General features: G+C 40.6%; 1 long non-coding RNA gene across 9 annotated transcripts; it reads right to left on the bottom strand.

The window, feature by feature from the left end:
• Nucleotides 1–34421: 34421 nt before the first annotated feature.
• LOC118915123 (uncharacterized) lies at nt 34422–107493 on the bottom strand. 9 transcript variants are annotated; one of them, XR_008996133.1, is made up of 9 exons: nt 106664–107488; nt 104543–104699; nt 103612–103701; nt 102400–102491; nt 58674–58745; nt 57848–58134; nt 55142–55229; nt 35104–35331; nt 34422–34551 (listed from the first exon to the last, which is right to left on the bottom strand). It is a non-coding gene; the product is annotated as an uncharacterized LOC118915123 (long non-coding RNA). The 9 variants fall into 9 exon arrangements; XR_008996132.1 differs by lacking the exon at nt 34422–34551 and having other exon boundaries at nt 34887–35331; nt 106664–107485; XR_005025962.2 differs by lacking the exons at nt 34422–34551; nt 35104–35331; nt 55142–55229 and adding an exon at nt 102788–103517 and having other exon boundaries at nt 55434–58134; nt 106664–107493.
• Nucleotides 107494–144179: the final 36686 nt, after the last annotated feature.

Below are 144179 nucleotides of genomic sequence, written 5' to 3'. Positions count from 1 at the left end.
AGCTAGTTTCTGTGCAGTGTCCAACCTTAGCCATCTTTTAGAAGGAATGGAATCATTGGCCTCCATCTTCCCTCAGCTTTGGTGGAAGATAACCAAGAGCTACAGAAGCAAGAAGCCACATTTTAACTTTTAAGCACTTATTTTGAGTGCTGAAAAATAAACCTTAAGTCAGCCTTGTAAACCAGTTTCCTGCTGTCTTCCCATGCTGGTTCGTAAACTCACCACTTGAGATTTTGGGGTACAGGAGTGCTGACTAAGCAGCAGTTGATTAAACACTAGGCTCAGAGACTGAATGTGAAGAAATAAGAACGTTAAAGTGTTATGCAGCTCGCACACACCGTGTGCCTGCAGCCCTGTGCTGAGTGTTGGAGGCAAAGCTCTGCCCCCTTGATGGTACACCCAGGCATGGAGCAAACAGAAGCCAGTAAGCCAAAGGGTGAAAGCGAGCCACCGATGCCATCCAGGCTGCACTGCAAATGTCTGGTGAGGTGAGTGTCTGCAGCAAGAGAGTTGATTCATCTGGGGGTGAAGGACTTCCTCAGGGTATTAAAAATTGAGCTGAGATAATCTCAACAAAAGCCCTCTGAAGCTGGCTTTAAACCCCTATAAAGCCCCCTTTAAAAAATGAGAACACTGAGGCTCAGTGAAATAAAATGGATTTCCGAGGCCCCTAGAGTTAAGAGCAGAGCTTGTATTCAAAGCCAGGAATGTCTCCTACTCTGCACCCTCCCCAAGACACCACGATTCATGCCCTAGGACCCCTTTTGTCCAGACTTCTAGTTCCCATTTAATCATCCCTGGGTGTGTTTGTGTTCTCTGAGACACAACCAGAATCCTCAGCACAGCGTAAACTTTAGACTCTGATGAGCTTGGATTCAAATTCTATTTCTTTTACCTGCTGTGTGAGGCTGTGAAAGTCGTTTTAACTCTGTGGACCTCCCTTTCCTCAACAATAAAGAAGAAATAACGCTGTGTATCTCACTGAGTTGTTTCCAAGATTAGAAATAAAGAAATACAAGGTGCTCCATAAAATAATAGCCGCAAAATCATCAAATGAAAAAGCTACCATTTGTTGAACTTCTACCAGGGGCTAGACACATGAATGATCACGTTTCTTCCTTTCAATAATCCCTGGAGGTAGGCACAGTTATTATCCTCGTGTTAAAGAAGAGAAAACTGGCACCAAGTATGAGAGTAAGTGGCCCAAAGTCATAAAGCCAGGAAGTGGCAGAACTAAGATAAACTCCCAGGCAGCCTGTGCCCGGAGCCCTTACCCTGTGCTACCACACGGTGCCAGCTTCCCAGCCACTTCCTATGATGTGGAGAGAGGACGTGGGAAGCTGGACTGGCTGTTCCTTCCAGAAGAGACTTTCTGATCTGCTTTCCTTGTGGGTGAGTTTGAAAGCTCTGTGGACACACACACACACACACACACACACGGACGACAAAGCTTCCATTTTGGGGCTCTTGGGGCTGGCCCTTTCATTACTGTTTCAGGGTGTTCTATAAAGGCTGTTCTTGGCTTCATTGCCATCTGCTTGGTTCCCTCCAGCTGCAGAACTGTACACAGAGACGAGTTTATTTTTGGTAGTATGTACTTTCTGAGCTGAAACCATTGCAGGCTGCTGTCCAGATCCTCTGAAAAATCATCTCAACCAGCCCAGAGAATGGTAGACTCATTTTTCTTTCAACTCTCAATTCAAAGGAATAGATTGGAAGGAGAAGGGAAGAGGCATGGACAAAGTAACTCAAGTGGCCAGGGAGAGGGGAAAGGAGGAAAGTAACACGTGGACCTGGCCAGCAAGGGGAAGTCTGGCATAAAACAAGAACTGCACAACACACAGTAAAGGCCAGCTTATTTCGTGACATTCCGACTCCCCCAAGGGGCCATGCTGCTTCCTGCTTCCATGTCACTTCCTGCTTTACCTTTACTGAACCCTTTATGTTAAAAAGGGCTCCCCAAATCTCCTGTGCCCTGGAGAGCGGCTTCAGCAGGATTTCGTCTCTCCCCTCCACCCCTTGGAGGCTTCCTGAAGGCTTCTCACTTCTCAAACCATTTTTCAGATATTTATTGTGATTATTACATGCACTTGAAGTGGTTGGCTTTCGTATTGTCACTTTACATGCAAAAAAACCTGAATCTTGGAGAATAAAAGCACTTTCTTTAATTCAAGCTGATAAAAACTAGAATAGAACTTGGACCCCACCCTCTGCCTATACAGTGAATACTGTCTGCTTCCCCATGAGGAGAAATAACCCTACTTTGGTTGCAAGACTTACACATCGCCTACTCTAACTGTCCTTGTTTTGGGTACGGTGCCCAGGAAGAAGGCACCTGCCAATTTGCAGGTGACTGATTTTTGGGAATACTCCAAGAGCTCAGAGATTAGAGGCAAGTTTATTTTGGCCAATTTTCAGCTCACCTGGCCAATTTGCAGGTGACTGATTTTTGGGAATACTCCAAGAGCTCAGAGATTAGAGGCAAGTTTATTTTGACAAGTAAATCAAATAGTTGTTACTCACCAGTCTAAATGGGTTGTACTCAGAAATGCAAAATATTTATGGTCCACAAGGAAAAATTGAATTCATTTATGTCTCTTTTGAAAAATTGGGTACCTCATGCAGAATAAATTGCTGCTTTTACTCATAGTACTTGAGTTCTACTCTGCACATTATTGAGTCATGGCTTAGTTAATGCCTGATTTCAGTTGGCAACGTGCTATTTATGGAAGAAAATAAAAGGCTGTAATGTTTTGGAGTTGAACCAGTCTTTTTATCTCTGAACTATGCATGTGCATCAGCAAGATGTTAATGCCTCTAACCTAATTTCAAGCAACAGAAAACGGATTCATTGAAAAGAGCAGAGCGTCTGTCTAGTTGTATGTTTAGCCTTGATAATGGTGTCCCCATTCAGTAACCCGTTGCAGAAAGGCTTGCCTGGATAAGAGACTGTGTCTTTTCAAAAACTCTTGCTCGCAACAGCTAACATTTGTCACTCCGTGTAGCCTGTCCTGACTGACAGAGCATCTTCACACTCCCAATCCCTGTTCCTGGAACATGGTAGTTGTTCAAGACATTTCTGATCCTCCTCCCCAGCAGGTGAGCACCTGAGCACCTAGGAGCTGGGCAGCAGATTGTAGAGGCGGAGTACTGGCAGGTCTAGGGCCAGACCCTGATCCCGCCATTCTGCAACCAGTCTGAATTTATTCACTTAAAAAATCCATTTAGTTTCTCTACTTTGGAGAATCAAATTTTAAGTTAACCTACAAAAGTACTTAGCATAAAATCTGGAATGTAGTAAATTCCCAATGTCAGAAATTTAAATAATAATTATTAAATAAGTGAAATAATGTGTTATGTTTCTTCAGGTTTGTAATTATAATAATTATGATAATTTAATCCCCTTTTTTTGCACTTTGAATTTGTCAGAAAAATTCACAACAGCCAGTGGCCTTAAACTCTCTGTGGCCTGCCAGCATCCAGTTTCATTTCTCCCTCGTGTCATGGTCCTATAAACGTCTGGGGGCTCTCCCGGCGGCCATCTCCCAATAGAGCAAGGGCTGAGGCATCTGGATCCCCTCCCTCTGGTTCTCTGCCTACTTGGAATCCTCTACTTCCAGCTTCAAGGAAACAACAGAGGCAAAGAACGATCTTTCGTCTACATTTCTCTGAGCATGATTCAGTCCCCAGGCCCAACCTTATTGTGATGGAGATAGAAAACACAGTCTTCTTCAGATGTGGCCAGGAAGTCCCACTGCCAGAAACAAGACTGGCACATTCAGTTGCTACACAATTTAACATATAACTTCAATTTCAAATTGTACAAAGGCTTACTCCACAGTATGGACCAAAGGACATTGCCGTCATTGACACATTATCATTCTGTATGGCCACTAGGTACTGGATACACAGAAGGGAGCAGTAAGACGCCACGGGCAAAGCAGATTAAAAAAACACAAAGCAAAACTAATGAATGAGGGAGAAGTGACAGATTTCTAAGGCAGAAGCAATCCAAGAAGATGTAGAACTCATGCTTGGCCTTAATGGACGGGTTAGACAGTAAAAAAGGGATAGCAATGACACCGAGGTCATGGACCATTATGAGAGGGGCCAGGGCTAGGAAAGAAACTGCAGAGTAGAGAGCTTATGTGGGGGCACAGGGAGTCCCGAGCAGAGAGGCAGGCAGAAGCAGGGTTGTGGAGATCCCTGAAAGCAGGCTTAGTAGTTTAGTCTTTACTCCTAGAGACATTTAGGCCATTATGCATGCTTTATTTGTGGTACAAGTCTCAAAGTTTTGAATTTTTGTCCATTTACACTCACAATAAAACCAGGTATTTTTATTATGTGGCCTCAAATATTACCACTTATTTATTGTTATTATTTATTATAGAGACATTTAAAACAGGAGTAAAACATGTATAGCTCTCCATTTATCTTATATTATGAGAAATAAGACTTTCCACATAAGTAAATATTCCAGGGAACTGAAACCTACCTACTTTATTTTCATAAACTTCCTTATAATCTAAACTATAGTTAATATTAATTTTGAAATATATATCTTCAGCTTTCTTTCTTAAAACCAAGAGTTTTTTTTTCAGCTTCTAAGGCATCATTTATTGATAAACCAAGAGTCTTTTAAAATACAATTTATCTTCTGTATAAATGTAATTCAAGGGATATTTATTAACGCTCTGCTGTGTAGAAAGAAACATCCCTATCTTCAGGGGTTGCTTTTGGACCCCGCTGTAGAAGAGGCATGCAAGCAAGCACATTTTCATTTTGAAGTCTCATCATCTGCATTGATTTTTGTGATGGTATTTTATTGTCGGTGTTCCCTTCATATACTGTTAGCCCTATGAGGCCAGGGACCATGGCTGTTTCAATTGCTGTTCACCAACATATTCTCAGTACTTGGAGAGTGCTAGGCACAGAGTTAATTCCCAGTAAATATTCTGAATGAATTAATTAATTAGATGACGAATTTAAAATTCTGTAGCTGATGGAAACTACCTTTTTTCACGAATCACATTTATGTCTAGTGTAACCTGGTAGTTAAAAACACACAATTGGAGCCAGCATATCTAGGATCGAGTCCTGGCTTTGGCAATTCCTAGCTCTTGGGAAAGTTAAATAATCTCTTTGTGCCTGTTTTCTGACCTGTAGAGTAATATAGTGCTTGCTTCATAAATTTATTATGTGTATTAAATGAGTTGCTGCTTGCAAAGTGTTTATTACATTGTTAAGTACCATATAAAAATTAGAATATTTGCCAAGGAAGACCCGATTGGATTAGATAATCACTATTACCCCACTGGTTTAATCATCTGTGGGTCTAAATGGCAGGCTACATGAAGCAGAACATATCAGCTTGTGTCAAACGACTTCTTGAAAAATGGTCTGTAAGGAAGAACCACGAAAGGGACCCATAAATGGCACAATAACCATGCCTCACCGGTATTATCCTAAGAAAACTAAACTAAGACAATCAATTACAAACACACACACATCAGTGTCAGAACTAGAATCTGAACTCAGGTTTCCTGTCTCCAAATACTATTCTCTTTGCAAAACACCCAGCCAAAAACATGTATTAAAACACCACTAAGTGTGTTATTGATAGAATACTCATGTTACAGATAATCAGCCAGGCATTAGTGAATTTAAATGATTTGCATAGGTTACAAAACAATAAATTTGTGAAGCTGAGGTCTCTTCTATCTCACCAATTTCTGTTCTTCATTTTCAGGAAAACTACTACCACAAACAACGTAGTGTCTTCTGTTTCCCACAATTTTATGGCCCCAACTTACCCAGACTACATTAAGGCTATAATTGTATTTCAGAGCTAAGTGGATCTTCCACTCAAAATTTATTGAAATTCGTGGCAAGAGTTTGGTTGTAAAAGTGTAGTGATAACACACCGTGAAACTGGCAGCTTGAGTGAAAATTGCTGAAATTAACATTGTTAGGGCTGTAATTCATCTTCCAGGTTTTCCATATGCTGTGTGGCCATCACATAGGTTTTTTGTATTGCTGTTTTTTTTTATATGGAGTGGTAAAGATAGATGCATGAGGTATTGTTAATGAGTTCTATATACGTCTGGCATTGAGCACAGTGAAAGATAATTGTGAGATATCACATTTTCCATGGATGTGACATTCAACTTCTTATTATAGACCACTGTTTCTATTTATGTAATTGTCATGTTTGAAATAATTCATTTATTAATTCAACCAGCTTTTATTGGGCATATAATACATATCAGATATTTTCTAGGCATGGGGAACATAATCATGAATAAAAATATTTCTTTAATCAAATGAGCACAGTCTAGGGGAAGAAACATCAGTGCCAAAAGTTTCATGCATTATTAAAGAAACAAAATTGTTCCTTAGAGCCTAAGACTATACTCTGTGCTGTAGCATATATGCTGTAAGTATATGGTATAAGTTTAATGTCACTGACGTTTTATGACTTAAAAAGTTTAAGGCTTTATGTTTTCTCCAAAGGTAGGCAAAGAGAGTCATCACTAGGAGATTAAAATGTTTTGAACTGATACAGGTTATGAATCTGATTCTAAAATTAAATCTGCTAAAGTGTAAACTCCGTGAGAGTAGACTTTTGGGGGATTTATTTATTCACAGGTGCTGAAAATACATTGTCTGACTCATAATGGAGGTGCACTAAGTATTTGTTGAATGAAGGAACTCAGCGTGTGATTTTGGCTTAGTTGTTTAACTTCACTGAGCAGAGAGAGAACCTGCGTGCCTGCTCTCTGCACCTGGGCTCCCGGATGATGCCAGAGACAATGATACAGCCTCACAGACTGGTGTCTCTGACATCCGCAGCGTGTGGATGCCACCTGAGCCATCTTATCCCTCGTCCCTGACACCATCCCTTCTCCCATGGTTGCAGGCTCGATCCTCATCCCTCGCTGGCATATGGCGGAAGGCATCTACGGGGATCCTTCCCTGTGTACACCATGGCCCATACCCTCCCCTCCCTCTGCCAGGGATGCACTCCATTATTCCCTCTTCGCTTTATAAACTGGCTCCTTCTAATAGCATTTAAACATCTTAAAATCCTCTCGCTCTGTTAAACAAACTAGGAAGAAGAGGAGGAGTAGGACTACAACCTCTAGCAACTTCTCACTCCCCTTCGGCTACCTCTTTACCTCATTCCCTGTGCGAGCAAACTGGAAGAAGCCGTCCACCTTTGCTGGTCCCTCTTCTTGACCTGATGCTTCTGAGCCCACTCTGATCTGGCCTCCCCTTCATATTCCCGAGAGTGCCCTCAGCCAGGTCACCTGTAGTCTCTCATGGTTAGGAATACTGCATGTGTGTCAGTCCTCAATTTATCTGACCTCTCTGTAGGCCCCGCTCTTCTGACTTGGAAAAGCCCCTCTTCTCAGGGCCAAATTTGTCCCTTCTTTGTTCTTCGCTGGTCGGTGCTATTTGGTTGGCTTTGCGGGCTGTTGGTCTGATGTCCATCTCTTGGATATGAAGTGGGCTCTCTCACTTCCCCGCTCTACCTGCTTCATATGTGATTTCATCCATGTTCATGGCTTCATTTTGCCACTTATTTCTGTATCCCAACTCTGTCCTGAGTTCCAGGCCTTTCTAGCAAAGCTTTCAGAGGCTATCTCCATTTGAAAGACCTACAGCCCCCTAAAAGAAACATGTAACATGAGTTATTGTCACTATGATTTATTTCCTCAGTGGTGGGGTCCCTCCTTTTGGCCTCAGGTTGTCTTAATATATGGAGACCATATATTAATTTGGAGACCAACCAGCAGAATCCTAAGAGGAGTTTCATGGTACATGGTAATAAACATGTAAAGGCAGTTAAACAACACCCTAGCTCAAGAGCGAGCTAGGAAAAAGGTTGCATGTGCAAAGATTTTATAAGTCAAATTCCCATAATCTCCATTTAATTTCATTTCTCTCATAAAACAACTCAGAGGAGACATGTCAGTAAATAGATTTCACTTACGGCTCCATGGTATACCCTTGTGGACACTGTAATACATTTAGCTAATCTTCATTTTTAAAATATATGTAAGTTCCAAAAAGCTCGAATTAAAAAAATGTATTATCACAATAACATCTTGGGTGTGCTAAGACAACACTTTTCTTGGACTGCATGAAAATGCAACTCTTTTCTAGGGGAGTGAGAGCTGTGTCCCAGGGCACACGCCTGTGGGTATCACCAAGGTGTCTGTTGGAAACACGGAGAAGTCCACACTCCGTTCAATAGTACTCGAGAGGGGCCGTTGTCCGCAATCATGCAGACACTGGGTATTAGCATTTGACCTTTGGAAACAGCTCACTGCCTATAACCTACTTGTTCTGGGGAGCCATTGCAGTCTGCCAGGGCTCCACACAATGTTAGCTGTTAGTAACTAATCATAGTATTTTAAGTGTGCTATGACCATTGCTGAGAACAGCACAATTAGTCTCCTTGTTTTATATCCAATTTCCCTATCTCAAGGGGGCTGGGGCAGGGATGGGGGAGCAGTGGTTGGCATGAGGCTGGCCCCCAGGGAAACCTAGACTACGGTCCCAGCACAGCCCAGAAACCTTTGGCCACAAAGAGTAGAGTCAATCTGGGCTGGGGCAGGGGGTCACTGCAGGGTGAGATAGCTGAATGCCCTGCTTTTTAAAATAATAAGATATCTTTAAATAAAAAAACAAAAAAACAATATTATTGCAAAGATAGGTTTTGGCTACTCCATCAAACTGGTTTATCACAAAAGAATTGGGCCCCCCCCCAACCATTCACGCTCCCCCTTTCTTCTATCCTATACCTTCCATTGTCTACTTTATCAACCCACTTTTTGAAAGCACTGTGTTCAAGTTAAACAAATAAACTCCATAAGTCAGAATCAGAGAAATCTTAATTCCTACGTAGTGAAAATGAGTATCTGAGTTGTAATTCAAGTAATGTGAAAAACTAGCTGGGATGAAACATCCGAAAGGGAACTTCAGATGGAAAAAAATTGGCTTTGCGCCTCCAGCACACAAAAGAATATTGTGGCTTCAATTTTTCCTTTGATTCTATTTAATTCCATTTCATGGGCAATTATCCTATTAAACTGGCTCTTTGTTTTGACTTAAGTAACTAAACCCTGAGAGCTCAAGACTCCCTCCTTCAATGGCAAAATTCAGCCCTGTGCGTGTTTTCCAGGATTGCGGAGGTTGCAGAGCTCTTGTAAAAGCGTCTCCCGTCCTCCAGGCTCCCTCTGAGACCAGGAAACCCCAGGAGGTGACCTGAGGGTTTATTCCAGGACGGCCGGGACCTGTGTCTATGCTGCTCTTCACTAGCAGAGCCTGGATAAGAAACCGGAGTCTTCATTCTGCAACACAAACTCATCCCACCAACATTTACTGGACACTTACTACATGACCAGAACTAAGCACTGAGAGAATCATTCCTTACCCTAAAGGAAAACCACAGTTGGGGTGATGCACCAAGGAGTGTGAAGGAAAAAGCTCTGGGGTCTGTGGAATCAGACAAATCTGGGTTTAAATCGCAGCTCTGCTAACTGTCTGACTGTGTGGCCTCGGAAAAGCCTCTTGGCCTTCAGAGTCTCGTCTTCTTGATCTAAATTCTAGACCGGGAACTGATTATCATGAAGTATGAAACAGAAGAACTAGTTAAGGGCCTGGTACATACCGCATGGCTATGATGATCAGTGTGGTGTCTATTAGCAGTCATATAGAAAAGCCCCATCACAATGCCTAATACAGATTTCAAAACGTAAATATGATGCACGGCTCAGGGGTGAAGAATTTACAGAAAGAAGTAGGACAGGACCATGCAACTCACGGGTCAGAGTTCTGCACGGCCTCTGTGCTCTCCAAATTCTTTGTTTTCACTGTGGTTTAGTGCCACCAGGATGTGTTTCCCTGCATCAGCTTGACTATTGGTGGGAACAATTGAGGTTATGTGGTTGGGGATTGTAGGAAGTCTGGGGCTCGTAGGATGGCTTGTAGGGCTTGTAGGATGGCTGCAGCTCTTCCAGAAACCTCCTGGAAGTCTGGAATCCACCTCATTGGCCCAATCTGGGGAAACACGAACCAAGGGATGACTGGGAATATGAGGACCTTCCTCGTCCTTTCCTGCCTTGCCCCTGGCTTTTCCTTGCCTGGACTGGTTCTCCTTTCCATTTCCACCCTCCCCTGTGGAGAGTGAGAATTTAGTTCACCCCTTTTTGTAGCAACTGAGCCTAAGCAGTAGCCATTTCCATTATAGCTGAGTAATTTGTGTTTTTGTGGGAAACATTACTACGGGGGTCGGAAGCTGGTGTTACTGTACTTATGGTACATAGGTCTCTCTGGGATATTTGGCACAGAAACTATGCACACACACACATATATAACATACACAGACACACGAGATATTCATTCCAGCAAGGGGGCCTTGAGGGTTTCAGGCGACAGAGCCCTGGGAGCAAGACCTCAAATAGCAACTGAGTGACATCCTTGGGGAAGACAGCTGGCTTGGGGACCCCAGTGTCCTTGAAAAGGTCCTTTCCAGTATGGAGCTGGATAGCTGATGTGAAGATTATAGGATTATTTTAAATCAAAGTACTTGATCTGAGTCCACAGGTGTTAAGAGTTTCATGGTTGGACCTCAGAGACCTGTGAATCCATATATAGCAACACAAAAAGCAGTTTTTCTAGGAAAGAGTTTACTACTCATATGCTATTTTCAAAGGAATTCATTGCCCCCAGCAAGGGACCAAAAGCTTGAACTGGAGGATATTCTTCATGCATTACATTAGGAACTGGCACAGAGGCAGATTCATGGCACATTGTGAAATTCCACACTGCATGTAGTGAGCTGACATCACAGGCTGCAAACAAGCAGAGGGAATTTAAGGAACTGCTGAAAGGCACTCAGAATCCTTCAAAAGGGACAGTTACTTGACCTAATTACTAAAACGGGGCATCTGTGGCTCTCAAAGCATTTGTGACTGCCCGTCTCCTTGGATACACCACCTTCAACACTCAGAACATAATTGCTGTTAAATGAATGAAAGGGTGCATGAGTGATGACAGGGCATAATTAATAGGATGTTAGGATGGAAAAGCAGCTTTTAAAAGTTAAAAGGTGCCACCCAGTGCCAGCTGCCTCTCCATTTCCAGTGACCAACATCCTTAAAGCCTGTTGACTCTTACTTTGTTTATTGGGGTTATGTTGCAAATAGGTCACTGCAGGTTAGAGACAGTGAAGTAGGTGAGGAACTTGACCCAGAGAAGCACACCGAAGTAGGGGAACAAGGAAATTCCAAAGAAGGAAAGAAACGGATAAACTAATTCAAACAAAACCTCATGAAGAGTTGTGATCTGAGATCATTTAATGTAGGAGAGATTCGTGTCTAATTCAGTAGATCTTTAGGGCATAATTGTAGAATTATATTATGAAATTTTTGATGATTTGCCTCTTTTTAAAAATGCAGGTATTGGTTGTTCCACACCTTTGGACATTTTGTGCATGCTTGTGCATGTCTTTTAACCTTCCCGGGTATGACTGCCTTTTTCATGCTTAATTTAAAACATATAAATTGATACTTGAGGAAGGAGGGATAGAAACTTACTGTTTTGCTTATGAAGTAAGAGATAGGCTGCATATTATCAGAAAGCAGATTTTGTTTGAATATAAGAAAGTAGTTTTTACTCATTAAAACTTGCTGGGAAACAAGCTACTTTCTGAGGTGGTGAGCTCGTAGCTTGTAGAGGTATTCAAGCAAGTCATGTTGACCCATTGGGATGGTTGTGAATATGATTTGTGCATAGAATTGGAATGTAAAGTAGCAAAACAGATCCAGATTCTGTGATCCAAAGAGGTTTGTTCAAACAAGTTCAAGAAAATCTCCATATCAAGCCCTTGTAAAATTCTAGGTTTTAATACCTATACGCTCCTCCTGGTGGGTGATTCTTGTCAGCTGAGAAGGGTGATAAGGAAGGGGAATGGTTCTGAAGGTCATCAGTAGGATATCCGCTTCCTAATAAGGTTTCAATGGCAAGGAGGTTTCTACTTCCGGACATCGCCTTGATGGATCTTCAGGGTCCAGTAGAGGTGGGATGGGATATAACATGGTAACACTTGTCTCAAAATCTCACAGAAGTAAGTGTGCTGAGGACTGTTTAGATCCTAGGTTTCTAGCTGATGAGAAAAGCAAAACAAATAAAAAGAAATTACTCATGGTTTAGAATTGACCAGGAACTCTTAAGAGGGAATACTGGAAGTTCAGAGCTTGGGCTGAGTGGAGACTGCCAATCTGGGATGAATCAGCCTCGGAAAGCCTCAGGGCTGGTGAATGGGGACACCTGGCAGCCCGTGAAGGGAGGACTCTCAGTCAGTGAAATTTCTGACGCTGTAGCAGGAGGCACAGCAACTTTTCAGAAAATCTACTTGCCCTGCTCCTATGCCACACCATGCCAGCAACTCAAAAACTATCACTTCCTTTTTGATCTCTATATTCTTAGATTGACTTCTTGTTCCCATAATAGAATAATATTTAATGCATCTGTCAGCTGCAGGGTTGTCATTTTTGGATATTCCATGCAAGCTTGATTGTCAACAACTTTACACATAGTCTTCCTTCTGCCTGGTGCACCACCTCATTCCACCATACCCACCTCAGGCAAAAATGTTATCATGATTATATACTCCCGAGGTCAGTTTGCTTTCTAATACGAGGACTTCTCACTCTGCCTTGTAATTATAGGCTAATCTGAGCTCTCACCATTTCCAGGGTGGCCTGGACAACTCTGGCTCAAACCAGGCATCAGAAACATGAACTTCTACCTTTTCCTCCAGGCAGTGGAGTTACTTGATGGCCAGAAGAAACAAGGCAATGAGCTTTTACAGGATTTATTAACTTCATTAATCTTAATGGCATTAGTGCAAGAAGCCACAATTTGGAACTTCCCCAGAAATTCTCAAACATACTTGGATTTATATATTTCTGCAAACGAAACAAAACAAAGCAAAACAAAAACTCCTTCCCCTTTCATGGTTACCTGTTTTCATTCCATGCAGGTTCTGCCTCAAATTAGATGTGTGGCGCCCTCCTGGTATTGCCAGAGCATATTGGAGGAATAGAAACTGAATATTCTAGTCTAGTTGTCTCATTTGTACCTGCAAAGTCTTACCTTCCTGGTCAATTTTCTCCAAAATTTTCGACAACTATAGCATTTATGCAATTAAAATTCTACATCTATCCAGATATCACTTTATGTTATATCATATATACACCAGCTGATGTTAAACTGACCCATCTAATTCATTCTTTCCCATGTATTTTTGTGTGTGTGTGTGTGTGTGTGCAAGGCAAATTGGTTAAGTGAACATTTTTCTAAAACACTATTTGATTGTTCTAATATATTTGCCCATTTTACTTCTACTCATTTTACTCCCCAGAAGTTCACAAATGCTAGTACATGATAAAATTCTTACTAGACCATGAAAGATGAGAAGACTATGGACAATTATGTGTATGCATGTATGTGCATATATAGTAGAGTTGCTGCAAAATGGTGACAGATCTTTTCTTTATTAGAGATTACATTTCCTGCTTCTTAAGTTTTGGTCCTCAATCATCTTTTCTTTTATGTAATGTTATTATGGCTTTTGTAATGGGGAGTATTTTTAAAAATTATCTTTACTTGGAAGAAACAAAATTTGGTAATTGGATATCAGCCTTCATATTTGTTTGTTTAAATGGTATTGGTTTAGAAATCCAAAATTGGAAAGCCCTGAATAATAATATTACTACTTAATTCCAAGAACTATAGAACCATTAAATCATAGTGCTAAGGGAATGCATCACCTAGTGGTGCTAGCTCACCATTAATGGAGAAGAAACAGGCCCAGAGACAGGGAGCCCATAAACAAGGAACCCCATGTTCAGAGTTTACTGGTGATAAAACAGAATTAGAGCAAGCATTGGAACCCAGGTATCCTGGGTCAGTCACTTTTCTTCACTCCATTTTTAAAGTGACATCAATTTAAGCTTGGTAGGGAGTCATTCCATCTTGTTTATTCATGTTTGGAACGGCATTTTCCAGGAATCTCAGAAGGCTCATATTCAACATTTCTAGGGTGAGAAAAATCACAGGTATCTGGCAAAGAGGCATCTCTTTCCCTTGGAACTGAATGCATAATTGAGGATTTCACACTTTGGCATTATTCAATCTTAATCTTCAGTGAACTTGCTGAAGATACCGTTTTGATCAGGACAGGTTCCCACATTGTATTACAACTTACCAACCGTAATTGGATTCCTTGGGCACCACAGGAGTTCTAATTGCAAATGCAGAACAATTTCAACCTCAGCCCCTCATGTTGTCCCTGTTGAAAGCCTTCAAGAGGAAAAAATAAAAAGGAGACATTTTGTTTCTGGGTGAATTTCAAAAGCTAACGTAATGTCGTTACTTTTTCCTCCCATGATTTCCAGAAGGCCTGAGCAACCCATGCAATTTTCAATCCTTCTCCTTTTAATGAGTTTAGGAATATTGTGGTATAGACACATTTCATAGAGCCTGAAAAAGTGGATTGATTTTCAAGGAAATGATGACAAGGCACGCGTTTATCCATCCTGACCCTGCCTGGAATGCTCTCGGCTTGAGGTGTGAATGGACTTACGTGCTTCTTTCCTGTCATGATCAATCAAAAGGTTTCGCATGGAACTGAAATATTTACATTTGATCTGCTCAGCCATGCAGACTGGTGTCAAATAAAAACAACAGGGCTGTGTATCTGACCCCCTGGGTCTAGTACTGTTTTACCATGACCTACTTGGTTTTCTTGAGCAGGGACTTTGTTTCTCTGCACCTCTGTATTTTGGTGCATTGGGAGTGAGGATTAAAACTACTGACCTAAGTCAGGATTCTATGTTGATAAAATGATATTAGATATAGAAACATGCTGTGCAAATGAAAACCCTGCCTAAATGCAAGGTGGTGAAATTAGAGTAATAAGAAAAACTTACCTGAGTTCACTATATGCCAGCTCATTAAATGCTCCATGCGTCCTAACTCCTTTTATTCTTCAGAAGAAACCAGAGAAATTGGGACCATTATTGTCCCAAGCATAAAAAGGAGGAATTGGAGAATAAAGGGTAGGTAGCTTGCCTAAAATTATGCAGCTGGTAAATGGAGTTTGGTTTTGAATCCAGGCAGTCTGGACCCAGAGCCCAACATCTTAGTTGTTTGTTACATGGCTTCCAATGCTGACATCAGTGATCAAAAGAAAGGAAGGGATGCTTAAATAAGAACGAGACTTTAGACAAAGGAGGAAGAACATATATGATATTATGGATTAAAATGTGTTCCCCTAAGAGTTATATGTTGAAGTCCTAACCACCAGTGCCTCAGAATGTGACCTTATTTTGAAATAGGGTCATTGCGGGTATGACTGGTTAAGATGAGGTCCCACTGAAGTAGAGCAGACGCCCAATTCAGTATGACAACTGTCCTTATAAAAAGGGGAAATCTGGAGGTAGACACGTGTCCAGAGAGGATGCCGTGGGAAGATGGAGGCGTGCTGCTCCAGGCCATGGGAGCACCGGAAGATGGGAGAAAGGCCTGGAACACACCTCTCCCTAGAAACTTCTCCATATGCATGGCCCTGCAGAGAGCCTGACCTCAGCCTGCTAGCCTTCAAAACTGTAGAGAATAAATTTGTTGTTTTGGTCACTCAGCCTGCGGTACTTTCTAATGGCAGCCCTAGAAAACTAATACGTATGTGCGTATGGTTTATGACAATCAACTCTGACTTATTTATTCATCCTTTGAAAATCCACAGAGGGAGGGACCTTTGTAGGGTGTGCATGGCTCTAATTGCAGTTCAGACCCAGATGTGTGGACAGGAGGCCATCAGCTTCCAGTGACAGTGGCTGGGCCCTCCTTGGCCCGTTGGTGAAAGCAGCATCTAGTGTTGTCTGTGGGAGTCACAAAGAGGGTGCTCAGCATTAGCCCAGGGAAAGCTAAGGGGGCTAAAACTTTGGTTCTGTTCTTAATCATTGATAGTAAACACACTCTTATCAAACTTCTGTGACACAAATACTCAGTTTTCCTCCTATGTCCGATGCCATTATTTCTCAGTGACCACAGCTACCTTATCGGGCTCATCTCTGCAATATTGGAGTTTCTCGAGCTTCGTCCCACAATGGGTCAGTTCTCATTTTGCACCTTCCTGGTGATTTCATCCTTTGCTATGGCTTAAATGACCACTTACAATCTATTCTTGTATGTAATCATGGTTAAAAATCTTCCGTGTACTGTTACCTAGCTATGTGAACTTGAGAGTCCTTGAGGGCACATTTCATGACTCTTTTGTGCCTCCGTTTCCTCATTTGTAAAATAGAGGTAAAAATACTGCAGGCTTGAGAGGGCGGAGCCAAGATGGCGGTGTGAGTAGAGCAGCGGAAATCTCCTCCGAAAACCACATATATTTTTGAAACTACAACAAAGAAAACTCTTCCTAAAAGAGAGACCAGAAGACACAGAACAACAGCCAGACCACATCCACACCTGTGAGAACCCAGCGCCTCGCGAAGGGGGTAAGATACAAGCCCCGGCCTGGTGGGACCCGAGCACCTCTCACCCCAGCTCCCAGCGGGAGGAGAGGAGTCAGAGTGGGAGGGAGAGGGAGCCCAGGACTGCTAAATACCCAGCCCCAGCCATCTGCACCAGAGCGCAGATACAGTGCATGAGTGAGGTGCTGTAAACTACAGAAACAGGATAGTAAGACCAGTGAGCGGGTCCCTGCAGATGTTGCACCTGGGACAAAGAAAAGTGAGTGCCTTTTGGAAGTCTTAAAGGGACAGGGACCTCACCGCCTGACAGAAACGTCCTGGGACACTTAGTCCAGCAGCAGGGAATCTGGGGATCTCTGGGCACTCGAACCCCCTGGACAGCAGGGAGTACGGAGGCCCCTCACAGAGATAAAAAGCCTCCTGGCCATTCCCCCTCCAACGCGGCTCCACCATATCGGAGCAGCAGCCCGAGCCAGGCCACGCCCACAGCAACAGCGGAGATTAACTCCATAGCAGCCGGGCAGGAAGCAGAAGCCCTGTCTGCACGCAGCTACCCAGCACAAGCCACTAGAGGTCGCTGTTCTCCCAGGAGAGGAGGGCCAAAAACCAACAAGAAGGGAAGTTCTTCCAGCCGTCACTCGTCCCAGCTCTGCAAACTATTCCTATCACCATGAAAAGGCAAAGCTACAGGCAGACAAAGATCACAGAGACAACACCAGAGAAGAAGACAGACCTAACCAGTCTTCCTGACAAAGAATTCAAAATAAAAATCATAAACATGCTGACGGATATGCAGAGAAATATGCAAAAGCTAAGGGATGAAGTCCGGAGGGAGATAACAGATGTCCGGAAAGAGATTACAGAAGTGAAACAAACCCTGGAAGGATTTATAAGCAGAATGAATAAGATGCAAGAGGCCATTGATGGAACAGAAACCAGAGAACAGGAACGCATAGAAGCTGACACAGAGAGAGATAAAAGGATTTCCAGGATTGAAACAATATTAAAAGAACTGTGTGACCAATCCAAAAGGAACAATATCCGTATTATTGGGGTACCAGAAGAAGAAGAGAGAGGAAAAGGGATAGAAAGTGTCTTTGAAGAAATAATTGCAGAAAACTTCCCCAAACTGGGGGAGGAAATAATCGAACAGACCACGGAAATACACAGAACTCCCAACAGAAAGGACCCAAGGAGGACAACATCAAGACACATAATAATTAAAATGGCAAAGATCAAGGACAAGGAAAGAGTGTTAAAGGAAGCTAGAGAGAAAAAGGTCACCTTTAAAGGAAAACCCATCAGGCTATCATCAGACTTCTCAACAGAAACCTTACAGGCCAGAAGAGAATGGCATGATATATTTAATGCAATGAAACAGAAGGGCCTTGAACCAAGGATACTGTATCCAGCACGATTATCATTTAAATATGAAGGAGGGATTAAACAATTCCCAGACAAGCAAAAGCTGAGGGAATTTGCTTCCCACAAACCACCTCTACAGGGTATTTTAGAGGGACTGTTCTAGACAGGAGCACTCCTAAGACTAAACAGATGTCACCAGAGAAAATAAAATTACAGTAAAGAAAGCAGACCAACCAAATACTAACTAAAGTCAAAAAATAAAATCAAATACCCACTAAAAGCAGTTAAAGGAAACACGAAAGAGCACAGAATAAAACAACCAACATATAAAGAATAGAGGAGGAGGAATAAGTAGGGAGAGAAGAAAAGAATCTCCAGACAGTGTATATAACAGCTCAATAAGTGAGCTAACTTAGGCAGTAAGATACTAAAGAAGCTAACCTTGAACCTTTGGTAACCACAAATCTAAAGCCTGCAATGGCAATAAGTACATATTTTTCAATAGTCACCCTAAATGTAAATGGACTGAATGCACCAATCAAAAGACACAGAGTAATAGAATGGATAAAAAAGCAAGACCCATATATATTCTGCTTACAAGAAACTCACCTCAAACCCAAAGACATGCACAGACTAAAAGTCAAGGGATGGAAAAACATATTTCAGGCAAACAACAGAGAGAAGACAGCAGGGGTTGCAGTACTACTATCAGACAAAATAGACTTCAAAACAAAGAAAGTAACAAGAGATAAAGAAGGACACTACATAATGATAAAGGGCTCAGTCCAACAAGAGGATATAGCCATTCTAAATATATATGCACCCAACACAGGAGCACCAGCATATGTGAAACAAATACTAACAGAACTAAAGGGGGAAATAGACTGCAATGCATTCATTTTAGGAAACTTCAACACGCCAGTCACCCCAAAGGATAGATCCACTGGGCAGAAAATAAGTAAGGACATGGAGGCACTGAACAACACACTAGAACAGATGGACCTAATAGACATCTATAGAACTGTACACCCAAAAGCAACAGGATACACATTCTTCTCAAGTGCACATGGAACACTATCCAGAATAGACCATGTACTAGCTCACAAAAAGAGCCTCAGTAAATTCCAAAAGATTGAAATCCTACCAAACAACTTTTCAGACCACAAAGGTATAAAACTAGAAATAAATGGTACCAATAAAGCAAAAAGGCTCACAAACACATGGAGGCTTAACAACATGCTCCTAAATAATCAATGGATCAATGAACAAATTAAAATAGAGATCAAGGAATATATGGAAACAAATGACACCAACAACACAAAGCCCCAACTTCTGTGGGATGCAGTGAAAGCAGTCTTAAGAGGAAAGTATATAGCGACCCAGGTACACTTAAAGAAGGAAGAACAATCCCAAATGAATAGTCTAACATCACAATTATCGAAACTAGAAAAAGAAGAACAAATGAGGCCTAAAGTCAGCAGATGGAGGGACATAATAAAGATCAGAGAAGAAATAAACAAAATTGAGAAGAATAAAACAATAGCAAAAATCAATGAAACCAAGAACTGGTTCTTTGAGGAAAAAAACAAAATAGATAAGCCTCTAGCCAAACTCATTAAGAGAAAAAGAGAATCAACACAAATCAACAGAATCAGAAATGAGAATGGAAAAATCACGATAGACTCCACAGAAATACAAAGAATTATTAAAGACTACTATGAAAACCTATATGCCAACAAGCTGGAAAACCTAGAAGAAATGGACAACTTCCTAGAAAAATACAACCTTCCAAGACTGACCAAGGAAGAAACACAAAAGTTAAACAAACCAATTATGAGCAAAGAAATTGAAGCGGTAATCAAAAAACTACCCAAGAACAAAACGCCCAGGCCAGACTGATTTACCTCCGAATTTTATCAGACATACAGAGAAGACATAATACCCATTCTCCTTAAAGTTTTCCAAAAAATAGAAGAGGAGGGAATACTCCCAAACTCATTCTATGAAGCCAACATCACCCTAATACCAAAACCAGGCAAAGACCCCACCAAAAAAGAAAACTACAGACCAATATCCCTGATGAATGTAGATGCAAAAATACTCAATAAAATATTAGCAAACCGAATTCAAAAATATATCAAAAGGATCATACACCACAACCAAGTGGGATTCATCCCAGGGATGCAAGGATGGTACAACATTTGAAAATCCATCAGCATCATCCACCACATCAATAAAAAGAAAGACAAAAACCACATGATCATCTCCATAGATGCTGAAAAAGCATTTGACAAAATTCAACATCCATTCATGATAAAAACTCTCAGCAAAATGGGTACAGAGGGCAAGTACCTCAGCATAATAAAGGCCATATATGATAAACCCACAGCCAACATCATACTGAATGGCGAGAAGCTGAAAGCTTTTCCTCTGAGTTCGGGAACAAGACAGGGATGCCCACTCTCCCCACTGTTATTTAACATAGTACTGGAGGTCCTAGCCATGGCAATTAGACAAAACAAAGAAATACAAGGAATCAAGATTGGTAAAGAAGAAGTTAAACTGTCACTATTTGCAGATGACATGATATTGTACATAAAAAACCTTAAAGACTCCACTCCAAAACTACTAGAACTGATATCGGAATACAGCAAAGTTGCAGGATACAAAATTAACACACAGAACTCTGTGGCTTTCCTATACACCAACAATGAACCAACAGAAAGAGAAATCAGGGAAACAACTCCATTCACAATTGCATCGAAAAGAATAAAATACCTATGAAAAAACCTAACCAAAGAAGTGAAACACCTATACCCTGAAAACTACAAGATACTCAAGAGAAATTAAAGGGAACACTAACAGATGGAAACCCATCCCATGTTCATGGCTAGGAAGAATTAATATCATCAAAATGGCCATCCTTCCCAAAGCAATATAGAGATTTGATGCAATCCCTATCAAATTACCAACAACATTCTTCAACGAACTGGAACAAATAGTTCAAAAATTCATATGGAAACCCCAAAGACCCCAAATAGCCAAAGCAATCCTGAGAAAGAAGAATAAAGTGGGGGGGATCTCACTCCCCAACTTCAAGATCTACTACAAAGCCATAGTAATCAAGACAATTTGGTACCGGCACAAGAACAGAGCCACAGACCAGTGGAACAGATTAGGGACTCCAGACATTAACCCAAACATATATGGTCAATTAATATTTGTTAAAGGAGCCATGGACATACAATGGGGAAATGACAGTCTTCAACAGATGGTGCTGGCAAAACTGGACAGCTACATGTAGGAGAATGAAACTGGACCACTGTCTAACCCCATACACAAAAGTAAATTCAAAATGGATCAAAGACCTGAATGTAAGTCATGAAACCATAAAATTCTTAGAAAAAAACATAGGCAAAAATCTCTTAGATATAAACATGAGTGACCTCTTCTTGAACATATCTCCCCAGGCAAGGAAAACAAAAGCAAAAAGGAACAAGTGGGACTATATTAAGCTGAAAAGCTTCTGTACAGCAAAAGACACCATCAACAGAACAAAAAGGAACCCTACAGTATGGGAGAATATATTTGAAAATGACAGATCCGATAAAGGCTTGACGTCCAGAATATATAAAGAGCTCACCCAACTCAACAAACAGAAAACAAATAATCCAATTAAAAAATGGGCAGAGGAACTAAACAGACAGTTCTCCAAAAAAGAAATTCAGATGGCCAACAGACACATGAAAAGATGCTCCACATCGCTAATTATCAGAGAAATGCAAATTAAAACCACAATGAGATATCACCTCACACCAGTAAGGATGGCTGCCATCCAAAAGACAAACAACAACAAATGTTGGCGAGGCTGTGGAGAACGGGGAACCCTCCTACACTGCTGGTGGGAATGTAAATTAGTTCAACCATTGTGGAAAGCATTATGGAGGTTCCTCAAAATGCTCAAAATAGAATTACCATTTGACCCAGGAATTCCACTTCTAGGAATTTACCCTAAGGATGCAGCACTCCAGTTTTAAAAAGACAGATGCACCCCTATGTTTATTGCAGCACTATTTACAATAGCCAAGAAATGGAAGCAACCTAAGTGTCCATCAGTAGATGAATGGATAAAGAAGATGTGGTTCATATACACAATGGAATATTATTCAGCCATAAGAAGAAAATAAATCCTAGCATTTGCAGCAACATGGATGGAGCTGGAGGGTATTATGCTCAGTGAAATAAGCCAAGCAGAGAAAGAGAAATACCAAATGATTTCACTCATCTGTGGAGTATAAGAACAAAGGAAAAACTGAAGGAACAAAACAGCAGCAGAATCACAGAACCCAAGAATGGACTAACAGGTACCAAAGGGAAAGGGACTGGGGAGGATGGGTGGGTAGGGAGGGATAAGCGGGGAGAAGAAGAAAGGGAGTATTATGATTAGCACACATAATGGGGGGGTGGGAGAAAGGGGAGGGCTGTGCAACACAGAGAAAACAAGTAGTGCTTCTACAACATTTTGCTGTGCTGATGGACAGTGACTGTAATGGGGTTTGTGGGGGAGACTTGGTATAGTGGAGAGTCTAGTAAACATAATATTCTTCATGTAATTGTAGATAAATGATAACAAAAAAAAGAGAAAGAAAAGGGGGATTACTCCCTGATAGGATAAAACTAACTGCAAATCAACGATTAATGCATGCTTTACATATTCTTAATTTGGATCTTTTAAAGGGTGTCAGATGGTTAGCTATGGAAGTACATTTTTCTGATAATATTCCTTTCTCTTTAAAAAAAAAAAACAGTTCCTGTGTGGTGATCTCCAATAGGTTCTTCACAATGATGTAAAGGTCATATCAAAGTTTTGGCAAAGGTTTTGTTTGTGTTTATACAGAAGATCAAAGCCTAATTTGGCTACACAGAAAACGAATTAAGATACGATATGAAGAACTTCCAACATCAACATCCTCTGGAAGAGTCATTCCAGAAGATGAACATCAAAAAACTTCAACAAAGATCCTGGCACTGCTGCAGTTGTAGCTGCATTCATCCCACCAGTTCCTGGACTTGCCATTGGAATGAAGAAGGAGATATCTAAGCTGGCCTGTGCATACAGTAAAACACAAATTTGACTGGATCTATACTGTCGGAACTCAACCAAGAATTAGGAGAAGTGCAAGTTGCAGTGCTCCAAAATCGTGCGACTATAGATTATCTACTGTTAAAAGAACACATGGGATGTGAACAGTTCCCAGGAATGTGTTGTTTTAATTTGTCTGATTTTTCTCAAACTATTCAAATTCAGTTAGACAATATCCATCATATCACTGATAAGTTTTCACAAATACCTAGGGTACCTAACTGGTTTTCCTGGTTTCACTGGATATGGCTGGTAATTGCAGGTCTGCTTTTGTTATGTAGCTGTATTCCTATTATGTTAATGTGTGTGCGCAATTAAATTAGTAGTTTAAAACCTATACATGCTGAAGTTACTCTACAAGAAGATATGTCAAAGAAATAATCAATCTTCCCATGTTTTCTTCTGTCTGCTACTTCTATAGCTTTTCTTCTTCCTTCCTAATTACAACCCTTTAGAAGAATTAGTGACTCATACAGAAAATTACCGAGTATCACAATTCTTCCAAGTGGTAAAGATACCTCAAGACAAATGCTGGGCATAGAAGCCACAGGGCATAAATCTGCAAAGAAGTAAAAAGCTAACCTTTTCAAAGAATATTGCTTCTCTCTCACTTACCAACTTTACATTTCCCTGTATGGCCCTGGAAGATGACTGGTTAGCCAGAGACGGGTAAAATTCCTCAAGGGAGGAACAACCTAAGACAGGCACAGTCGCAGGGGGGCCATCAGGTGAGAAATTGGGGATCAACAGAGGTGAGGCTTAGAACTTCACCCCCCCTGTTTTGAGAGAAATCTTCTGCATCCGTGGATGTTTTGTTGCCCTTGTCTAGCTTGAATTAATACTTAGTCTACAGGCACACACCTGATCATCTACATTTGCCCTCTTACAGCACTAAATTATGTTTTCTACCTTTATCTTGCATCTACCTACCACTTCAGCATTTTATTAAAAAATAATAATAATAATAAGGGAGAAATGTGGGATTCACATATAAATCAAGTATAAAAATCAAACGAATAATCATATCTGACTTGATTGTTTATAGTTCATGATGCGTGATCAAAACCAAAAGTTTCTGTGATATGACTGCCCTTGCACTGTTCACCATGTAGGAACTTGTTTGTTATGCTTCAGAAGATTGGAGACTGTTGAGATATAGGCTTGGGGTTGATTAATGACTGTGCATTGAGTCCCCTATATGGAATTTTATTGTTGTTAACAACCATTTGATCAATAAATATGAGAGATGCCCTCTCAAAAAAAAATAAATACTGCAGTCTTTAAAATTTGTTGGGAGGATTAAATGGAGTATTACATGTATACACATACAAAAGAGAATAGTTGTGAATTCATGGAGTTTAACAACTGAGAGTAAGCCTAGACAAATATGTAAATAATATAAATATGCAAATATGGGTTAAGAAATAGGAAAAAATTAAAGGAAGAGAAAGAGAGTGTGGGAAGCATCAGGTATGGGAAGCTCGGGGGCTCATGGAGGGTCTCTCTACAAGGATCCAGGTGAGAAAAATCCCTGGGCAGTGACGACACTTCCCTCCATGGGCTGGGAGATGGCCCTTCTCTAGGGCCAGAGAGGGGCCTTCTAAACTGTGGGTACCAGTGTCTGTGTAGTTTTCCAGCACAATTGAATTAATTGCTCAGCACCTATTAAACACCTGCTGTTTAGCCTGGCTGTTCAATAAACAGTGGAGCTGAGCACAGCTTCCTGACAAGTTGCTTGCTGTTTTCCCAAGACAAATTCAGAGAGTAGTCAGCTTCAGTTCACTGGAACAGTCTTGCCTTAGGGTGTGGGAGAGATGGAGAGGGACATTTTCAGACCACTCGTCCTGTCTCCCATGAGCCAACATTCATCCAAGAGGCCTTGATGCCCTTGCACTTCCAGACTATCACCTGGCCCCTTCGGCAGCGGCTGGGCAAGTCCAGAAAGTCACCCTTACTCAGGTCCTGCCATGGACGCAGAGGCCCCAGGCAGCAGCTGCAGGGAGGGGCCAGGCCAGCCCATGGCTGAGGCTGATGATGTGCTGGCTCTTTGGAACCCATGGAGTTTGAGAACTGGAAGCACATTTGGAGCCTGCAGCCCCCAGAGGGGTGTGATGGGGAACAAGTGGCTCCAGGGTCCTGGACACAGGTGAAGCTGGAGGACCTGTGCTGGTGCCTAGATAAGAGCTGTCTGGTATACCTACCCTTACACTTGGGGGCCCTATGGTGGGGCCCTGATCTAATAATGTTTTATTTCAAGGAAAACTTCCCTGAGGAAGGGATGTTTGAGGATGAGGAGGTTAGCTGGGCAGAAAAGGAAGTGGAAATTTTCAGATAGAGGGAACCTTTGTGCCAAAGTACTTAGGCAAGAAAGCAGCCGGTCAGGGGAGGGACCGGAGTCACTTCCACCAGCTGGAATGAAGAGTATCATGGGGCAAATGGTGGAAGGTGAGTGGAGAGGTAGACCAGCGTTAGACCCACAGACCCTCGTAGAGATGTTACAGGCTAGGCCAAAGGACACGGAGTTAATTGATTTGCATATACTTTAAAATCCTTCGTTTCTGCATTTCCTGGCTGACAAGCAAGAAGGCATTGTACTTGGGATGTTTGAGTCCTGGGACAGGCTGATAGTGAGCTTGGAAATCCATCTCTTACTCTCCAGATATTACTGTCCCAGTTCAACCTCTAAGAGACATCGCTCAACCTTTGAAAGCTCCTTCCTCAAAGCTTCTCCCATCCCTTTGCAGACTGCAGTCCGCTCTCCATCACCTGGTCTAACGAAGTACAGAGAAGCCTGCTATGCTGCATTTCCTCTATTTTGATTTCTAATATTGTTTTTACTTCTCTCCTTTTTCTTATTGCTTGTCTAATCTTGCAAAAATGTCTATTTTAGTAATCTTGAAAGGTCTAGTTTTTGGGTTAATCGATCACCTCTTATGTTTATGTTCTTTACAGTTAGTTTCTGTTTTACTATTTCCTTTCTTGTTTTTTCTCTGGTTTTACTTTCTACTGTTGTTGCTTTTCATTTTAACTTCTTTGTGCAATGCTTAGCTTACCAATAATCTTTTTGTTTTCTAATATATGTACTTATATTATACCTTTCCCTATACTTCAACTTATCCTATAAGTTTGATATTTAATTATTTCATTTCACTTATTTCTAATTATTTATAAATATTTGTATTTTCTAGTGCTGTTATATTAGTAGTAACTACCAAGAAGTTATTTTCAGTGGTTTTGTTGTTTGGTTCTAAATGCAGTTTCTGTTGCTCTCTGGCAACATATTTCATGCTAGTTAGAGAATGCTGCCCAAAAGACACTATTTATTTGATATTTGTTGAAACTTTATGGCCAATTTCTTTTTCTTTTACTCTTTAAAAATCAAAACAAAACAAGTCATTCATCATTTCCAAGCAGCTGCTGAATCTAAAATCATTCCATTGATTTTGTGTGTGTTGTGGTGTCTTTTTCGTCTCTTTTAGTCTACAAAGAAGTATTCTCAGTTCAGGCAGGGAAGTCTGACACGGCCTGGCCCAACTTACCCATTCCTACAGCTTTCAAGATGTGTTTCTTCACTTCACCTGAAGACTGTAGGCTGACAAGTTGCAAAACCTGTTAATTGGTTTATTATGAGCCCCAGCCTTTGGCTACATTTGCATATTGCTGTGCATTTTTGCTAGTGTTCAAATTGAAATGTAATCTTGGCCATAGATTGTCGTCTCCTCATCCCCATATGCTTAATTGGATGAGACTGCAAAGAGAAAAATAAAAATATGAAATAATTCTTGAAAAATAAACAGTCAGGAAAGGTTAACTTGGCACTTCTGTGGAGGCTTTTAGCTAAATTTGTTGCTGTGTGGGTAATGCCAGAAGTTCCAAGTCGATTCTGAGCTGCCTCGGAAAATGGCCTGTTCACTTCTGCCGTCTCCTGGAGAGTCCAGATTCCCAGTCAGTTTAAATGCAGCTGCAGATGCGATATCCTCTCAGAGACTTGCAGAAAAGAGCCCAAACTTGGACAAAGAGAATAGTGGTCTGAGTGAGTCAGAGGCACAACTTTAAGAAAATTTACGTCCAGTGACAAAACAGTGCACATTTTAGTTCACTTTCAGGCCACGTTCTAGAGGCCGGGATTGGTGCCTGGCCAAGAGACAAATGTGTCAGGTGGAAATAAGTGCTCAGATGAAAAATGAAGAGGACAGAAAGGGCAGAAACTGATTAGGGGTTGTTTTAAATAGATTGGTCAGGTATGTCCTTATTATAAAGATGTCATTTGAGCAGAAGTCTAAATAAAATTAGAAAACCCAATGCACTGTGAGATTCTAGGAAGTTGAGTGTGAACACATGAAAGCTCTCTGCATTGATTGTGGGCAGAGAACCAGCTCACAGGGCAAGTCCATATTGTGCCAGCCAGGTCCACAAGGGAGGAGCAGACAACTGGTCACAGATGGCCATCCAGCCATTCGTTCCTGTGCACATGCTGTTGGCACATTCCCTATCCCACTTTCTCAATATTAGCACCAAGTTAGGTTCATTTGTACAGATAACTTTTGCAACATTTTAAAAAGCTCCTGCAGATGCAGCATGCTTTCTACGTCTCATGACCACTTTCTAGATCATGTCTTACTTGCTTATTACACTAAAGCTAAAGTTGCCTTTCCTTCTTGTCTTAGTCTGTTCAGGCTGCTATAACAAAATGCCATAGACTGAGTGGCTTTTAAACAAAAGGAATTTCTCTCTCACAGTTCTGGAGGCTGAGAACTCTAAAATCAAGGTATCAGCAGATCCAGTGTCTGGTGAGAGCCCACTTCCTGGTTGGCCATCTTCTTATCTTCCTAATGTGTCTTCACATGGCAAAAGGGGCGAGGGAGTTCTATGGGGTCTCTTTTATTAAGTGCACCAACCCCATTCGGGACGGCTCCACCTAATCGCCTCCCCAAAGCCCCAGCTCACTGGGGATTAGGTTTCAATTTAAGGATTTGGGAGGGTGCAGGTATTCAATCAATAGCAATTATATTCCTCCAAGCCCTTCTTACCCACTTCCTTATCAAAGCAGCTACAAGATTGTGCAGAAGCAAAATCTAATCATGAAATATTGTATGAAGGGACTGGGGGTGGGGAGTCTTTTTGAATACTGGATGGGTGGGTGTACTCAGGACAATGGGAAATTATGGGCTCTATTCCAGTTAGATGGCAAGGACTCTTTCTGACTTGTGTCTGAGAACACCAGCACCATGCCTGGCATCTATCTGATGCCAAATAAAGACTTTGAGCAGAATTTCTAAATGATGAAAACAAAAATTGGCAACCTATAGGAAAGAAATCACAAATGGCTTATAAATATATATAAAAAGACAGCTTTACTTCACAACTTCACTGGGTATCAGGAAAATGAAAATGAAAACTACCGTGGGAGATCATCTCATACCCAACAGATTTGCAACACTTCGATGACCATACCAAGATCTGGCCAAGATGTGGAACAAAAGCAACTATTATCCACAGCTTGGCTTGTGGGAATATAAATTGCAACAACTCATTTGAGGAACACTTTGGCAAAATCTAGTAAATTTGTATATTTATTCAAGAGAAAATAGTCTGCAAATATTTTAAATGTCCAGCACTAGAAGTCCAATAAATTGTTACACATTCTCTTAAAAGCCCATTATGCAGGAGTGACAATGAAGGAGCCCAGGTCTACATATCAGTCTGGAAGAACAACAGAATCAGCAGCAAGAAAAGTTACAGATGCACTCGTATGATACAATTTATATAGTTTAAGAGTACACAAAGCAGTAGTAAGTTACGGAGAAATCTAAGAGAGAGTAACACCAAAGTCCAAATGATTATTACCTTTGTTGAGGGAATGAGAAAGAGCAAGTGGCATGACAAATACAGGGGCTAAGGTGTAATGAAAGATTCTCCTATTTGAAATGTATGGTAGATTTATAGATGTTCACTTTAGCATTCTTTATACCTCCTTGGTTATCTTCTTAAATCACTTTATATCTTCTTATATATCTTAAATCATGTTTAACATTTTAAATAAAAATAATACTTAAATACTATTTTTAAAAAACAAGTAGACATAAAATGTGTCTCATGCATTTGCATGTGTATACATGTGTTAACACCAACAGTTGGAGTGTGCCTTCATTTCCTATTATCCTTCACAGCTTGTTAGAAAAATCGTCTCTGTCACCGTTGGTTAGATGATGGGACTTAGGCCCAGGGTAGATGAGTGACTTTGCAAAGTCATATAGTGGTAAGCTGATCTTTCTCTAGCCGAGGACCTCTTCCTTGGCTGCATAGTCACTAACCACATACCGCAATTCCCTAGTCCCCTGGTGCACACGTAATTATTCTGGAGTTGGGAATCCAGTTATTAGTGTCTCCGTTGGCATTTGCAGGACACTGATGATGTTTTCAGTCTAAATAATGGGCCACCTATAGACCGACTGGTGCAAAGCACTTCTGGGCTTTGAAAGATTGGCCATCTGGTATTTGCCCCTCGCTGAGTCTGAGAGCTGCTTGCTGGGCATTCATCGTGTCCAGGCAGTGCTGTCATTAAACCCACTGTAGTCATTCATTACATGAGCTCTGAAGTCAGCCCCCAAATACAAGAGTGAATTAGTCACAGCTGGTGCCGTTACACAACTAGTGATCAGAAGAGACTTCTCAGTGCCCCTGAACCCTGATGAACAGCTTTTGGAAAGAACCTCTCCCCTCCAAACAGAGCTTTTCCCCAGTTTTGAAAGAGAAAGCCATTTACTCATTTGCTCACATTTTTAAATTCATTTATCCTTATATCCATTTCTTCCATAAACATTTATGGAGTGTTTCTGTGCTGGGACCTGCATTCACCCCAGGTACACCTGGTGAATACGAGGAAGTGGTCCCTTCTCTCACACAGCTTACAGGACAGGAAGAATGTTAAACAAACCAGTATAAATATCTATCCTTATATTAATACAAACCGTGGGACAGAGGTGTCTGGCAAGAGGTGAAGGAGCGAATAACAAGGAGGACGTACTTAGATGATGTTCTTCAGGGAGTCACTCTGAGGATGAGGCATCAAGGTCAGGCTGAGGGAATATTTTAGGTCTTCTGAAATTCTTGGGATTTGTTTCTATTTCGTCTTTGCCTCCCTAGAAATTGCTGCTTATTATGCGACAGTTAAGGTTCTATTGAAGAACACTCTGGTTATTGTGGCACCAAAGGCAGGCTTTGCCAGACCAGATAATCCAACTCCATTGTTGCCTCAGGGGACCCCAGGCTCAAGCCTTCCTCTCTTCCCACACAGTCACCTATAATTCAGAGCAGCCCTTCTCTACCTGTATTGTGTTGCAGCCACATGACAGAAGCTATTCTGTGGACCACACACTGGACTACATGTAGACCCAAAGTATGCATCAATATTAACCCCAACTTTTTTGATCCACTCAAGAAAATATATCAGAAAGCACGTGAGAGCAGCTTTATTGCTGAATTAATCTTGAATCCACTTTACTGTAAAAATCCAAATCATTCATTTATTCTGTATAATCATGAATGAAAAACTACTTGTAGAACATGTGACAACTGATTGTACACACCAGGTTTCTTTATTATCACAGTTCAGATCACCACTCTGAAGCTTGTAGATCTTAACCCTACTTACGTGAATGAGCTTCAAGCTCTACCCCCTCATGGATGATTTTCTTAAACCCAGTACCTCACTGAAGAGTCCAGGCCCCCAGTTCCCTAAGACAATCTTCATTCCATCCATACAGACTGATTCATTGTCTCAGGCACACTTCCAGTGTAGTCTTTATTTAAAACCAGGGCTCTTAATAGCATCTTGCACCTCCATCCCTCAGTTTTGGATCCCTGTGTTGAGGTTTTTAAAGGGCCCCCATCATAGTTCCGGTGGTCATCATGTTAGCCATCATAAATAGTTTCCTAATACATCATTTATTCAACAAATATGCTATCATCAGCCCGAGCATTGTTGTCACGTGTAAGGCTCACAGGAGGCACTAGAGGACCAGCAGTGAACATAATAGATATAGTCCCTACCTTCGCATGATCAAGAATCTAGAGATTTAAAACTGGATAAACAAAATATAGGTATCGAAGATGTGTTTTGTGAAGGAATAGATAGCTTAAGCAAGGCACCAAAGGTAGGAAATATCAAGACAAGCCGTGAAAAAGAGGAGGTGATTTGCAGTTTAGCATTCGTCCCAATACTTGGGCAGCAAAGGGGCTCACCCTCTTTGAGGTTCCTTGCTTATAGGGAATCCACCTGATTTTCAGCTGTTCTGCTGGTTTAAGGACTTTGTCCTCTGACACATCAAACCTGTGAAGCTTTAGTTTTTTGTCACGTGAGCTATTCAGAGTTGGGGAAGTCTCAATTAAACCAAAACGTAACAAACTGACAGTCTGGACCCTAGATAGCTCTATCTTTTCAGATTAGATTTCTTTTTGGTTTTGGTCTGCATTTTATATCAGTTCCCTGGGGTTTTCTCCAAACACCAATCATAATTTAACTGACATCCAGAGATTTAGCCTAAATATGTAGTCAGATTTTTGCTCTTATTCCTTCTGATTTTCTCACTCTGCAAGGATGCAAGGATCCCAGGATCCCCCCTTTAAGTTTCCAGCTGCTGTTTATAGCCCTCAAATTTTCTCTCTCATACCTTTAGGCAAAAAGGTTGTGTTTCTGGAGCTGTGATCACAGTGGTTGGACAGTTTTATCATGCTAGAGAGCCACAGGCTCACAATTTTTATCGCTTCCCTTCAAATTTTTCCAAAATTAAACTCTCCAGAGACTTCTGGAGATTTGGATTCTTCCTAGTGTTATTAGCTAGTTTTTTTTTAAGTTTTTATACAATTTTAATTTATACCATCTGCTAAAGTTTCATGTCACCACTTCACTACTCTGCCATTAATTTTAAAGGTTTTTCTTTTAGTGATCACTTTAAAAACAAATGCTACTACTTAACATTTTTCCCCCCAAGCAATACAGACAGACAAGTATGTAAGTATTGAGGTAACAGTGAGCAAAACAGACATGATTCCTATCCTCATAGATATGCCACTCTAGTAGAGAAGACAGAAAACAGGTCAACATGTGACAAAACATAATTATTAGTGGTACAAACAATGCTAAGACAGGTAAAGGAATACAGAGTGCTGAGAATGTTATTTTAGCTGTGACATTAAGAGAAGTGCTTTTTTAGGGAGGTGACATTTAAATAACAATGCTAAATATTATAGCACATGTGTTCCTAAATCTGTTACTTTCCTTTGATAATGGTTACTTTAAATGAACCGTACTTACCATTCTGAGAAACTGGTGTTGCCAACGTAAAACACACCCACTTACTTACATGCAAATAAATATGAGTGGGGGCACCTGCGATCTGCCAGTCCCTGGTTCTACGTGATGAAATAGACAAGTTCCCTGCTTTCATGGGATTTGCGTTCTTGAAGGAAGAAACAAAAAGAGAAGTCAAGGAGCAAGTCATATAGAATGCCATGTAGCTGGAAGAATCCGTTTTAAATAAGGATTCAGGAAAGACGTCCTGGGAACAAACCCTTGCAGTGGATATATTCTGCCCTGAAAGAGTAGGAAATGCAGAGTTTCCATGATGGAAAATGCCTACAGTGTTTGCAAAACAGCAAAGAGGTCCATGTGGCTCCTCAGAGTGAGTAAAAGATAGAGTACAAAAGGCGAGGATGGAGAAATAAGAAGGGGCCAAAATCCACCAAGTCTCATAGCCCATCGTAAGAACTACTTTTACACTCATTGAAATGGGGAACCCGCGGAGGGCTTGAGCAAGGAGTGCCATTTGAAAGCAAGTTACTTCATGCATTTTATCCAGCAAGAGGCCTTGCTCGGTATCAGGCCTTGCTTCCACGCTAGCTAGAAGTGAAATCGCCACCTTATGTTGTAGCAAGATCCCTTTGACTGCTGTATGGAGAGCAGATTGTTAGGGCAAGACTTTGAGAACGCAAGCTACCTCGATAATCCAGGCTATACTATTATAGTGCCTTAGACCAGAGTGGTAACAATGGAGATGAGGAAAGAGTTGGATTCTGGAAATCCACAGTACCCATAGAATTTTGAAGGTAGGGTAAACAGTATTTGGGGTCATAATTATTCTTATGGTGCACAGGGCCTTTATAGGACATAACAGTATTGAAAATCATCGTGGTATTTTGTAGGTATTTGTTTCCATGTTCATTTCTTCAACTCTAAGTGCCTAGAGAACAGAGAGTATGCTACTGCAATCTTTGTAACCCACAGCATACTCCAAAATTGATCTGAACTTGTCTCTTTAAACTTTCATCCATCAATTCTTTTCCAGCCTTTGAGGGCTACACAAAACAAGCTGATTTCTCCTCCACATGAGAGTCCCCTGCATATCTGAAGCCATTTCTTCCCTGCCGTTGTGCACACATCTGAAATACCTGGGGTGAATGGAGGTGTGTATCTGATAGGTTTGACTTTAACTGAATTAGGTTGTGTTTTGAGGGCCATTTTCCAGCCACACCACGGAGACCACACACGTGTCTTGCACACTGCCCGATAAACACGAACACCTCAGAAGGCAGGGTTAGACGGGAATGAAAATGAAGAGAGGAGCACCGAGAGGAGACAGCTTCCTTCCCAAGAACCTTGACCCTTCTTCCCAGTCAGGGCTCCCTTTTTCCTGTGAGTAAATAAGAAGCTTCTATATTCTTCCAGGAAGGTGACACCTCAGCTGCAGCCCTGGGTCCGCGGTTCTACAGCAAAGTGGGCGGGAGCTGGAAGAGCCTCGTCTCAGAGCCACAGTAGCGTGGACCCCAACAGATGCTTTTCTTCCTCACCTGGTCCTTCCTCACATCCTCAAGCAGGAGAAGGTGATGATCCCAGGATTGACAACTACAGCTTTACTGTCGTCCTGATCTCTATAACTCTGGGCATTTATGAAGCCCTTACACCAGACTTAACTCACTGAATACACACAGCACATATGCAAGACAGATTTTACCATCTCATTCATTTTGTTAGAAACACAAAGACTTCCAAAGGTAATAAGGAGTTACTTGGAATTTTTTCTTGTGACCTGGCTCTGGGAAGAGCAAGAAAGGCCTTAGTTCAGAAAAATCAGAGCCAAGGCTTAGAACAAAATGATACTGAAATGAAAGAAAAGAAAGGGGGGGGCGTAATTATTTGTTATCGGTGGTCTGGTCGTTGCCCATGATCATTCGAAATTCAAACCCATACACTGATATTGAATAGTCCTCTCTTAGGGACACATATGTTCTTCGTTAGAGGGATTCCATTTTGGTTATTTGAATTTCAGAATTAATTGCGCTTATTTCAACAGGAAACATTTTTTCCCAATCTTTTACCTCCAGGCATCTGCTTCTCCTTGTCAGAGACAGTCAACCTTCTGTATCTCTTGGGTGTCTTTCAGGAGGTCTTCGGAAGTTCTCTAAGCCTTCTACACTCAGCAAGCATAGCATCTGTGAATAGAATAGAATTAATAACTATTAGGATTTGATTGGTTAGTGTCCTTCTATAAAGCAGTGGAAATATACAATTAAATCATGTCCTTCAAGCCCTGATCAGCTGTTTTCTTCTAAATGTAGTCACTCAAACCATGCTTTTTTAATGTATAAAATTGCAATCACCTACATTTTTCAGTACCTACATTCACAAACCCTACAGTTCTTTTTATTTTCTCGTACATTTACCACCCTATGAATACTAAATATAGAAATAATATACTCTCTTGATCATTGTCTATTATCTGAAAAATGCAAAATCTTGAGATTAAGTCTATTGTTTCTTTTGTTGCCTGATATATTCCAAGCACTTAAAGCCACATCTGGTGCATGGTCAGAACTCAGTGTTTTGTTAAATTGAATTAAGAGATTATTATTCTCTAAAAGTTGCTAGACACTGTGACAGCGATGGGGAGGATAAAAAGATGAAGACATGCAGAAGGCTGTATTCACTGAAGGAGGACACTGAGAATGGAGTTTGTACTCAGGATGTTTACTGAAAATCCACACCTGTTGTGGAAAGCAGGAGGAAAGAGGATTGAACAGTAGGAGAAGGCGCTCCGCAGTGTGGATCCAGCAAAACCTCAGCCGGCCAGGCACGGTGCTCCTGATTCTGCCCATCAGAGTTGTGCCACATCAAGCCAAATTGGCCAAGACATTTAGCCTGCCTCGCTCAGTCTCCAGGTGCATTCCACACAAGGCAACATCCTTCTTTGAAGGGAGATCTTGGAAATTCATCTTCTTGTCAACACAAGAAGGCATAGTCATGGTCCTCAGATTAATAACGATCCTTTATTTATTTTTTGGCTTCTTGAATATCCCTTGTCAATCATTCATTCAACAAATATTTATTGAGATGCCACCTTGTGGTGGCAGGTACTGTGTCAGGCACCAGGGATACAAAGGTAAATCAGAATGACAAATCTAGACACTGCCCTAGCTGCCAGATAGCTTGAAATTGGGTGGGTGGGGAAGTGCTCATAAATGTAAACAGGCAATTATGGTACAATATGATATGGAAGAGAGAGTTGGCCAGATTTCTACAAAGCACAAGGGAAGGCCATGTAGTCTATACAGAGTGGAGGTCACATTCTCTTGCTCCTCAAAGTGTGCTTCACAGCATCAGCATCCCTTGGGAGCTTGTTAGAAATGCAGAATATTGATCTTACTCAGACCTATTGCCTCAAAACCTGAACTGACAAGATTCCTAGGTCATCTGTATGCACCTCAACTTTTCAGAGGCATTGATGTAAGTGACATTTAAGCTAAACTAAAGAGAAGTCAGTTATCCAAGCACACTTGAGGAGGGAGAGGAAGAGAAGGGCCCTAGAGCACCGAAGAACAGAGTTGTAGGCAGCAGAGTTGAAATGAAGAGTCTAAGTAGATCCAAGCCATTGCAAGTAGTTGCATAAGGCTGGGCAGAGCTGAGGGGTTGGGTGAGGGAAGATGAAATGGGAAGGAGAAGACACAAAGAACCCAACTATATTCCGAAGACTGGACTTTATCCTGAGGGCAGGAGAGGAATAACATGATCAGTTTTACATTGCAGATTTAGAATGTCTTAGATCGAAAAGACTGGAGAAAAGAGAAGGAGACTGAGGTTATTTGGCCTGATAAATGGCCTGAACAAGATGCTTCTAATTCATATTCACTTGTTCATTAATCAGTTTCAACTCCTAATTCAGTTTTCATCTGCTCACTATCTCAGGAAGCATTAGTGTTTCTGGCTCAGTTGTTTTATGTACACCTCCAAAAAGATAACTTCAGAAGTCAAAGTAGCGATCTATGTAGATTTACAATAATAACAATAATAATGATGAAGTCCTGCTTGTCTCCTGCACGGTTTTGTTCCCTGCAGTTACAGAAGCGTATAAAATCAAACTGCAGCACCTGTCCAGGGATTAGCCTATAGGTCCTAGCGGTAGCCTTACTCTCCTGGGAATTTTCAGTGTCTGTAGAGATAGAAAAGCCAGGCACACAGTTAACTACAAGAGAAGGAGAGATTTGCATTTCTTTTAGAACTTGTATTCATTGGATGAGAAATAATAATAAAACAACAACAATAAATATCAGTTTTTAATCACTTAACTACACATCAGGCTAAATGTTTTATGTGTATCATTTCATTTGACTCCCCCACCTCAACCCTGACAGGTAAAAACTGTGAATATCTCTATTTTTCAGTTGAGGAAACTGGGATTGGGAGAGTTAGGTCAATTGGTCAATTGTCCAAGGTCACAAAGTGAATAAATGGCAAAGCCAGGATTTAAACCTTTGATGACCTAACTCTGAAATGAGATCCTTCAAAACGTGGCTAACCTGAGGACCGAGGGAAAAATGCAGCCTCTTCAGAACCTGAGGGGTGACACTGGCCATGGCTGCAGACCCATCAACTCAGGCTTCTCATGTAAATAAAAATGGTCCAATTATGCTACTGTCAAATGGCACCTTAGTTTAGTAGGACAGATTATATGGAGTCCTTTCCTCAAACCAAGACCTGACAACTACCAAACATATTAAGATAAGCTAGTCTATGTTTAAATAAATACCATAAAAATTTCAATGGTTTAAACCAATAGAAATGTATTTCTTTCTCATGAAAAGTTCCCTTCAGATCTAGGAAAACCTCCAGGACAATTCAAGCCTATAAAGACCACAGCCCCTGTAGTTGTATCATCTGGAAATGAAGGCTTCTCCAATATTCAAGGCAGAGGACAGACTACTGAAGACTTCTCAGTAATTAGATACATGATTCCACCCATTATTCCCAACTTACTTCTGATCACGCCCCACTGGACAGAGCTGGTCACATGGTCTGGCCTAACTACATGTGGGTGGAGAAGTGTAGTCTTCCCATTGGCCAGGAAGGATTGGAGAACCAAGGAGTGATACTAGAAACCTCTATCATGACAAGTTTTAGAGCAATCCCAAGAAATTTAAGCTTGTCATTAAATGTAACCCTACTGATTTGTAAAATCAGCATTTTCAAGAGCCGTAGCATCATCTGATATTTATTGACTATTTCAGGCTTTTTAGCCCTTTCGTATATGTCATCTCATCAAATTCCCTCAGCAACCCCAGGAGGAAGGTCATGTCCACTGTAGACTCTACCCCCTCACTAAACTATGAGCTCCTCTGAGGCAGGGACTGCATCTTATCTTTTGTGGCCTTCCTCCTAGCACAGCTGCTCGCTCTTAGTAGGTTTCCTTAAGTGAATCTGGGTCATTCACCATATAAAAAACAGACTCATAACAGCTAAGTGACTTAGCCAGGCTCACACATTATGTAGGTGAATAAACTAGGATTTGAACTCAAGTCACCTAACTCCTAGTTCTCTATACTCACTGCCTCCATGACATTGTGCAGGGAGGATTCTGGCCACGTCTAAATTGAAATGTATGCTGCCCTTCACCAAGGCCAAGATTAAAGCATCCATCAAGCATTCAGACCAGCCTGAGATGTGGGAGGCCTGGCCACTCAGGCATGAAAATGATTGCCATCTTTAGTGGCGCAGCTGGAAGCAAAGTCACGGAGCAGGACTCCAAGGGTGCTTGGCCCCTTCAGTCATGCACTGATAGATGCCTCCTTCCGAGCAGCAGCAGATGTGCTGAGATCCTGGGACCACTGGCTTCATCTGTCAGTTGCCCAGCTCTGCTGGGTAGCTTTCCTCCTCTGATGTTGTTTGTGCATTTGTTGCTCCTAAAAAGCAATTTTATCTGAAATAACAACTTGGGAACTAGGTCCTGAAGAACAGAAGCTTCTGCTTAATTACCTATTTAACATAATAACTCTCTTCCCTAGGAACACTAATGATAAAAGCAGGGTGACTGACATTAAAGGTAGGAGAGAATGAATTTTCTTTTAAATTTGCTCAACCAAATGGAAACCAAAGCAATTTCTTGAGTGGCTTGGGGTAGCAGGGTCATTTTGTGAAGGCCAAAATGTACCACTTCCTTTGAGAAATTTCCTGCACAAAGTCTTTCCGTGGAAGGAATTCTAAATTCTTGGGACTAAGATTAAGGTAAACTAGTTCTGGATCTATGAATCATCTTATGTGAATTCATCTTGCTGTCAGAGCTCAGTGCGGGCGACACACTATAGCCTCATAGATTAAATTCTAATTTCTAACGTCAGAGTGCAGCACAGAAAGCAAACTGTATCAAGTACAATTTGTTTTGGTTGCACGTAATAGGAAAGCCCCCAGAAGCAAAGGGTTTATCTCTTACAGAGGAAGTGCAGAGTATCTTTTCATTTGTTTATGGACCATTCATGTGTGCTCTTTTTGAAGTGCCTGTTTTGCAAGAGGTTTTATGTATGCTGGACAAAATTCCTCTTTTAGGTCCATACATTATAAATACTTTGCCCATTCTATCCTTATTATCTTATCTCTCTCTCTTTTGAAAAACAAGTTTATTGAGGTGTAATTGACATAAAACAATCTGTCCGTAATTAAAGGATACAATTATGAATTTTGACATATATATATATATATATATATATACCCATGACATTATCATCACAATCAAGCTGGTGGGTATACCCATCAGCCCCAGAGGATCCTCACGCGCTCTCGCTATCACGCCCTATTACTTCTTCCCATTTGCTAGCTACCTACTCCCCGGCTCCACACACTGAGTTGCTTTCTATTGGTACAGATTGGTTCACATTTTCTAGACTTCTGTAAGAATCGAATCAAACGAGTTCTTTTTTGTCTGGCTTCTTTTGCTCGGCATGATTATTTTCAGATTCATCCACATGGTAGCATCAACATGGATGTACCAACAGTCTGCTAATTTTTATTGCCTTTTATACTCTCGTATATGTTCATGAGGGATGTTGGCTTGTAGATTTCTTTGTCTGGTTTGGTATCAGAAATGAATTGGAAAGTATTCCCTTCTCTTCAATTTTCTGGAAGAGTTTGTGTCTACCTGACAATGCTTCTTTCTCAAATGTATGGTAGAAATCACCCCGAAGCCATGTGGGCCTTGAGTTTTCTTTGTATGGAGTTGGGTTCTTATTTTTATTATTAATGAAAACTGAATTTCCTTATTAAAACTGATAAGGATTTATTTTTGCTTAATAACAGGGTATGCTTTTTTATAAACATTTTATTTTGAGATAATCATAGATTTACATCCAGTTGTAAAATGTCATACAGAAATCCTGTGTGCTCTTTATCCAGTTTCCCCCAATGTAAACATCCTGTAAAATAAGATTAAACCAGATATTGACATTGATGTAGTGAAGATACAGAACATTTCCACCTGGACGTCCAGGTGCCCCATTGTTCACGCGCTCTTCATCGATGCCCTGGAGGGGTGAGGGCCTCATTACTGCCCGGTGGGGGGAGTGTCAGCGCTGCACCCCGCATTCCCTGGCACCACTCTAACGGGGATGGGGCATCTGTTACAGGAGGATAAGAGTAGAAGTCTAGGCTCTACTCTACTGTCTGAAAGTGCTCTCTCTTGCTGGGCTGCCCTTTCCTGGTCCTTTGTAGAGAGAGAAGACTCTTGGTGGGGCTTTTTGCTCTGTTCCCATTGGCTTTTTGGGGTTCCAGCTTCCTCAGCTGCAAGTCAAAAGAAATACAGGGAACTCGCCTGTTTCTTTGGGTCCATAGCTATTGGTCTCTAGATATGTTTCTCTGTATGTATATATAGTCCAGATTTTTAGTTGTAATTACCTGATATTGGTAATTTGTATCTCCTCTCTTTTTTCCTGATAAATATATCTAGAAATTTGTTAATTTTATTAATCTTCCCAAAGAACCAGCTTATAGTTTCATTGACCTTCTCTGCTGTTTCTCTGAATTTTATTTCATTGAGTTCCATTCTGGTCTTTATTACTTCCTCTCTCCTATTTGTTTTGCATTTAAGTTTCTCTTCTTTTTCTATTTTCTTAAAGTGGGAGTAGACATCATTGATTTAAGGTAGGAATATAGCACTATACATTTCTAAGGATGACTTTAGCAGATCTCATAAATTTTGATATGTTGTGTTTTCATTTTCATTAAGTTCAAGAAATGCTTTGTAATTTCCCTGATATTTTGTCTTTGGTCCACTGACTATTTAGAAATATATTCTTTGATTTTCAAATGTTTTGGATTTTTTCTCCCCCAGTGATCTTTTATTGACTTATTTTCTTCCTCAGTTTTACTGAGATGTAATTGACATATAACATCGCATAAGTTTAAAGTATACAACGTAATGACTTTAAATATGTATATATGTATGTGTGTGTGTATATATATATATATATATATATATATATATATATAGTTACATTTTTTTTCCTTGTAATGAAACTTTATTATTAATTTCTAATTTAATTCCATTGTGGTCAGAGAATATACTTTGTATAAATTGAGTTCTTTCAAATTTATTGAGACTTTTGTTGTAGCACAGAATGTGGTCTATTGCAATAAATGTTCCATGTCCACTTGAAAACGATGTGTATCCTGCTGCCGTTGGATGGTGCATTCAATAACATAAATTAGGTCAAGTTAGTTGATATAGATGGACAGTGTCCTATGTCTTTGCTGATTTTCAATCTATTCACTCTCTCAATTATTGTAAAAGGGTATTGATGTCACTGATCGTGGTTATGGATTTGTCTACTTTTTTCTTTCAGTTCTATTAGACTTTTTTATTCCTGTATTTAAAAACTGTGTTATTATTGGGTTCACAAATATTTAGGACTGTTATTTCCCCTTGATGAATTGAGTCCTTTATTGTAATGAAATGACGTTTGTTTTTATCTCTGGCAATATTCTTTCCTCTTAAATCATGGCAGGCACTGCAGATTTCTTATGACTAATATTAGCATGTTTAAAAAAGTTTTTTATCCTTTTTTTATTTATATGCTTTTAACCTATGTGTGTCTTTATGTGTAAAGTATGTTTCATGTAGAAACACATCCATATACATGTATACATATGTAATTGCATATGTCTTGTCTGGCTTTTAGTTGTTTCAGGCTGAAAAGTAACCCCATAATCTAATTTGCTTAGGACTGACAGATAATTTTGAACAGCAGTGTTGAGAGTGGCCATCCTTACCTTTTTTCTGATTTGGGGATAATATTAAATATGATATTAGTTAACAGGCTTTTCTCAAATACCCCTTATCAGATTAAAGAAGACTTAACTTTGTGAACCATTGCTCCAAGTTTATAACATGCATCTTCAAGTTATCACAATCTAATTTCATATAAATCCTATTACTTCATGCATAATGTATGAATCTATTCTGTTAGCTTACATTTACCCCCTCCTGTCCTTTGTGCTATTTACTTCTACATATTTTATAAATCCCACAATACATTGTTATTTTTACCTTTTATTAACTTCTGTTTTAATAAATGTCTTCTAATTTGCCACATATTTGGTATTTCCAGCATACTCTATTATTTATATCTGGCAATTTTCTTCTATTGTCTTTTTCCTTCAGCTTGAAGAACTCCACTTTTTCACTTCTCTTTTTTATAAAACAACCCAGATCCAACCCATCAGGAAATCCTTTTTTCTCTTTCTTCTAAATATATATAGAACCCTAGCTCTTCTCATATTTTCCAATGTAAATACACTTACTCAACCCACTATCTATTTATGTCCTAATTAGTGTAACAGTCTCCTAATGGTCTCTCTGTTTACACTATTATCTCCCAACTGTCCAGTCTCAACACAGAAACTATAGTCATCCTCTTAAAATAGAAGTTAATTCTACATCTTCCTTATGCTCAAACAACTGAAACCAAAATGGTTTCAATTCCATTCAGATTAAATTCCAGTGGCTGACAATACCCTGCACACCATTCCCTATTACTTCTCTGACCACATTCTTCTATTCCGCTCCCTCTCTCATTTTAGTCCAGCCACATGGAAAGTGTGCAAAAAAGTTTGCCCTTTTGGGAAAAGTTAGGCAGTTTCTTATATAGTTAAATATGCATGGATCTTACAACTCCATTCCACTCTGGGGTGTTTAAAGGGGAGACATGAAAACTTTCATTCACACAAAAAAATGTCATGTCAGTATTTGTAATGGCTTTGTTATTGATGGCTAAAAATTGGAAACCCTCAAATGCCCTTCCACTGATGAATGAAGCAAAAACAGTGGTACATCCATACAATGGAATACTACTCACCAAGTAGAAGGAAAGAACAACATGCAACAACTGGAGGTGTCTTAAGTGCATTAGTCTAAGTGAAAGAAACCGGTCTCAAAAGTTTACATACTGCATGTTCCATTTATGTGACCACTGGGTGAGAGGGAAGTGTGATTCAGAGCAGCGAGACTGCAGAAGGTGACCACACAGGGTAGATCTAATGGAGGCGACAGACACATTCTATATCTTTATATCTAGATTTTAGTTGTGCTTACAAGACGGTATGCACTTCTCAAAACTTGCTTAACACTAAAAAGAAGAAATTTTACTGCATGAAAATTATACCTTGGCTTCAAAATGGGATAAAATCATATTCAAATATATTCCATAAGATGTTTATAGTATAAATCATAGAAATATGAATATACATAATTATAGCCTTTGAACTAGTGGAGAACTTGACTGTGTGGATTTAGCAGTGCATAGGTTGCAGATGCTAACATTAGCCTGTCCTAACCATTGTAGTGCATTGTTAATTAACACTAGAATCATGCGGCCATTATATTTCCATTTTTTTGTTGTTGTTGTGTTGAGTTCACATATGTTCATGTAAAAAATTCTAAGAATCTGTCTGCCCCAAGAATGTTTATTGTTACGTAAATATTTCATTTCATTTCATTTCATAGAATCTTAAATTGTGGACCTCCTCAAGTATTTCAAGCATTGAAAAGGTTAATGAGACTTTCGAATCAGCTGGGCTGAACTTGAATTTTTAGTCACTGCCTATCTTCCACAGTGATCCAACTAGGTGAACTAGTTCTGATGAAATGACAATGACACAAGGCTTATTTTTTTTAAGGGAGTCAGGAACTTTGAAAAAGAAAATAAGCTACAGCCTGAAGCTGTCTTCCTTTTATCCATTCTGCAGTGACAGAAGCCAGCTCTGTCTTACCTTCTAAGAAATGATTTTTTCCCCCTCACCTTTTTTCTCTGGGAAAGCATCAGAACATTCCACCCTCTGTACATATGATATGTAGAACACCTAGCCTCAAAAAATGCTCCTGTTATGAAACCATTCTCTCTAGGGGGCTGCTTGCTGATGTGAGGCCCTAACTGTGGGTGGGGCTGTCCATTCTAAGTGTCCCTACACATAAAAATTTGAAGGATTCTTCAATTGAAGACATTATGATGCCAGCAGAGGATTTGTGGAGAATGACTGAGATCACAATCGGAAAATAAATATGTTACATTGATCAATTATAGCAATCCTTAAAGGTACATTTCATATATGACTGGGAATGGGGAAAGTGGACAACTGATAAGGTCCCGGATTTAGGGTCCCTTCAGTCCCCTCACTCTCATTAACGTTGAGCAAATTACTTTACCTCTCAGCGCCTTGATTTCCTCATTTGTCTCATAGGAATCACAGCAATAATGATCTCTTTTCTTTATTGGTATTTAGAACATGAAAAGCATCATGAAACAATGCCTGGTACAGAATAAATCCTCAAAAATTACTCACTATTATAAAGAGTAAAGAGCATATGATCAGGGTCGACTGACCCAAGGTCATTTCTCTGTTTACCACTAATAAGCTGCGTGTCACTGAATAACGTATTAAAACTTCTGTCCTTTGGTTTTCTCATTGGTTAAGTGGGTATGTCATGTACCCTCCCAAAGACATTATCATGAAGATTAAACTTAATTGTGCATTTAAAGTGATAAGTGGAGTGCCTGTAAAAAGTAGGTGTTCAATACATTTAACGAGTCATTACTATTACTACTATGAATATTGTTAGCTAAACTCCAGATTCCTCTATATTGTATGTTTAACAAATGCTATTCAGCAGCCTTTAAAGAAGGGGATAAACTTGTAAAGGTGTCTTAAATACTCATGTTGGACAACTGCAAAGGACCAAGAACCACTCTCTGGCCAAGACCAGAGCCAGAGGCTAGTATCACCACCTCATCTTGCAGGATGAAAGATTAAATATTAAATTAAATTTTTAAAGTTATTATTTCATTGTTAAAATCTGGTAGTCTTTAAAAATTGTGTTATTTTTATTTGTAAATGTTCATGAAAAATAATGCCCAGGCACTGTCAGACGTCAGATTGCTTCTTATGTCCTTATACCCTATGAAACTGAATGAATTATTGCTTTCTTTTAGAACATTTTTGGAGCCAGGTTTTTTGTTGATTTGCTATCTCTGAAGACATAGGTCAAATGCTCCCTCCAAGCCTTTAAGCTTGCTATCTGCTATGATTTTAAGGGATTTAACTACATGCTTATATGCTCTTTGAGTCATGAACATAAAGACTTTGTTGGCAATGGGGAAACATTTTATTGAATAAACTCTTAGTGTGAGGCTTTGTACACTCATTAAGGAAGGAACTGACCCAGTCTAGGTTCCCTAGAAAACAGAGCCTATGGGAAACTTCACGTACTAATGCTTTACTGGGACGTATGAATCAGAGCAGTGAGACTGAGGGAATAGTTAAGTGATCAGAGAAAAAGATACAAAGCAAATATAAGCGGTACAGAGAAAAAGGTACAAAGCAAATATGAGCTAATCACAGCTCAGTAAAAATACGTCTTCAGTTATTTGGTCATACAGGACACCTCAATCAGGCCCAATCAACACATGCCTCCTTTTGACTAGTGCTTTCAAAGAAAGAAGGGAAAGAAGTTCATTTGGTGGTTCTCTCTTGTCTGTTTGTCTATCATTTATCAATGGTCATGCAAAAGGTATTTATTAACCTCCCTGAATTTCCATATATGGAATATGTATGCCTTTTGGTAAAGAAAATTAACACTCCATTGTGGAAGGGATCAAATATAATCACTTGCCATCAGTTGGCTGGCAGATCTCTATGAAGAATGGTACTATAATTAGTGCATCAGTGTCTGCTCCTGGCAGTACATGAATCAGGCTGGATGGGTAGGAACCCACCCTGTTGACCTATATGTATCCTCCATAGTTTGAGGCAAGAAAGGGAGCATATACTGCTCTTCTTGCTGCGTAAAGTCTGTCTGCCGTCCATGCTCACTCTTAATTGGCATAGAGGGGAATCAGTGTTTGCCTAATCAGTAGCTGCAGAGAAAGAGCTGGAGGCTGTGCTGCCTGTGTCTGGTCAAGACAGTGCTTCCAGCACCGCCACTACACCAAAGACCACCTGATTCTCTTACACTAGACCACTGACATTACCATGGCAGAGCAGGCCTCGTTTCAGGTGAACTGAACGGACATGGGGAGACCACGACCTCATGGACCATTCATCTTTGATGGCAGCAGTGTCTTAGCTTGGATCTCACCAAAAGCAGAGCATGAGACAAGGAGCTGGGATCAAATACTTTATTTGGGAAATGATCTTGGGAATTAAAAGTGAGGTAGTGGAGGAAGTGGGTGTAAAAGGAGGGAAAGCCAGTAAATCTTGTGTTATTGAGCTACTGTGGGATACTCGTGGTTAATCTTTCCAGGAACTGACTAATGAACTCTGTAGAATAAGCTCCAGAATTTTCCCACCAAGGAATGTGAGAGGCTGGGATGTTTGCCCGCTTATACCCACGCTCACAGGTGGATGATGACTGTGGGGCGCTAACTCCTTGTGCTCCCCATTTCCAGGCTTCATCTGTGCAAGGAATGAGCATGAGAGTTCTTTGAAGTGGGATGATATTCTTGTACCTAGAGGCTCTCCACCACAGCTAAAGCTGCAGGTAATGGATGGCTGAGGGGATGTGATACCCATAGGCACTAATCCCTATATCAGCGAAACAGGAATTAGATATTGCTTCTGATTTGCTATTTTGGTATGTATGCAGGGGCAATTTCAAGGGCTCCACTTGGTGTCCCTATCACAATGTCAATATCTCATAATTAGGAACCAGTGGAAGAGTACTGATTGTGTGTGTGTGTGTGTGTGTGTGTGTGTTTGCATGTGCACACTCCTAATTATTCATTTGGAGAGCAGGCAAACAAGCACAGGATGATGAGTGGACATATATGGTATGAACATGAGGACCCATTAGATCTACTTTGAGAAAGACGATAGGCAAGATAATTCACCACTTAGCTTGGATAAGTACTAAGTCCTACTCTAACTGGAGGACTAATATGGCTTTTTAGTTTCCCTGCTATCTGTATCAATTTAGACCTCATATCTGTTTTCAAAAGTCTGATTACTCACTTCCCCACTGCATACTCACTCTGGGACAGACACAGGTTTCTCTGGGGAAGGATTGGAAGAATACTCATTATAGATAAGTTTGGTGACACCACAGGATCCTTTTTCAAGTGGACCTGGCCTCCCCTTTGATCAATGGGCTATAGGTCTGTAAACTAAGTTAGGCCTGGGACCTGGATAAGATTCGGTGATTTTTCCATTTTGGTGGCTGATATCAGCCTTTGCTCACTAGATCTAATTTCTTCTGGTTTTGGAACTCAAGCAATACCTTATTAGGTAACTACCTATCTCCCTTCAGGAATTCTGTGTTGTGTTAGCCATAGCCATACATTCCTGTGGGTCAGCACACTGTTATTGTTACTCTAGCTTTAGATCCTTTGATCTACATTGCTTATGATGCTTAAGTCTTAAAGCCTGGTCTCTGCTTGTCCAAAATCCTATTATCTGTAAGACATTGGGGGTTCAATTCATGGCCTGTAGAGGTGAGCCACTACCCAGGGTCTCAAAGATGCTAACAGCCCCTTCACCAGTGCATTCCTTGCCCTAAATGAGAAAGGTGTGCTCTGGCCTTCCAGAGAATATACTCAAGTGATGGATTCTCAGCTTGTGTAGTAAATCCATTCTATCACTCTTACCTCTCTAAGCCTTTTGAATCCTTCTCCAGTAGCACAAGGAGGCAGTTCTGGAATCTCTACTTTGACTACTGTCAGCTATTAATCAGTCCATAGTCCTTCTGAGCTATGCACAGTACTATTGGAGATAATTTGAGATGCCCTTCCCAGAACACCAAATCCCAAACAACACCTTAGTGCCCTCATGCCAGTGAATTATTGCTTTTGCAACATTACATTCCATGTTCTTGTGTATGGTACTCTCAATATTCATTCCCACATGTTTTCCTATTGGCATCTATTAACCATGTCCTACAGTTCTTTTTGAGATGTAGACTATTTATTACTGGAGAAGTGACTATAATTTCCTCGTTGGTTTGTGCTGAGACTTAGCTCTGATCACTGTCTTGAAGACAATAAAGGATGGTTGTACTGAGTGTTCAAAAGAAGACGTATTATCTTTGAACACATTGCCCTGAGGCTGCAGACAAAACTGCCATGACGGCCTTCTGATTTTCATATCAGACATTGTCCTGATAACTAATTACATTAAGCCTGCTTTCTGCTTGCAAGGCCTCCAGTGATGGCCAAAGGAACTACCACCCTGTATAATTTTTTTTATAATTTACTTTATATGGATTCATACAGCAGCTATTTGACTCTGCAGTGACTTGATTTCATCCTGCACCTCATCACATTATCTACAAATGAAAATTTTAGTAATTATGATGGCATCACATGCCAGTTGTTCTTAACACTGCAAGTACTTGCACCAGTGGTGTACCTATTATTTCTAGACAGAGAGTCAATCTTAATATAAATCTTGACCTTTAGGTCTGCTTTCTAGGAGCACCCCTGGAACCAATTGTCTTATCCCAGTTTCCCTAGAAAACAGCCTGAGTCAAAGCTTGGATGTTGATTAGAGAGAGATGTGATTCCAACCAAATAAGAGTAGGAGTAAAGGAAGTGAAGGGGGGAAGCAGGGAAGAAATCCAAGCTGGTGAATTATGAAGCCATCCCATCTCTACCAGGAAACACAGCCGGTTGCTCTGACATGGGACATACCTAGTTAGGCTCTTGGGAAGGAATGGAATACTTGATACATTGACTGCCTCCTGTCTTCTTCCAACTGGCCAAATTTCACTGAGTGAGACAACACTACACTCTCTGCATTTAATCACCTTGCTCTTTCTGGCACCTGCTTGGAAAATCCTATCTCATGCTCTGTGGCACAACTTTTCACCCAAGACCAGAGGAGTCAGAGGTCAAGAGTGTCCATGGTCAGATCCAAAGCTCCTCATTGCTGGGGCTACTGTGGTTCCCACCGTGTGTGATGAAGGTCACGCAGGAGCCTGGGGCGTATCCTGGGCAGGAGCTCATCTAAGCGGATTGCCCCTTACTTACATTTTTATTTCTAATGCTTTTTCATGGAGTTGTTTTATTTCATACATTCACAATAAGTTCAGGGATTGAAGAAATAGAGTGGAAATTGTTGTATAGCCTTCCAAAGGCTAAATCTGAAGTTGAAGAGCAGATTTTGACTGAATAACACAGACAAGGCTGACCTTAGGCAAATCCCTGGTTTTGATTTGATGTTTAGTAGAATTTCTGTTCAAACAAGTGCCCTTTTAGTTAAAGTAATATATCTCTTACTTAAGTGGCAGACGTGTGGGACTGTTACTTGGTTTTTGCCAACCTACAGAAATTACATCACATGATCTGGAGGTTAACTATTAAGACAAGTCCAAATTTTTTACTAGCTAGACAGGAGTTGGCAGAGGAAGTTTACGCCTTTGCATAGAGTCCTAGATGTAAAAAGAAGACATAAACTTAAAAAGACTAGGGTTTTATGGCATTATAATTTTGTGTTCTGATAATTAAATATGAGCCTCCATGTCTATCATCTTTCTATCTGCTCATCATCTCTCTTTATACATAGCTATCTTTATACACACACATATATACATACATACAGTTTTTCTTTCAGTTAACCTTTCATTTTCAAGGTCAGACACTTAGATGGTAAAAAGGGGAATGAAATTAAGAGTGCTTACAATACCTAAAAGGAACTGAAGCTTTAGAATACAGGCAGTTAGACATCGTCAATAGAGAGAGTGCCTTAAGGATTAGCATCTATCATTAAGTATTTTTATGACACATACAGAAAAACAACCTGCCACCAGGAAGGCACTCTGAAAAGAACAGTCGATCAAAGTGGCACACAGTATTCATTTTTTGACAAGCAGCTAGGGTTTGGAAACACATTGGGGTACATATTAATATCTGGATTGAAAAAGAAATCTCTGACTACATTCTAAGTGCTTGGCAAAAGCAGATCAACTACCATTCGGTTAACATACACTGCATGTCAGGCACTGGGGTAAATGTGACACATACCTTATCTCCTCTGATCTTTCACTGCATCTTTAAGTGTAGGAATCATTATTTCACCAAATGAAACTGAATCCCAGAGAGTTAAAAAATTAACCCAATGGAGATAGTATTTGAATTCAGATCTGTGTGCTTAAAATATGTGCTTTTAAGCCACTACGCTGTATGACTCCTCCTACCCCCACCACTGACTGTGTTTCTCCAATGTGCCAGGTACTTTATATTCATTAGCTCAGGAATCTTCTCAGACACACTGTGCTCAGTGATGAGAACACTGGGACTCAAGAAAGAAAAGAAATGTTTCTAAAGCCACAGAGGTAGTCAGTGATGGAGGCTAAGACAACTTCATTCCAAATCCCCAATCTTCCCACTACTCCATGTTATTGCCTAAATTCCTAAACAATGAAGCTAGTCCAGCCTTGTGCATTCTCTCCAAGGCTTTTTTCCATTTCATAGCTCATTCGATCCAGAAAAATACATGTGTATGAGTGATTAGGATAAGGCCAATACTAGCTACTAATAATGACTCAAAGTCATTTAAAGACACCACGCTTTTTCTCCAACCCTGAAGACTATTTGCACTATCCCCAATTTATAGGCAAGGAAGATTTTAACCTCTCAGGCATTTATGAATTCATATGTAATAGTAAAAAGTCAAGCTGTTATTTTGCCTTGAAACATCAACTCCAATGCTTAAAAGAAAAATCTGGCCATCTGAAAATCCAAAAGCAAAATATAGAAGGCAAGCTGTTCTTCCTTGATTCCATGCAAGTGTTTGTCCCCAAATTTTAGCCCTCAGCAAAGTGAAGACTGTGAAGGGGATGGTAGGCAAAATGGAATTACTCTTTCTGACTGAATGGTTTGATGAAGTGGAGAAGCCATCAAGTCTTCAAAGTAGGTCACCAAGAGAACTAACAGACACTTTTAGTTTTTAATGATCCACTTAATCCTAGTGATAATGTGGAGAAATGAGCTCTTTGATCAACGTTGGTAGGTGTAACACAGGTAATGTCCTTTTGGAAATCAACTTGGTCACACATAGAAAAAGCCTTCAAAATGTTTTTGTCTGTTAGCACAGAAATTCCTCTCAGAGATCCATCTTAAGGAACCAATTCCAAATGGCAATAGCTTGATGTCCCAACTGGCCAGTTGTCATAGGGTGTTAATGTTGTGCTGGACAGATAGATGCTAACAGATGAAGACAAAAGCTACAGGTAAAAAGATATAACTTATGACAAACTTGGCACAGATGCAGCAACATCTGAGTCAGATGCTTCTAATTTGTCCTCTGGCCTTGTCAAGGCCCCCACAAAGGTGCTTATCCACAAACTGTGATGAGGACAGTGTTGGGCTTTTTGAAACCACCCTCCATCATTCTTCCAAGGCCTGGGCAGAGGGCAGGGAGTCTTACTGGTCCCTACCACCCATTCTGGAGACCCAGGCTACAAGGCTTTCTGCTCCCTGGGCAAGGAACTGGTAGGAGTCTAGCACAGGAGTGATGTTGGCAGCAAAATGAAGTGGATCAAATGTAAATTTCCCTCAGCATATCCATTTCAGCTAATTTATAAACAGAGCTTGTAACATGATGTGGATAGTTAAAGGTTGAAAGAAATGAATGTGCTAATTTTGATTATATTTAAGCTACAGAAATGGCTGTGTGGTATGACTCAATCCATAAATAATGGCACATACATGTAACAGAACAGAATGTAACCACTAAAAATGATGTGTATGAGTATTTTATAAGCAATATTAAAAGTGTTTTTATTATCATATTAAGTTAAAAAGTGGGGTGAAATATTACAAGTAAAATATGGTGCCAAGTGTGTAAATAAGAATGCAAAGGAAAAATCCTAAAAACAAATTGATCTTTTCAGTCTTCTTTTCTTCCCTCCCTTCCTCTCTCTACATCCTCAAAAGTGAAAACAGAGGCAAATAAACTAAAAAAGTACTGGACTGGGAAATGACCCGACTGGGTTTTGGTCTCAGCTGCGTCATCAGCTGCGTCATCAGCTGCCTGGAGCTTTCTGCAGTGATCTGGAGGAACACCCCCTCAGACCTGAACAAGGAGAGCAATCCTAGGTGACATCGTGGGCTCCAGGGCAATTTGATTTCATTCAAAAAGTCAACATAATGTGAACACGAGATACTCTATTTTGGTAAACTGTGACTTTGTTAAACAGAGGAAGATAAAACCAGGGCTTGTTAAACCTCACAGAATCCATTGAAAATAGAGACTGGTGCACTGTTATCCTCTCAACTCAATTTTCAAACCTATTCAGGTTTATCAGCCTATTTTGTAACTCAATTAAAAAAATGTTCTTTAATTAAGTCATTTGAAATTGCTTAGTTTAATTGGATTCTTGATTCTCAGTGAGGCAAAAAGCCAGTGGATTCTCTTGCTGTCAAGATACCAGGAGTTTTTCTTTTTCTTTTTCTTTTTCTTCTTCTTCTTCTTTTTTTTGGCATGGAAGCAGTTTCTTTTTAATTATTCTTATTTCTTGAGATTTTGGTGTTACAAACAGGACTTGAGAAATAATTGGATGTGCTCCAAACAGAGTTCAATATTTCTATCAGAAGACTGTTACCCCAAATAGGTCACACACTTTAAAATAAACATGTTAGCATTTTAAAGTAACACATTTGTTTAAATTGTGAAATAGAAAGGCTTTGTTAGGTATGGCCAATTCAAGTGCACAGTTTGAAATATGTTTAAATATACAATTTCCCCTTGAGATGCTCAAACAGCATGAGAATTTGTACTACCTTCCTTTTGAGTCTGTATTCCAAGATTGGAGGGGAAATCGACCAATTTGTGCTTTTCTATCTAACTTGCTTCTGGTGGAATCCTGTTGCACGTAGCACAGTGCCTGATACATGCAAAGCATAAAACAAGTCGAGCTGGAGGTAATGGTAGCATGAAGGAAGGAGCAGAGGGAAAATACGATGGCCGTAGGGAAGGGGAGAGCAAACTGGCATTCCGGTGTCGACTCTGACAGAATTATCCTATATGCTTTCCATATGTATTCTCAGTTAATCTCCCCTTCATCTCCATAGAACAGATATTATAATTATCCCCATTTTGCAGAAGAGGAAACTGAAGTTGTAGATGTAGTTACCTCCCCAAGCCTCACAGCAGTAAAGCTAAGCTGTAAACCCAGATTTGTGTTTGCAAAGCCTATGCTCCTTCTATCCCATATCTGCTTTATGGGAAACTTATGAAACAGGGTCTTAAACACTTATGTAAAAATTTCACTTCCAGTCAAGATGATATAACTAGGATGGTAATTACCTTCCTGCATGAAGCAACCAAAGTTTTTCCCTAACTAACGTATGGAAAAACAGTTTTCAAGACACCTAGCAGAAGGAAAGTGATCCTGAGAGAAGATAAAGATGGGTAAGCCCTATGATTAGCCCAGGCTACTACCTTGAAGGAGTTTCCAGGTCACAGAAGGACAGGGGGACCCTAGAACCATGAAGGCCTTGTTGGGTTGAGGAAGCAGCACTGGGAGTCAGGGGAGATGAAGGTGGCTTGAATTTTTAGGAGAGAGTACCAGAAAAGAGAGAGGCTGATCAGAGAGAAAACTCCAGAGGAGTCCCCTCAAGTGTGCACCTAGGTATTGGCCAGTGCCTGTGTGTGAAGAAATTACCAGAGGCCAAGAAAAGAATCACCTGGAAGGATAAAAGGTAACAGTGACTTCATGCACACAGGGCTGGGAATAGTGCATGAAACACCCAGCCAGCCTGGAAGATCTCATGACTTACAGGCATTGGATAGAGTACACAGAATGTGCTTGCTAGAGCAGCGGGGAATGCTTAGCACCAGACGACAAACAACCAGTTCCATCCCATGCGACAATTCTTAAAACCCACAAGAATTAATCTGTTTCCAATAACTTTACTGGTTCCAGAACAAAACTCAAGAATTTAAAGCAATACAAAAATGTGCTGTATTCAACAAGGTGAAATCAGAATGCTAGGGCTTTAATAAAATATTACCAACCATCCAGAAAAAACAAATGTAAGAAAATATAACTCATAATGAAGAGAAAAAGCAATCAATCTAAATTGACCCAGAACTGACAAAGATGTTATAATAAGCACAAAAAGGCATCAAAACAGTCATTATGTCTATATTCCATATATTTCAGAAAGCTAAGTGGAGATATGAAAGATATTTCTAAAAACTCAAAATCGAATTTCTAGAAGGGAACATTTCAGTGAGTGAGAAGAAAACACATTGGTTGGGTCAATGACAGATTAGACACTGCACAGGAAAAGATGAGTGAACTCAAAGACATGGTCCTAGACACTGTTTTAAAATCTAACAGAGTTAAAGAGGAAAACAGATAAGCACAGCATCTCTGAGCAGTAGGACAACTTCAAGCATCCTAACAGGGGCAACAGGGGGTGAGGAGACAGAAAAACAATAATGACACTTTATAAGGGTTGAAATTTTTCCAAATTTGATCAAAACTCTAAAATCACAGATCCAAGCGTCTCAATGAACCATAAGTGCAGGAAACATGAAGAAAATTATGCTCTAATGATGCCTCAACAAAGTTTTGTAATGATTTAAAAAAAAAAATCTTTCATGGAACTCACCAGCACCCCTCAGGCTTCTGCTTCTGAAAATGTGCAAGGCAGTGATTGCACTAGTCATCTCTGAGGAGGTGAGTGTTGTGATTGCTACCTTCAGTCCTGTGGAACTGTCAGGAGCAGACTGTGACAGTTCTATCTCTGTGTTGTGCAGAAAATGCCAGAGATGAAGTCCCCTGGCTCCCTCCAGTCACTGTGGCCTTCCCAGAAAGTCCACTGACTAAGATCCCTCAACCACTGTGGCAGAGCATTTAAGAAATAAGCCAGGGGACCGAACCTTTTCAGGTTTCCAAGTAACGATGATAATGGTCACAGGGTCTAAATACCTTTCCAAACATCTGCTGGTCTCTTTGGATCCCTGGATAAAAATCTTTGGATGACCTATTTTCTCCTCCCCATATTGGCCCTAGAGGTCAGGCACTTTCTATCTTAAACCCTCCCTGTTGCAAAATCAGTGAAGTCTTTATCTGTAAACATGATAATGACAGTGCCCATCGCAGTATACTTCAACTTATGTAATTTTTACTTTCTTGTGATTATCATATAGAGTCTTGAGGATGACTAAATAAAAGATAAATATCTATAAGCATTTCCTAGACTCTAGGCAGCTTTCTAAGTACCTTATATGACATAGTATCTTATTTTACTTTCACAAGAAACTTACCAGGTAAGTGCACTCTGTTCTTATTGGAGGGCAATTCTCATTATTCACAGTAAATGTTACTGAATTAGTGAATACTCAACTGCTGTTTCTGGAAGAAATACAATTAGGTTCCTGTGATCCTCCGATTACAACACTTTTTGTCAACTGATCAATACCTAACCTAGTTTCGTGTGTGTTTCTGTTTAAAGATTTAGTGTATATTGTGATTCATTAACACCGAACTCAGTCAACAGCACTATACTTCAGCTTTGATCAAAGCTTATCTAACATACTTAATTTCCCCAGAAGGCACACAGTAGCGTTCTTGAGCTCAGAAATAACAGTGAGCATTTCAGCACCTCACACAGGAATCAAGTTAAGTACCAACAAAAAGCACAAAAATGCAAAAAACATGGCACTACATAGACCACAGATAGGACACTTGTTTGCAGTCTGAGAGCTGAAGCAAGAAGACAGAGAGCATCGTCCCTCAGCCTCAGCTGAAAACACACACGTCAGGTGACTCAAATTTTTTTTCACTGCCATGTCCATGGATGATGCGACAAGCGCCACTAGTCTGGATTTGGGGGTTACAAATAAATTTTAGCAGTTAGGTGAATTTGAAAATGTGGAATCTTGTAATAATGAGGATCAATTGATTATAATGCTCATCATCTCCCTTTTTTGGTGAAAGAAACACTCAGGGTAGTTTCCTGATTTTCTCAAGTTTGTATTGTTCATAAATAACAGGATCCAATTCCAACATGCTGACTCCAGATCTAAGCTCTGCACCACTGTACTGTCTTCCATGACACAGTGCCTCCAACTGAATTCGTACCCACATCGATCAGCAATAATGAGGTACAACAAAGAAACAGGCAATCCCAGTGGCTTACAACAACAGACATTGATTATCTTGCTGCCAGATCTGTGGGTTGGGTGGGCTTCTGCTGATCTCATTTAGGCTTAGCCGGGCTTGCATCAGGCTGCTATATGGGTTCAGGTCGGCTTCATTCTCCTTTCTTCTTGAGCAAGTGCCTACTCAGAACTTGTTCTTATCACAAATAGCAGAAACACAATAGGCCAAGGTGTTTAACACAATGCAAATACAAAGCCATTAACATTCAAACTAAGTCCCATGGCCAAGTCTAATGTCCATAGTTTTATTTACTAGTAATGGATACTGCAAGGTCACATGGTATAGGAAGCAGATGTATAATTCCGATACGGAACAGAGGGAAGAATGGAATCAATGACCCGCTCTTTGACAATGTCTAAGGTCAGATAACAAAGCATTGCACTTTACCGAGGCCCTCACTGCTCTTTTAAGGAAACAAAACAACTGTTCTCCCTAAACTCCTATCTCAAGCTGAAGAAAAACAGTCACTGTCCTGATTCATTTTAGTCCTGCACTGAGATGAAGTACCTCTTGCCCTGAGGATGATCTAGGCAGTGGTATCTTGAAGTTCAATTAAAAGAAGCCAAGAACCCTACAGATGTGGTGTCAGTTGTATGGGACTGGACAGAAGTGAGAAATCTAAGTATGTCCCAAAGTTAAGAATAACAGGCTGTGCAGGTGAGAGGAGCAGCTCAACATGAGAGACGATGCCTCCAAGAAATTGGTGAACTGAACAGTTCCCAGCTGCAGAGATTATTTAGAAGGTTCCTGGCATAAGTTGCTATGTGCCCAGAAGTGTAAGGAAACTGGGGAAAAGCTAATCACTCAGGGAGGGACTCAGCCCTTTGGCCTTCTGCCCTCCCCGGCTTCCAGCCGACACCTTTACAATCCCTCCTGACTCTTACCTGACTCCTACTGTCTCCTTGTATCCTAACCCTGGGTCCTACCTACTCCTTTTGTGTGGGACACACGGCATTCCGAACTCCTTTGTCATCTGATGCCTTCCAGGTTGAGTCTGAGTCTTCTTTTCTCCTTCAAATTGTTTTGCCTTCCCCTCTCAGTGAGTTGAGGAAAACCCATCTCTAGAGTGTTTCCCTTAAATCCATTCTTGAAAGAGCTGTTTAAAATATGGTTTCTTTCATTTGATTGGCATTCCTGACTTTCTTGCAACTGTCACCAGGCCAGAGAGGGCAAGCCCCGAGAGGCAGGGCTTACATGCCTTCCCCTCCTCCAAAGCTCTCATTAAGTGACTCCCCTGCAGCAGTCTGATTAAGTGAAAATCCACTGGGTAAGATGTTCAAAGAACTGAGATCTTGTTCATGCTCTACCATTCACTCAATTAATGACTCTGAGAAAATTACTTCATTTCTGCTCATCTGAAAATGGACTAGTGGAACTCAATCAGCTCTTCTTAATGTTCTTCAGTTGCTAAATACAATTCTAAAAACAAATCACTCAAGTTCTGTGTTTTCATCTGTAAAATGAGGGTCTCGGGTTAGAGTGTTGCTAAGGCCCTTACACATTCCTCATTCTAGAATTCAAGCCTTTTCAACCAATCCCACCCCATCAATTAGCAGCTCATTTTGTAATACTCTTATGAAAGGACAGTTTGCTGGGACAAATGACATTGTAATGAGTAGGCGGGAAGTGGATGCTTTCACAGCCGGAACATATACAGGCCTGTTTGTAAATATGCAAAACTCCACATTCATTTTTATGATGCCCCGTTTGTCTATTTGCATTTCCAATGAATAAACCAACTCCAAAACAATCTGGAACAAGCAATGTGTTATCATGAGATATTTGTTCTCTCAAGTGATGGTACTCACAAAATCTCTCTCTTTCTCCCTTCCTCTCTCTCTGTTGTTCTGTTGTTTCTGAATAATCACCAGAAAGTTGCATCTCGGGGATAACCCAAATTCCAAACCCATGGAGACAGGAAGTTGATGCATGTGGACCAAGTTAGAGGGGAAAGGAGTGAGTGGGGAGGAATTTAAGGAGGACAAGAAAGATAATGGCCGACAGAAATCAAATTCCCCTTCTTTTTCTCCTTCATTGAATTTTCAAGCCAAAAATATCTTTAGAGCCAGTGGAGAGACAATGGTCTGTTTGCCATCTGCAGAGACAAAACAGCACAGTGAAACTGCAATTTAAAGGTGAAAGTCATCAGGAATAGAGTTAAATAATGTATGTCAGAATTAAGGGATTTGGTACAAAACCCTTTGCTAAGACCCTGGGGTGCCTCCCTGTGGGTGGGTGTGGTTCAGAGAGTGAAAGCTAAATGCGTTGACAGCCAGAAAGCAAACGTGGGGGACACTTAAGGGCAGTAACTTGAAGACTTTAAGCACAAATCCCACATTACTGAAGAGGTAGAGGAGAATCAGCAACACTTGCCCTGAAGCTTTAGAGATTTTATGCGGCTAAACATAGACATTTTCCACCGAAACCTATGACTGCATTCAGAGGATGCAAATGTGGCATAATTAAAGATCAGAGCCAATTCAAAAAACCAGCTTAGAAAAATGCTGCTGAGCAATTGTCATTCTTGATTCTATAATCCGGGTCATAGCCCAAGGAGACGGAGCAAGACGTAAATGCTCTTGGTGTACCTAGGAAAGGACATGGACTTGGCAGTCAGCAGACCCGACTTCATACCTCTTTGCCACTGTTCACTGTCTGGGTTGCCTTGGACAAATTTCTTAGCCATTTATTCTCAGGTACTTTCATCTGTAAGAAAATGACTGCAAAAACATGTTGAGATGTACACACATGCCAGGCACTCTTGTGAGGGCTTCACAGTCATCGACTCTTTTAATTCTTATAGTAGCTCTGGGAAGAATGCATTGTTATTAGCCCTATTTTATAACTGAGGAAACTGAGTCACAGAGACAGTAAGGAAATCACTCAAGATCACACATAATGAGCAGTGGAGCCATGAGCTCTGGAACTGATCTCTGGGGTACTTAACCATAGCACACGGCAGTTCCGATCCTGTAGAGATGTTGGAAAGCCCCCAACAGTAGTTCAGATTAGAAACTCAGCAAATATTGGCACGTTAGTTTTCTTCCTAATCAATCATATGTTTATCTAATAAACATTTATAAAGATGCCATTATGTGCCTGAAATCATGCCAGATAATAACAGCTAACCTTTTTATTCTGCCTTAACTCATTTAATTCTCACAATTTTCAGTACCTTGATATGAGTGCTGATATCATTGGGCCTTTGTCCTGGCATTCTCTTTGCTGGAAGAGCTTTCCCCTAGACATCCACATTGCTCACTTCCATGTTGTCAGGTCTCTGGGAGGCTTTCCCTAAACACCACAGCTGAAACAGCCAACTTCATCACCCCCTCTCCCCTTACGTTGCTTTGTTTCCCTTTAGGACATATGAAAACCCCCCTCCATGGTCTCACTCTCTCCAAATTGTGGAAGCTTCATTAGGGCAGGAATGTTGCTTATCTTGTCTACCACTGCTCCATATCACCAGCTCCTAGTAAACAGGTAGTTGTTGAGTAAATGGACTCCATTTTACAGTTGCATAAATTGAGACACAGAGAAATTCATGATATGCTCTAAAGTGCAAAGATAGAAAGTGGTAAACTCAGGATCCAGAGGCGGGCAGGCTCACGGAAGCCACTGTCCTTAGCCACCTGGCCATCTTGGGGGATGCAAAGATAAGCAACCCAGCTCCTGCCCTAAAGAGTCCATATACAGCAGCAGGAGGCCTCATACACAAGAGCTCTGGTTTATCATGCTGTGTCCGTTCATCCAGCATGCGCTGGGCACCTGTCAGGTACAAGGGCCCGTGAATATCACTGTAGGGACACAGAGCCATGTAAGACTGTGTCTGCACTCAGAGAACTTACAGTTAAATAGGGTAAATAGGATATAATTAGTCCAGAAACATAGAGAACAAGTGGAAAAGATAAAGATTAATTGAAGGCAAAAGTTGTACATTGTGGAATGCTGAAAAAGAAGAACTTATTATTTTAAAGACTTGGGGGTCATAGAAAAGTCAACAGAGAAGACAGCATTTTATTTACACTTTAACATGAAAAGAACCTTCATTCTGTGGTAAGAGGGGTGGGGAGATAAGCAGAGTGTAGCCAGAGAAAAGCAGCTGAAGGATGAAAAGAACAGCAACCTTCTTAGAATTCCGTGGAAGGAAAAGAGGCCTCAAATGGGTTGAGACAAGATTATGAAGGGTCCTGATGACTGTGCCAGGGACTCTGGACTTCATTCTGTGAGTTAGGTAGGGTCTGGAGATGTCTTTATGGAAGGAAGTGCTATCTTTGAGGGAGAATATTGAAGGTGAATGGGAGAGGTGAGGAAGTGTCCGAGCAGGGGTTCCAGTTATCTAGGGAACAGGATGAGGACTTGAACTAGGGAAGAGGCAGAGAGGAGAGGAGGAGGAGGAAGGTAGGCCAGACTCAAGGGCTCCAATCCCTTCCCTGGGCTTTAGAGGTTGAGGAACAGGAATGAGTCTGAGTTTGAAAGTTGAAAACAGATTCTGTGAGATGGTAACTCCTTTAGGTGGAGGTGAAAGCACAGAAAGAAAGCAGGTCTTTGGAATGCGCCAGGAAGGGCTGTGTCTGAGCTGAGAGCTGGAGACCTGGGCAGCGCAGCCCAGGAGGAGGGCGGGAGCTTGGGCAGGAAAGCCAGCCTGCTGCTCGCTACTTGATTTCGCAGGTGAATCCTCCGGTGTGCCCCCTCTCTCGCACCATGGCTCATGCTGTGAGAACAAGCGCTACTATTTGCACGGCACACCGCGTAAGCAGGTGAAGCGATTGCGCCCTCAAAGGCTCCAGCTGGCAGACCCCTCGCCCAAAGCTCTGTCCCTGCTTATTTGGCTGCCCTGCCTGTAAACCATCTATGGCACATGCCTGGACCACAGGACACCCGCTGGGAAGCGCTGTCATGCAGGACTTAGAGTCAAGGGAGTTTTATTTGTAGTTAGCAGGTAGTTCTCCATTTACAGGCATGCACTACTCCTTTTCTTAGACTCTGTAGGGGGCCTTGGTTTTCTGCGGGCTGCCACAGACACTCCTAGGGGAAAGGAAGTCTTGAATTAAAATGGCAGATTGATATGCTGCTGAGGAGTTGGGAATCACTAATAGGCTGCCTGTCCCTGAAAGCTACGAGTGCAGCATTCCAGAGACTCCGGGTCAGAACCCCATCGTGGGCTTGAAAGCTGACCAGTGTCTAGGAGTTTAAAAAAAAAAAAAGAATGACGGACAATTGCTAATTTTCTTAATGAACTCTTACTAAGCTCTGGAGAGCCCTCCTCAGATAATACTCAAATTATAAATTATGCATATTTCAACAAGGGATTAAAACATAATAGCATTTGAAACATTTAGGGGAGAATTTTTTTCTCTCTCTTTAAAATTTATATTTGTTTACTGTATGGTGGGCAGAAAGGAGCCAGCTCACTGACCACGCCCCGGTGAGCCCACAGACAGGGGACACCGCCTCGGCTCGGCAGCTTTGCCCTGGGGCGACCATGAAGGGGGCCAGACCGTTCTTCCCCTGGTAAAGTCGCTGGTTTCGGGAGGGCCGCAGGGTGACCGCCTTAAGCTGAGTGAGTGCTGTCAGCATGGGCTCCACAAAACCAATGGGGGTGTGAAACAAACAGTCCTACCTCCGGTGGAAGGCCCAAAGCAACACAGAGTCTCTGAATGTCACATAGCACCGTCTTGGATAACGGATACGGAGACGTTATTGCTCTCAAAGTCTTGAATCAAAGAAAAGCATGGCAGAGAAAAGGAAGGCAGTCCTAAGTTCTGGAAACTTCTAAAACACTTGAGGAGGTGACTGCACTTCTCTATGACCTTTGTCATGAAAATGATGAGACTGGGCCAGCCGGGTGCTGATTCTGGGGATGCGCAGACACAGGCCCATCAGGACCAGAGGGCTCCAGGTAGCCCGTCAGGGTTCTTCAGGGCAGCCCTGCTCCCCTTTGATTGTGCAATGGGCTTCCCGGTAGGATCTCCTATGAATAAAAGGACTGGCTATTTTAAAAATCCTTGGAACCAATCATACTCAACGATAGCTAAGGGCCATTTTCCAATGGCACACGTGTGTGATTTTAGGTACCCCCTACCCCCAGAAGCCTGAACCGAGTTTAGCCTGTCAGTGTTCTACACATCATAACTGAAAATGTTGAAGTTCTTTAAGGTTTCTACACAAAATTTCTGAATTACTCTGAAATTTAGTCTCTGATTGTTTCACAGCGTATCCCACCAACTCTCACATTTTGGTAAACATAATAGGGCCAATATGTAACTTAAGGAATTGTATCTCCTGAGGATATTCAAGCCCACTGCTGAATTTCCCCAGCAGAGAACATGCTCACACATCATGGATACAAATCTAAAAACATGTTTACTCTGTGACTGGGTAATTACAGGGCTATTCCTCATAGCATTGTTTGTAATGAGGAAAACTGAAAACATCCTAAATGTTTAACAAAAGTGCATGTATTAAAAGTACTAGGTACAAAGGATCAAAGCCTAATTGGGCTACCCCGAAAATGAACTAAGATACAATATGAAAAAGAACTTCCAACATCAGCACTCTCTGGAAGACTCATGCCAGAAGATGATCATCAAAAAACCCCAACAAAGATCCACGCACTGCTACAGCTGTAGATGCACTCATCCCACCAGTTCCTGGCCTTGCCATGGGAATGAAGAAGGAGATATCTAAGCTGGCCTGTGCATACAGTAAAACAACAAATTTGACTGGATCTATACTGGTGGAACTCAACCAAGAATTAGGAGAAGTGCAAATTGTAGCGCTTCAAAGTCTTACAACTACAGACTATTTACTGTTAAAAGAACATATGGCATGTGAACAGTCCCCAGGAATGGGTTGTTTTAATTTGTCTGATTTCTCTCAGACTGTTCAAGCTCAGTTGGACAATATTCACCATATCATAGATAAGTTTTCACAAATGCCTAAGGTGCCTAACTGGTTTTCTTGGTTTCACTGGAGATGGCTGGTAATTACAGATATGCTTTGGTTATGTAACTATACTCCTATTATGTTAATGTGTGTGCACAATTTAAGTAGTAGCTTAAAACCTATACATGCTGAAGTTACTCTACAAGAAGATATGTCAAAGAAATCATCAATCTTCCCATGTTTTCTTCCGCCTGCTACTTCTATAGCTTTTCTTCTTCCTTCCTAATTACAACCCTTAAATAGAATTCGTGCCTCATATCAAACTTACCGAGTATCATAATTCTTCCAAGTGGTAAAGATACCTCAAGACAAATGCTGGGCATAGAAGCTACAGGGCATAAATATGCAAAGAAGTAAAAAGCTAACCTTTTCAAACAATAAGCTTCTCTCTCACTTACCAACTTTACATTTCCCTGTATGGCCCCGGAAGATGACTGGTTAGCCAGAGACGGGTAAGATTCCTCAAGGGAGGAACAACCTAAGATAGGCACAGTCGCAGGGGGGTCATCAGGTGAGAAATTGGGGATCAACAGAGGTGAGGCTTAGAACCTCACCCCCCCTGTTCTGAGAGAAATCTTCTGCATACGTGGATGTTTTATTGCCCTTGTCTAGCTTGGATTAACACATAGTCTACAGGCACACACCTGATCATCTACATTTGCTCTCTTACAACACTAAACTATGTTTTCTACCTTTATCTTGTATCTACCTACCACTTCAGCATTTTATTAAAAATAATAATAATAAAGAGAGAAATGTGGTATCCACATATAAATCAAGTATAAAAACCAAATGAGTATTCATATTTGAACTGACTGTTTATAGTTCATAATGCATGAGCAAAACCGAAAGCTTCTGTGATGACTGCCCTTGTACTGTTCACCATGTAACTTATTCACTATGTAAGAATTTGTTCTCCATGTAAGAACTTGTTCGTTATGCTTCAGAAGATTGGAGACTGACGAAAACTAGGCTTGGGGTGGATTAATGATTGTGCATTGAGCATTGAGTTCCCTATACAGAATTTTATTGTTGTTAACAACCATTTGATCAATAAATATGAGAGATGCCCTCACAAACAAAAAAAAAAAAAAGTACACACTTCCAATGGTAAAATAAATAAGTAACCGGGATGTAATGTATAGCATAAGGAATATAGTCAAAATATTGTAACAACTTGGTATGGTGATAGCTGGTACCTAGAATTATCATGTATATAAATGTTGAATCACTATGTTGTACACCTGAAACTAATGTAATGTAATACTGTGTGTCAACTACCCTTCAATAAAAAATAATTATCTACAAAAAAAATAAATAAATAAAGTACTAGGGACCTTTGATGGAATAAAGGGCCGAAGAAGTGAACTCTGGTTACATATAACAGCAAGAAAAGATCTCAAAATAGTACTTCTAAATTAAAAAAAAAAGTGGCAGGACCTTGCATGCATTACAAAGCATATATGTGAACTGAAAAATCATTCTTATATGTTCTGTGGTTTTGTATGTATGAGAAAGGTAATGCTCTAATCGAGGAAGTGTCTGGATTTGGAGTGGAGCGGTGTTTGGGAGAGGATTGTGTATAGGGATGAGGATCAATTAGAGCTTCAAGCTTTAAAAAATTGCCCTAGATGTTTTTGTAAAGGGTAAATACAATCTTCACATGTATTGCTTGCATAATTTAAAAAGTAAAAATATGCATAGAAAAAATGACTGGGAGCCAGTGAGCCAAATGTGAATGTTAGTTCATTCTGGCTGGTGAGAATATACAGTAGTGTTCCCCTACATCCTTTTCTCTTTTTTTAAAATTTCACAGTCTAGCATCCAAGCTTATATGCTTTAAAACTAAACATTCATTGAGGCAGGGTGGTGATATGTGGTGATAATTTTCAATGAGGTCATTCTTCACTGATCAGCTTCCAATGAAGTACCCTGGGATCATTCGGCCACTAGCAGCATCTATATTTGTGGCAAGTCACAACTGGATGTGACAAGGCCGTGAAGCAGGTATGTGTGACAAGGGATTGGATTGGGAGGGGCTTAGAAACTTGTCCCTCTCTACACAAAATGCCTCTCCAGCAGAGGGGGACCAAAGTTGCGGGGGGGGGGGGCGGTGCAAAGTAACAATCACATTTTCTCCAGGAAGCAGGGCTTGGAGAACACAACTGATTGACAGAGAAGAAAGATTTTTTTTTTGACTGAAATTGAGTGGGAGATGAAATTACAGCTCATGTCAAAGATTTTGTGCATTTGGTGGAAGTTTGGGATGCTGGGGAGCTGCATAGCAAGGCAATGTGTCCCAAATCTCTTAGGAACTCCTTGGAAAAGGGGTAAAGCACTGATGTGCACACACTGAAGTCACCCCCAAATTCTGTGCCTACAGAGTACCTCAAGCAGTCTTATGACTAGTGCTTACCAGGTTATCCCAGAGCATTTTCTACCTGTTCAATTGCTTAAAACAGCTTTGTATCAAGAGAACTTGTCCTCAATTTCAGGAATTTTCAGGAGGCCTGGGAGGGATACTATACCACCTGACAGTTTCCCTTGAAGACAGTGACTAGAGGGACTTTGTGAAAATCTGTACTGAGTATGACAGAATGATTCTAGATCTGCTCTGGGAAAAATCAGCCTATCAAGTGGATAGCTTCTAGGATGGGGTTTCCCACTAGTGTTATAAGTGTTGGTCTCTCTGACGAGCTGGCCTACACGGCTGTGATCTCCATGAAGGCCAGAACGTGATATTATTCATCAGTGTTCCCATAGTACCTGGTAGAGTGCTTGACATGTAGAATATTTATAATATAGTTCTCACTGATGAATGAGTTATGGCATTCTTAACTGCAGTTGCATGCTCACATCACTTGAGATCCATTCTTCCTCAAAGCTTTATGGCTTTTCAAAAGCCTCACTTCTTCTTATCTATGTATTTTCAAAATCCAGATAATGCGTTAATCATTTCTTGACAAGAGTCATTTCAGCTGACATATCTCAGAAAGGCCCATCTTCCAAACATGAACTGTGGCTGAGAGGCACTGGTAGGATGGCTGGTAGTAAGTTAACTGTCCAAAGCCCAGGACCAACTGAAAAGTCAATTCTTTCTTCTGGTTGGATTTTCTAGCTGTTTTCAGAGAAGACACTCCTAAGAAAGGCTTAAAAAGAGCATCCTTAGGCTGTGAGGAGGCGGAGCCAACATGGCAGCGTGAGTAGGACAGTGGGAATCTCCTCCCAAAAACATATATACTTTTGAAAATACAACAAACACAACTAGCCCTAAAAGAGAGACCAGAAGACGCAGGACAGTGGCCAGACTGCAGCTACACCTGAGAGAAAACCAGCGCCTGGTGAAAGGGGTGAGATACAAGCCCCGGCCCGGCGGGACCCGAGCGCCCCTCCCCCCAGCTCCCGGCGGGAGAAGAGCAGGCAGAGCGGGAGGGAGACGGAGCCCAGGACTGCCGAACACCCAGCCCCAGCCATCCGGGCCAGAGTGCAGACACAGTACATGCCCAGGGGGCCCTGGATACTGGGGGAACAGGGAGTAAGACCTCTGAGCGGGTGCCGAAGCTGATGCCCCTGTGACAAAGAAAAGCGGGGGCTTTTTGAAAGTCTTAAAGGGACAGGGACTTAACAGCTTGACGGAAACAACCCAGGTCACAGTACAGCAGCTGGAAATTACAGGGAAAACCGGGCGCACTAACCCCCTGGGCAACAGCTCTGAGACCCCTCACGGAGGCAAACAGTCAAGCAGCCCCCCCATCCATTACCCCACCGGGCACTGCGAAAGCAGAGAAGCAGCCTGAGACAAACTCCGCCCACAGAAAGGGAAATTTCTCCCTTCCGGCCAGGCAAGACACAAAGACCCACTCTACACGCAATTACCCAACACAAGCCACTAGGGGTCGCAGTTGTCCCAGTAAAGAAAGGCCAGTAGCAAGTGAAAATTTTGGCCCTCCCAGCTGACAGTCAATAGCACCTGTCAACATGAAAAGGCAAAAAAATATGATCCAGACAAGACTAACCCAGACAGCTTCAGCATCTGCTACATCTTCCCCTGAGAAGGAATCTGGGGAGATAGATTTAGCCAGTCTTCCTGAAAAAGAATTCAAAACAAAAGTCATAACCATGCTGATGGACTTGCAGAGAAATATGCAAGAACTAAGGAAGGAGAATTCAGAAATAAAACAAGCTCTGGAAGGACTTCAAAGCAGAATGGACGAGATGCAAGAGACCATTAATGGACTAGAAAACAGAGAACAGGAACGCAGAGAAGCTGATGCAGAGAGAGATAAAAGGATCTCCAGGAATGAAAGAATTTTAAGAGAGCTGACTGACCAGTCGAAAAGGAACAATATAAGAATCATAGGTATTCCAGAAGAAGTAGAGAGAGAAAAGGGGATAGAAAATGTCTTTGAAGAAATAATTGCTGAAAATTTCCCCAAACTAGGGGAAGAAATGGCCTCTCAGACCACAGAGGTACACAGAATTCCCATAACAAGGGATCCAAGGAGGGCAACACCAAGACACATAATAATTAAAATGGCAAAGATCAAAGACAAGGACAAAGTATTACAGGCAGCCAGAGAGAAAAAAAAGGTTACCTACAAAGGAAAACCCATCAGGCTATCATCAGACTTCTCAACAGAAACCCTACAGGCCAGAAGAGAATGGCATGATATACTTAATGCAATGAAACAGAAGGGCCTCGAACCAAGACTACTGTACCCAGCACGAATATCATTTAAATATGAAGGAGGGATTAAACAATTCCCAGACAAGCAAAAGTTGAGGGAATTTGCCTCCCACAAACAACCTCTACAGGGCATCCTACAGGGACTGCTCTAGATGGGAGCACTCCTAAAAAGAGCACAGAACAAAACACCCAACATATGAAGAAGGGAGGAGGAGGAATAAGAAGGGAGAGGAATAAAGAATCATCAGACTGTGTTTATAATAGCTCAACAAGTGAGTTAAGTTAGACAGTAAGATAGTAAAGAAGCTAACCCTAAATCTTTGGTAACCACAAACTTAAAGCCTGCAATGGCAATAAATTCATACCTTTCAATAATCACCCTAAATGTAAATGGACTGAATGCACCAATCAAAAGACACAGAGTAATAGAATGGATAAAAAAGCAAGATCCATCCATATGCTGCTTACAAGAGACTCACCTCAAACCCAAAGACGCGCACAGACTTAAAGTCAAGGGATGGAAAAAGATATTTCAAGCAAACAACAGAGAGAAGAAAGCAGGTGTTGCAATTCTGGTATCAGACAAAACAGACTTCAAAATAAAGAAAGTAACAAAAGACAAAGAAGGACATTACATAATGATAAAGGGCTCAGACCATCAAGAGGATATAACCATTATAAATATATATGCACCCAATACAGGAGCATCAACATACCTGAAACAAATATTAATAGAACTAAAGGAGGAAATAGAATGCAATGCATTCATTCTAGGAGACTTCAACACACCACTCACTCCAAAGGAAAGATCCACCAGACAGAAAATAAGTAAGGACACAGAGGCACTGAACAACACACTAGAACAGATGGACCTAATAGACATCTACAGAACTCTACATCCAAAAGCAACAGGATACACACTCTTCTCAAGTGCACATGGAACATTCTCTAGAATAGACCACATACTAGGACACAAAAAGAGCCTCAATAAATTCCAAAAGATTGAAACCCTACCAACCAACTTTTCAGACCACAGAGGCATTAAACTAGAAATAAACTGTTCAAAGAAAGCAAAAAGGCTCACAAACACATGGAGGCTAAACAACACGCTCCTAAATAATCAATGGATCAATGACCAAATCAAAATGGAGATCCAGCAATATATGGAAACAAATGACAACAACAACACTAAGCCCCAATTTCTGTGGGACACAGAAAAAGCAGTCTTAATAGGAAAGTATATAGCAATCCAAGCATATTTAAAAAAGGAAGAACAATCCCAAATGAACGGTCTAATGTCACAATTATCGAAATTGGAAAAGAAGAACAAATGAGGCCTAAGGTCAGCAGAAGTAGGGACATAATAAAGATCAGAGAAGAAATAAATAAAATTGAGAAAAATAAAACAATAGCAAAAATCAATGAAACCAAGAGCTGGTTCTTCGAGAAAATAAACAAAATAGATAAGCCTCTAGCCAGACTTATTAAGAGGAAAAGAGAGTCAACACAAATCAACAGTATCAGAAATGAGAAAGGAAAAATCACGATGGACCCCGCAGAAATACAAAGAATTATTAGAGACTACTATGAAAACCTATATGCTAACAAGCTGGGAAACCTAGGAGAAATGGAAAACTTCCTAGAAAAATACAAACTTCCAAGACTGACCCAAAAAGAAACAGAAAATCTAAACAGACCAATTACTAGCAACGAAACTGAAGCGGTAGTCAAAAAACTACCAAAGAACAAAACCCCCGGGCCAGATGGATTTACCTCGGAATTTTATCAGACATACAGGGAAGACATAATACCCATTCTCCTTAAAGTTTTCCAAGAAATAGAAGAGGAGGGGATACTCCCAAACTCATTCTATGAAGCTAACATCACCCTAAAACCAAAACCAGGCAAAGACACCACCAAAAAAGAAAACTACAGACCAATATCCCTGATGAACGTAGATGCAAAAATACTCAACAAAATATTAGCAAACCGAATTCAAAAATACATCAAAAGGATCATACACCATGACCAAGTGGGATTCATCCCAGGGATGCAAGGATGGTACAACATTCGAAAGTCCATCAATATCATCCACCACATCAACAAAAAGAAAGACAAAAACCACATGATCATCTCCATAGATGCTGAAAAAGCATTTGACAAAGTTCAACATCCATTCATGATAAAAACTCTCAGCAAAATGGGAATAGAGGGCAAGTACCTCAACATAATAAAGGCCATCTATGATAAACCCACAGCCAACATTATATTGAATAGCGAGAAGCTGAAAGCATTTCCGCTGAGATCGGGAACTAGACAGGGATGCCCACTCTCCCCACTGTTATTTAAAATAGTACTGGAGGTCCTAGCCACGGCAATCAGACAAAACAAAAAAATACAAGGAATCCAGATTGGCAAAGAAGAAGTCAAACTGTCACTATTTGCAGATGACATGATACTCTACATAAAAAACCCTAAAGACTCCACCCCAGAACTACTAGAACTGATATCGGAATACAGCAAAGTTGCAGGATACTAAATCAACACACAGAAATCTGTGGCTTTCCTATACACTAACGATGAACCAACAGAAAGAGAAATCAGGAAAACAACTCCATTCACAATTGCATCAAAAAAAATAAAATACCTAGGAATAAACCTAACCAAAGAAGTGAAAGACTTATATTCTGAAAACTACAAGTAACTCTTAAAAGAAATTAAAGGGGACACTAACAGATGGAAACACATCCCATGCTCATGGCTAGGAAGAATTAATATCGTCAAAATGGCCATCCTGCCCAAAGCAATATACAGATTTGATGCAATCCCTATGAAACTACCAGCAACATTCTTCAATGAACTGGAACAAATAATTCAAAAATTCATATGGAAACACCAAAGACCCCGAATAGCCAAAGCAATCCTGAGAAAGAAGAATAAAGTAGGGGGGATCTCACTCCCCAACTTCAAGCTCTACTATAAAGCCATAGTAATCAAGACAATTTGGTACTGGCACAAGAGCAGAGCCACAGACCAATGGAACAGACTAGAGAATCCAGACATTAACCCAGACATATATGGTCAATTAATATTTGATAAAGGAGCCATGGACATACAATGGCGAAATGACAGTCTCTTCAACAGATGGTGCTGGCAAAACTGGACAGCTACATGTAGGAGAATGAAACTGGACCATTGTCTAACCCCATATACAAAAGTAAACTCAAAATGGATCAAAGACCTGAATGTAAGTCATGAAACCATTAAACTCTTGGAAGAAAACATAGGCACAAACCTCTTAGACATAAACATGAGTGACCTCTTCTTGAACATATCTCCCCGGGCAAGGAAAACAACAGCAAAAATGAACAAGTGGGACTATATTAAGCTGAAAAGCTTCTGTACAGCAAAAGACACCATCAATAGAACAAAAAGGAACCCTACAGTATGGGAGAATATCTTTGAAAATGACACATCCGATAAAGGCTTGACGTCCAGAATATATAAAGAGCTCACACGCCTCAACAAACAAAAAATAAATAACCCAATTAAAAAATGGGCAAAGGAACTGAACAGACGGTTTTCCAAAAAAGAAATACAGATGGCCAGCAGACACATGAAAAGATGCTCCACATCGCTAATTATCAGAGAAATGCAAATTAAAACTACAATGAGGTATCACCTCACACCAGTAAGGATGGCTGCCATCCAAAAGACAAACAACAACAAATGTTGGCGAGGCTGTGGAGAAAGGGGAACCCTCCTACACTGCTGGTGGGAATGTAAACTTGTTCAACCATTGTGGAAAGCAGTATGGAGGTACATCAAAATGCTCAAAACAGACTTACCATTTGACCCAGGAATTGCACTCCTAGGAATTTACCCTAAGAACGCAGCAATCAAGTATGAGAAAGACCAATGTACCCCTATGTTTATCGCAGCACTATTTACAATAGCCAAGAATTGGAAGCAACCTAAATGTCCATCAATAGATGAATGGATAAAGAAGATGTGGTACATATACACAATGGAATACTACTCAGCCATAAGAAAAGGGCAAATCCAACCAATTGCAGCAACATGGATGGAGCTGGAGGGTATTATGCTCAGTGAAACAAGCCAAGCAGAGAAAGAGAAATACCAAATGATTTCACTCATCTGTGGAATATAAGAACAAAGGAAAAACTGAAGGAACAAAACAGCAACAGAATCACAGAACTCAAGAATGGACTAACAGGTACCAAAGGGAAAGGGACTGCGGAGGATGGGTGGGTAGGGAGGGATAAGGGGGGGAGAAGTAGGGGGGTATTAAGATTAACATGCATGGGGGGGTAGGAGAAAAGGGAGGGCTGTACAACACAGAGAAGGCAAGTAGTGATTCTACAACAGGTTGCTACGCTGATGGACAGTGACTGTAAAGGAGTATATAGGGGGACCTGGTATAGGGGAGAGCCTAGTAAACAAAGTATTCATCATGTAAGTGTAGATTAATGATTAAAAAAAAAAAAAAAAGCAGTTCCTATGTGGTGACCTCTAATGAGTTCTACACAATGATATAAAGGGCATATAAAAGTGTAGGAAAAGGGTCTGTTTGTGTTTATACAGAGGATCAAAGCCTAATTGGGCTACCCCGAAAATGAACTAAGATACGATATGAAAAAGAACTTCCAACATCAGCACTCTCGGGAAGACTCATGACAGAAGATGATCAGCAAAAGAAAAAAACTCCAACAAAGACCCACGCACTGTCACAGGTGTAGATGCACTCATCCCACCAGTTCCTGGACTTGCCATGGGAATGATGAAGGAGATATCTAAGCTGGCCTGTGCATACAGTAAAACAAAAATTGGACTGGATCTATACTGTTGGAACTCAAACAAGAATTAGGAGAAGTGCAAATTGTAGCACTCCAAAATCTTATAACCACAGACTATTTATCGTTAAAAGAACATATGGGATATGAACAGTCCCCAGGAATGGGTTGTTCTAGTTTATCTGAATTCTCTCAGACTGTTTAAGTTCAGTCGGACAATATCCACCATATCATAGATAAGTTTTCACAAATGCCTAAGGTGCCTAACTGGTTTTCTTGGTTTCACTGGAGATGGCTGGTAATTACAGGTATGCTTTGGTTAGGTAACTATATTCCTATTATGTTAATGTGTGTGCACAATTTAATTAGTAGTTTAAAACCTATCCATGCTGAAGTTACTCTACAAGAAGATATGTCAAAGAAATAATCAATCTTCCCAGGTTTTCTTCTGCCTGCTACTTCTATAGCTTTTCTTCTTCCTACCTAATCACAACCTTTAAATTGAACTCGTGCCACATGTCGAATTTACCGAGTATCATAATTCTTCCAAGTGGTAAAGACACCTCAAGACAAATGCTGGGCATAGAAGCCACAGGGCATAAATATGCAAAGAAGTAAAAAGCTAACCTTTTCAAACAATAAGGCTTCTCTCTCACTTACCAACTTAACATTTCCCTGTATGGCCCCGGAAGATGACTGGTTAGCCAGAGACGGGTAAGATTCCTCAAGGGAGGAACAACCTAAGACAGGCACAGTCGCAGGGGGCCATCTGGTGAGAAAATGGGGAGCAGCAGAGGTGAGGCTTAGAACCTCCCCCCTCATGTTCTGAGAGAAATCTTCTGCATACATGGATGTTTATTGCCCTCGTCTAGCTCGGATTAACACATAGTCTACAGGCACACACCTGATCATCTACATTTGCTCTCTTACAACACTAAACTCTGTTTTCTACCTTTATCTCGTATCTACCTCCCACTTCAGCATTTTATTAAAAATAATAATAATAGAGAAATGTGGTATCCACATATAAATCAAGTTTAAAAATCAAATGAATATTCATATTTGAACTGACTGTGTATAGTTCATAATGCATGAACAAAACCGAAAGTTTCTGTGATGACTGCCCTTGCACTGTTCACCATGTAACTTATTCACTATGTAAGAATTTGTTCTCCATGTAAGAATTTGTTCGTTATGCATCAGAAGATTGGAGACTGACGAAAATTAGGCTTGGGGTGGATTAATGATTGTGCATTGAGTATTGACCCCCCTATACAGAAATTTATTGTGGTTAACAACTATTTGATCAATAAATATGAGAGATGCCCTCACAAAATATATATATATATATATATATATATATATATATATATATAATATATATATAAACACACTTCCAATTGTAAAATAAATAAGTAACCGGGATATAATGTATAGCATAAGGAATATAGTCAAAATATTGTAACAACTTGGTATGGTGATAGCTGGTACCTAGAATTATCATGTATATAAATGTTGAATCACTGTGTTGTACACCTGAAACTAATGTAATGCAATACTGTTGTCAACTACCCTTCAATAAAAAAAAATAAAATGAAATAAAATAAAATAAAAAAAGAGCATCCTTAAGCTTCCAGACCCCGAGTCAGCAAATGAGTGAGCCAAATACTTCAGCCTATAAGAAGCATAAGGAAAAATTCACACTATCTGGGTGGGGACTCAATGCTAACCTAGCTGATTATAAAGAGAAAAAGCTAGTGCAAAGCCAGTGGGACAGGGGGAAGAGAAAATGCTTGGCTTGCCAGGAAGAGGTGGTAGAGATGAGAGATACAGTAGCAAACAGAGAGAGACTCACAAAGAGACACATAAATAGAAGAGATCAAGCCCATTCTCCAACAGCTACTACCCCAGGCACGTTTTAAACACTCTAAGAAGGAGACACGACCCAAAGACACGCACAGACTAAAAGTCAAGGGCTGGAAAAAGATATTTCATGCAAACAATAGGGAGAAAAAAAGCAGGTGTTCCAGTACTAGTATCAGACAAAATAGACCTCAAAACAAAGAATGTAACAAGAGATAAAGAAGGACATTACATAATGATAAAGGGCTCAGTCCAACAAGAGGATATAACCATTCTAATTATATATGCACCCAACACAGGAGCACCAGCTTATGTGAAACAAATACTAACAGAACTAAAGGGGGAAATAGACTGACATGCATTCATTTTAGGAGACTTCAACACACCATTCACTATGAAGGACAGATCCACCAGACAGAAAATAAGTAAGGACACAGAGGCACTGAACAACACACTAGAACAGATGGACCTAATAGACATCTATAGAACTCTACACCCAAAAGCAACAGGATACACATTCTTCTCAAGTGCACATGGAACATTCTCTAGAATAAACCACATAGTAGGCCACAAAAAGAGCCTCAGTAAATTCAAAAAGATTGAAATCCTACCAACCAACTTTTCAGACCACAAAGGTATAAAACTAGAAATAAATGGTACCAAGAAAGCAAAAAGGCTCACAAACACATGGAGGCTTAACAACACGCTTCTAAATAGTCAATGGATCAACGACCAAATTAAAATGGAGATCCAGCAATATATGGAAATAAATGACAACAATGACAGAAAGCCCCAACTTCTGTGGGACGCAGGGAAAGCAGTCTTAAGAGGAAAGTATATAGCAATCCAGACATATTTAAAGAAGGAAGAACAAACCTAAATGAATAGTCTAACGTCACAGTTATCAAAATTGGAAAAAGAAGAACAAATGAGGCCTAAGGTCAGCAGAAGGAGGGACATAATAAAGATCAGAGAAGAAATAAATAAAATTGAGAAGAATAAAACAATAGCAAAAATCAATGAAACCAAGAGCTGGTTCTTCGAGAAAATAAACAAAATAGATAAGCCTCTAGCCAGACTTATTAAGAGAAAAAGAGAATCAACACACATCAACAGAATCAGAAACAAGAAAGGAAACATCATGATGGACCCAACAGAAATACAAAGAATTATTAGAGACTACTATGAAAACCTATATGCCAACAAGCTGGAAAACCTAGAAGAAATGGACAACTTCCTAGAAAAATACAACCTTCCAAGACTGACCCAGGAAGAAACACAAAATCTAAAAAAACCAATTACCAGCAAAGAAATTGAACCAGTAATAAAAAAACTACCCAAGAAAAAAATCCCTGGGCCAGATAGATTTACCTTGGAATTTTATCAGACATACAGGGAAGATCTAATACCCATTCTCCTTAAAGTTTTCCAAAAAATAGAAGAAGAGGGAATACGCCCAAATGCATTCTATGAAGCCAACATGACCCTAATACCAAAACCAGGCAAAAACCCCACCCAAAAAGAAAATTACAGACCAATATCCCTGATGAACGTAGATGCAAAAATACTCAGTAAAATATTAGCAAACCGAATTCAAAAATATATCAAAAGGATCATACACCACGACCAAGTGGGATTCATCCCAGGGATGCAAGGATGGTACAACATTCAAAAATCCATCAACATCATCCACCACATCAACAAAAAGAAAGACAAAAACCACATGATCATCTCCATAGATGCAGAAAAAGCATTCAACAAAATTCAACATCCATTCATGATAAAAACTCTTAGCAAAATGGGCATAGAAGGCAAGTTCCTCAACATAATAAAGGCCATATATGATAAACCCACAGCCAACATTATATTGAACAGCGAGAAGCTGAAAGCATTTCCTCTGAGATCGGGAACTAGACAGGGATGCCCACTCTCCCCACTGTTATTTAACATAGTACTGGAGGTCCTAGCCATGGCAATCAGACAAAACAAAGAAATACAAGGAATCCAGATTGGTAAAGAAGAAGTTAAACTGTCACTATTTGCAGATGACATGATATTGTACATAAAAAAACCCTAAAGACTCCACTCCAAAACTACTAGAACTGACATCAGAATACAGCAAAGTTGCAGGATACAAAATTAACACACAGAAATCTGTGGCTTTCCTATATACCAACAATGAACCAACAGAAAGAGAAATCAGGAAAACAACTCCATTCACAATTGCATCAAAAAGAATAAAATACCTAGGAATAAACCTAACCAAGAAAGTGAAAGACCTATACCCTGAAAACTGTAAGACACTCTTAAGAGAAATTAAAGAGGACACTAACAAATGGAAACCCATCCCATGCTCCTGGCTAGGAAGAATTAATATCGTCAAAATGGCCATCCTGCCCAAAGCAATATACAGATTTGATGCAATCCCTATCAAATTACCAGCAACATTCTTCAACGAACTGGAACAAATAGTTCAAAAATTCATATGGAAACACCAAAGACCCCGAATAGCCAAAGCAATCCTGAGAAAGAGGAATAAAGTGGGGGGGATCTCACTCCCCAACTTCAAGCTCTACTACAAAGCCATAGTAATCAAGACAATTTGGTACTGGCACAAGAACAGAGCCACAGACCAGTGGAACAGATTAGAGACTCCAGACATTAACCCAAACATATATGGTCAGTTAATATCAGATAAAGGAGCCATGGACATACAATAGGGAAATGATAGTCTCTTCAACAGATGGTGCTGGCAAAACTGGACAACTACATGTAAGAGAATTAAACTGGACCACTGTCTAACCCCATACACAAAAGTAAATTCAAAATGGATCAAAGACCTGAATGTAAGTCATGAAACCATAAAACTCTTAGAAAAAACATAGTCAAAGATCTCTTAGATGTGAACATTAGCGACTTCTTCATGAATATATCTCCCCGGGCAAGGAAAACAAAAGCAAAAATGAACAAGTGGGACTATATCAAGCTGAAAAGCTTCTGTACAGCAAAGGACATCATCAAAAGAACAAAAAGGTACCCTACAGTATGGGAGAATATATTCGTAAATGACAGACCTGATAAAGGCTTGACATCCAAAATATATAAAGAGCTCACGCACCTCAACAAACAAAAAGGAAATAATCCAATTAAAAAATGGGCAGATGAGCTGAATAGACAGTTCTCCAAAGAAGAAATTCAGATGGCCAACAGACACATGAAAAGATGCTCCACATCGCTAGTCATCAGAGAAATGCAAATTAAAACCACAATGAGATATCACCTCACACCAGTAAGGATGGCCACCATCCAAAAGACAAACAACAACAAATGTTGGCGAGGTTGCAGAGAAAGGGGAACCCTCCTACACTGCTGGTGGGAATGTAAATTAGTTCAGCCATTGTGGAAAGCAATATGGAGGTTCCTCAAAATGCTCAAAATAGAAATACCATTTGACACAGGAATTCAACTTCTGGGAATTTACCCTAAGGATGCAGCACTCCAGTTTGAGAAAGACAGATGCACCCCTATGTTTATCGCTGCACTATTTACAATAGCCAAGAAATAGAAGCAACTTAAGTGTCCATCAGTAGATGAATGGATAAAGAAGATGTGGTTCATATACACAATGGAATATTATGCAGCCATAAGAAGAAAACAAATCCTAGCATTTGCAACAACATGGATGGAGCTAGAGGGTATTATGCTCCATGAAATAAGCCAGGCAGAGAAAGACAAGTACCAAATGATTTTACTCATCTGTGGAGTATAAGAACAAAGGAAAACTGAAGGAACAAAACAGCAGCAGAATCACAGAACCCAAGAATGGACTAACAGTTACCAAAGAGAAAGAGACTGGGGAGAATGGGAAGGTAGGGAGGAATAAGGGTGGGGAAGAAGAAAGGGGGTATTATGATTAGCATGTATAATGTTGGGGGTGGGGGAAAGGGGAGGGCTTTGCATCACAGAGAAGACAAGTAGTGATTCTACAGCGTCTTGCTATGCTGATGGACAGTGACTGTAATGGGGTTTGTTGGGGGGGACTTGGGGTAGGGGAGAGCCTAGTAAACATAATGTTCTTCCAAAAAAATAAAAATTAATAAATTAAAAAAAAAAAAGGAGACACGAGAAGATTCAGCCCTGGCTTTGGAGACATGCAAATGAACTCCAGAGGAAGAAACTCAGGGGCCGTGAGAGGTGCTGAGAATGGGAGTCACTACAGAGAATTCTGAAAAGTTGAGGTCTGAGGGCATGTGTTCTGAACAGCGGGAAAAAGGTTTATAGCCACAAAAATGTGAAACTGTTCCACCGGTGGGGACAGCCAAGTCATCTGAGAAGAAGGCGGGCAGGCGGAATGAGAACTGAAACTGGGGTCACATTACAGTTAAGACACTCCTTGAATTTTACATTAAGGGGTTTAAATATGTATCTGATGGATTAGTGAAGGTTTTTAATGAAATGATCATGTCTGTTTTAAAAGAAGGAAGACATTTTGAGAGCTAGAAATGGATGTGCAGAGGGAGAGACAGAAACACACACATTTACTTTCTAAGAGTGCAATTTGTATAGTGCAACATCAGCTGGCTCAGGGTCCTATTTCCAAGCACTTGAATAGTCAATGTGCTCACACTCATGAAATTCCAGTCTGTTGTACTTTATTCTAATTCTACTTTATTCTAATTCCCTGGAAGACTGGGGATAGAGTCACACACTATCAATTTCGTGTTCAGGCAGACGTCATGCCAGGCTGGCCTCTGGGTGGCAGAGAGAAGACAGTGACCCAGCCAGAAAACAATACTGCCCAGCTTTGAACATCAGGACCCAGACTTCATGCCTGGCAGATACCAGCTACCAGCCTGTCTAGCCACCCTTGCTGACAGCCACAGGGCAATGTCTTAATGAACTACCAATCCAACCGACCCGGTGTAAGAAGATCTTCTACTGGTTCCTATCTTCTGGAGGCAGATTCAGAAACAACTACAGGACTTTCTGTAGCAGAGAAGCATGACCTCTGCTTTGGGACCCAGAAAGAAGCCAAATTTCTCAAGTCTTCCAGGAGAGAAAGCCAGCAGAATTTAGGAATTCGCTTAACAACATACCAAGGAGATACTGGGAACCCTTTGAGTTGGGAAGCATCTAGACAAGCTGGAGTCCCCGTCCCAGCTCCCCACTTGCTGGCTGGGTGACCTTGGTCAAGTTACAGTCTCTAAGTCTTGTTTCCTCATTGGTGACATAAAGATAAGATAGTGTGTGCTCTATAATGCCATTAAGAAGATTAAATGAAATAATAAAGGTAAAGTGGTTGACATAGTTCTTAGCAAATAAATGTTGGATTTTAATAAGAATTTCATTATTACTTGAAAATGGTGACCACATGTTTATTTTCATATCCGAGAATCTACCATGTCACCCAATACAGAGTTGGCACTTGACATTTGGTTATCTGAAGCTGCTGACAGGTATCAGATTACAAAGAAGGCTTTAGTTTCCTTATGAATAAAACGGAGCTACTTACCCTTATCTCACATGCTAGGATCTTTAAAAAGAAAAATCCTAACTCAGACGTCATAAACAAGGAAAGCCACCAGAGATTGTACTGGTTGCTCTAGAACACGTGGGCATTTTGTGGTCCTCTAAAAAATGAGCGTGACTAATCAGCATCAAGAACTGCAGCTGGAATCCAGTGCCAATGGCCAGCGATTTATTCAATCATGCCTAGGTAAAGAAGGCTCCATAAATACCCCAAGTGACCAGGTTCAGAGAGCTTCCATGTGAGTGGACACATGGAGATTCCGGGAGAGCAGTGAGCCTGAGGCCATGGAAACTGTGACCGTGCCCCACACCTTGTCCCATGCATCTCTTCTGCCTGGTTGATCCTGAGTTGTCCACACAATAAACTGTTGATCGTGTGAGTAAATGGGTTTCCTGAGTTCCGTGAACAGCTTTAGCAAATGAATCAAAGCCAAAGAGCAGGCCATGGGAACCTTTGATTTATAGCCAGTCTGTCGGATGTACAGGTAACAACCTCCACTTCCAGTTGGCATCTTGAGTTGGAGGACGTCGTTGGAACCCCCAATTCTGTAGCCCATGGATCAGAAGCACACCTAGTAACCTGAGCTTTTCACTGGCATCTGACATGGTTGGGGTGGGGAGGCAGTCTTGTAGGACTGAACCCTTAGCTTGAGGAAGTGATACTATCTCTGGGTAGATATCAGAATTGCATTGAATTCTGCGGGTATCTGAGAATTGCTTGATAGTGTATAGGAAGCCCCTCCCACACTAACACACCTGGAAGTGAGTCCAGGAACCTGATTTACATATCCATCACAGTCAGCTGTGGGCTCTGCTCACGTTTCCACACTCCCGGAACCAGGCTGGCAGATCACCCACCATTTAAACATCACTAGGAAACAATCACTATTTAAATGTCACTGCAGCAGGGAGACAGGAACATAGCAAATCAAGCTGCAGCTCTTCAAGTTTCCATCCAGAAGCAATGCCTGTCATTACTGCTCACATTTAATTGGTCAAAGTGCATCAAACTAGGCATATGGAAAGTTAGAGGGCAGGAAGATACCATTCTACCATATGCCCAGAGGGAGGACTGGAAGTGTTCAGTGAATAGCATTAGTGACTACCACAACCTGCTTCATTCTTCTTGATAGCACTTACTAGTAACTGAAATTATATTTATTCATTTTTAACACAGTTATTGTCTGATTCCCTGCTGGAACCCAAGTCTATGAGAGGCAAGAACCCTATCTTGTAAATTCACTGTTGTACTCTTAGCTCCTTGAAAAGCACCTGCAAAAGAGTAGATGCTCAATACCTATTTGTTGATTATTAAAGAGCTATTAAAAATTGCAGAAGGGTTCCCATGGAAAAATCAGGCTTTATGATAGGGAAAATATTGGATGGTCTCTTGGGAAACTTTGTAGAACTGTAATCAATAAAGTCTTCAGCCACTGATTTATTAAGTTCATTCACTCATCATTCAGCAAACATAACCAAGTATCTGTTGTGTGACAAGCATGGTGCTTAGTGCCATGAAGGACGTGATGAATAAGACACGGTTCCTGACCTCAAGGCACGGACAGTCTAGTCAGCAGGGAGCCAAGGAAACGAACAAATGGAGTGCAAAGTGATCAGCATCAAAAGAGAAATGACAGATTCTCTCTGCATTACTGAGGAGGTGCTTTGCCAATCCCCTTATGCACTGCATAATAAAAGTACAGATTTAGACCAACTAAATTAGCCCGTCAATCTGGATATTTCTCTTAGGCTTCAATTCTAACAGTGTTGTCTGGATCATCCATCAAGAGAAAATTGCTAAATTTTCCAGACAGACATGAGCTTATAAGCTGTCTCTTTCGGGGAAGAGGGGCAGAGGCAATATAAAGAACAGGGTTGTGGGGTGGGGAGGTGAACAAATTTTCTTATATTGCATGAAGCAGAGATTTTTTAAAAAATCCAACATCTGCAGCCTATCATTGGCTAAAAATAAGTGCTGCTTTGCAGTCTGCCAGATGTTGCTCCTCACTGGAACTACTATGTAAGAAATACAGTGTGGTCAAAGCAGAGAATAGAAGCAATCAGTGAGAAAAAGAGCTTACCCTAACAGTAAGCGAGTCTTAACTGGCATCCCAGACCATTCAGTCTGGGAGGGATCTAAGAGATTATACAGAATCCACTTTTTCTTCTCAATGACAGTGTCAGAATAGGAAGGTTCAGAGGTTCAGGACAAGAAGCTACTTAGTGATAGAACATTTATCCTCTTTGTTCTCTCAGCCTGAAGGAGCTGCAGTTTCTCTCTTTTCTTTTAATCAAGAGCAGTCACTTTTCCCCTCCAGTTTCTGAAAGAGGCATCCTCAGCTATAAGAGGAGTAAGTCAGTCCCACAGACTCATTCTACAGACATTGGGAGCATTTGTTAAGGTGATGTATGTACACAGCTCAGTACTGGGCCTTACTCTTGTAAAGGAATAGTGTCAAGTGAGATAAGACAAAATCAGAAAAGACAGAAAACAAAGTGGTTCTCATTGTCTTTATTAGTCAGGGCCTAAGGGCTGAATATTTCATGGAGGTCACCCCAATTTAAATAATTTTTTTTTAAAAAACCACCAAGCTATAGAACAAATATAAGACAAAATATTCTGGATTTTTTTCATGACAACTATTTAAAATTTTACATGACAAATCCAATACCTTCTAAAAATTATTATGGCAAGTGGTCATGAAAATGTGCTCCTTAGATCTTCTGCTATAGGGAACAAACTGGATGATGATCCCAGCTCTCATCCCCACTTTATCTATATTTATTAATTAGTACAGCTCCACTACTGTGTCTGCGTTAAGGCCAAGGTTAGCCAATGATGGAGCAATAAAAGTTACTAACATGGGCCCATCGGGACTCCCAGTAGGTAACTTTGGTTTAAGGACTCACATCAACTTGGCTTTGTAACCATATCACTGTCTGAGACTCTTCTTGCCCCTTCCTTCCCCCTCTCCTTCAAAGGTAGCAGACCTGCCTTGCAGTCTGAAATACTTCTCCATTTCTCTGGCTCTCACCTCTTTAACGTTCACAGGTGTTTCCCTTAACAAAGCTCTTGCACATCTAATCACATCTGCTTCCCAAAGGACCCACGTTAACACATGCATACATATATGTTTGTATACTCCAGCTTCCCTGGTGCCCTGAGCACCTATTTTGTTTGCCTAGTGGGTAATCCAGACCTGTATATAACAGAAAGTGCAGATAGTTACCTTTAATCATACCTGACTCTGCATCTTCGATGCATGAGCTTGACTGTAATTTAATCTCCAGAGTTATCCCAGAAGAAAAATGTAGTTACTGAAAAAACTCTATAACTTTTATCACCTCATATGTAGGGATATTCATCTGTGAGGATGCTACAAGAACTGTCACATGCAAACACATTATTTAAGAATGATTTATGAATCATAAAATATAAATTTTTTCTTTAAATCTTTGATACTGTTAGGATAAGGTGATATTCCAGATCATTTAAGAACATTATAGCCTTCCAGTTCAACATGCAAGACTAACCATACAAATTTATTTCCTTTCCCCCTCAATGCTTCTTAAAATCATAGTTTTTTTAAATGTAAAAACCCAAAAAGACAGAGAAGATGGGGAAACAGCAGAAGAGAAATCCTGAATATTTTGGAAAAATAGGGATTAGAGAAGTGGTGACTGCAAGAGCAAAGCACAGCAGGCTACACCTTAGTGCCCCCCTGGGGGTACTGAGTAAGGACACCCCATTTCTTCTCCAGAAGCTTCATCAGGATGAGAATCTGGAGGCAGACAAACCAACCAACCCAAAGGCAGAGGCAAGGTGGCTATGCAAAGGGACTGGTTGAAAGTCTGTCTATGCAGAGCTGGTTAGATCCCACCTCCCACCCCCACTGGACCCGGACTTGTTTTCTGGGGAAACAACCTGAGACGCTTACAGCTTAGGGATGGCAGGCAGAATTAAGTGAGAGGGGAGAACTGAAAGGAGGGGGATTTGGGGAAGGTCTGCACCAGCCCAAAATGATAGAAATAGCTTACTTCCTCATGCCTCTAAAGCAGAATATTGGTGAATTACTTTCTGGAGAAACCTACAAGCCTTAGAGAGAAAAAGTCTAGCGAACACCACAAATGGGTACAGTCTCAGTGATTTTGGCACTAAGAAGAAGGATCCTGCTGCAACAAATGCTTTAAAAGGTTCAAGTGCTTTTGGAATTGTTGAAGATGCAAACTGGCTTCTCCTTGCTGCTTGTAGTAAAATGTGAGAGGAAAGGGAGAAACTGAAGAGGAAACTGTTAAGCAAAAAGCACTGGATGATTTGGCTTCCCTGCCCATCTGGACTGCAAAGAATGTTAAATTAGGAAATTCACTGTTGGAAAAGATTATTCTGGAGAGATGACCAGTGGAGTGTTTAGATAATATTGCACTGAAGAGAATAATGGTGTGACTGAAGAATCCAGTCAATCATCTCAGCAGAAGTCAGGAATAGAAATAAGAATAGGGATAGGAGTTATTCAGGAAGGATCTTTGGAGGATCTTCATATCAAATGGTGTGAATCTGGGTGATGTACACAGGAGCTCCATAAGGTTTTTGAGAATGTTATACCAGCAGAAATGCTACCTGCCTGGACTCAAAGGGACAAAAATGGGAAAAACTAAAAGAAGGTAGTCAGACACCCAAAATTCTATAGGCAAGAAACTAATACTGACTTTGACTGATCTACAGTGATGCCAAGCAGTGAACAAGCCCGTCTTATAGACACAGAAATTCCAATCATCTTTCCAGTCCTTTCTCTTCACTATAAAATAACAGAATACCAGATATTTTTAAGGAAAACCTCCAACACAAATGGAAGACCAAAATAATCAAGTAAAAATGAAACTGAAAGAAATTGCAATAATATCCCAACTAGATCAAAGTAAACTATCCCTAACCTCCATGCAAAATAACCCCAATTAGAGCTAATATCCTGAGAGAGCTAAAAGATGATGCTGTGCTCATGAAATAAGAAGAGGATATTTAAAAAAAAAAGAAACAGACAATTTTAAAAAATCACTTGAAATACAAAAAATATGATAGCTGAAATTTTAAAAACATTACAAAAGTTGGAAAATAAGATTGAGAAAATTGCCCCACAAAACAAGCCAAGACACAAGAAATAGGAAGTACATGAGGTACAACGCCCAAGGAATAAGAATATTTTTTTTAAGTGAGACACAGTGAATAGAGAAAACAAAAAAGAGGAAATTAAAGATAGTAACAAATAATACACTATGAATTTCCAGTATTGAAAAACCAAGCCTCTAGTAGAGTGTTTCTAGCACTAAATGGAAAAAAAGAAGCACATACCAACCACATCATTAAGGAATTTTGGCATAGCAAGGATAAAGAGATGTTTAAATCTTCCAAAGAGAAAGACAAGTCACATATGAAGGGTATAAAATCCCCAAAGCAGCCATCTTCTTGACAATAACACTGAAAGCTGGGAGACAGAATAGCGATGTTCTCAATATAATGAATAAAAATAATATCAATCTAGAATTCTACCAAGTCAACCCATCAACCAACTGTGAAAGGAGCAAAAAGAAATTTTCAAGGATGCATAGTAGTATATAAAATGTATTGACTATAACCTGTCCTTAGGAAGATATTAAGGAAAATAATAAACAATGTAAGAAAGATGAAGGCATATGATTTTGGCTCTAGGAGGTTCAACATCAGAAGGTAGTGTAGGGAAGTCCAAAGATGATGATCCAGAGAAATTGAGGGATAACGGAGGCAGCAGAGTAACTAGGCCAGATGATTATGATGGCTCACAGGGAAAGAGGGGGCTGATGTTTTAGCCTGTGGAAAATATTCATAGACATGTGGAAGACATGACAGAGCGGAGATATGATGCAATAAAATCATGTGGCACCACTCAGTTCTGCAAAGAACAGCAATGCATAGTCATTGTCATGCAATTTATGATTATTCATTTAACAAGGTATTGTGTTACAACTACTGGGAGATATGGAAGAGAGGAAATAGTAGGTTATAGAAAAGCTTAGTTTTCCCATTATCATTTCAAAAAACCAAACACTATTTTCTAATAGAAAAATAATAGTCATCAAATCTGAGTTTATTGTTTTGAGGAATGGAGATAAATACTAGGAATCAAATCTAGAATTGTTGAAGTTGTAGCCTTGAAAAAAATAAACCAGGGCTGACAGGTAGCAGGGAAATTTCAGGACTGTTGTCCATTTTGACCATGGATATATATGGCTTCTTGAAATTAGAAATTAATTAAAGCAAAATACCTTGTCCAATTATAAAATATCTCCCCTTTCACGTGGACACAAGAAGCCATGCCACAAGTACATCTTTTATGATCTGGCATCTCTGGGAACTAGAGCTGACTTCGGTAGGTATTTTAAGTAAGACCAATTGGGAGACATTAATTTCTATCTTTAAGTAACTAGTTTTTGTGTGTACATTTACATGCACATGTAATATCTGGCAAATTAAGCCGCAATACCATTAGATCCCTTAGAATGTGCAAAAAGAAGCAAAACTTCTCAGGCATTCTCCTGGTACTGCATCATGAATCAACATTTTCATTCAAAGGATAAACTTTTATTGCTATTGATCCCAGCTATGAAAATCATAAACATCAATATGTTATATTCACTTTTCTCTCAGACTTGACACAATGGAAGAAACTAATTCTGGTATTTAAATCAAAATGTAATCATGATGGTGTGTTCGACAAAGCAAACCCAACAGGAAATAAAAATGAATTAATAGAAAAATAAATTGCAGGAAAAATGTGTCAGGTAGCATTTTTCAATGCTTACCTTTTCTTTATAAGTATTAACTCTTACTTTTGCAAACTCAATCAACTATGGAAATAATTATATTCATTTATCTGGATAATTTTACAATTTGTAGATTCTAGAGACAACTTCATTTTTGCATTTTTTTCCTAACTGATGGGACAAAAACAGTGTGTATATTGTATATTTATTAACAAAAACTGATGATCATTAAACGTTTAAAACTAGTTCTTCTTTGTAAACAGATCTTGGCTCTCGATAAAGGGATATAAATTGATTGATTTATTCAACAAACATTTATTAAGTATTTTCTACGTGTCAGGCATGGCTCTAGGTACTGGGGACACATATGTTTGTTTTGGATGCCCAGCTGTTATTGTCCAAACTTTTCTGCAAACTGTCCCTTGATTTGGCTTGTCAGCCTTTGAATTTTACTGACTTTACAGATCTATGGGTTAACTGGAATAATAATTCAGGATTTATCTGTAACAGCATGAGCACAGGCAATAGAATGGGATTTACCCTCCCAGGCACTGAGTAGTTTGCATGCACTCAGGTGGGCTCCATGATAGGCAATTTACATTATGAAATTTAATCAGCAATGGGAGTCCAAGACAGTTCTGTGATCCCTATTTTATAGACATAGAAACTGAGGTTACAGAGTTTGATCCTCTGTGTGAGCCCAGGGTTTACATCTCTCCATTTTCCTGTACAAATGTGGCTCCCTTCCACTTCTTCTATTTGAATTCTCATTCCCATGGATGTCTCTGTATGCTTTAAAAATTCACTTTTGCAGCATACGCGGGCTTTGTGACAACTGCAGGCTTGACCTGTGCTGCTTTCCTCTGCTCAGGAACTGTAAATCTTTTGCTCTCTCCAGTTATTCTTGTGCCTGGCACATATTATTGAACAACAAACACTGAATAAACACAGGAATGGGCAAATGGACTCAGACTTCTGCAACTCCAAACCGATGATTCCTAGCAAACCCCTTCCATATCCTTCTGCCTTGAGTAATGATTACAGTGTGTGGACTGTTTCTTGAAGAGGTGAACTCAAGTTTGCTAATTTTCCCACGTGTTTGCATGTATGTGTGTGGGTGCATGGGGCGGGGGCTGGGGGTGGTGGTGGGCTGTGCATATGTGTGTGTAAACGGTTCTGGAAGTTACTATTGGAAAGAAATCATTCCTGTTTAGTATCATAGAGGCAAAATCACGGTGGGATCCAAGAGGAAACCCCCTTTCCCCTAAGCACTGGCTTTACTCTAACAGTTGAAGGAATGTAAGTAACATGGCTTTGTAATCATTTAGAAAAATGACTACAGCAAATAATATTTATCTGTAGTTATGAACTGAAACAAATGTCTGCAAACCTGCCATTCCCTCTTCCTTTTACCCCTTCTTTCTCCCTTGTTTTCTTTCCCTCACTCTTTCCTTTTGTTTTTTCTATCCGGTTCTACAGCTGAGGAATTGTATGAATTGGAAAAGGTCATCTCTGAGATTTCTTCATCTATAGAATGGGGATAACACTATCCAGGCTGACGTAAAGAGTAAATGACCTCATGTATGCAAAATACCCAGCTTGCGGCACCGTAGTCATTTTCCCCATCCGTAATCAAACACTGATTGATAACTTATACACACTAGGTACAGTCCTAGGATCTTTTTACCCCATAAATGAATGTAAGATGCAACTTTTGTCCCTGAGGAACAGCAAGTTAATTCAGAAACAGAGATATGGTTGTTTTTTGTTTTTTTTCTTTGAACTTGTTACAAAAACAAGGATTGCACAGCAATTCTGATTGTAGATAGGCAGGACTCTCTGAAAGAGTGCTCCAGCCTTTAACATCAGGATGTTTCCTTAGCTAAATTCCCTTCTCCTTGAAGAACAGCATGAAGTCATTTTCGCTGAGATAAAGGTATTGCCTTATCTTACCTTGCCAAGATGGGGGTCCTTGTTTGTGGTGGGGGGAAGCAGAGGAAGCAAAATAGAGATGCTTCATGAAGCTGCCATGATGAAAACCTTTCAATGGCTCCCCAGTGCTGTCAGAAGCCAAGGCCAAAGTTCATCCGAGACAAGCACTATGAACAGAGCAAGCGGTGTACTGTTTGTGTTTAACAAACACGCTTATTGATTCCAATGAATGCCACAGCGTGACAAACACAGGTTAAGTGGATATCCTAAAAAGAAAGCATAGTAACCAAGAAATCAAAGACTGGACTATGGATTTCTTGGCTCAGATTGCTTACTTTTTGCATAGTAGTGCAGTATGATAAGTCACTTTATCCCCCCAGGGCACTCATCTCTACCTAAAGAGGCGGAGGAGGCAGAGGACCTAGAGTCAGCCAAATGAGCTGCTTCCTGGCCAGGAGAATGGAGGTGACTCCTTCAGCTAGTAAGGCTATGGTTTCCTTTCCGCTTAATAGTGTTAGTAATATAGGCCCCAAAGTCAGACTGGATGAATTTGAGTCCCATCTGCCAGTTATTAACTAGGTGGCTATGGTAGGCTGTTTAACATTGGTACGTCTGATTTTCTCCATCTTTAAAAATAAGACTATCAATAGTGCTTAACTCGTAGGATTGTTGCGAGGATTAAATAAACTGATCCATGTGGAGTTGCTAGGAAAGTGCCTTGTATATAGCAAACATCACATAATGAGAGCTGTTGTTGTTATTACCAGAAAAATGGAAATAATAACACAATTTCACACGGTCATTAGGATTCGATAAAATTGTAGATACAGAATTCCTTTTTAAACTTCAAAGCACTAAGGGAATATAAGGCATTATCACTTCCCTTAGTATTATTTTTACACATCTGACTGATTAAAGCAGCTCAACAGCTATTATTTTCATTATTTGTAACTTCTATAAAATGAGTGGATTGGCCCACACCATTTCTAATTTCCATTTTAGTTTAGACCTTCCCTCCTAGTCCAGTAGTCAAACAGCAGCTGACTTAAAGAGCACATTTAAGCATACTCTCAGATAGGGTCCATTACTTCCTATTTTGCTTTTTTCAGAAAATCTGCTCAACTAAATTACTACCACTGTTTTTGGAGAGAAACATGTCAATATTTATTTAGCTAGCACCATCAGATAAAGTAGCATTTTGATACACTGACAAAATTAACAGGGCAATAAATCTTTCATTTCATAATTAATCCTTTTATTTCATTCAGTAAGTTTTTGCTGGATAATCTCTATGTATATCATGTCTTGACCAAATAGAGGTACCAGAGAAAGAGAGCGGTCAAAAGGGAACAGAAGGGTTAACTGCTCTATCTGAACACTACACAGGAGATAAAATATTTACAGTCCATTTCTCAGTATTCTCTTCTGCCCTTTCAATTTCTTTACACTTGCTTTTTTTCCCCTTTGTAATACTTTCCTATGGTATTTCAATATAAAAACTGTGAGAAGTATTTGGAGGTTTATAAGGAGGCACTATCCCCTCTTTCTCTATAGATATAGAAAAAAGAAGACACTACTGTGCCCTAGTTCTGAAAAAGCAGTGGTTTGATATCCTTACAACATATAACATTTTACAGTTCAGTCCACTGGGGAGACTTCTAAGAAAATGGAAAATCTTGTTCTCTCTTTCTGTTATTAAAAATATCCTCACAATGTGGCACTGGTAAAGGGGTGGATAATTAGGCAAATGAACAGTATGATTCCAGATGGAGACCATACATATATGGCCAACTGATTTGGGATAGATTTTCCATGGTAATTCTTTGGAGAGAAGATAGTCAAATTAAAAATGACACTAGAATGACTTGACACCCATCTGCAAAAACAAACTGAACCTTGACCCTTACCTCACATCACACACAAAAATTAATTCAAAATAAATCCATAGATCTAGACATAAAGAGTTGAAACTATATACAAGTTCTACAAGAAAACATGGGGCATCATATCTTTGTAACTTTGGATTAGGCAAAAATTTCTTAAGACAGAAAAAGCATGAACCATAAAATAACAATTTGATAAATTGAATTCCATAAAAGTAAAGTATGTTTGCTCTTCAAAAGAAAATGGTAATATAATGAAAAGACCAGTCACTGACTGGAGAACATACTTGCCAAACATATATCTGATAGAGACTTATATCCAGAACACACAAAGATCTCTCAAAATTCAGCAATGAGGGAACAAATGAAGCAATAAAGATATATGGGTGGCAAAAAAGACATGATAAAATGGTCAGCATCATCTATCCTTAGAGATATGCAAATTAAGATTACAATGAGGTACATATCTGCTGCAATGGCAACAATTTTAAAAAAGAACAAAAACAGCAACATCAAGTATCATTGAGGAGGTGGAACATTTGGAAGTTTCACATATCGCTATTAGAAATGAAAAATGGTGCAGCCACTTTTGAAAATACCTTGGTAATTTCCTATAAAATTGAGCACACATTTATCATAAAACCAGCAATCCCATAACTCTATTTCCCCCAAAGAAATGAAAACACGTTCATACATAGATTTTTTTTACTCAAATGCTGATAGTAACTTTATTTAAAATAGTACAAATCTGGAAACAACCCAAATGGTGATCAAGTGGTGAATAGATAATCTGTGATACATCATAAAATGGAACACCACTCTGCAACAAAAAGTAACAAGCTAGTAATATGCTCAATGACACGAATTAACCTAAAAGTATAGTATTAAGTGAAAGCAGCAAGACACAACCTACTATATGTTGTGTAATTTCACATTTATATGAAATTCTAGAAAAGGTAAAACTCTACCAATAGAAAGTCGATTAGTGTTTGCTAGGGGTCAAGGGTGAGCAAAGGGAATTGACTGCAAAGGACCAAGAATATTTTACTGGTGACGGGAATATTCCAAATCACGACTGTGGTTGTTACATTCATATATACATTTTTCAGACTCACCCATTGGAGTATTTTAAATTGGTGAATTTTATTGTATGTAAATTATGCCTCAATAAGTGAATTAACAGTTTAAAAATCAGTTTTTTAAGGGTCACTTGTACAAAGGATTTGGGTAAGACTTCAAACTTCATAAATTATTGTTATTTCCCATAAAACACAACCTATAGCCAATGAAAGCCTGCAATTTCAATTGGTTGTCTTAACTCCTTAACATGGAATATATGTTTTCTGATAAGAAAAAGTACTAGGGGAATTACTTTTTTAAATAAGGGGTAGAGTTGAGAAATTTCCTTCTTCGTCTGGACCTCAGGTACCTAGTCCTGGACTAATCATAATCTTTCATTCATGGTGCCCTCTCAATATTTGTCCATGCATTGTCCTCTTTTATTTACGTATGTGTCTGCTTATTTGTTTTACCATGGGCCCACCATGGACACAGAAACTAGTACACTGATTATAACTTATATCTACTCATTTGGTCCTCTGCTATTCCAAACCCCTGCCTCAACCTATCTAGTGTGAACAGCACTATCCTAAATGTTATATTGATTACTACCTTGTTTTTGGAAAAAGTCGTTGTACTGCAATATTTGCATTTCTGTAAGTATATTATTTTGCTTTATTAGATTCATAATAAAGTGTATTATACCATTTGCTATTTTTGCAATTTATTTTGTACTCAGTACTGTACTACTAATTATAATATGCTTTTACTTAATATCATACTGCTAGGGGTCCTTCATATTGCATACATCTATGATTCATTCATTTAGACTTCATAATATTTCATTTTGTTATTGTTACCAAAATGGCCATAGAGAACCTTATCTGTTTGTTCTTATAAACATCTGAAGAAATGCATGAATTCCTCTTAAATATGTACCTATGAAGGAACTGATTCAACCCTAGAGTATGTGAATGTCTGCAGTTTACACAATAATGTCAACTGTTTTTCAAAATGGATGTGGCAGTTGACACTCTTGCCAGCAGTTAATGAGATATCCTGTCACAGTATTTCCTCTCTACCACTTGGCATTATCAGACCTCTTTATTTTTGCATTCAGAATTAAGCATCAAATATTACTATGTTGTCTTGATTGCAAAATGATTGAAAATTATTGGAATGACTTTTTTGCAGATGGTAGGATCATCCATACTGAAACGACCCAAGAATTTATATGAATTATTAAAATAGAAAGAGTTAAACAGGTGACTGGATTTGAGGTCAATATACACATGACAATTTCATATACATCAGAAACAAGACAAATAACTAGAAAATTTAATTTTGAAAACTCATTTGCCATAGTTCATATGAAGCACCACTGAGAATCAAACCCAGATAGTCTGATTCCAAAACCCACTTTGCAAGAGTACCTCCCCCGTCTGCAATTGATTCCCTCCATTCAAATAACATTCAGCAGGGATGAAAAAGTAAAGATGTTTTCAGAGAAAATAAAAATTTCAGAAACAAAAATTGAGGGAATGGATGATTCATAGCTTATTCCTGAGCAATTAAACAAGTCTCAGATAGAGACATTGATAAAAAGGAAGTAATGAGCTTAAGGTAAAAGAGGAAAATGTAAGATTCTGTGTTTAGGAAAAAAAAAAACCAAAAATACAAAAGCCCCAAACACCCAACAACAGAAATATTGGTTAATTATACCAACATGCAACATATAATAATAGACTTTATTGTGTGGTATAACTAAAATAATAGACAATATTTTCAAGGAAGATGAGGAGATTGGAATCAAGCACCCTCAAATTTTTGTAGGACTCGATGAAGATGAGAGCTATCGTTTTAAGTTTTAGCTTTACTAAATCAAATATATATGTTAAAATTTAAGGATAATTCATAATAAAAACAAACGTACACATAGCTACTAAATCAGTAGAGGAGAGAAAGAGAAGATATAATCCAAATGAAGACAAGAAAAGAGAAAAACTGAATTTAGAAAATGACGGTGTGTGTCACGGGTCTCCGATGCCATGAGGCATTCCTGTCTTGGGTCCCCACCTACTGTCAGCCGCCAGACCACCCCCAGGCCCCCTGGGTGCTGCCATCCAAGACAACAAGCTGCAGCTGAAGTGGCTGGCTCCTGTCACACACCCACAACGCAGGTGCGGGACCTGCTTCTCCAGCCAAAGGACTGGATGGCACATCCCAGGAGTGAGGGGGACTCGGCTTCCTTTTGTGTGAGCACTGACTGGTGGGGGAGAGGAGACAGGAGGGAGGATGTAGATAAATTCTATTCTAAGTACTGTTCTTTCCAAACAGCCTGTATGGAGCATCTTGGAGCCCTGCGGTGGCACCTGCTGAGCTCCTGACTATGTCTTTGTGCAGCTCCTGGCAGTGACGCGGGAGCCAGTGTGGGAAGGCATCACCTTCGCTCATTCTCACCACCTTGGGAAGGCACCGCCCAGGGAGAGCTGGGCTGTTTATTCCTTGCCTCAGGCTCTGTTCGCAGAGGACCTGAACTATGCTAAATAGAAAACTGAAAGTACAATGGTTTAACTCTGCCCAAATATAGCAATAATCAGAATAAACATAAAAGGACTTGATGCTCTATTTAGAAGATAGGTATTTCAGGAAAGACTTTTAAAACTTCTAGTTAGTTGCCATTTTAAAAGACAGTTAAAACATAACGTGAAAAATCTTTTAGAGTTAAAAATAGATGTAACAAACCAGTACAAAGCACAGTAAACTATTGTAGTAAAATCGATATTAAATAGAGCAATATTATTTTTTAAGGAGGGGGTCTTTACTCTCTGGGATTTGATGAGAAAGTCTGTTAAAAGGTCCTGCTGATTTGGTCTTCTAAAAGTCAAATCTGAATCTGCTTTCTTCTCCCTGCTCAGGTCAGAATGATCTTTCCAAATTATAAATTGTATTCCTTCTCAAAATTATTCAATGGCTCCTCATTGCCCGTAAGACCAAGACGGACAAGGTCTCCAAACACCCCTAGGGGCAGACTACCGTGATGTAAATGAGAAGTGGTTTTAAACTTGCTGGACGGGGGACAACTCCCCTCAGTCTAATCCTTAATGAAACTTGCTGCAAGGCGGGTGCTCCTGAGAACCAGCCAATCAGTGACAGCCTCGCTTTGCTGGTCAGCCAATCCGTAGTGGACTCCTGCTAAGGCACAGCCTCTGAAAGCCAGCCAGTAAGCAACAGCCTTGCCGGGATAATGATGCTTCCAGCGCTGATGACCATCCACTCCAACTCTATGTAACTCACGTATTTCCCCCAAACATTGCTGACCCAGACACACTGTATGAAATCAGCAGTCAACGTTACTTGAAGAGCTGGGCCTGACCAGCCTTGCCCTTGCTCACTTAAATGACTTCTCTTTGGCTTCACATGTTGAGTGGTGGTCTCTCCGTTCTACAGACCCTCTGTGATCTGCCCCTGCCTTCCTCACCACCCTCCTCCCCTACCACTCCCTGATCTCCACTTTCTCTCCAGCTATAATGTATATATAATATAATAGCTAAAAAAAAAACCTGCCGCCAGCAGTTTTTCAAATGTTTGATAATATTTCACATCCCAACAACTTTGCTCCCACTGCATCCTCTGCTGAAAACACCCTTCTGTAATTTTCTGCCTGGCCAATTTCTACTCATATTGTGGAGATGAGTCCAGCACATTACCATTCCAGGTAATCTTCCCTGATTTTCCACATCCATGGATTTGAACTTTCACCTGTGATGCTACTCCAGCCCTTGAGCACATCTCTAAGCAATACGTATGTGACGGGATACTTGTAGGGTTTTTTCTCTATACCTTACCAAAACTGTGAAACTCTACTGGCAAAGACTAATGTCCTTTTTGTCTTTGCACTACCATCCCTCTCAAAGTATTAAATTAATGTTTTGATGGAATTCTATACTGGCCTAATGATTTCTTCAGTAAACACATTTATTGACTACCACAGTATTCTAGAAAATGTACTGTGAAAAAAAATTTAACAGCAATGGCAGGTCAAGATTTTCTGCAAAGGATGAATGACCATTAGAAATGAGGCAATCTGGTTGTAAGGAGTACTAGGGAATTTATCCTGACATCTAAAAAGTTCATGACTTATATTTAGAATTATTATTATTATTACAGTAAAAAATATTTTATTGCATTATTATATTGAAATCTTTTATTGTATTATTGCAAAAAAATTACAATTCCAGAGGCAGGAAAGAGGTTCTGATAGAGATTATGCAAAGAGATTCATCACCATTCCACACACACCCAAGGCACCTCTTGGCACTGCCAGTGGTGAACAAGAGGGCAGCAAATGGGAGCTTGGAATAAAAGAGGAGGCTCGAGCAGTCAGCATTTCTGCTTCTGTCCCCAGTGAGGTGAGTTTTGAATCAAGACTCGATTTGGAATAGAGGAGAGAGTGCCCCTTGCTGTGTTCTTGGGATGCCAGATGGCTGGACTATTTATAACAACTGGCCCGAGTCCTCCTGTCAGGCTGGCTTTGCTTGAATAGCTGTTGGCACATGGTGGAGGAAGATGTTCTCTGCTTAACATCACTGAGGGCCGCCCGCTTATCTCCCAGCTTCTAAGCTGCAGCTTAGGTTGGAATGAAAGCAGGAACACAAGCAAAGGACAATGCTACCTTTTAGCTACCGTAGGAAAAATCATAATTGCCAGTCCGCATCCATCCAGAAAGCAACTGGCTTTTATACGGTAGAATAAGCTCTGCTTTCTTGTTCTTTCTTTCTTTCTTTCTTGGTTTCTTTCAGTATTTCTGTCTTTCTTCTCGTTTGCTGTTTTTAAAATTATTTTTCAAGAAACATTGTCATACGTCTGTTTAAATAAATTAATCTACATCCCCATCCCAAGTGAGTCAATTCTCAGAAACAGTAAGTCTGCATTTCACCTTGAATAGAGTAAGGGTTGGTGGCAGCAGGTCCTTCTGCTTGTTGGAGGGAAAAGGGATTTAAAAACATATATACATATTTACATATATAGTGATAAATACACATACCTATAATATAGATACATATGTACATACATACATACATAATGATAGCTGCTCTAAAAGAAGCAAGATGTGAGCTCTTTGAGGTATACATATTAGGAAGGAACTGATTCTACTAGAAAGGAACACATCTTTCAAGAAGGAAGTTGATACTTGAGTTTAGCATTGAGGGATTGTCAGGAGTATGCTTGGACACCAGGAGAGGAATTTCCCAGTGGAGAGAGTGCATAGAAAGGTAGGATTAGTTGAATAATTCGTGATTCTTTACATAGGTCTAGGGACTGGGGTCTATAGTGAGCAGTGGAGAGACATAGATTCCAGAGATATGCAAAATCTGGGTCAAGGTCAACTTGCATCTCATAAGGAATACTACAGAAACTCCTGAAGGTTGTAAGCAGCAAAGGAGACTTTTCGAATTTGGCTTTTAGGCGACTACTCTGGCTTTCCAAATCAGCATGACCCTTACACAGACTTTCCCATCATATCGAAGGGAGTAAAGACTCCCCCCCACCCAGACACACACACACATCCTTTAAAAAAACAATTGCTACTCTCTAACACTTCAGAGAATCTTGTCCACCCCCTTCTTCCCCTTACCTTTGTCCTGTCCTGGAGTCTCAGGTAACTGGTTAACTGTCCTTTGTCTCTCCTTTCTGACTAATGTTATTAGGCTGTTATTACACTGACTAGTTGTCCCTATTTGATTTAGACTTTCAGTATTGTAACTCTCTTTGCCAGCTATGTAATCTGTGACTGTGTCCTGTCCCACCTCAGGGCTGCATTCAGGGCAATAAGCTTGTCCAAGAGTTACAAATAGACATCGGCAGTGAAATGGATTGAAGCAGGGTGAGACTGAAGGCAAGTAGAGGAGCGTCATATCTGAGTAACTGAACTACTGAATATATTGAGTATTGAACTGTTGTTACCTCTCTTTCTTAGAAACACACTCAAAGTCAATATTATTATCATTGCCATTTTACAGAATGAGGAAACTGAGAAAGGTTAACTTCCCAGAGTTAACCAGAATTAACTCCGAAAGGTTAAATAACTTGTCCAAGTTTGCACAGTGAGTAAAGGTATACCTGGGACTTGAACATGGGCTCATCAGTGGTCTTTCAGCTACAACACTGCATTTGAAGACGATTTTAACAGAGGTCTAAGGAAGAGGGGATGTCTTGACTGAGACAGTGAGCAGAAATGGGAAGAAGAGGCTTTGACAGGACATCATTTTTGGTCAAATCTGTAAGAGCTAGTGTCCTGCTTCCTGAAGGTAAGACCACTGTGGGAATGATCACAGGGAAAAGGTGTCTCTGAATCCCAACAAACCATACACATAACAGGAGTGGCCAACTCAGCTTTGATTCAAAGAACAGCCAGCAGCAAATTTTCCAGTGAGTGAAAGAGGCAGATGGTGGCAGAGTCAGACAACTGGTAGACCTCGCTTACGCAGTGTGTCCTTTTCCCCCCAGGAAACAGAAAGCAGCTTTCCAAAGCGTAACAACCATCACGCTGCAAGTCTGTTTTGAAATTTTCAGCATCATCTCCAAGGGCCTTAAGGCCTACTTCAAACTTCTGAGTATGGTCTAGACTCAGTTTCTCAAATTCTAATGTGCATATGAGATTCTAATGTGCATATGAGTCACCTGGGGACCTTGTTAAAGTGTAACTTCTGATTCAGGGGGTCTAAGATAGGATCTGAAATCCTGCATTTCTAATTAGCACCCAGACAGTGCCCATGCTGGTGGTCCACAGACCACACTTTGATTATGAAGGGTCACATAGCTTCAAGGCCTAATTCCTTCATCCCCCCAGAGCTTTGTCCATGGACACTGCCCCTTACACTCTAACCGTGCTAAACTTCCCTCCATCTGATGGACATGCCAAGCTCTTCCCTGACTTCATGTCTTTGCCTGTGTATGCTGTTCCCTTCACCCAGAACCTTCTTTATCTAGCTCATTCCTCATATCTTTAGGTCTCAGGTCAGATGCTAGTTCTCCAGGAAGCCTTCCTTGTTTCTCTCAGATGGAATTGATACCTGTTATTTAGCCTTAAATTACCCTGTACTATATCACTTAATGCCCCTGAATTATAATTACCTCTTTACTGAAATAAATAGGGATAGAGATCTCTCCATATATATATGCATATGTCTATATATCTCTATCTTCTGTGATACCTATGATGTGTCATCTAGATGATATTCTTGTTTCATCCTCAGAGTCTAGAAAATAACTGACCCTTGAATGGAAATCCTACAAGAGACTCCTTTTATTTCTCTGTTGCGTAATCACTGAAGTAGAAGAGAATCTTGAAATTCTCTCAGGAAAAAAAAACAACAACCTCCTTCTTCACAATTAAATAATTCTTATTTCTACAATGTGTATTAGCCTCTGTGACTATTATCCCATTTCGACTTTCATAACAGATGTAGAAAGTAGCTTGACTTGGCCGTAGGCCCAGTTCTAGATTTTGATGGGTTAATTGTTTTTCCTAGATTCACATAGCCAATTAAAGGCACAAATATGATTAGAGCACAAGAATACCAGGCCCAAGATCAGCACTGCCTCACTGCATCATGCCACTCTTTGCTTCCTTTATCTAGAAACAGTTTATAGCTAGAGTATGTTATTTCAGTACACTGGGCAAATGCTGTGACCTATATTGAAAGATATTCTATGATACAGCTTTATGAAATTCTTTATTGTATCTTCTCTAGAGATGCGGCTAAAGATATTGTCCATTGCATTTTACTGCACATTTCTGCCTGAGTCAATTACTCTTTTCTGAGCATTTTGCCTGTTTTGACCACTAGGATTTAGCAGAAGTCTTTTCTTATGCTGCTGCTAGAAATCTCAGAACTGCATACATGTCTTCTCCATTCTTACAGTAGTAGATTTCAGACATTTATGGAGGCCACGTTTCCATTGACTTGATTGCTGTTCTAAGTCATACTTGCACTCTTTTTCACTCTTGTTTCTCACTCATGCAATTTAATCTCATCTATTTTCATCTTCTGGTATTTTATATAATCTTGGAACCTACCCAGATTTTTTTTAGTAACAAGGCAAATTATAAACAAATGCATCATTTATAAACATTGGTTATGAATCTCTAAATGTTCACCAAACACTTGTTGTCAGGTGAAATCATTGCTCTTTAATATTCTACAAACTCTCTTACCTAAAAGGATTGGATCCCTGGGATTGGAGAACCTTGTTTGCTAAAATCCAGTTCTCTGTTCTATGTGTGCAGGAAGTATAGAGTATTTCAACACATTTCACTGAGACATGGAGCCTCTTTTCAGAACTTTAATTAATAAAGGGCTTATGAATAATTATACACAAAAATTAATTGTTTCTATTAAAGGAACAATTCTAAGTTCTAACATTTTGACATATGTTAACCACCCTTTTCATATTGGATCAAATATATAACTACTATTAATTCTGCTGAACCCAGAATGACAATGTGCTCACTAATTGAGTTATCACCCACCACCCACATGCTTCAACTGCTACAATTAAAATGATGCCAATTTAGTGCTTGTTCTTGGCACACTTTAACCTAAGTCATGTATTTTAAGTACATTACTTATGTCAAGTCATCATTGGAGTGAATTAGATTTTATTATGTATTTTATGGACATAACCTATGTATTCAGATTGACTAGTTCAAGTCATCATTGGAGAGAATTAGATTTCATGATGATACATTTGAATGAATATGTAATATTAATTAGTAAAGTCTGTCTGCAACAGGGAATGCTGCTATATGTTGAAATATCACACTTGATACTTCAGGAATCTCATTCGTCATTGAGAATTTCTTTCATTCTGTGATATAACCTTCATTGGATTCAGTTCACATTCATTAATTGTTTATTCATTAATTCAATAAACTTTTATTGCATATGGTGGGCAAGATATTGCGCTAAGACTTTTTAGTCAAGAAAAGTTAGAAGACAGTAACTTCCTTTATAATATAAGGAGAAACTAACACAATAATCAGATGATTTCAGTAAATTTATTAACTGGTAACTCTAAGAGAGGTATGAGCAAATCATTGGGAGAGGAAAAATGAGAAGTTATTGATTCCAATTTATATAATCAAGGAAGGATTCCTAGAAGAGATGCCTTTATAGTGAATGCTGAAAAATATTTAGAACTTCAATAGCTTTAGAAGAAAAAGGAGTGGGGGAACATCATGAGTAAAAACAGGAAGGTGGGAGCTGTGTTTGTGGAGTGGCAAGGGAGATAACCACTGTTTTTACCACCATTCCAGTGCTAACTTCTACCGCTAGTGTTCCCATCGCCATTACTATTATTACTGTGAGCACCACTGCTACTTTCAGTGTTGCTATTATGACTATGGCTACTGGTTCTGCTATTAGACGCACTTATTCAGAGAAAGCTATTACTGTCATTACTACCAGCACTAGTTATTGATACTGTTTATTGAGAGCCAGGAACTGTTCCCTTTATAAATATTAGGATCCACATAGGACTTTCTCCTGCTAAAGTAAGCATGCTGCCTCAAAACCATGAGTAGACCTGTCAGACTCAGTCCAGGGACCCTTTCAAACCTTGTGTGGACCATGTGCAAGCTTTAAATCTCCAGATCAGGTGGCATTCGTGATTCTGGCCTCTTCTTTGCAAAGGATTTCATTTTTTACATTTTGGTTTATGAATTCAGTTAATCTCAGTGCAAACTGGAATACCATTAAGTGTTGATATCAATGGATAAATTATCTAGGATAGACATAAACACACAAGAATGGAGAAAAAAAAGCAAGTGCTTCCTGATCATGTCTGCATGGTCAAGAGGGCAGCGGAGATGAAAAATGGTGATCCAGAGCAGAGGGAACCATAAACACCATTCCGGCCCCCCTGGCCGTCTTTGCTATTCTCACATAAAACACAGTTCTTGCCAATATTTTTAGATGGAAAAGAACAAAGTTACTTCAGTTCTATAGGCGGGAAAGAGACAGAAAGTGAAAGCTCTGCAGCCCAAACCCAGGGCTCACCAACCTGCTGCTCGTGACTGAAGTCACCTCCTAGGAAAGAGGAGGAGGAAAGGAGTTCGAGGAACTTGGTATCATTCTAGGTTGCGAATGTGGTGATCTCTCAGGGGAGCCCAAGTCTACTCTTTACCCTCCTCATTCTCTTTGTACCCACAAGAATGGGTTCAATGCAAGCAAGTCATAGTGTCCAGGTGATGAAAGAGTGGTGATACTGTCTCCTGAAATGGTCTCACCTCCATGAAGCAGGTGAAGTAAGTAGGGTGTGGGGCTGTTCTTGGAATCTGTTCCTCTTCTAGAAGGCTCAGGGTAGAGGGCCAAGGCTACAAATCTGAGAGATGGTCTTTGTGGGGACGAGCACTGCCTGCTTCTAGCCTTTTGTCCCAGAATAGCCATATGTCCACATGGTCTCTTCCTTTGGTGGCATGCTAGGTATACAGTATGTTGGCGGCCTGGGACTGGCCATATCCAAGCCCCTCTTATCAAGGGAAACATCTTGTTGGGAAGCAGACCCCTCTGACCAAGGTTTTGCTCCTTGGGGCACTAGTGGCACAAGGATGATCGCTTCCTGCAGAGCACACAGTCTGTGTCCCCTCGACCCTGGTACACATGTGGTCTTTGTCTCCTCACCCCATCGTAGCAGTTCCCTCCATCTACAACAGCAGTGTGCAACCTTGTTAAGCCAGCCACTCCTAGACTCCTGTATGTAAGTCCCAATAAACCCTCAGGTCGTCTGTGGGTATCCGGGTCATTCGTTAGTCTCTCCAGTAGTGATTTCCCATTGCAACTCACCCAGTTGGGTGTGCAGCAGGATTTGGGATCACACCATCTTGTCTTCTTTGGTTCCCCTTTCCTCATCATTGCAGAAGGTATTCAGTGTAGGCCTAGGAGAGAGGGGAGGGCAGCTGCTTGGCCCTTGTCTCTCACCTGCATAGAAGAACCCTCCCTTGGGTCTGGCCCTGCTTCCTGGGGGAGGTCAAAGCTTATTTTTCTTTTTTAAGCTAAAGCCTTATGATTTAAAAAATACATTTTGCCTAGCCTTATCCTCAGAACACATGTTCTTTTCAGGACCCTGATAGGAGGGATAGGATTTGAGGATTTTGGAGATTCAGGATTTTGGCCAAATTATAATTCATTGTCAATGTGACTTTCTGGAAGTAACTCAGACCAATTAATATACCTTTGGCTACAGTGTGAAGCAGAGAGACCTGCAGGTGCTTGATGCTGGTCATAGGCTCTCCCTGAGGGGAGAAAAGAGGCAGTCTCCTGACCTAATCTACCCATCAGAAAAATATGAATAATGATGGCCAACTAATCAAGCACAGATGCAGTCACTATGCAACTCTATCAATGGTCACATTGGACCAAATTGTTTTTTTAAATTAGCTGAGAAAGTTCTAGTGACATCATGAAAATGGGCATAGAAAATGGTAGAAAAGAGGTGAGTCAACTCATCAGAAGTCTCTAGGGCCCTCTGCAGCTTTTCAGCAGTAACTCTATAAACTTTCATTTGGAACCAATTGTTTAGCAGTTAATAAAGAACACTGATGACTAAGCCAGCCGAGTAGTGTTAGTGACAAGCCCAGCTGCTCAAGAGGGGGAGTTAACAGCTCCCTGGACAGTTGTGACTTAAAGGTTAATGCATTCAACATCCAACTTTGAAGTTTCAGACATGTAACCATAACTTTCTCATTTTTAAATTATGGAGCATCACAAAAATGCATGGAATACACTTGACGATTCATTTGGGAAAGATTCTGGAGCTAAAATAACAGCAACAAAAGAATTACTAGAGCATAGAAGAAACATAATGGAAGAGATAGAATGTAAACTCAGGAATCCCAACATCACACATTTACTGTCAGACCTCGGGTGAGTCAATTAACCTCTTCAAAACCTTGTGTCATCATCTGTAAAGATGGTTATAATAAGCATTGCTTTACATGGTGGATTGCAAAAAAGGGATAACTGCAACTTTTCATCCCTCCCTGCATTCCCACTTACTTGGCAATGTGACTTTGCAGCACCTCCTCTTAAGAGCTAGGATCTATCTCTCTGCCTCGGGATCCAGAGTGGCCCCAGGACTGTCTTTGGCTGAAAGAATGCAGGGAAAGACACTTTGTGCCAAGTCTGAGTCCAAACCTCAAGAGGACTTCCATTACTTGTACCTATTCTCTTGGAACCCTGCTGCCACTATGAGAACAAACCTGGCGACCCCACTCAGTGAGGAGAGACATGTGCCCCAGACACCCCTGTGACCTCACTAGCTGAAAGGCAGCTATATATGAGTGGGGCCATCTGGTTTGGTTATCTATTGCTGCGAACAAACAACCCTAAAATGTGATGATTTTTAAAAATAAATTATCTCCTTTATCTGTGTGTTGATGGGGTTCAGCCGGGTTCTTCTGTTTCACTTGTTGTCTGGAACTGCAGTTATTTGGGACTCAGCTGCACTGGAACATCCGGACGGCTTGCTGGAGTGTCTGGGTGTAGGGAAGGCTGAGGTGCTGGGACAGATGGGTCTCTCTCACTCCCCCCTCCCCTCGCTTTGTCCCCCCTGAAATCCTGCCCACCTCCTCTCCTCTCCTTGCTGCTTCTTCCTCTCTTCTCTCTCCCATCTCAAGGCCTCTCCATGTTACTTTTCTGCTTCATCTCCATGCAGTCTTCCCAGCATGATAGCTGGACTTCCATGACAGCTCAAGGCTCTCAGAAGGGCAAAAGTGGAAGCTATCAGGCTTCTTAGGCTTAGACCTCAATTAGCAGTGTCACTTCCTCTGCATTCTCTTGGTGGAGGGGGCCACAAGACTAGCCCAAATTTGAGAGGGAACTCTTGGAGGGCATGCATACCAAGAGGCATAATTCACTGGGGACCACCTTTGAAGACCAGTTGCCACCTCATTTCAGACTAGTCAGCTCCGACCTACTCTTTACTAACCTGAGACAGATGAGTAGATCCAACCAAGATGAGCCAGAACTTTTTAGATTAGAAAAGATGCCCATTTAAGCCCAGCCAAATGTGCTGACCAGAAGAATCATGAGCTCAGTGTGGGGTGACTGTTATGCAGCAATTGCTAACTGACACACTCTTCCTGCTGTATCAAAATACATAGCACAGAAATAAAAGGAAATAGAAGCAACAAAAGCCCTTGGAGCCAGCATTACCCATAATAAGCACTTATTTTTTAATACTACTAATAATATCATTTATGTGAGCAGCAGTCATTGAAGACAGTAATTCTTTAGCATAATGATTCATAATTTGGAAAGACATTTCTACAGGAAAGTTGATGTGAAAGAACCTCATTTAGCATCAGTGACCCTAATAGATAACTCTGCACCACTGGAAATACCTAACTCATCAAGAATTTACAGATGGCTTATTATACGCAAGGAGCTATGAATAGATCACAAATAACCCAGATGATAGCTGCACTATGAAAATACTCTACCTCCTTTTTTATAGATGAGGAAACTGCGGCTTCCTGAGGTTTACCAAAATTACCCAAAGGTACACAGAGGAAAAACTGGTAAAACCAAGATTCGAGCCTAGATATACTTAATTCTCAAACCTTGCTTGCACCATTGTCCTGTGATACTACTCAGGCTTCCACTTTCCCTTCCAAAGCCCCAAGATGAAAGAAGACAATGAGGAAAGAATCAAGGGAAAAGGAAGAGACAATCGCTCAGGACAGATCTGTGGGGAACAGCCAGCACATGAATGATCCTTTCTCCCAAACTCTTTATTCTCCTGAGTTTCGTATTTCTGTCTATGACCTCACTGCCCTTGCAAGCAGCCAGGTCTGGCAATCAGAGAATGTCCTCTGACAGCGTGTTCTCCCTTGCTTGAGCAGGTCTGGCTTCTCCCTTGTCAGCAAGGTCACTGTCATCACTCCCGCCCTAGTCCCTTCCCTGTGGGGTCAGTTGCCTCACACTTTGGGCCCCATTATCCCCAATGACAATGACTGCAATGGCCACCTAGTTGGTCTCTCCATCTCTGCTTGTTCCTCATGTGATCCAACATGCATGTAGCTCCCAGGAGAATCTCTCAGCAGCGGAGCCACAATGCTGTTCACCTGAGCTAAATCACTGATGCCTCCCAAAGTCCACCAACCAAAGCCCCAAAATCTTCAGCCACTATCTTCTACCTTTTATGTCTGGTCACCATTTAAGTTCCCAACTCTTTCTTTTGGCATCCTTTGCATTCCCTGTGCCCAAACGAAATTCTACCCACTGGTGGGGCAGCTTCAGTCCTCAGGCGGCCTGTGCACAGATTTATTGAGCGCTTACTCTGTTCCTGGCACTGTACCAAGACTGAGGAGACCCAGGTGAACAAACAAGTCATGGTTCTTTCCCCTGAAGATGCTTTTAATTTAGTAGAGAAAACAAATGCTAACAAAATGTAAACCATCAAGAGTAATAATTAAGTTTATGGTTATTACACAAAGTGAAAAATACAGTGCTATGAGCATATAATACAGAAAATTGACCTGGGCTTAGAGGGTCGGAGAAGCCTTTAAGCTGGTTACTAGATGGGTACGAGTCAATCAAAGAGTGATGGTGTCAGCCATCAAAGAAAGGTCCCAGCAAGAAAAGACAGATGACATGAAGGCCCAGAAATAAAAGAGAGTTGGCAAATTTGGGGAAATATTTGACCTTGGGGTTTTAATTTCTTTATTTATAAACTGAATTGTCTGGTTTCAGTTTCTTTGTCTATAAAATGAATATATGGACATCCACCTTTAATTGTTGTGGAGACAGTTGAGCAGAATAATGCACGCTATACACAATTAGCCAGCAGAGGGACCATATATAATAGTGCTGGGTAATTAAAACTTCCCCCTAAAAGAAAAGAAAGAGAGTCTTCAATATTACTTTTTCCCCAATGTGTTGTCAATCCTCTGTGACATGACTATATCTTTAACGTAAGAAATCAAATATCCCAGGTTCCAGGAGACCTTGAACTTCAGTACCAGCCCGTTACCATGCTTGTTCAGACTATTATGGTTTCCAGTGTTGCTGGCCTAACCATCTCTTCTCAAAGTGGTTTTTTTTTTACCTCTGAAATGTCTCGAGTACCTCAGGGGCTGAGGGATAAGGCCTCTCAGTTTTCTGCTTCAGCTCCTGCTGAGGGCCCCCCAACTGCTACGATGGTCTGTCACCAGAGCTGTTGGGAGGACACTGCTCCTCTGAGCGCACGAGTCTTCCTGGTGACTGTTTTGTGCCCTCACGGTGGCCAAGCGGAAGGGCGCTCTGGGGTAGGGCGCGGGGAGGAAGCTCACCTTCTCCTGCTCAGGGCCGCACTCGAACTCTCTCAGCAGCAAAGCAACCTGCCTGTGCTCTGAGTGTCGCCGGACTTTCTAGGTGCTCAGGACCTCGGGCTGCACAGAAGGAAGTCACCACGTCACTGCCTCCTATCTGTCTCTTTCCTGCCTTTTCTTGAAGCTACTGGAAGATAAAAGCCAAACAATATCCTCTTACTACAACACTACAATCATCTTATTGAACTGGAGCTCAGAGAACCACATGGGTTCACTTGTACTCTCTCTGCAATCAGCCAAACTCAGAAAGGCCCTTTGCACTTATGAGACCACCAAGTACACATGTGTAATTCCCAGTGATTAGAAAAGCTGCTTCCAACAAATACTGGATAATTGAGTGAACGAATAAAGCAAATCCCTGCACACACATAACAGAAGTTCAGTAATATATTGATTAAATGCTGGCAATAAGTCTCAACAATCTTTAAGATCATTTCTGGCACTAAAAGTTTGTAAGCTGTAATCTTTGCTCTCAGGAACCCTTACAGTATAGCGTAGGGCTTCTCAGTCCCAGCACTATTGATAATTTTTGTTGTTCACTGCTTTCTTTGATACTGCAGGATTTTAGCAGCAACCCCTTCAGACACTGACAAATGTTCAGGTTCCCTAAAATCAGGAGCTGGAAAGATCTAGATTCAAAATGTACCTGAATTGACCCTTGGAAGATGTTACTTTCCTTTTATAAATTGAGTGTTGAAAAGTTGTTCAAAGATTAAATAAAATAATATGTGAAAATTTCAGAAACACAGTAGCTTATAAATACATGATAAGGCTTTTAACTTAAATTAATGTAGATGAAATATTTAGAAGAGAAGACAAGATGACATAAAGTTTACCTAAGAGACAAGATAGTGTCTACCTTCATTTCTTATGCTCAGAAGACCCAACATGTGTTGTACATGTAGCAAATACTTGATAAATACTTGTTGAATTGAATAGAAAGGTTGGGTTTCTTAGCATAGTAGGTTTCAAAGGTATAGGAATGAACTAATGAGATGCAGAGATAACAAAAATAGTGAAACTAAGTGCTAACAAACAGAATATCTGTTTATAAAAAGACCATAGGATTCATGTCTTCAAGCCTAGTTTTAACATTAGCTATGCCTTTCTGTGGCCTTAGCTGGTAGCAACTTCTTTGAGTCTGTTTTGTCATCTGTAAGTGGGAATAATAGTGTCTATTAATGGTATTATTATTAAGGGTTAATAATATTATTATATGTAACTTAATTAATATAACTTAATTAATAGTATTATTATTCAGGATTATTGAGAATACATATATATTTAAAAAATCAGTATAGGGCAGATATGCTATAAATACTAACAGCCATCGCTATTAATATGCACAGCTATATAAACTATTATTTTAAAAATAGTGTTCAATATTCATTAGCCCCTGAACTCTGTTTTTAAGTGCACTTGAAAATTAGAGCTCACTCAAGAAATCCACCCTGTGACCTTCATTTATGAAAACTCTTGGCCTTGGTTAATCATTTAGAACCTATTCAACATTTATAGCACTGAGAGCCAGGCACATCCGTCAAGGGAAAGGGCAGGAAGTGACAAGCTTTCAAGGAAGGGTGGTGAAAGATTTATGATTCATGGAGCAACTTTTTGCATCAGTCTCAGCAACAGGTAGCCTGTATGAGGTCATGGCCTGCCTCCCAGTGGCTGACAGGACATTCTTTCAGAGGTCAATCCAATTACCTCCTTTGCCTTGCTTGAAAGGTATGAAGGAGTTATTCCTAGGTTTCGTCAGGACAAGCCTTCATCCATCAGGTTATTTTGGTGGGCCTGTGGGTAGACAGCCATGACTAGAAATCTACAGCATTTTGGAAAATGAGTAGCAAAGGGCCCCACAAGGATGGACGAAGCTGGAATACAAAGCTTTCCCCACTGACTTTTGGGTCCAAAGAAGCTAACGACTACTGGAAGTGTGGGGGAAGGGACGCGAGCCCTGGATCCCAGGTCACAGACAAGGGTTGATCTTTATCAATGAGGTGCATAGAGGAATACCATACTTAGGCCTTTCAGTGATGCCAAATTCTTAACGTTGTTATTTGGAAGGTGTGTGTGTGTGTGTGTGTGTGTATGTGTGTAGGAGAGAGAGAGAGAAGAGATGGGGGAGGAAGGAAAGTCCTCTCAGCTCTTGTGTTCCACCTTTAAAGAAAATACCGATGTGGCCGCCCTGAGGCTCCAAGACGACTGTGAGCACTGCAGAGAAGCCAGAGGCCTAGTGCCAGGTCTGCCTGAATTAGGTCCCACTTCTCCTGATCACTAGCCATGTGGCTTAGTGGTGGGTAACCTCTCTGAACTTACCATACATAAAATGAAGATAACAATAGCTACCGAGGATTGCTTAGGCTTAAATCTGGTGCTGGTGCAGATGCTGATGAGACAGCGCTCACAAGGCATTGGAGGAGAAGCTTCAAGTTGCTTTCTGGCCTGAAAGGAAAAATGAGCTTGAACCTTTAGCTACTGCATCTCTTTTTTAAGCAAATGTTAAGATGAAACTGTCCCCATGGCCCCAGGAAAGTATATACATGAATGATTTATGCTTGATGAAACCTGTGCCTTCCTAATAACATTTTCACACACTCAGCCATTCTCTGCAGTAAATATGGGACCTGGGAATTACACAATATCCAGGGAGAAAGAATACTGAGAGTCTATCTCCATTCCTTTTTAAGAATTAATATGATAAAAATGTCTCTGTTGTATTATAGTGGTTTGAGTATGGTCTACCAGCAGGAGAGAACTCTATGGTCCCCACTGATTCATGGAGGGCAGTGTATCTGAATTGCTCATGTGTGTTCAGTGCCAAGGCATTGAGTTTCACATCATGAGGAGGGCTGGAAGCTCTTCTGGACCTGGCTGGCCATCATGCTTTGGGGATAATTACTAAGCATGCAAGCGAGAGCTAAAAAGGCTGCAATTTGACTCGACTGAGATGCTCCACTGTGAGAATCAGAAGGAATGAGATGAGCTCAGGCATTGAAACAGCAGCAGCCCAGGTGAATCAGGACCCACATGGCTACAAACAAGGTCACAGAGTTAGAGGACCTATAACATTCTGTTTTCCTCCCTGCCTTGCATTTGAAACAAATCTGGCATTTTGAGACTGAGCAGGTTCCCAGAATAATTGGACATTTCAGGGCACAGAGGATGGTCAATTGATGGATACTGGATTTTCTGCTAATAAGGGCAAATTTCTGCTCATAGAAGTAGAGGTTCAAGTGCCTGAGTGGAAAAACTAAAATGGGTACATTAATATTTACATGCTTAGCAATAAATGGATCAACTAACTGCACAGGTTTTGGTGTAAAGGACTTGTATGTGTGAGATCAATTTCAGACATCATTCTCACTACTCCTGCTCTTACAGTTATGGGCATCCTTGGATATAATTTGATTCTTTAGCTCAGTCTTAGAACAAGCTAAGAGTGAGGCAGAGACTCAACAGCAGAGATGCCAACATGTATTAGAGTTAATAATGGATTGAAGATAAAGTTTTCCAAGGATATTGAAATATCTTCTCTTTACTATTGGATAGTGCCAAAAGTCAGAAGAAGCAAGGAATAAGGGTGGATTTGTAGAGAACAGAAAATGGTGACTGGACTAAAGTCAAAGCCACAGAGTTCTGACCACCTGTCACAGGACCATGGGAGTGGTGGGTGTTCCCACTGTTTCTGTTACTTGGAATCGGTCACAAATGCTTGATGCTTCACTCTTCAGTGACGGCACAGCAGGAAATAATCATAAAACAGAATTTGACTGTACTACACTTCACATTTTAAAAGGATAATTTTACCAATATCATCACAAAATCCCATGAGATAGTCATCATTTTCTCCAGTTTCAGGTGAGGAAACTAGAGAGAGATTTACAGATACCCTCTATGACACAGACAGTGAGTGCTCAAGCCAAGGACCCAGAGTATCTGACGGCATATTGAAACATCCTGTAAGAGCTGGAATGCCCAAGTTTTGCACCCAGGTGGTGTGGCCTCCCCTGCATTGAAAGTACATTGGGTTTATTGTAAAGAGTTCTAGGTTTGTGTTTTAACTTAGAGCTTTAACCCTCGTGAGACAGCCCATGATTCCTCAATGCCTCCCAGCCACAGGGTCTGCCTCCTGCATATCAGAAAATCACGTTTAACATTCCAATAGAGAGAATAATTTATCTGTTAGGTTCTTTCTGTATTTTTTCTTCCTTTATCAAAATGAGCCCCACAGTTGATGAACTTTCCTATACCTACTGGCCTCTTTGACAACTGCTATGAACCAGAGAGAATGGGGGTGGGGGGGTAAGGGGGTGTTTTAAGCAATATGAAAAGGTGATTGTGATGATAATAATTCTTTAGATGTACTGGCATGCCAGACACATCTGGGGACTGGTGAGGGGTCCAGAATATCTAGAGATAAAGCCACATCAGAGGTGGGTGTAGAAGAATGGCTGGCATCAGCTATGAAGGGATCTGAATGGCATGTCAAAGAGCTGCAAACGAACACACTGCCAGGGGGCCTCCAGCGACTTGGTCATAATGGGAGCAGACCCTTGCATAGTTCTCACCATGTGCCAGACATGGGTAATGCCGGGGTTTGAATGTGAGTGGACAGACCCCAAAAGACATACCCTTAAACCTTATATAAACTACGTTATTCAAGAGTGTATTGAAACCTGGCAAATGCAAGCTAACGGCAGGGTCAGGTGTGGAGGTCTTCTCAGAGCCTCTGTTTCAACATTTAATCTATTTACCTAGATGCCAGTGTTTGCTCCAGGAACTGTTGGGGGAAATGGTGCAGCCAAAGCTTGCCACCTGTTAATTACTGCACAAAAACAGCAGGTCCAAAGTCATTATTGTGTGCTACAGATAATTACAGCCACCCAATTATGAGGCGCTCTCTTGGCTCCTTTTCTACACAAATGTGCAGGCTTGGATGCTGAGCAGGTGATGACGATTTACAAGAATAATAACAAACACCAGTGGGGTACAGGTAATTAAGAGATGTAGGCTGCAGACAATGTACTCTGAGCAAATCTGGAAACAGATTAGGAGAAATGATGGAGGCTTCCATCCAGTCTAGATTGCATCTGAAAAACTTTTCAGAACACCCAGTGAATGCAATCTGCTTTAGCATAAAAAAGGGGTAGACGTTAATCAGGATGGGTAAATCAATAAATGACATTCCCAATACAGGAAGCAGGCCTTCTGTCCATTTCTGGCTGGCATGCAGACCCGAAATGAGAATGACTTGGAATAAGAGATCAAGGTGAATGGAATGCTGTAAACCAGCAGCTGATAGACACAATGAGGAAGCTAGAGACATCTGCCTGACTGGAATCAAAGCTAAACACCAAAATTCAAAAATATTCCAAATTTCCTTTAGGAATTTGGCATGTTAGCGATCCATGAAGAGAAGGAACCATTCAGAATTTCATGTTCAAATTCAGGACTGATTGCTGCCAATATTTTGGGCTTATGCCCTTTGAAGTCAAGCATATGCAATGACACCAGACTCCATTTTACCTTCAGACAGATGTGCCCCATATCTGCAACCCTAAATTCATTGTAAGAAATGTGTGGGACAACCTCAAGTTTCCTTTCTAATTTACTAGTTTTAAAAAATGTATAAAGCAAAATTTTAAAAACTTTATTATTATGCATCTGTTATGATCTGATATTAAGCCAAAAGCCTTGCATATAGCATTTGATGTAATCTTCAGCATAACCATTTGGACCATAAATCATCTTCCATAGGCAGTAAAAAGTCAGAAAACAGAGGCTCAAAGAAATTTAAAACTTCAAGTTAGTAACAGAGTTGACATTCAAATAACTTGAATTTAATGCTATTTCTACCACATTGTACTCAAGTCCCAAATTCTTTTCCTTGGAAGATAACTACTAAGCTTGGAAAATATTCACTATCAGACCTTCAAACTTCTCTGGATCATTCTTCACCCTATTTATACCTTTTTCCCTAAATAAAGTTTCCACCAACTCCTGTGCTCCAAATGTTTCTCATTTTTCTTATTTCACTTCTCTTTTTTTCTTAACAGAGGTCTTCGATATACAAAACTATTTTAAAGATAGTACAAAGGGTTCCCATATACTCCATACCCAGTTGCCCCTCTTATTAATATTTTAGATTAGTATGCGACATTTGTCACAATTAATGAACCAATGTTGATACATAATTATTAACACAAGTCCACAGTTCATTCAGATTTCCTCAGTTTTTCCCCAGTGTCAGTTTTCAGTTCTGAGATACATCCAGGTTCGTGAAACAGTGAGATGCCATGTCTCCTTAGGGTCATCCTTTTTTGTGACAGTTTCTCAGGGTTGACTTGTTTGGGGTATTTTAACAGTTTGGGGGACTACTGCTCACCTATTATAGTATGTACCTCAGTGGAGATTTTTGTTGTTGTTATTGAGATATAATTCACATGCCATAAAATTCAACCTTTTAAACTACACAATTCTGTGGTTTTCAGGATATTCATGGAATTGTGCACCCATCAGCACTATGTAATTTCAGAACATTTCATCATTACGAAAAAAACCCTCTGCCACTAGATAAAGATTCCGTAATTTTGTTGATCTTTTCACAGACATAATTTGCAGTTTCAGTGGTGATTTTCCACATTGTTCGTTTCTCCATCCCACTAATTTCTCCCAGTAATTCTTGTTATTTTCTTCTTTCTGCTTGCTTCGGTCAGAGTTTGTTCTAATTTTTCCAGGATCTTGAAGTGGAAGGTTAAGTAACTAATTTGAGATTATTCTTCTGTCACACTGTGTTTGCCTTTACATCTATAGATGTCCCTCTAAGCACTGATTTAGCTGCATCTCATTAGTTCTTGGTACGCTGTGTCTTCATTTTCACTCATCTCAAAGTGTTTTCTAGTTTCCCATATAATTTCTTCTCTGACCAGCTGGTCATTTTGGAGTATGCTCTCATTTCTACATATTTGTGATTTTTCCAAATTTCCATGATATCGATTTCTAACTTTATTCCATTGCAGTTACATAACATACATTGTGTGATTTCAATACTTTTAAAAATATCGAGACTTGTATACCCCAATATCTAGTCTCTTCTGGAGGACGTTCCATACACAACAAGAATGTATATTCTGCTGTCATTGCTGACATGCTATCTATGTCTGCTAGGTCTAGTTGGTTTATAGATATGGTCACTTGAGTCTCCTATTTTTTTGCTGACCTGTCTCAGTGTTCTATCCACTATTAAAGTGGAATACTGATGTTTCCATTATTATTGTTGGATTACCTATTTCCTCATTTTTATCAGTTTTTGCATTGTGTAATTTGGCAAAAAAGAAAAACAACTAGGTACATTTTTATCATTTATAAAGCATTTTGCCTGCATTTCTCTGTTCAATGCTAGCAAATAAACTGTGTGGATTATATTTTAATGTCTATTTTGTGGGTAAGGAAAAGACAATGTAGGCCATTTACACAAGTAATAAACATGAAGACTCAAAGCCAGTGTTGGTCATCTTCTCCACCTCGGCCAGCTTCTCAAACTCAGACCCTCGAGCCCATGATCTGGCTGCAGACCAAACTGTAGGCCAGCCAAATACAGACCTGTCCAGCTGAGACCATCTGGATTGCTGGCCCACAGAGCCATAAACTAAATTCACGGTTGTTGTTTTAAGTCACTAAGCTTGGGAACGGACAGTGATGAGCAGTGGCGGATGCAGTCCTCCTATCTGTCCCCAATCCTCACTGATGCCAAATGTCAGACTCTGTTTCTCACCACACTTACATGTTTTCTTAGACTACATTATTGTTTAGTATTTTAAGTCTACCAAAACTCCACAAAAAATGTTTTTCAGCTTTATTGAGCTCTGATTGACATAGAACATTGTGTAAGTTTAAGGTGTACAATGTGGTGATTTTATACACACACACACACATATAGTGAAATAAGTACCACAGTAGGGTTAATTAACACATTCACCACCCACATAACTAACATTTTTGGATGTGTGTGGTGAAAATATTTAGGAGCCATTCTCTTAGCAACTTTCTAGAATATAATACAGTATTATCTGCTACAGTCACCATCCTGTACATGAGAGCCCCAGAACTCCTTCATCTTATAGCTGGAGGTTTGTACCCTTTCACCACTCTCTCTCCATTTCCTCTACCTCCCAGGCCCAGGCCGTTCTACTCTGTCTTATGCGTTTGGCTATCTTAGATTCCAAATGTGAGAACATATAGTGTTTGTCTTTCTCTGTCTGACTTAATTTCATAACACAATGCCTGCAAAGTCCATGCATGTTGTTGCAAATGGCAAGATTTCATTTTCTTTTATGACTGGGTAATACGCCAGTGTGCATACACAGCACCTCTTTATCCCCTCATTCACTGATGGCTACATGGTCGCTTCCACGTCTCAGCTATTGTAAATAATGCTGCAGTGAGCAGGGGATTACAGATGTTTTCTTTGAGGTGATGATCTCATTCCCTTCAGATGTATAGCCAGGAGTGGGATCGGTGGACCACAGATTAGTGAAAGTCGGGGGTCATTTGACTGAAAGGAGGGTAGGAATTTTCTTGGTCCCAGCTCTCTTCACTTGATTATTTTGCATTTGGTCCCTGTTAACACGTCAGTTTCATGCTCTCCTACTTCACATGACTAACACACAGCAGACTTATTATGTTGTAGGTTTTAAAAACATTTAATTCTGACCCAGAGTGTCCCTACAGTTTGAGTATCTGCTCCTACCTTTTAAAGATTGGAGGAACTATCATTGCCTAGTAAGGGAAAATAATATTATCTCCATTTTTTTTTGTCATCAATACAGATACTGACTGCATATTTTGTTTGTTCTTTCTTTGTTTCTTTTCTTTTTGGGGAGGGTTGGGGGTATCTTTGGAGGATTGGGGATACCTTTGGAGCTCTCATTCCTAAAAAGGTCAGACAGCTTTCTGGGGAGCTGCTTAAAAGCTCCTCCTCCCCAAATTTCCACCAAACCTCAGTGAATAGACTGGCCTGTGATTAAATACAACAAAAGGATAGAGAAGGAAAGGAAAATGACAGGATCATTTAGGTGTAATCACTGATCGCTCTCCAATCCAAAAGCTCAAGAGATATAGTTTAATCCAATTTTTAAATCATGTTTTAAAAGAAAGGATTTTTTTATTGTTAAACATTACTTTAATCCACATTCTCCACAGCTAGAGAAAGAAGTGCATGTTAATTTGGGGAAGTCCACATACTATTCCCCTGAACTGGGATATATATACTGTGTAACTTGTGCTTATATATTTATGAATTATGAATTACACACAAATTATGTTCCATATTTTTTATGAATTAGAGAGAGAGAAATTCATGCTATTGGCTATGTTCTTCTCCAACTGAGACTTTTAGAAAGAGTGGAAGCATAAAAAGGGCTTGACATGATCAGACACGGAATGTGCAGGAAGGCACTGGGGCTGTATGGTCAGCCCAGCGTCCTTCTAAAGCAGCCAGCGTCCTCCTCAGGTTGGCCTTACAGGCAGATACACTTGGCGATGGACCCAACTGCTAGTCCTCCTTTGGCCAGGAAGCCATAAAGCCTCAGGGTTAAGGGATGCACTGTAAGCTGAGGCCTTCTCGGCTGGAATTCTGGCTCCCCTGAGATGCCCTGAGTTTCCTTATCTGTGAAAGGGGAGCAACAATACTGCAACCCAGCAGGCATCTCTCCAGGACACGTGACACCTGCATCCACTCTCCTTGCCAGGCCCCCCAGTCACATGGATTTTGGAAAAGGGTAGATGCATGCATGAGAAGGCAAGGGCCCTGTCTATAAAAGCTGCATTTCTGGAAGGACAGAAATTCTTGGTTCTGTCTCTGTTGCCACCTCTTCACTACACCACACAGGCTGGGAAGGGTGTGGCTTCAAGTGGTGACCACGGGTAACCAGATTTTCCCCACCTCATCGGCCCTTTGCTGGCAGCTGTCTTTAGGATGTGGCATACTTGACAGCCCTTCACCCTTAACTGGAGACCCTCGTCCACACTTCCCAGGGTAACAAGAAAGCCCAAATCAGCATCATGTTATTGAATTCTTTCAACAACATGCTGAGATAGGAGCCATAAATACTGATGGAAAAATGGACTAGAAGGGTTAGATGAAGTATCCAGGTTATGAAGCTTGGCAGGACACAAGCCTGGGTCTGCCTCACTCTGAAGGTTGTACTTACTCCCTGTGTCACGCGTGTGGAAACACTACCAGGTTACCCATCCCATCCTGGCAGGCCTCTATTCTTTACTCTCACTTTGAGAGATGAGCCTTTGAGGTCACAAGCCACCGAGGCCTTGGGAGTGCTTTACTACCACAGCACGGCCCAGCCAGCCCAGACTGATATTCCAGCCCTCGATTTTTCCTCCTAGTTTTTATTGGCTTTGCCTTGTCTCCTTTTATTTTCATTCACCCTCTTTCAACTCATCCTTTCTAATCTTACCCCAATTGCTTTCCAGAGCATATAAACTCTCTTTATCCTCCCCTCTTCCTATTCCTCTTTCTCTTTCTTCTTCTTCTTCTACTAATTCTGTCTCATTTTTCTTTGCTCCCCAGTTGGACCAAAAAGAAATAAAGGAAAAATATAATCAAGAGAACTTTCAAAAATGAATGGTGAAGAGGGACCTGGAAAGTTGAGCAAAGTAGGGTAGACTGGACATCATTCTAGTTGTCACCAGCGCCTCGCAATCCAGGCAGAGGAGTAAATGTTTCATTTCCCATGAAAATCCTCGTGCGGACTGGGTACCATGCTAAGAACTGGGGTAACAGACATGAATAAGACACACTCTTGGCTGCCTAAAAGCAGATACTGAAAGGGAAAAGAAGTATAATTGGTATTTATTGGCATTGTTTATAATTGGTATTATTATATACCATAATATATTACACATTACATATGTTACAGTGCTTCTCACACTAAATTACATATATCATATCTATGGATAAACACACAAAACACTATTTTCTAAGCAGTTATGTGCTAGAAGGTCTACAAGGTACTGTATAATCTTCTCACCTTATACAGTAATTCCATGGTGGGGGCATTATCATCCATACTTGATAGCTAATGACCTAAGGCTTAGAGAGGTTAAGACAATGAGGTCACCCTCGTATTTATTAAGTGGTTCATCTGAGAATCAAACCTAGGTTAGCCAAATTCCAAACCCTGAGCTCTGAACAAGCACCCTGCACCCCCTCCCTGACTAGATGCTGTGCTAGAATAGAGGCAGTCAGCGAGGAGATACTGTCTGATTTGGGAACTGATGGGAGAATGGGCAGGCAGGAACACTCTCCTAGATAAGAGGTAGGGAAAAGAACTTGGTGATTTTCTATTTCATTTTATTTTTGCAATCTCCAAAAGGAGGCAATGAAAAGAAATCCCTGCTCTTGGGAAGTTATTAGAGCTACCATTATACAAGCATGTACAGATGAATCAAATCATTGACCAGGAAGGAGAAAAGAATAGTCTGCAATTTTTCCCTTCACTGTCTATGGAGGAACAATACCATATAGACCAGTCTGATCCTTAATGCATTTAAAATCAGAAATTTAAACTGTATTCAGCCTGCAGAGATATTTTGTTTGTCCTGCACAGTGTTGAAAAAAAAAAAAAAACAAGTAGAATGAGTTGCGTGAAATTAGTTGCCACCATTGAGAAAGAATGTTGCATTAAAGAGTCAGGCTTCTGGTTTCTCTCTCATGGAGCTTCCCGTGTGCTGAAGACTAGTCAGCCCTCCAGACAGGTTACACACTCTCTATTTAACCACTGGCAGGCATTTTTTGGCTGTTACTGTTTTCTTACATCTGGCCTGCATCACTCGTTCATTCCCATTTCCTGGTCCTGAGTGCATTTAGTATTAAGACCCTTGGGAAAGATGATCAACTCATTGATTCTTCAACTATATATAACAAAACAAAATTTGCATGTTTCTGGAAGAGCACTAAATGATTTCGTTACTTCAACTGCCTTCATATGTGAGGTTAATAAGTATTTGTCAACTCATCATGCCAGTATTGTACTAGATCAAGCTTTCAGTTGTATGGTGCTATTAACACTGCCTTGCATATGACTAGAAGTCAGTAAAATACCATCTGAGAGCTCTTGGATTTCAAAATTACTTGTTAAGCTTCACTGAGTATAAAGATGGATCACGATAATCTGCCACTGAGAAAATTACATTCTCCACTTGTGGATGGTCAGATGAAATTTAGAAATTGCTGCTCTGATCACTGAAGAAAAATATTACCATCATCCACTTCCTAGCAAATGTACCTTGACTTGTTAATTGCTTGGCCACTCATTATTAATTGAAGACTTGAATGTATTCTTACTGTGTAATCTAATTCTATGCTTACCATTCAGGATAATATTAACAAGAACACTGCTCATGAGAAAATGCATTAGTGCACAACTCTATGTTAAAACAAAAGCAAAGGTTTCCATGAGTGGAAAGAAGAATGCTTTATATATATATATATATATATTTTTTTCCTAATAATCACTGTATTCTAAGGATACTGATAACATGGCCAAGTGTTAGACTATAGGTTCAGTTTGTAAGGTGGTATAAATTTGAAGCCCTGTAGATAATAGAAAGAAATGGCATAGGTTTGGGAATTTGGGGATGGATTCGTTAGCTTTTATTGAGCACCTGTTATTTCTCTGTATTATGCTGATCACCTTTACATAATTGGTCTTATTTAATTGCACCAAGGAGTTGGAGGTTGACATTTTGATTTTATAATGAGAGTTACTGAGGCTGATGTGCCCAAAACATGCAGGTGGTAGAATGGTGAATCTAGAATGCAAAACTCCTTTTTCTGTTTAGATTCTGGACTAACCCAGCAGAAAACCAGCCTCTTCCAGTGTCTCTCCACCATTATTCATTTCAAGTCTTGGAGCAGACACAGCAGAGAACGTGAATTTCTCCTCTCCTGCTCTCAGGTATACTGAACAGATCCTCCAGACGTCCTCCCTCTATGTCTATAGTGTGGGCAACGTCACCGATCACATGGGGCTAGTCAGAGCAAGTGTTAATTGTCCTGTAGAGGAAACAGGTCCAGACCAATGAGTCATGAGCCCTGAATCAAATGCAAGTAGGTAGCGGAACTAAAGATGGAGCCCAGATCTTTGGATTCAAGAACTCCCCTTATTTCAAACTATCCCTTGTACGAGTCTGTTTATGCAAATAATGTATGAAATAATTAAAAGAAAGAGTGTAGAGAAATCTCTATACCAAAGGAGTTGAAAGATGAGTGGACAATAGCATATTAACTCCTGGTATCTTCTCCTTTGAGCACTGGAAAAAGAAACAAAAGGAAAAAGAACTGGATTCAGCTGGAGTCCAAGACACAGCCAGGAGCAACAACTATGCTGGGAAAGGGGCTCCGGTTAACATTTTCCTACGTAGCTGTAACTGAACCAGTTAATGGGAGCAGGAACATGTGGGAAACAGGGAAAAGGGCAGAAAAGCTGGTGGCTGAAAATCGGTAGCACAGACCTAATGACACCTAGGGGAGGAGTGGAACCTGCAAGGAGCAGCTGACATTAATTTATGAAGAGTTTCTGAAGGAACCGCAGGAGGGAGTGACATCCCTGGAGAGCAGTCGCACTGGTGAATGTGTTGGACCGCGACTGAAGCATACTTTTCTCCTTTCACAGATGATCAACATCTCCTGATGAACTGTTAGCTGAAATGCAAACATTTTCTAAAAGGAAAAAAAAAAGAATGTCTTGACTCATGTGCTAGGAAAACGATGTCAGAATTCTCCACTTCCTTCCAAAAAGTATTCATTCTCCATTGTGGTGAGTTACTATAATTATCAAGTTTAGAATCCATCTTCTGAAGATTCCCGAATAAAAGGAGTTAAGTAACTATAAACAGTGGTAAGTCAATGAATCAGACCTGCAAGAGGCTGTAGTTATTAGGTGTCACACTCTGAAAACAAACATTCCAGAAGGGTGTGATTTCAAACCTTTGAAACTGATCTCAAAATATGCAATTATTTTGAGCACAATTTTTGTCTTATATAAAATGAGAATTATAGTATCTGTCACAAAGGATTTCAAAGAATATGAAATATGCTATTAAACATTGATAAGTGCATCTGGTCTGAGTGCACAAAAACTGCTTAATAAATGTTAGTTCCCTTCCTGCCTCCCCTCTAAATTTTATTAAATTGATTCATGTGCCAGTGTCTAAAGTGTCCTCTTTATTTCCTTTTTCTCTATGTTTTTCCTTTTTCCTTTTCTCTTTATTCCCTTCCTCATAACAATTTTTCCCTCTATTGAAAGCACGGGAAATATTTCAGACTATATTCCATGTCATTCTGTTTCCATTAGGAAAATGCTTCTTTTTATTAAAAACAGACTTAGAGTTTAGTCTGAAATATTTTAGTTATTCTTGGAAGCTGAGTATATCATTCACTCACAAGCATTATCAGAACTTTTCCAGAAGAATGAAGGTACATAGAGAGACAGTGGTCCCCGTGTTGCGGCATCAAGGAGAACAGACGCCCCAGGCAGGACTGAACGTGGGGCGGGAAAGTAATCTCAGCTTGCTCAGCCCCGGGAATGAACTGAAGGGCCGGGAGTATAATGAGGAATACGATTCTTCAGGTGAAGGTGCTTATATTTTGATGAGAGAGAGTCCCTCTAAGTTGAACTTGATTGAATCACTCCCCAATGAAAGCCAACCTTTCACTTACTTGGTGTGAAAAAATTTAAGCTTTGGAACCATCTTTCAGTTTCCTAGCCTACCGGATACGTTTTCAGTCCTACGTTGCTGCAAATAACCTATCTTCAGGGTTTCCAATACTGGATGGGGAACTGCAACTTCAGAAGATTGAAGTCATCAAGTGATCTCTCCCTTAAAAAGGACTCTTAACCTAATGGAAATGACCATTGATGCATAATTCAAATGATGACCCTGGTGGCCCTTAAAAAGTACTGAAAAGCTTAAACCCACAGAGAGGATTGCAAGAATAAAAAGCTACCTATTCTAAGAAACACTTAACTCCCCTCAGCCCCGTACCACCAGCATTTTACAAAAGGCCAAAAACCATTTACAAACTGTCACATGAGAAAATGGGATTGTGTACGGTGTCTGGAGTCAGAAAGTACTGATCGAATTCCAACTCTTTCATTGCCGGTATTTGTTTATCTCCATGGCAATACCATATACACACATAAATCACATACATATATATATGACCACATATGTTTATATGCGGGATTTGATAAATATACATTTCCTTCACGTCCATTTGCCTTTCATTTTATGTCTTATACTGTTGATTTCTACCTTAAGTCTTCTCTAAATCAAATGAGCTGCCTCTGTCCCCAAAATTTAAAGAGTTGGTGAAAATGTTAAATTAACAAACATAAATGAAAATTAACTTCACCAAACAATAACAATATGATGTAGAGCTTAAATAGATGCAAAAATGATGCAAAATGAGGGAGGAAGTAGAATGAATGAATTGAGCTGTGCTAAGGCCCTGGCGTTGACAAGGAAGTAGTAATATTATTCATCTATATTATATTCCAATAAGGCACTTGTGCTTTGGTTTCTAAGATAACCACTAAAATCACAGTAAAATACTTTAGAGCTAGCTAAGGAGGTTGGTAAAATTAAAATCAATTATTTTATCAATCCTAAGTAAATAAATAATCAAGTAAAAATATAGCCAAATAATGAAATAAACAGACATATCGCCTCAGTGAAAAGGATAAGAAGAAAAGCAAATTAGCTCAGAGCTTATAGAAAGCAATGTGCGTGGGCTTCTGTTTTAGGGTCATCAGGAGAAATTGTACAATGAGATGACAGTCTGCTGAGATCTGACTGGTGAATGGAAACCAGGCTAACAAAGATCTAAGGATCGGGGATTACACGCAGAAGGGTGTAATTGACAAACGTAGAATTGAGCTTGGCATCTTGGGAGGAAACAAGGAAGCCGTAGCAGAGCGGCCTTGGACTCTCCTTCGCTTGCCGCAGAGCCCCGTGCTGCACGAGACACTCCCACCCGGAGCGCTGGGTCAGAGCTCTCCCGCGTAAATATTTTCAGCCCTAATTTCCAGAGGAGGAGACTGACATGGCGAGTAATTCAGTGAATGCAGTAGCAGTATTACATGTATGTCCTTTAACTGTGTTTTGTAGGCAGCTACTTGAAAACAGTTTCTGCCATTTGTGACGACAATCTGGGAAATCTGCTTAAGCCTCTCCTAACATATCTGTAAAATGGAGACAGCAATAGCATAAGTGCCAGGGTAAGATGTGCTGAGGACTAAGTCTGATCACATAAAGTGCTGAGAAAAATGGGTGAAGCATTAGGAAGGGTTAACTCCTAGAAGTATTGTCTTGGATATCTCACATGATAAGAAAAGGAGCTGGTACTCTAAACCAAATGTTATTTCCCGACAGTCTCTGCTTCTACCAATTCCCCTCACAATCTCCTGACATACTAAGGTGATGAAGTGAAAGGCAGTAAGTGCTTTAAGAGAAGGTGGGGCAAACAGATGGGCAGGGAAAGCCGAGCCCTGGGGAGCCAGGCTTCTAGAAGGGAGGAATGTCTGAACTACAACTTGGTGGATGAAGAACTTGATTTCTCTCATTTTCTGTCTTAGTCATTTGCTCTCAGAAACATTTATTGACAACTTGGTGTTCTTTCCTGCATGACAGTGTATGTGGTTTCATCTTTGAAGGACTACAAGTACTTATGTATTCTCTGTTAATAGTTTTTAAAAAACAGTCATGGCCTGTCTGTCTTCTCAGTGCCTTAAGGGCAGCTTTCTCAGAGAGAGCTCATGTTTCCTTGCATCACTACAAAGCTCCTGACACTAGGCTGAAATGATTTAAGCACAAGTCCTTCCCATGCATTGGTGTATAATAGGTACTCAGTAAGGTTAGCTGACTTAAAGTGTAAAACTAACACTCTTTATGTACTATTAAATTGATATTGGATGAATGAATGACTATATAGAATGAATATAAAAATAGAAGGAAATGAATATATGGATAATGGATGGGTGGATCGATGGATGGATGGGCACGCAGATAGTTGAACGGATAGAAAATGGAGAAATATTGGTGAGTTATTGAGTTTTCCAATAATTTCCAAGGTTAGGAGTAAGACTTCTAAGCTGTGTCTGTTGTTTTCAAATTTCTAAAGCATGTGGAAAAGGCTCACAAAACTAATTTTCTCTAACTTTTCTCCTAACCACTATTGAATGATGGATGCTTGTTCTGTTCTCTAAGATTTCATTCCAGTGCAACATTAACTGGATATCACATCATGTTTCATATATTTTTTCAGTATCTTCAGACTCCCCTTCTTTCTTTTTTCTTGTCATAACAAACAATCCACTATCCAGAGATGGGAGTAAACAATCCCCAAGAAGTTATAATAATGCAGAAAATTTTTGCAAACAGAAGGCAAAGTTGTTTGAAAAGGCACCGTCTTGAAGGCAAACTCCAAACAGTAGAAGTAGATATTTCAAAGCTAGATGGCTGTGCTGGGAATGTAACTCACCACTAGGGAACACGAGTAGAGCTGGCAAGACCTGGGTTTAAATTTGAAGCTTCCATCCACTTTTTAAGGATTTAAGGAAGATTACTTAATACTTTTTAATGGTCTGCACTTTGGGGATATCATTCCTACTTTCCATGATAGATGAATAAATTAAACAAACTAATTTGTGTGAAGTACTCAATTTAGAGTTGGGTACATATTAAGCTCTGAACAGAGAGCAGCTGTTAATAATCTTAATGCTCCTTTAATATTCATTTTAAAAATGGAGTCATCTAAAGCCAACTGAGGTATCTCATAACTCCTTACAAGTTACAGGCAATATGCACATATACTATTTAATTTTTATTTATCATTTCCATCTTAGAGTCAAGGAATCTATGGTAAAGTGATTGACCCAAGTTCACACATTTGGAAGTAAAGTGAGAAGCCAAGATTCTGGACACTGCAGGCCATGATCTTTCTTCTACAAAAGTATTTTTTGGCACCATCTCTCACATTCCAGAATCCGTTATGAACAGGAGATACACCTACTGGACCAGAGCAGAGCCCACAAGGCAGCCTAAAAATCTAGATTTCACTCTTACCTGGTTCTGAATCCCCAGGTTCCTCCAGCAGCAAGACTGCAAGCCCTAGCTCAGTATGATGCAAATGTAAGTCTGTTAAGCTTCAATTATTTCCAAAGGATCATGGCATTTTATGATGGCAACGGTGGCAGCTTCTTTAATGTATCAGTCCTCTGATAGGGCCTTTCCATGGGCCTCCAAATCTTACAGCAACAGTTCTCAAAATTAGTGGCCATTGAAATCCCCTGGGGAGCTTCTCACCCAGCATCCTGAGAGATTCTGTTCTGTAGGTCCTTGGGCCTGGGGGGCTGTACTAGGTGATTCTGAGACAGGAGACCCTGGGTGTACATTGTGAGAACACTGTTCACTGCAGGTCAGATTGCTCACTGTGTCATTTAAATCCCTCCATTATTTTGTGCTTGCCTATCTCTTTCGTCTTAAATCCTATTTCTTCCCACTTTGGCAAAGACATTCCACCAAGGCCTTAGAACACATCATGTTCTTTTACCAACTGCTCCTTTTTGCTCTGGCCAACTTCTTACCCCCTCCTTCCAACCTTACCTGAAATTCCCTTCTCTTCTACACATAGTCCTATTCACTCTTTACCCAGCTCAGCTCTGCCAGCTACACCTCTGTCACTAAACATCCACATTATTTTACAACAGTCTATGAATGTGCTGGTCACAAGCACTAGATGATAAGCTCCCTGAGGACCAAGGTTATGTTTCCTTTGTCTCTGATCTGTACCTTCTGAGCCTAGAATAGGGCCACATTACAGGTGCTCAATGAATATTCATTTAATTAAATTAGTGGTTCTCAACTTTGGTTACAATTAGAATCACCCAGGGAATTTTAAAAAAATACAAATGCCTAGACCCCCACATCCAGAGATCCTAATTTAACTGGTCTCTGATGGTATACTGACACTGCTAGTTTTAAAGCTACCCTGGGTGATTTCATGGGCTGCCAGGGCTAAAAACCACAGAAGTAAATTCAGTTTGTTCTTGACTTTGGCACCTGTGGTCTATGGCCAAGTTTCTACCCAAGTGTCAGTCCTCCGTGTCCCCAGAGTTTTGCAAGCCCCACTGTCAGAGTCCTTATTTACTGCTTTGCCAATAGCTTGCTATTGCCTTTTGTTAATCTTTTCTCCTAGAATTCAAGTTCTTAAAGATCAAAGACTATGTCCCTCCCATTAATAATTGTATATTCAATGCATAACACAGGGGCTGCCACAAAACAGAGACAAAAATATGTATAAATGCATGACAAGTCTATTCAAAATAAGGAAATATTTTCTGTGCTGGGAAGCCCATTAAACAAAAATTCATGGGAGGTGTGTGTGCATAAGGAGGAAGATGGGAGGATTTCTTTCACACCTAGGATTTCTCATGTGGGAACCTAGCTCAAGAGGGCTTAGAGATTTTGTTGTATAGTTGGATTTACCATTAGGCAAATGTAGATAATGACTGAGCATTTCTCGGGGCTAAGCTAAGAATCATATTCCATGGCTTTCTGCCTGGGAACCCCTCCTTCATGACCTTTAGTCAACCAAATACCCCAGAGGCCCTGCCAGATGCTAGGGTGTGGGGAAGTTGGGGTTCCTATGGCCAGAATCCTCACTGAACTTAAACCACCTGATGATGTAACTGGCCGGTTGATGTAACACACCTTTAGGCAATAAGCTTTTATTGCACTGTATAGAGAGCTCGGCCCAGTGCTCTGGGGGGAGGCAGAGACATTAGTGCTCAACCTACCGCCAGGAGAACAAGCCGGGTAATAAACCCTTTCACCCCAAAGAACATTTTGCTGTCAATTTCTTTGGTCACATTGAATCCATAGTGAACTTGCCTGGGGCTGAAACCATTGGCAACACATAGGGCACCCAAAGAGATGAAAGATCAGAAACAAGTACCTTACCAAGCATGCTGCTCTACAGGGAAAGTGCAGCAAACCTACAGAAAAAAATTAAATGAGAAAATGTACTATTTTATAAAAAGAAATTGAGGGTAGATGTCAAATGATTTTGTAGTTCCATTGAGGTTTTTAAACATCTTGCCTTCAAGTTCTAAATGAGCCCCTTTTACCCTGACAAAATCCCCTTGAATTTGAGAAGGAATTGATCCTTGACTAAAACATCCTACAAATGACCGAGTCTCATGGACTGGCACGTGGATCTATGGGAGACGATATGTATAAGTAATCCAAAATGACCCAGTGGTCTCTCAAATTGGAGCAATTTAGGATCCAGGTTTCTGGTATGTAACCCTAGACCTAAAATGCAGCTCTGACTTTCAGGTCTAGTCCACTAGAGATCTTTAGCAAAAGATTTTTAGCCTAATTAGTTAACACATCTAACCTGAAACTCCTCCATAACTAACCATCTGCCTACCACCACTACTGTAGATGGCTAATTACATCCAGGTATGATATTGATTGGTTTGGATCAATTTATTGTTGCCATTGAAGTGGAATGCAATTAATTATATGGTTCTGAGTTGTTCAAAAATAATTCTACTGCATCATGAATAAAGGGTATGAGAAAAATCTATTAACTATAGGAAAACAGGCATGAATAAACCCTCCAAGTACTTTTGACTCATGTTTGAGTCATGGGTATTATCTGTGTACCAAGAGAGGATCTTTTTGAATCACCATCATTATTAAGAAAAATTTAATGAGGCCCACACACCCATGGAATTTTAATAATGGGACCCAGGTTGGGTCCCATGTCAGTGACAGTTTGGTGCACCTGTGCCTGGGTGAAGACATGTGCTTAAGGCAGGTCAAGCTTAGACACTTGCTATGCCTTGTCTAGCTTATTTAATCAGTTTTCCCTTTGGTCACCCCGCTACAAGTCTTGACCACGCCAATGCCACAGTCACTCAGCAGCCAGAGCGATCTTACCAGAACACAAATCAAAGTCCTTTCTCTGCTTATAATTTTCCAGCTATCAGAACATGGTTCTCAGACTTTCTTGGGTTTAAAAGTCACCTGGTGAAACTGACATACACAGATGCCTGGGGCCCACAGTCAGTGATCTAATGCAGTACTATCGGGCAGAGCCCAAACAGGATATTTAATTAGCTGCCAAGAGGATTCTAGTGCAGTGGCCTGGACATACTGTGTATGGTCTTGCAGCACGCCAATGGCTTGTAGCATGAAGCCCATGATTCCTTAGTGACAGCAAGGACCTCCGTGATCTAACTTTGCTGTAACCTGGCCTCATCTCCTACCTCTGCAGCTTTATTTTATGCACCCTCCAGCAAAACAAGCCTCTCCAGCTTCTCCACTCCCCCCACGCTCTTTCAGGCCTTAGTACTTTCCCCCCAGTGTTCCCACTACCTGGAAGGCCCTTCTCCACTCATGTCTACCATGAGTAGGTAGACTGTTCTCCAGGGTCTTATCTGTGCAATGGTGACTAGCTGAAAAGCCAGTTTGTCCCAGAGCTGTGTCACCCTGGAGGCAGGGACACACTTGTCTGACTGGACACTCAGAGGATATATACTTTTGGAGATTCACTTACTCAAAGAGAATGACTTCTAATTCGGAGAGAGGGTTTGTGCTGGAGGAAGCTCTGTCCCTTTTGTCTCCTGGGCACAATGTTATTCATTCTCAAGACTCAGCCTGTTGCCACTGTTGTCTGGGTTGGAAACCTTCCTCGCTACCCTGCAACACCACTGTTCTTCACTCACCCCATAGCCCTGTGGTCGCCTCAAACTCCTGGCTTATCATAGTTACACCATAAATATGTATAACTGTGAAAGCATCTCATAGGAAACTCCAGTCACTGGCCAGTATTTCTAATACCACCAAGAGCAACTGCTCTGTTTTCCAGCCCCCTGTGCTCTATCTAAAGAGATGCAGAGGGGACCTCTTTCCCATCCTGCCCTTAAGATCAGGGGCCCTTTAACTCTTGCCCTGAATCAGTGCTTTGCCCTCCTTGGAATTCATCTTCAGCAATACCCTACCTCCCCGTACACTGGCCTTCCTACCAGATCCAAGGAAGTGCCGCCCACTCACTGCCCACTGGGCCTTCAGTCATAACTGGAGTTGCCTCCATCTGCTCCAATCTCCTGGTCCACTTCTTAAACAATCATCCTTCAAGAACCATCTTCCAGTAGCCTCTGTTGATTTTCCATTCTCCTCCAAACAACACTCTCCTTGGACACAAAGTTGGGGTGCCCCAGTGCTGACAGCTCTGTTTTCCACCACGCAGAAGGAGAGAGTCTGTCAATAGCACCTAACCTTGGTGCTTCTCACCCGGCTGCCTTACACTCTGTCATGGATTTTCCATTTCACAAAGGGGCCTGCTTACCACACTCCGCACTCACACGCATTATCTCCACTGGCAGGGCCCCTCTTCCCAATTTAGACAGAGACTCATATAAACAAAGCCCTCCTTTTTGTTTCTATAGCATCTTGGAACTTGCCTTGGTTATAGCAATGGCATTCTGATCAGTATTTGTCTTCTCTTTCCACAGGTACCCTGTGGGTTTGTTGAGGTCAGGACCTTTGCCTTACATTATAATCTCTGTAGTCACAAGCAAAGTTCTTGGTTCAAAGGAAGTAAACAAAGGCATTTATCAAATCAATCAAATTGTAAAGTGCAGACGTCTACAAACCAATCATAAGTGTGTAGCCTACTGATACACTCAATCACTCATCTGTCCATTTATTTTCATTCACTTATTTTTCATCACATGAACCACACTGAGCCTTAATTTTCTCAGCTATAAAGTGGGAGCAATGATCTCTCTTCTGATTATCTCACTAGAAAGTAAAGCCTCAAAAGAGGAATGTTAAAAAGGAACATTTCAAACTGAAGTAAGGAAAAAAAAGGCACTGTGGTAATACATGCAGACACATTTTGGAATATTTTTATCCATGGACTTTCGACATCCATGAAAATTATAGTATAAAGCAGCAATACCCAAATGGATTTCACAAAATTAGGGATTTCTCAGAAACCGAATTCTGTGGTTAAATTTTGGAAATGAACTTTTTCTTGAAGTTAATTTATCTTTTTAACAGCAAAGTTTTCAGAACTTTCAATATGGCAATACCATCACCATACATCTCCAAGCAGTGATGAAGTGAGCAGATTCTCCAAACTTAGTTGATCAGAGAACCTTGCTGCTGGTGAATTAGTTAATAATCCAGTCCCCCATCCGCACCCCAACCCCCCAAAACACCTTTTGGAAAAAACTGTCAGGAAAGGATTACATTCAGACACACTGTCTTCAGGAAAATTGGCACCAAATTCCACCCAGCAAAGGTACCATCCTTTCAGGTTTATAAAATATAAATCCTTTATAAAGGTTTTCAGAAAACTAATGAAAATCTCAAGAGAGGCACTGTAGTATATTAAATTATTTCCCTGAAGCTCAATAAAGCTACAACATATTTCAAGATAAGTTTCTTTTTGTAACTACAACTGCATTTTGAAGGACTTGAGGTCCACTGCAACCATCATTTTCTGAATCACCTCTGTCTCTCACTGTATTTCTCCATCTCTCTTAACTCCCAACCACTTAAGGATAGATTCCTTCTGCTGGGGGAGGTCTGTGCAGGAAATGATCATGAATCAACTTGGTTCAACACTGTTCACTTACAGGAACGTTTGCTTCCTGTCAAGCCAATTTACTCAGTGTTTCAATATGTATTCAGTCCAGTTTCCATCCTTTTGTCATTGCCTCCAGGGAAAGTCTCTCTTTTTCTTCACTCTTTTTTTCCTCCTTTCCTCTTGCCACTTCTTTTTTCTCTCCTTTCTTCTGCCCATCCTTCCATCCACCCACCAACCTACAAACATTTATCTGACACTGTGTGAGGTGCTGGAGGAACATATAGAACTAAGACCTGTTCTTCGATTTCAAGAAATTTAAATAGACAAATATGTTGAGAAACTGAATATAGACATGGACAATAGCCAGATCATATATGAAAAAACAGAACTCTGACCTGCAATCTGTAGCAACCTGCCTAAAAAAGCAACCCCTTATCTATAATGAATGACCTGGAAAGCCAGCCTGTTGTAAGTCAGACTTGCCGGAAGCCAGAGCATCTCTTTACAGTCATCCAGGAAGCTAAACATTACTTCTGCAATAATTGGCCCCAAACATCATCCAGGAAGCTAAACATTACTTCTGCAATAACTGGCCCCAAACATCTGGCAGCTTTCCTAATTTTTGTCCCTGTGTCCAACCTATAACCAAGCAGAGAAGGCCATATCACATAGGATACCCCATTTCTGGTGAGCCTGCCTCTAGCTTTCCCAGGCCAACAGCCTCCGCTTAGGACATACCTGAAGCCTTGCTCTTTTTCTAGTATAAAGTTTTTCCATTCCTACACCTGCCTTTGAGTCTCTGCCAAAACTGAGTGATGGTGGCTGCCTGTCCTGCTGCAGCAAGGCCAGAATTAATAGACTTTGCCTTTCTCCTTGAGTTGGCCATCATTTATTTCCACAAGTAAATAATGAAATGTGCCATGCAATGTAATCAGCTTATAATAGAGGGATGTTCAATATACAATAGGTACACACACACACGCGCGCACATACATATTGAAGAGTTAAATCTTCTAGAAAGGATTAAAAGAGGAGATAAGATAGATCAAGGAAGGCTTTACTAGAGAGGTGCCCATGAGTTAAACTGGAATGATATTACTGTATACACAAAGCCAAAGGAGTGTCCAGTCAGAAGGAGAAATATGTGCAAAGGCACAAGGGCAGGGGGGAGTTTCACAGCATAGTGCCTGGAATAATGAGAGCTAATATTCACTGGATGCATACTGACTGGCAGGCATAAGGCATGGCCCTAGGGACTTAGTCAATAACACTTTGAATTACATTTTATTATTCTGTCCATCACAAAGACAAGAAAACTGAAACCAAGGATCACAGAGCTGGTAAATGCTGGAGTTAGATTATGGACATATACATTTTGGGTTGAAAAGTCTAGCTGTTACATCACTGTGGCATGCCTGGAATGCAGTAGGTATGGCCACTAGTAAAGTGAGATGAAGCCAAATAAGGAAAGAACAGCCAGCTGGAGCTGCCGTGCCCCCCTAAGGTGTTTGCACATTCCTAGATGCCTCCCCTGGCCACCCCCACTCACCGTGACACTCTCCTCCTCTGTAACAGTGTTCACTCTGGTCAGTGAGGCACTTACCTGCACATCACCTGCCTACAGCCCTTAAATTGCCCACAGCCCTTGAATGGAACAACTTGATTGGTGCATCTCTCGTGTTTCATCTCCCGATCACACTGTGAGCCACCCTGTGGAAGGCACCGACTTAGTAGGCAGAGCATTATCAGCTTCTCCCCTACGTGCCTAATACAGGGCACTGAGCAAAACAGGTCCTTCAATTAGCATTAAAAGTAGCAACACAAGACTTTATCATGTATAGAAAGTTTCACATACCAAATGACTGATACACAAAATGTGTATGAGGTTGGTACAATCTTAAGCTCTATTTTAGATACAAAGAAACTGAGGCTCGGAGGGGAGTTTAATGATATTCAAAGTTAGAATGGCAAAGCGAGTGACAAGAATTGACGTTTTGGAGGTTCTAAATGCTTTAGTGTGCTGTTTCATCACTGTTAATCATTTTCAAAAATGCTTTAACAGAAAGGAGACAGTCATTTGATAGACTGGAGGCTACATTTGATGCATTTAATGCTTACTCCCTTTCTAAAGCTAGCTCATGATCCAGGTTTCATTTGCTGCAGCAAAAGAACAGATCATGGAGGTAAAGACAGACAATGTCTGTCGAGTTGCTAAGAAACTCAGAACATTTTTAAATATGCCGGGTCAGATCCTACAGAGACACCAATAATATGTCATGTCTCCATAGCAACTCACTAGAGCAGGATGTGGTTGAAAATAGAGGAAACTGAGAATGGTAATCAGTAGCAGTTAAATCTGAAGAATGCTGAGTAACACATGGTTTGATAAGGTGAAACTCCTGAGAGAATTAGTAGGCAGAGCAAGAGTTTGGGAGTAGAGGAGATGGGATTAAGAATTGCAACCCCACAGCTGACAGTCCTAAAACCTGGCAGGACAAACTCTCTGAATTCCGTTCTCCAGCTGAGAAGTGAAGGTGGTATGTCTTGCCCCACTGAACAACCAGGGATGTTGTGAGTTATGGGCTGCATAGATATAAAATATTTTTCAAGAGCATTAGTGTCCTTGCCTTCAGATGGGCACATGGTCTCATATAACCTGAGACAGTAAATAAATAAAAGTCCATCTTAGTTTGGCTTATATTATGCAGTAGAATTTTCTGTTTGCAATGGATTATCCTTTAGATTTTTCATGATTGGACCTAAGTTAAATTGCTTGGTCATTTTAGGAAAGAGCATGTATTTGGAGCTTTGCAGTCTAGATTTTATCCCATTAGTCCCTGAATTATTTGTATGATCCTGAGCAAGTCATCTGGCCTCCTAAGCATGTTTCCTTATTTGTAAAGTAACATAGTAATACCAATGGAATAACAAGTACAACCCTGAGACCCTGGCCAATGGCAGGAGTGTGGTCAACATAGAAAGAGATCCCACTCCAGGAATGCAGTCATATGGCCTTAAGAGTGCAAGAGAAGGCATACGGTTGGAAGATGTATAGTTTTACCTTTATGCTGAATTCTGAACTGTTAATATAACCTGATCATAAAATACATCATCATTCAGGTTTCCCTGCATACTCTGGGTAAGGCTTGCATTTGTGGTCATCAACAAAACATAATAACCCCTTAGAGAGTCACTGGAAGCCAGCACCTACAGTTGGCACAAAGGATGATATTGTATCGTGAGTCATGTTATAACTGCAAACCGGTTGGAAATAAAGCTAGGGCGCTCCAGATGCAAGAGGATCCAACATAAACAGGTTCCCAAGAACCATGACATTATTAGGATGCCACACTTTTCTCAGAATGGGAAATAGGATATTTGACAATAAAGAACATAGGGGAATGGTTTTGGGACCTTAACATGAAGAGACAGTGTCCAGGTACTATGAAGACTCTTCATGTGCCATGGTTAAACAATACACAAGTACATAAGCACCCCTTCTCTATTCATTCTTCTAAATCCTTACTGATAAAACACTGTGCTTCATGTGGACCCATTAATTTTATACCATACGTTTTAATCAATTTGCATGTATAGCTAAAACCCCAACAAAAATATTCACACAGGGTCTCATACATCATCGGTGACCCTGATACTGACTGTGTCTTTGCCAAAGAATAATAAAAATACTACTAGTACTACCTACTAAAAGAAGTTAAGAAGTCATTCCTGACACACACATCTCCTCTCGTCCCTGAGAAAAAACTGACCCTCCTCTCTTTTACGCAACCTTTCTTCCTGTTCCCAGTGCCAGGCATCCAGCGCCGTGCCTGCTTCCCGACACATGTCTGTCATCCTTGGGTATATGAGCTCCAGGACGGAAGCCAAACCTGGGGCTTCAGAGGCACTCCGTAAACTCCATTCATCATTGATGAATGAATGAATAATAAATGAATTAATTAACTTAAAAATTATGAAGTGAGATAGAAATGGCAATGTTCTTACAGTCATATTATCATTTCTCAACAGAATCACCCCTCAGAAAAGGATGAGCAAAAGAGGCTGACCTGACAAGAAGATATCAAGGTACAGAATTTATTTTTCAGGTAACGAAGAAGAATTTTTAAAGATACTCAAGAGCAGATACCTTAAAACAATGTTTCTGAGGCTTACCATCTCTTCCCCACTATTAGAATCAGCTACGGTGTCCTAAGAATAGCCAGATTCCTGGACCCCAAACCAGTCCCACTGAATCCGAATCTCTGGTCTTGGGCTTGCAGACGGGGCGTGGAGAAGGGCAGGAATGCACATACTTAAAAGCGTTTCCCATTGTTTCTTTAGGACTTTGATGTTTGAGACTCATTTCCGTAGACTAATATTTTCAATAGGAGATTTGCCATGTAGTTTCTGGATCACACAAGTTGTAGAACCTTTAATTAGAAAGGAAATAGGATTCGATATTGGGAGGCTCCCTGAGTCATAAATTGGTATCTGTCTCTCCAGGACCACATTAGACTTTTTAGAGGCCTTTACCTGCCACTGTGGCATCCTGCTGTTCGGGTATCGCAGGATTTCCGACATCTTGCCTCTCCTGCATCTGATATTGTCTTTTTTCTTGTCTATAGGGTAAGCCCCATGAGGACATAGACCGTGGCTGTTTTGTTTAACGTGTTCCCAGCTGCCAGCACAGCACCTGGCCTTTGTGAATGCACAAACGATAAATGAGTTAGTGGGAAAGACTGAGTAAACAAGGGAATAAAGGAAAGACCTTCATCCTATGCTAATGTTATCACATTCAACCGTTCTCACCTTGCACTCAGTGAAGATCTTTCTCTCACTGAGTTACATTTTTCTTCTCAGCTATTCCCTGAGAAAGGAAAAGTGTTCTCCTGTAACTATATAAATTAATAATAACCCATATAAAGGGAAGGGAGGGAGGGAGGGGGGAAGGGAGTGAGGGAGAGAAGGAAAGAAAAGAAAAGAGAACATGATCATCAAACAACATTCCTTTCCTCTCTGAATGAATGAATTATTATTATTCACTTTTTAAAAACAGTATATATTGTGCACTACAACACTAGTCATGAACACTAGAATACAGAAGCGATAAGATGCTGTCTTCATGAAACTTAGTGTCTAAGGTGGCAACTCCCATTATTCAGATATCCACACACATGCGTTTATGATTACTAACAGCCATAAGTATCATGAGGGAAAATCAGAGAGTGCACAGAAGAATACAGATTGATGCGGAAGGTCAGAGGCGTGCGGGAGTGGCATGGTGACATTTAAGTTGAAACCTGGGGAAGGAATAGGAGTAACTGGGAAGTGAGTAGGGTGAGGATGTCTATTCTAGGCAGAGGAAGTAATGAACATGTAGCCTTCAAGTGGGCAGAGTTCAGCAAATCTAGTAAAATAAGAACATAGTGAAATACAATGTCATGGGTGGGTTGCCCAGAAAGCAGTGGCTGAAGCAAAGGCTTATGTGCTCTATTACTTTATTAAGGAGTGCAACTCCCTGGAGCAAAATGGAGGGAAAGGGGAGCAGTGAGGCCAGGAAGGAGCAAGGGCTATTCAGAGGGAGGACCAAAAATCAAGCTGGCTGACATGAGGTGTGACTGATGGCTTGGCCTTGTGGGACCATCCTCGGAGAAACCACCCCCTGGGGCAGTCCTTGGAGGGAGAGAGAAAGGAAGGACAATTATTTATTCAATAGTTTTCTCTCCTATTAGCGAAGGTGTGCCCCACAGAGCATTACCTGCCCTGCAATTCCGAGGTACACAGGTGTGGGGCTAGGCTGTGCCCAGAGTCCTGGGGTAGGGGATGTGCAAGTGTCAGAGCGAGTCTGTGGGATGGGCTGCTCGTCCCTGCAGAGCTGACCGCTGCAGCGGGGCAGGGAGGAAACATCAGCCAAGACACAGAAACAGCCTACGTGTCCACTGACAGACCAATGGATAAAGAAGATATGTCATATATACACAATGGAATATTACTTAGGTATAAAAAAGGAAATCTAGTCTTTTGCAACAACAAGGATGAAACTCAAGGGCATTATGCTAGGTGAAATAAGTCAAACAGAAAAAGACAAGTACTATGTGATTTCACTGAGACGTGAAATCTAAATCACTAAACTCAGAGAAACAGAGAGTAGATTGGTGGTCACAGGGGCAGAGGTGCAAGGGGGCGGGGGGGCAGGCAGGAAGGAAATGGGTAAGGTGGCCCAAGGGCACAGACTCCTAGCTGTAAGAGAGTAAGTTTCCAGGCTCTAATGTGTGGCATGGTGATTGTACAGTATCCTTGAAAGTTGGTAAGAGATTAAATCTTAAAAGTTTTAACACAAAAAAAACAACTCTGTGAGGTGATCAATGTGCTAATTAACCTTATTGTGGTAATCATTTCCTAATATATAGTATATCAAGTCATCACATTGTTCACCTTAAACTTGCACATGGTTTTATGTCAAATTTCTATCAATAAAGTTGGAGGGGAAAAAAATTTTCCCTTTTTAGAAGAACATCGGTCATATTGGATAAGGGCTCACCCTACTCCAGTATACTATCAAACCTACCTAATTACATCTGCAATGACCTTATTTCCAAATAAGGTCACATCCTGAGGTAGTTGGGGTTAGGACTTCAACTTGTGAATTTTGGGGGTCACAACTCGACCCATAACAGAATATAAGCTGTAGAGGATAGCACCTTTTCTTTAAATCACTGCTATACCTCTAAAACTTAGAAGAGTGCCCAATACATGGTAGAAGGTCAATAGATATTTACTGAATAAAGGCATGCATTAATCAATCAATTAAATCCACTTCTCTAGCTCCAAACTGCTGTTTTTTCCACTATACTGTTCCGCTTCGTCTTATTTTTTGTCTTGTACAATCCAGCTTCTCAAAACTTTACTCCTAATTAATCTCTCTGTGAATCTGTTCTCCCATTACTATTACAATAATCATCCCAATTAATCATTAACTCATAGCTACTATGATAATCACCAGCATAGTCATTAGCGAAATATTAAAAAGTTGTGCTTTTCTCACTAGCATAATTATCATTAATTTTATGTCATCCCCAAAGTATATGTTTCTTATGAAGGGGAAAGAGGTACTAGCAAGACATCAAGTCTACATACTAGCTGTCTTTGCAATGCACTGCCTGGCTTCATTGCCTCTTAGGGCTGCAGCAGCCTGTCCTGACCTGCAGGCCCATCTCTGCCTGGGCCTCTGGGGTCAGTCTTAACCTAATCAAGTGGGAATTTAAGGAGCTTCTTGTTAGACCAACACATGAGTTACAGTTGGATAAATAATGAACAGCCTACAATAAGAAGAGCTTAAGGAAAGGACCTGAAACATTAACGTGCCCAATATTTACAAAAAAGGCCAGATTCAGTGTATAGAACTGACACAAACAACTCTTCTAATTCTCAGGTGTTAAGGGGCGGAGTTTTATTCATTCATTCAAAAAGGAAAATGCTACATACCTATTACTATGCAAACTAAAGGAAATACAACAGAAGACAAGACAGCCAGGTTCCCTACCCTTCTGGAACTTGTAGTCTAGCAGAGGGGAGAGTGCATCCATGAAACAAGACACTACATAGAAAAGTAATTGATTTCAGTTGTTAAGAAGGACAAATACAAGATTGTATAAGAAATAATATTTGTGGGAAATCAGGAAGGGCTTTTCCCAATAGAAGTTTATGATATATAAAACGGAAATAAGAAAGGGTAAAATAGAGAGAAAGGAAAATATTCTCCTACTCATAAAGAGGCTGTGATGATCACAACCAGCAGGCTCCCCATTGCTGGCTTGTGGCTGAGTGAGACAGAAGGTTGCTTCCAGACTGTGTCACGGGAGCACTGCTGGCAAAAGTAGGCACTTGTGCCCAAGAGACACAGTCCATTTTTCTCTCTCCATGGGACCTGCTCACCCTGGCAAAGTACTTAACAGTCATTACTACTGGCTAGGAACTTGCGAATGTCCAACATCTCAGTAAGAAAGGCTCCACTCCCTCTGGATCATATGCTTCTGCCCAAATCCTACGTGCAGGTCTCCGCTGTGTGTCCTGCCTCCACGAGAGGTCAGGGGTGCTGCAGGCCCAATGAGTAGTATTCAAGGGGCAGAGGTTGGACAGGGTTGTGCCTTAATTTGAAAGTGGTTTGGGCTATGCTTCCGTAAGTCCAATGCTGAATTATCAAATCCCTTATGGGCAATAAGTGCTCCTGGCATGCAAGTATACTTGCATGTAAGAAAGAGAACACCTAAAGAAATCCTTGAAGTAGATTCAGATATGCAAAGCAGTTCATTTTTAGATTAAGAAGTGGGCTTTAGAACCACAGAGCTGTGGGTTTGAATCACAGCTCTACCACTTAGTAGCAGTGTGACATTCAGAAATTTTTTCAAATCTTTGAGCTTCAGCTTCTTAATCTGAAAATGGGGTCAGTAATAGCACTTAATGTAGGCTGTTTGAGTACAAAAGATACAACATGTAAACTATTTAAGGTATCATAAGTATTTGAAACACCGTACATGTGTAATAAATATATACTCATAGCAGGATTTTTGACATTGTGTAAACTTAGAGCAAAGGTAAGTCAGAAAACCCACTGAGAACCCCTGGGTACCTACATGGCATTCCTGTTCCTCCAGGAGTGGAGCGAGTCATGCTTTTACCAAATCTGGTCTATGAGGCCTGTCTTCATGCCTTCTCAGAATCTCTCAGCTTCCCCTGTTTCCCAGACCTGCACCCACTAGCTCTCCTCTAGCACGTGACCCCCTGACTCCACGTGCACCTAGCAAATCTGTGACCCAAAGTTGACCAGTTGTATACTTGGAGCCTCTGACTCTTCGTTGATGTTCCTACTCATGCTGTTTGAGATGAAAAACCACGTTGTGAGTCATGGGGCCCGGATATCCCGATAGCTGCCAAAGGGACCAACCCAGATGTGCAGGGGAATTAACTTCCTGCAGGGAAGACTTTGATCAGAGGGGCAGGAGAAAGACGGGAGCCTCCAGTCAGCTTTCTCTCTGTTTCTTCCTCCAGGGGACTGCTTCAGTGCCCTTTTCTGTACAGCTAGGAATGTACAAAAACATCCTTGTAACCAAATGTGCACACCTTCACAGCGACCAGCTAGGTCTCTCCATGGCTCATCATGCAGCTTTGGCCAGTGTGGGTTCATACATCACTTTTGCATTGTTTCCTGACCCTTCCCTGTGGTCTGAAGGCAATCAAATCTCCATTTTGGGATTGAATTGGACACAGTGGCACCATGAGTACTCTACTTGGGTTTTCACCTCTACCTAGCGGGCTGAGGACAAGCTTTGAATGATTGAGTAGCTATGATACTTAATCAGTCTGGCAGCTAAGAAAATATAAGAATTGCAGAATAAAGTGATTTTTGGAGGGAGGTGGGTACCAGAAACCTTGCAAAAAAAAAAAAATAGCCTCATGCTTTTAATTGCCAACCTAAAGCATGACCTAAAATCAGTCTTCTAAGATACACTAAAAAAGACATTCATCGTTACTGCCAGAAGACAGATTATGCAGTAAATCATATCATACGGGTGGAATAACTGCAAAGAAGACTAAACAAACAGTCTCAACCAGTCTCACATGTCAACATCAGGACCCTGATAAGGTGAGAACAGACTATTTAGACTTGGGATAGGAATATTTGTGCAGAAAAGCCTCAGAATCTTAAACTCCCCGACCCTCTGAACCCTTCTCACAGCAAAAGAAGACTTCTGCTTTTTGTAAGTGAGAACTTCTTCCTGGAGACCATATAGGGGGTTTCCCTGAACTACTATATTGCAAAATGATGCTTGGTCTTCTGCCTCTCTCACTGCTTCCAGTCTGAAAATTGGAGGCAAGTCTAGCCAAGCCCCGACAGGGAAGGCTGCCACTAAAGGACTTGAAATACCTAGCTAATACATCCTGACAGAACCTGGAATACATATGGGAGTGGGTCTTGAGGATAGTAAACCAAGTAAGCAGATCATAATACTGGATAGGGCAGAGTTTACTGGCATGGGGCTCTTACCCACAATTTGGAATTCAGTATCTTCACTAGTCCAAACAGTTTGCTCTATGAAGGGCTACTCAGAGCCTGGACTTAAGGATGACTTACAGTAAAGCAAAACAGCAGGCTCAGAATTTCTTCGGAATAATGTGAAATGAGGGGTTTCTAGTAGATTCGATTTTTCCAACACACTTGCTGTCCCTCTGGCCAGAGGCCCTATAATGGCTTCCTATGGTCCCATGGCTGCAATCCAGGCTGCTGCTTCTGTCACAGCCAACACGGGAAGGAATCACACCTGGGACATCACCTGGAAAGGAACGACCGGCACAATGGGCAGACTATCCCCCTGGGGGCTCCAGTCTATCTTGCCAGAGTACAGCGTCATTCATTTGCCTGAAAACCTGTGTTGACTTTGCCAAAAAAGAAGACGGTATCTTTCTTCTTCATGATTTATCCTCATTACCTTTCACTACATCTAAGCCAATAACCAGGGTCAGGTCTCAGCCCAGTCTACATGAACAAATATCATCCCCATTCCAGGGAAAATATACTGAAGCCATTGCAGTACTCAGCAAACAAGTGCCACAGGGACTGAGGAGACCTGACTATAGAATTTGCTGACTTGGAGGAATCATCCCTAACTTAGGAATTATGTCCTTTGAAAGTCTGGACAATAATTTCCTTGGTTGACTCCTTGAACCTTGGCTACAGGGATGTCCAGCAGAAAATGAAGTGAAGACATCAGAACTTCTTTGAAGAGTATCAAGGGAATAATAAGAATGATCAGGGAAGTGGGACTGTTACAATGGATTCCCTCTATACAACCCCACAGTGACCCAAGGAAGCTTCTTTAACCAAGGCAACAAGGAACATAATGAAGGGGGAAATGGCATCTTTAGAAGTTTAGCAGAGACTGTTCTCTGTAGACTGGTATTTGTGGCCCACTTCTAGTTTGTAATTGCCTCCCAGGGAAAAGCACTGATTCATTCTTCCTTGGCTCTCTTGCATAGGGCCTAATAACTAAATAGTTGCTCAATAAATTCTTCTGTGTCTCATATATTTAAGCCAAGATAATATTATAAATAATCTTGGGTATGGAGTTGAACTTAGATAAACTCTAAGCTCTGTATGTTCTTTTTCCCAGGTTAATTTTTAGAACGCTTTAAGTTTTTAGTACATTTCTCCCCAAGAAAATTTATTTCCAGAGCATCCAGTAAAAATAGTGCCCCCCAAAATGACCTCATGCTTGCCAATCTGTCTCTGAGTTACTGTTTTCTCCCCTGCTCTGAATAAAACAGAATATAGAAACTTTGAGGCCTTTGGTTCATTACAAGCAAAAAGACGCCACTGGAGCCCTTTAGAGTCTCTTCATTGCAATGGATGAAACTTTCCGAATTGAGGGCAAGTCATCTGAAGCGAGCCTCTACAAAGTGGGGTATTTCTATGGGATCTCACTATTTGGAAGCATACAGGAGGAGCTTTTTAAATTGCCTCAATAAAACCTCTTCCCACGTGTTTTCTATTTATAAAGACCCCCTCTATTTCCTTACCAAATGTTTGAGTTTCAACTCATTTCAACACCTGAAAGCCCAGCTGTCTTTTAACGCAGGGAAAAACAGCCTCCTACAGAATTTGAAATGGCTGCTCGTGGACAGAATTCAAGCTTGCTTGGCACCCACTGGCCCACCTGATTAGGAACTTCCCCAAGTAAAATGTGAGCCTTTTATTTATGTATACCCATGACTAGCACTGGGCCTGCCACACAGGGAGCACTCAGGGAATCTTGACTTGATTGTCCTTTGTCACTTAGACTTGTTCTAAATATGTGAAATCATCAGCAGGTTTTAAATAAGCACGCTCAATTTTTTGGGGTGTTTTCTGTCTGTCAGCCCCTGTTCTAGGGGCATAACATGTCTTCCTTCATTTGACTCTCATAACTTACTATTATCCCCAGTATCCAGATGAAAAAAAAAGAGGCACATTGTGGTTGAATGGCTTGCATAAGGTATAGGTAATTAAGGCTCCAACCTTCTAAATCTCAGATTAATGACTGTGGATTAAATTATTCATTCAGCAAATTATTCCTGAGCACTATACTATGTGCCCAGAACTGTGCTTTGTGATCGTAAACAGCTGCCCAACACAGACCTGATCCTAGTCTTCACAGAGCTTGCAACAAAAGAATCAGTGATTACCCATGCCTGTACCAGTCAGAGGAGCTGTCCAAGAGACAATAAAAACTAATACCACCACTAATAACAACCACATCATGTGTTTGTGTAACCCTTTGAGATTTACAAGTGTTTCTGCAGGCATTAATGCATTTGTCCTGATGCAGGACAAACATTCTCCTTCTTACCTTCAAGAGCCTGGCACAGGTTGTAGGACTTGCTTGAGGATCACAACTGGTCAATGGAAGAACCACAGCTGGAATTGGAGAGATGCATGTTATCTTGCCAATGGATTTCCACCCCAGGCAAGTTCACTATGGATTCAGTGAGACCAAGGAATGACAATGGAATGTTCTTGGGGTGAAAAGGTTTATTACCCAGCTTGTTCTCCCAGTGATAGGTTGAGCACTAGAATTACGTCTGTGTCCAACAGTCTGCAGGTCTGTAATCCTCCTTCATCTCTGCCTCAGCCTCTTTGTTCTTAATGGCTAGAACTGCTGCTCTGATTTCAGTTGTTGCCACAGCTCCAGTAAGATTCTATTTGACTTCCCATCTAATTTCCTTCCATCTGCTCCTGCCCATATTAAATCAACCCACATCTGGGTCCTCGTAACCTTCATGGGGCCCTTTAAATTCTTCCTGTGAGTATCAGATCTTTTTTCTTTCTGTGCTTTCATTGCTTCAGCCTTTCCTAAGTCTCCTACTGTACAGGTAACCTCATTTATGTGCTGCCCTAAGTGAGGGGCAAGAATGGCCACTAGAGACCCAAAGAGGGATGTGGGAGCTGTTTGGAGCACAATATTTCTCATCCCTGCAGTAAAAGGCTCCTCATCTGGGCCATAAATCTCTGGACTATAGATGGCACTTTTATGCCTAGCTCCTGTAACACCTGTTGGAGCTCAGCATACATCTGCCATCTAGCAGGTGAGGATGGTAAGTCACCCTGATTGGGCCACACAGCATGAAGTATAGCCATAAGCCAATCAAGAAGGGAGTGATTTCCTGAGGTCTGATGTGCATTTTGTAATCACTGCCTTAAGGCAGGCTGAACTGTCAGGGAAGCCAGCTTTCCCATCTCTGATCCAGACAAAACAATTCTATCCACCCCTAAATCCCACAGATGCAGGAGCCAAGCTGATATGGACTCTGAGGGCTTCTACCTAAACCGGGAGCCCAAATCCACCAGCTCAGCCTGAGTATAGGGATGGGGCATAGAGTGCTCCATGACCTGGGGAGAGGGCTGCACCTCTCCTGGAGGAACCTTCGGTTGCTGTGTCTTTATTTTCTTTATAAAGAAACCACTGGGCATGCTTTCAATAGAGGAGGGGTCAGTGCCCCGGCACCATCCCTTCATCCTTCCCCAGCTCCTC

The sequence above is a fragment of the Manis pentadactyla genome, chromosome 3, assembly GCF_030020395.1.
Source record: "Manis pentadactyla isolate mManPen7 chromosome 3, mManPen7.hap1, whole genome shotgun sequence".
In the NCBI taxonomy this organism is placed as follows: Eukaryota; Metazoa; Chordata; class Mammalia; order Pholidota; family Manidae; genus Manis; species Manis pentadactyla.
The sequence above is the reverse complement of the archived record's forward strand: the minus strand, read 5'-3'. Positions and strand labels throughout refer to the sequence as shown.